At 40.6% G+C, this 144,179-nt stretch overlaps 5 protein-coding genes across 7 annotated transcripts; 3 read left to right on the top strand and 2 right to left on the bottom strand.

Moving 5' to 3' along the window:
* Window positions 1-22,875: 22,875 nt before the first annotated feature.
* Window positions 22,876-45,518, bottom strand: papss1 (3'-phosphoadenosine 5'-phosphosulfate synthase 1). The gene is made up of 12 exons (XM_063476161.1): window positions 45,261-45,518; window positions 44,011-44,125; window positions 43,677-43,912; window positions 43,338-43,476; window positions 40,030-40,148; window positions 39,598-39,711; window positions 39,364-39,475; window positions 37,285-37,490; window positions 33,330-33,465; window positions 32,649-32,917; window positions 29,489-29,718; window positions 22,876-23,904 (listed from the first exon to the last, which is right to left on the bottom strand). The coding sequence occupies exons 1-12, from the start codon at window positions 45,318-45,320 to the stop codon at window positions 23,766-23,768; spliced, it is 1,875 nt and encodes a 624-aa protein (XP_063332231.1). The 5' UTR covers window positions 45,321-45,518; the 3' UTR covers window positions 22,876-23,765.
* A 388-nt stretch (window positions 45,519-45,906) lies between these two features.
* sgms2a (sphingomyelin synthase 2a) lies at window positions 45,907-58,087 on the top strand. Of its 2 annotated transcripts, none has more exons than XM_063475244.1 (6): window positions 45,907-46,145; window positions 51,788-52,291; window positions 52,940-53,057; window positions 54,755-54,908; window positions 55,908-56,074; window positions 57,384-58,087. In XM_063475244.1, exons 2-6 carry the CDS (start codon window positions 51,843-51,845, stop codon window positions 57,567-57,569), a joined length of 1,074 nt encoding a protein of 357 aa, XP_063331314.1. In that variant the 5' UTR covers window positions 45,907-46,145; window positions 51,788-51,842; the 3' UTR covers window positions 57,570-58,087. The 2 variants fall into 2 exon arrangements, with proteins under 2 accessions (XP_063331314.1, XP_063331313.1); XM_063475243.1 differs by having other exon boundaries at window positions 45,907-46,149.
* Window positions 58,088-58,667: 580 nt separating this feature from the next.
* Window positions 58,668-65,655, top strand: LOC134629127 (cytochrome P450 2U1). Its single transcript, XM_063476160.1, has 5 exons — window positions 58,668-59,187; window positions 61,865-62,515; window positions 63,091-63,252; window positions 63,407-63,574; window positions 63,653-65,655. Exons 1-5 carry the CDS (start codon window positions 58,791-58,793, stop codon window positions 63,850-63,852), a joined length of 1,578 nt encoding a protein of 525 aa, XP_063332230.1. The 5' UTR covers window positions 58,668-58,790; the 3' UTR covers window positions 63,853-65,655.
* Window positions 65,656-66,669: 1,014 nt separating this feature from the next.
* hadh (hydroxyacyl-CoA dehydrogenase) lies at window positions 66,670-71,980 on the top strand. The gene is made up of 8 exons (XM_063475242.1): window positions 66,670-66,843; window positions 67,601-67,729; window positions 67,827-67,984; window positions 69,531-69,657; window positions 70,079-70,168; window positions 71,332-71,404; window positions 71,505-71,621; window positions 71,722-71,980. The coding sequence occupies exons 1-8, from the start codon at window positions 66,727-66,729 to the stop codon at window positions 71,838-71,840; spliced, it is 930 nt and encodes a 309-aa protein (XP_063331312.1). The 5' UTR covers window positions 66,670-66,726; the 3' UTR covers window positions 71,841-71,980.
* Window positions 71,981-80,866: 8,886 nt separating this feature from the next.
* Window positions 80,867-123,657, bottom strand: lef1 (lymphoid enhancer-binding factor 1). Of its 2 annotated transcripts, none has more exons than XM_063475240.1 (11): window positions 122,512-123,657; window positions 120,462-120,528; window positions 119,149-119,276; window positions 98,791-98,923; window positions 95,801-95,891; window positions 94,545-94,664; window positions 93,617-93,779; window positions 92,649-92,756; window positions 90,773-90,821; window positions 90,146-90,187; window positions 80,867-82,463 (listed from the first exon to the last, which is right to left on the bottom strand). In XM_063475240.1, the coding sequence occupies exons 1-10, from the start codon at window positions 122,710-122,712 to the stop codon at window positions 90,153-90,155; spliced, it is 1,095 nt and encodes a 364-aa protein (XP_063331310.1). In that variant the 5' UTR covers window positions 122,713-123,657; the 3' UTR covers window positions 80,867-82,463; window positions 90,146-90,152. The 2 variants fall into 2 exon arrangements, with proteins under 2 accessions (XP_063331310.1, XP_063331311.1); XM_063475241.1 differs by having other exon boundaries at window positions 90,773-90,815.
* Between the last annotated feature and the right edge of the window lie 20,522 nt (window positions 123,658-144,179).

Here is a 144,179-nt window from a genome sequence, read left to right as displayed (position 1 = left end):
CTGGGAAATACAGCAGCTATAACTTTAGCTAGCAGACGCACTGTGAGACAAACTGCACAGTAACAGTATTAAAGAAACAGCAGAAACAGTTTGTGGGTTTGTTTGATATTTTTTGAGTTGCATTTGAAACTACCAGACAGTTTAAAAATGTTATTTCCTTTATGTTCACTTATCTTCTGTAGCACAAGCTAAATGCTAACCATATCTCGACCGCAACTTACCGACACCTGCAGCAAATACTCACTTTAGATTACTGAGGGAAAAATCCCCCAGATGTGTTAAATCTGAAGCAATGAGACTGTTTTCCAAACGTGAGGAGTGAAACTTAAAATGTATATACAAAAATTTTGCGTAAATACAGTACTTTGTTACTTCCCTACTCTGGAGATATTTCATTCTATCTGATGACTCAGCTCTTCTCTCCTAGTGCCTCCTTTGCTTGTATTTCAGGTTGGATGGACTAAGAGGAGAAAACGAAATGAGGATGCGCACATTGAGAAATGAAAAAGTTTTCAGCAAGGTGCTTACCTCCCTAAAACCATACCACTCAACAGCCCACTACCAAATGCTTTCATATTTTACCACAAGCCATTATCATAGACTGTATGATAATGATGATAATCTATTGCTCATTCCCCAATCGCTTTTATACCATCCATCTCCATCAGCTCACTGCCAGAGTGTCAAGGCTGCTGAGAAGCCTGTGGATTCTCTGCAGTATCTTTTCAGACCGACTGCCTTGTAACTTCTAGAAGATGAACTATTTTTCTTGTTTTAAAAGAATAGACATGTTTAGTTTGAGCCTTTACTATTACCGAAACACTGCTATAACTAGTGTTTTTTTCTTGTTTGCCAAAAATCTGACAACTAAACAGAACTAAACAAGGAAGAGACCTGCTCACACTTGGGGATTTGGTAGGTCAACAGCATGAATACAACACTGAATGCTGCCCATGATGCTGGCTGTGATAACTCCAAAAAATATATATGTTATTGAATACAAGTTTGAGTTTTGCTTTTGCTTTTCTTTTCTTTGTTTTTGTTTTGTTTTGTTTTTGCTAATTACCTGTTGTAAACATTTAGGTCTTATATGTTATATTCTGCAAGATCTCTGTTATGTTTTGCTTAATAAGAGTTTGTTAGGTAGTTAGCAGGTAGTAGTTAGGTAGCAGATTTCAGATCTTTTGAACCTTGACTCATGTTATCGGTTACGTCTTTATAGAAATGTACCCAGAACTGCAACGCAATCAGTGTGTTTTATTTGGAGCTCTTGAAAATCTGACTTCCCTCCTGGGTTTAATCTGACTTCAGACCTGCCCATCCTAAAAGGTACTTTTTTGTTGTTTGAACCAGACAGCTGTGGTGACATCACTTTTCTGTGGTCATTTGCTGTCATTGTTACAGTGTACGAATAGACTGAATGACTGCCATACAGTGCTGTTTTGTCCCAAAAACTGTACAGCTGATGCAAAGAAAAGATATGGAAGTGGATTTCTCTGCACAGTCCGAGCATAGACTTCCACCACTGCAATTACCTCTGAGGTCTTTATTTGTGATCACTCAATCCGCTCCGTCATCCATACCACGCTTGCTTTTATTAGTTTGTTATTTGTTTCAGTTACCAAATCTCACTGAATATTTTAGTGCTCAGCCAGATTATCTTTGTTTATTCGCTCTTGTGTTGATTTGATACCATTACAAGTTCAAATATATTACAGGTTTTATTTAGGTACAAGTCAGGTACTCACACTGTTAGTTCTTTACTAGAAGAGCAGTAGCAGTTTATTATAATGCCTGTGGCTTACATTGCAATTTCCCACCATTTACCATGTAATTGTTTTGAATCTAAAGAGTAATTTTTAGTACCTAAAATATTTAGTGTTTCCCAATGACCCTTAAAATTTTGATATAGCAGAAAAGAGGAAGACAAAGAAATATATACTGTATTTTTGTATGTATTGGTTACCAATGGTGTATTTTAGGCATTTTATTAGTTAATGATTACTTTTAGAGTTTTTAAAAGAAATTAGATTCCACTTATGTATTTGTGTAACGTATCTTCACATGTTGTAGAGAAAAGGAAAAATTGCCCTTTTTTTACATTACATTTAAACAGTATTATTGGCTTTTTTTGTATTTTAGAGAGTCATATCTGCCTCCTTAGAAATTGTAATGCACATTACTCTCAGGTGTAGGTGTAGTGTGCTATTCTGTATTAATATATAACTAACATTACAATATAGTCCTGTGAGTCTAACAATGACAAACCCAGACCTTTAATGTAAAAAAAAAATAGTCAAGGATTTTTTCCTCTTTAATTTTAGATTATTAATCATACACTGAAAATTTGGAGAACTTGTTGAAATATAAAAAATTAAATCACTAAAAAACTAAATGCTAAAGGTAAATTTAGCAAGGGAAAACAAAACAAAGTATTAAAAAAAAATCAGGCGTATAACTAAGGAACTTTATTGGCCATTTAACCAACATTTTTCATGTATTTATTTTGTCCTTTAGGCCAAGGCTAGCTCCCCCTGTAAACATGACAATTGTAGACGTAACTTGTAAAACAATGTTTAACTGAATAATAACTAATTAACTATTTGGGATTTGTTGGGCCAAATAAGTATCAGACTAAGCTTCATCTTTGAACAGGAAGTCATTACTTCATTACACAGATGTTATACTTTAAAAAAAAAAATCACTAATAGTATTTTCTAATGCCAATGCAAGACAGATTAGGGTACTCTCTAACACAGCACACACACACCATGATAATATGTGATCAAAATGAAATATTGGGACTCCTAACAATACTTATCAGAGCTTTATATTATATGTATAAAGCACTGATTATGAGACACATAATATATATTATATATTATGTGTCTCATTTCACTAATTTCTCCTTTGCTTTAAGTTTGCTAGTTGTTGCTCCCTTGTTCTGTCGTACCTAAATTAAAATATCATCAGAAAGTATTGTTAAAATTACACTATATTCATTCCAGTTAAGAAGAATTTAAGAGGTAATTAGTGTGTAAGTTTGGAAATACATAGTGTTAAAATAAAAAGCATCTGCGTTGGTTTTGCTCATGAAAATAAAATAACTGCTGCTGTTTTTTAGGCTCTTGTGTAATAATTTAGTACACGGAAATAATCATAATCTTATTTTTGAGTATGATCATTTGCACATTGGTTTACTTTTGGTTTTAGTTTTCAGAAGTCCATTTTGGACACCCACACACAGCCGAAGCTGCCAAATACAAATATGGTGTGATCAGTAGCCACAGTATTTGGGCACTGAGCATTTTAAGCATTGTACTGAACCAACAGATGAACCAACCAAAGTTAATTTGTGGTTCATCTGCGAATGCATTTTAATTTCTCAACAGCGAGGTCCGGCGTGCCGTGCCATGGTCCTTTAATTGATTGTTGACAGTGTAAATAAGAACAAATTCATTCCAGAGGATCCTTGAAGTGTGAGACTTTATCAAACTAAAGACACTTTTCCACATTCACTGAACCACGTTCACCACAATACCAAAAACATTTGTGACTCCTCTTTCCGGTTCAGTTATGAGTTACTCAGATGTGCTGGTCACTGCTGAAATATTTCTGGTTTGGACAAGTGAAGATATTGCTCAGTCAGATCCTAAATCTCTGGCCTTAATGCTGCAAAAAGATAACTCACTGCTGAGAAGCTGACTGTTTGTCACAACTGAAAGACGGACATAGTTGAACACACACTTGATTAAGGCTGAAGCATCCTGCTTAATGACCCTAAGTGATGTATAAGGATCTTCCAAAATCATGTTGTTGTTACTGAAGGCTGCAGAAATGTCACCAGACGATAAAGAACTTTGTAAATGGGGCAACAGTTTATCTTAAGGTCTTCATCCACTGCTGTGCAGGCTGTTCCTGAAGAAAAGTTATCATTTGAAAGATTCTTGGTAAAATCAAAACAGTGGTCACCATTTAGAGATGACAGTGTGTGAAAATGTCTGTCATTCATGACCACAGTCATGAGTGTTACCCACTGTTTATGTTGTTATAAAATAAAATGTGGGTAAACGCTACCTCACCTCAGATACTCAGCTGCAGGCCCAAAAGGGTACTAATGGTCAATCGATACCTCAAAGCATGTGAGCTTGTGGAGAATAAACAAGCTGCACATGCAAGGACTTTTCTTGGAAAGTAAAACCCTTCTTGTGAAACAACTGAGGCTCCGTGCTGCTATTTTGTGCACTTAAAAATGTCAATTATGTTTAAAGTTCAAGAGATTTCTTTCAATTTATTTTCTTAAATCTCATGCCATTCATTATATACTTGTTTTAGCAATATCACAGTATTTTTGAAATCTTATCAAGTAACTGTTTTAGGAGCAATGAAAGTGTCAAAACTATAAAAGAAGGACATCCTAATAAATCAAATCAAGACTGCAATTGTCAAACAAAAAGTTAAATGTTGAGAGAAGTAATAATAACAAAGTTCAGTGCTGTTCCCCTCTAAGTGTCAAAAAGCATTTTGGGAAAGCTAAAGGAAACTCAGCTTTTCTGTTTTCATTCTTGTAGTGTCAAAACAGCACAGGCGATACAGAAAGACAAATCTGTGGTGTCTGGATTAATGTGTCTGGTGAGTGTAGCTGCATATGTGCAGTGGTGTAGGTATGAATTAGGAGCCCCCTGAAAGACTATTATTTCGCTGGACACCCACCTCTCTTAATAAAATAATCCTACAGGAATTTTTCTCCAGCTGTGGGCCTCCCAAATTGTCACAACCTTTCATCCATCTAGCATCAGCAATATCCCGAAGGCAAAGGGCTGAATCCCTCTGTACAACCTCTGGATGCTTTCTAAGCTACAGTGGTGTGTCCAATAACCACAAATCATAGAGTGTTTTTGATTATGGTTAGCCATATTGGTCCTGGGTGTTTTTACTGATTTGATGTGACCAGATGTGTTTAGGTGTTAACTTTGACCTGGTAAAATATTATGTTTTCCCTTTGTCCCACAAAAAAAAAAAAAAAAAAAAAAACTTAAAGCAAAGCTAAAGTTAGTTATGTGGTATGTTTTCATTGTATCTCCAAGAAAGTTAAACTAAAGCCTTCAGTGTTTGAAAGCAGTTATAAATCTTTTTTATAAATCTTTTTTTTTTGGGAGATTGATGTAATAATAATACAACATGGACAATAATCAATTAAAGGAAAGTTCCTCCTTATAAATTAGTAAGCACATCATTAAGAGATGGCGCGTCATAACCATGTGCAACCTGTCCACTCACAATATCACAATATGCAGTCTTTGCTGAATGGCTGTTGCACCTTTTCCTTTGCACATACTCAAACAACTTCATAGCTTAAAATATTTTCTTAGTTCTGCATCAAACCAAGAAGTAAAACTTTATTATAGCATTTAGAGATGGTAAATTTTATTTATAATTTAACTAACCCCTCATTTTACTGTTAAATGTATCATATTAAATGTTGTGATTTATCATTGTATATATGTAATTGGGATACATTCTAAAATAATTTAATATATTTCTTTGATTATTAAATATACTCCTATAGCTATATAGAGACAATGGCAATTACATTCTGATGAAATCGGCACAAATAACATATATATCTTATATATTACAGTATAAGAAGATATCTTCATATGCAGTCACATATACACACTGGCCATTTTATAAGTTACACCCTACTTACACACCAGGGTGCTGGAAACATTCCTCATAGACTCTGGTCTGAGTTGACATGATAGCATCACTCAGTAGCTGTAGATGTATCAGCTGCACATCCATGATGCCCAACAAGTCTCAGTAGGCCATGGCGTTTAAATGATGCTCAGTGGGTAATAAGGGGCCCAAAGTAAATATCTCCCACACCATTACACCACCAGAGCCATGCATTAATGTTGTTTATGAGAAATTCTGACTCGACCACCTGAACGCTGCAGCAGAAATGAAGACTCATCAGGTCAGCGAATGTTTGTCCAGTCTTCTGTTGTCTAATTTTGGTGAGTCTGTGCCAAATATAGCCTCAGCTGGATTTGCATTAACAACCATGCTGGATTCCAAGTCACTTAAGTCAGCTTTCTTCCTCATTCTGATGCTCAGTTTGAACTTCTGGAGGTCGTCTCGAACATGCATACCTAAATGCTGCCATGTGATTGGCTGATTAGATAGATAGATTTGTGTTAACAAGACAGGTTTGAACAGGTGTATCTAATGAAGTGGTTAGTGAGTGTATGTGCTAGTGGATGACCATCAAATTATACTACTGCACTTATGCAGTAGTATAATAATTTCAACATATTGTCTCAAGAGTGAAAAAGGGCTGCACTTTTCATATACATACCAGGTAGTTTTGGCAGCTTTTATTACCTTCAATTTCAAAATTTTCTGATAGCTACTTTGTAAAAGGATGTCAGTAACAACCATGTATAACCAATTAGCCAGAACTTAGCCAAATGTCCTGCGTTTAGTTAGACTCAAAGTCAAGCGTTTTAAATTGTATTTATTTTGAAAGATTTATGAAGCCCATGCCCTTGTGTTGCACGCTTGCTGCTTGCCCTTGCAATATGCATTGTTTGACAGCCTGGACCTGGATATTTAATGTTTCCTCTAAAACTGAGGTAGTAAGAAAGTCAAAGCCAGGGAACTTGTTGCTTCCAGCAAGCCACTGGTTTCAAACAATGTGTCACTAACAAAAAGGCCTAATAAAAAAAATTAAGCGCTGAGATAAAAGATGAAAAGAATTGTTGATACTGGCTTTGCTAATAAGATCCAGGTTCAAGCCGGAAAACTATGACAGCAATGAATCTGTGAGTCGATGTGTTTATCTCTGTGTCTCTGTACGTGTGTGGATTCAGTACGTGCCATAATAGATGCCAGGTGTACGGCCACTCTCACGTAGCAGAGGAATACGCTGCAAAACGTGATAAACATGGACCGGTGACTCTGCAGTAATACAAGCTTGGTTAAAAATATATGCAGCTTCTGTGACTGCGTGAGATGACACCACAACATAATGAATGATGTGAAGCATAGTCATGTGAGGCAAGCATATTTACATAGCAGATGTTAGACTTCATGGAGGTCTGCTACTTGAAAAGACCGTTGATTTACACTGACTGTCTCAAAAACATTAAAACAGGTCTACAGAGCACTGAATCAAACCAAATTAAATAGTAATGGTTGAGCTGGCAGTGAGCTCTGCACAGTCCAGTCAAAGAAAGTTCTCATTTTCAGAAAACATGTCATGGACACACTTTAGTCATTTGTGATATTTGGTCAAATTTCAGTTGGCCCTAATTGTGGCGAAGAACCACATTTGTCATGGTGGTTTTGACAACACTCGAATGCTTGAGGGGTATTGGGAATTTCTGAGAGGCATGCTGACCCATTGCCTCTCCGGGGAGTTGTTAGATGCAGATGTGATGCATATTGGGCATGTTTTGTTTCTCAGTCACCGTGCACATGCTGTGGCTGGAATTCTGCCTCGAGAAAGTGAACAAAGTGTCTGTGGTCAGGCTCAAAGAGAAGATCCATTCCCCAGGAAACATCAGAGGAAGATGATGTCCCTTTCCTTGCATGTAAATGACACTCAAAACATTTCCCAGAATTTTGTTTTTGGAATATAAGAGCTCTGGGCGATGTGAAACTGGAACACTTCACCTACATTACATATTGATGACTGCGCTACATTAAACCCGTCAGAAAAAATGTGTGTGGACTCTGAGTGTAGACGAAATTCGAAGCTACTTTGAGACCATTATAATCTATGTTGCATTACTTTTAGCAGATGAATGGAAGTGTTTTTATTTGAAATAAGATTAAGCATAAAATATTTTCAGGAAAGCTGAACAAAGACGAAGCAGATTACAGGCCTGATATCTAAAACCAGGCCAGTAATTACCAGAGGAGATGGTGTGTTTGTGCCGTGGTGGTAGTGCTACAGAGAGGTCAATAACAACACGGGGGACTTGATTTTCATTTTTTTTTTCTTTTTGAAGAAACATTTGTAATGTGTTTGGTTCAGAAGACTCACGCACAGCTCCCCTGCAAAGTTTTTTTTCAGTCACTCAGAGTAGCAACTAAACTATATTCAGATTACACAATCACTTAAATTGTGTTCATACCTTTATCTTCTCTTCTACTATATTGAGTGTAACATAGTAACACTTATAGTAAAATGCTGCTGTCAGGCCTCATCTTATCAGAGAGCACTTCGCACTCATACTGTTGGCTTACTTGTATTTCCAGTGTATTGAAAAGTAGAATGGGAGGCAGACCCTTCAGCTTTCTCCCATTCTACCAGCTCCCAGTTTGGATTCAGGAGACAGGCAGCCTCCACTTTTAAGATTAGGCTTAAAACGTTCCTTTTTGATAAAGCATATATTTAAGGCTGGATCAGGTGTGATACATCTATGTGTATTTAATCAAAAAGTTATTATCAGTCTCTGGCTGTCTTCCACAGAGTGTATTTTTTCTTGTTTCCTTCCCCTAAAAGGGAGTTTTTCCTTGTGGTTTACGACACCAACTGTCTGCCATCTATAATCCAGTTCTGAGATCCCTTCCCAGACGCCTTAACGCCCACTCACATCCTGGGCCATCTGACCTCAGGAAATCACATGATAGGGTGGGGCCAGGTTTCACAATGAGCTCACCCGAAACCCTGGCTGACTGGGACCCACGCCCACTTTCACACCTTGGCTCATGTGATTAGGTAGAGGATCATCAGGGGGTCCTTTGTCCCTCTTTGGGGGGAAACTCCCACTGGGTTTAAATCTGGGGCTCTCCACCATTGACCCATAGAACTGAAGAAGCTTCTCGGATGAGAGGTGAAACGTCTTCAAGCAACTCAAAGAAGTCCAGACGCTTTTCTTTCCAAGCTCCTTAGACTACGATGACCTGGATGACTGAGAACCTTCACAGACAATGTTTACAGCTGTTTTTGTTGAGATTTAAAGTAATGAAAGTGGGCCGCAAAGTTGCATTTAAAAATGTTCAGTCTTCATAGAAAATCCTGAAGTAAATTAAATTACTTCATGGGGATTTTCTTTTTTCCTCATGTAAGTGAAGAAACATATTTCATCATCAGAATTCATCATTAACTTGTCAAATGTGGTCATAGAAGAAAAAGAAACCTCAACCTTTTGTTAAAGTCTCCACCCATTTTTTTTTTTTACTTCATCAAAGAGCCAACATTTGCATGCTGCTGTTTTCCCCCAATGCTTTGTTGATTATTGTTGTGAAATTTGTTTGATTATAAGGATCTTCTTATGACAGCCGGGATCCATCCAGCCTGGGTGGGTGGATAGATGGATGGATGGATGGATGGATGGATCTTCTTCTTATGGCACAAACTCTGTACTTCAATAATAAACACACTTTCATATTTAGCCTGTGTGGTTGATGAGTGACTCATTGTTTGAGGACACGTACTGCATTTGCATGCCTGGGGCTCAAAATTGGTTTGGAATTAAGCTCCTGTTACAGATTGCATTTTATAAAAGATGAATATGAGATTTAGAGATTTATCAATCAAGACATTACTGGAGACAACACAAAAGATTGAAACGCAATAAATGTTTTACATAGATAAATTCGTTATTGATCCCACAAGGGAATGTGTTGATATATTAAAAGTATAACAAAGACAGTATCTGTGTTCTGAGGATAGGGATTTGTGTTGGCGTGTAGGACAGTCGCCTCAGGTTTCTATTGTTACTAAGTAAGTGTGAGACAAAGCATTTCAGGTCATTTTGTGGAGTAACAAGAAAGTAATATAAAAGCAGTGTAACAGCAGTCTCACATTCTGCATTACATTTAAGAAAAGTCTCGATATACTTTTATATCCTCTTAGTTCAGTATGTACAGTCACATCTATTTTATTTATAGCCTAAAGCACATTTAAACAACAGAAGTTGACCCAAAGTGCTATAGAGACAGGCACATTTACATTCCAGGGCTCCAAAAAGTCGAGTTTCAAAATACATGAAAGGCTGAAAGTTGGGTTTCGTTGTGGAAAGTAAAAATCAAAGTGTTTCACTGGTCACTAAAATGTGTTCAGAATTTGCAAATTGATCTAATAAAACATGACACACTATTGTCCCCTACATAAGTTAACGTACCCAGCCAATGGCTGAACCTCACAAACAAAAAAAATCAGCTGGGCAGCCACCAAAATGTGAAAATCAATGCTTCCAAACACAATTTCAGAAACCAACTCCTGAAGTCATTGTGTCCATCTTGTATAAAGTGTCTACAGGGAGGCTCAAAATCTTTTTCAGACCAGAAAACAATTTCCCTTTTAACTGATTAGACTGTATTTTATTACACTTTTTAAAGTTTAGTGAGAATGAGTCATTAAACATATCTGCACATTTCAAGTTTAGTGCAAGTCATTACACTGGAATAAAATATTTCAATAAAATTAACCGTTTTACCTTTTTAACAAGCTCTTTGAAGTGTTTATGAGCTTAATAATGTGAAGCTACGGGAAGCATCTGTGAAACAACCAACCCAGCTACAAAATGGTGCTACAATCACCTTTAAAGCTCAAAAAATAACAAGTTATGTTGGTTTTACTTAATCCATACAAAAAGGGGGTAAATATGCAAAAAAATAAAATAGCATTGTGATTCTAAGAAAGCTTGTATACAGGATGAAGTCACTGTACGCCACAGTAACTTTCTTAATGTCGTCACTATCTGCCAGGGAACTTCATAATGTCATCAGGTCTCAATGAATTAGTCAACCATCGTTTCCTCTAAATACAATATCACAAAGTTTCACCTGTGTTTCTGAAATTATATCTGACTGAGCATGGCCGTGGCAAAAACACCAAACTCAGCTTCACAAAATCTGTTATTTGTTTATACAGTGTGTGATGTTACCGTGCATATGTATCTATGGTACATGTACACCAGGAGATAGAGTGAACACCTACCGGAGGTCCTCATCCTGAGGCTAATGCAGGGTAATATTATAATGCTGAGGTTCAGCCTGAGATGCCGCAAAAGATTAAACTGAGCCTCAGGCACAAAACTGCAACCACAGAGAGTAGGATAAATGCTCTTTTTCTGTGGAAGCATAAACCAAATTACAGGTTAACATATTAATGTAAGCTCAATAAATTTTATTTGGGATGTGATGCATTACAGCAGCATGTTTGTTTTTTAGTAACCATGGAGAATACTGGGGAAAATAGGAACAGATTTCTTTGGAGGGATTTTGGTTCAGGTCCAAAAAAGAACAGTTGAACACTTTTTTATTATTATTAAATTGAATTGATGGACTTTTGTATAGCTGTATAGCTTTTTTATGGTGGTGAATTTTTTTATTTATTATTTCTTTAATTTATTTATTTTTGTGTGTGTGTTGGTGATAATGGAAATGGACCCTCGCCCAAATTTGCATTACCCATCATCTCAAATGCTGTTTTCAAGTCTTTATCTCTTTAATTTACTTTTTCAACAAAATTAGATCTTATTGGCATTGATTTCTTTTGGAAAACTTCTGAAAAATCCAATTTGTGCCATACTGGCTGGGGAACAAACTGCAGCATTAATTGGCTAGAATCTAGAAATTTCTCTTTGGACTTGGCAGAGAGCAAATCAGGGCCAAAATGAGCAGTGGGTTTAAATTCATCAGTTTGGTGTTGTTCTGAACTTGTTGGTTGAATAAACAAACAATCTCTGTCTGTGATGTCTGAGTGCTCATTTTACCTAAACATCTTCTGAAACTTATGAAACATCTTCCTAGTTCCTAGTTTAACATCTGTTCCAGTGTGATGGTACCATCTGTAATTCTGAGTCTGATTAGTTTCCAAAACAAATATTTTATAACTAAAATACAGAAACAAAAAACAAGTTGAGTCAATTTGGGTGGTGGTAGAATTGAAGAATATGATCTCGTGATATAGTTTCAGTGATTTTCAGGATATTAAAAATCAAAGTTTTAAACAAAGGTCGACTCAGAGCTCGGTGTTGCAATGACAACAAGGTTTTCTTTTCAGTACTCGTGTGGTAACAGGCGAAGGCAAAACTGATCTGTGCGAGCAATGTGAAAATCTGGCCATGGAAATGTCAGGAGTATTTATCTTGAACTGCAGTGTTTGCTCGCAGAAGACAGTGAGCAACCCATCTCGAGGTGCATCATTACACGCTGGCATCTGAACACACCACATCATAAAATAATGACCTCCCTCAGGATACACATCTGATACTGTTGGTGGGCGCATAGTTCCCTCCCTATGTTCTGAGGATGTTTTCCAATAAGAAATCAACTCAAAAGTTGCACAATACACTGCAAGTTTGGGGCCTCATTCCTAAATCAGCTTTGTTTTGGGTCACAGTAAGCTCTTTAGAGGTGCTGGCAAAGACATACTCTGCCAGCACTCACCATGCTTTTGACATTTCAAGAACCAGTAAACTTTAGTAGCTACTCAAACAGTCCAAAAAGTGTTTTTCAGCCGTGACTACATATTAAACATTTTATCTCAACCTGAAAGTTCATCCTATTCTTTTTATTCTCAATATATTACTGTATAGAGTGAGTTCGCAATATAGGCTTTTCAAAAACACCAAACAGATGAAAAATAGATAAATAAACCTACATATTCATTGTATTAGACAACGTAATCAAATACAGGCACTATTAGCATCACTATTTGATGAACGCATTCCAGCGACTCCAAAGTGACACAGTGTGACGGGTGACAGGTTTGGCGGTTGCCATGAGAACGGTACTTGTCTGACCACATTGTGCCAAGTGTAAAGTTTAGTGGAAGGGTGGATTATGGTGTGGGGGTGTTTTTCAGGAGTTGAGCTTGGCCTCCTTAAAGCTTCCCATGCAAGGATCTCTTGATGCTTTGGCATAACAAGGCATTGTTTTACAGAAGCTTTTAGGACATTCTGGATGCATTCTCATTAATATGGCGTCGGCTCACCCTTTCCAGCTATAACAGCTTCCATTCTTCTGGGAAAACCTTCTGCAAAATTTTGGACGGTCTCTGGGAATTTTCATCCAGTCATCAAGAAAACCATTTTTTAAGGTCAGACAGTGATATTGACGAAAGGGTCTGGCTCACAATCTCCTTTGCGGTTCTTTTCATAGGTCTTCAGTGTGGTTCAGATCGGTGCTGAAGTTCTTCCATCCTAGACTCATCCAACCATCACTTTACGGATCTTGCTTTGTGTACTGCGGCAAAGTCATGCTGGAACAGAAAAGGGCCTTCCCCATCCTGTTACTGTGACGTTGGAAGCATAGAACAGTCCAAAATGTCTTGGTAAGCTAAAGCATTGAGATTTACCTTCACTGAAAGGTGCCAAGGTCAACCCCAGAAAAATAACCCAACAGCATCATAACTTCCTTACCAAACTTTACGGATGGAGCAAGCCCAGACTCTTCCATCAGACTGCCAGAGAGAAAGGAATAATTCATCATTTCACAGAATTCATTTCCACCACTCTAACGTCCAGCTGGGGTTTTCTAAACCAAGCCATCAAAAGCTTGGGCTTGGTTATGTAAGGCTAGCATGCGGCTCCTTGGCCATGGAAACCCAGGCCATGAGGCTCCTGGTAACCAGATGCTATGCTGATGTTTATTCTAGAGAATTGTTGTGGTTACTAAATGCTAATAATACCACATACAGCTGATTGTGGAATATCTAGCAGGGAAGAAATATCATTGTTTTCATTTCATTGTGTTACAGTGCCACACTCAAAGTCAGTAAGCTCTTTTGAGTGACGCATTCTTTAAACATTTGTAAAGACAGACTGCATGCCGAGGTGCTTGATTTCATATGCATGTGGTGTGTGGAGTGAAAGCACCTGAATTTATAGTGTAATTACTTTTACACAGATTTTGTATTTGACTTATACCAACATCTTTATGTTCATCTTGCTGTATTTGTAGCATTAAAGTATCCTTTTAATTCTTATCTTTGCAGTAATTTATTTGGAAGTTATGTGCTGATTGTACTTTTGTCCTGATCCTGATGTTTAGTATAACCGCTTCTTCTGTTAGCTGGTGCCAGTACTTATTTTTCCTGTTTGTTGTTGTTGTTCTGCTCTTTCTGCTGTGATGCTTCCCTGTTTGGGTTAAAAGGAAAAAAAAAAAGTTTACGACATTCAGTCTCAGTGCCAGCTGCAAACTTGTTCAGTCTGGACAAAAGTTTACAGTACATGCACAGATTGTTTCAATTCCCTATTAAAACAAAGATATTCAAATGATCAAAAGAATGTATTTCATTTTTGCAGGTTCATGTTTTTGGTGGCACATACTGACATGTTTTTGATGATCAGTAAATTAAAAGTCTCCTGAAACCTCTTCTTTCCTTAAACAACATGGCCAATCACCACTGGAAGGGTTAGAGCTCACATAATTAAAGGTTTTATGGTTATAAATGGAGAATTTCTGGAATTTCTGTCATCATATTTTTGGATAACCGCAGTGAGGTTCTACTGTGGCCAGATATTTAATTCACAGAGGTTCAAGATCTTCCAGGAAGTTACAGTGGCGTTTCACAGGAATCCTAATTACCAAATATTATCACGGTATGCACGCAGCGTTTGGAATTCAAACATGTTTGTTTCCTGTCAAAGGGAGGCTACGATGGACATTTTGGCTCAGCCTTGTGGCAAGTGGGGGGTTAATTGTACCCCCACCCCCCAGATAAAAATGAGTCACAGCTTGTTTTTAGTTTTGATTACTGCGATTTTCCAGAGTTTATCACGAACCATTTCCTGTAGTCAGGTATTGCTCATTTATTTGTGACTTGACCCTTGGAATGAAAGCTAAAGGAAGGTGAAGGGGAAGATATCTTTTTCAGTTTCGGAACACCGATTCATTACCACATCTGTACTTAAGTGATGGACTGCTAAGTGGCTGCATGCTGGTAGCTATGCAGCAAAGCCTATTGTGGATGACAAGCATGAAGGCTGTACTTAATCAGGTCCACACTCTGGCTTCTCCTGATCCAGCATTGTTTCCAGTGGGAAGGATAAGGCCTAGAGTAATTACTGCAATTTATGATCAAAGCTAGAACAACGTCCAAGACAAACACAATGGTGGCATCGGGTAGTGGTGCGTGTGGTTATATGGAGCAACTTGAGATTTCCTGAATGAGCGGTGGCAAGGAGAGGGTGAACCCACATCACTGCACTTAAGAGCAAAAGCGTGTGGAAGTCAATCACTGGTACTTGTTATGTCTTTATGAGTCAACCTCATGAACTCAAAATGAACTGAGGCACATGATGTGTGATTCCGAGAATAATAATAAGGGTCAGCAGCAGATGGGCCACACTGCAGAAACCTGCTGATTTGTAGTGTACGAGAATGGTAATTAGGAGTAGAATTTGTTTTCCTAACATCAAGAACTACAAATCTCATATCTCGTCATCACATAGTTTTTCCATTACTAGCTTGCAGTGTTTTACTTTTGGTGCTGTCTCACAGAATGGCCTAGAAATCACTGAAGAGTATTTTGTGAGGACTTTTAAAGGGAATTTTCTGCATGTAATATGAAGCCAGAAATAAAGACATTATGGTATAGTGATATGGGGGCACCCGAGAGTTAAAAAGTAAGTTGATGTGTCATTTTAGATACTGTTACGAGAATTTATAAGAAGAAATAGAAGAAGCTGTGTTAGCTTTGGCATTTTTTACAGATTCGGCTAAAGAAGTAGGAGCAATTTGTGTTTTTATGACACGCTACAAGTAACAAAGGGTCTAAAGACACTAGCTTCAGTAGCTCTTTCCCATATCTTCATGGTATGGCTCCTCCCTGAACCTGGTTCTGCTGGAAGTTTCTTCCTGTTAAAAGGGAGTTTTTCCTTTCCACTGTTGCCACTGTTTAATAATAGCGGGCCATCTGATTATTGGGGTTTTCTTTCTATTATTGTAAGTTCTTTACCTTTCTTGTCGTTGTACATGTACATACATTGTACACGAACAAAATTGTGGATGCTCCACACAAACTCTGCGGGTACAATATAAAATTAGTAAAACAGCAGGAATAAATAACAATCATGAGATATATATACAAGCATGAGCACTCTAGACAAACAGAAGGCATATATACAAACAAGAGGAAGACACACATTAGAAGAACAGGTTGCAAAGTGCTTGGAAGTAGTGCAATGGAGGTGTCATTGGCATGCTTGACAGTCACATTGGTTGGATGGATTGGATTGGATTGGTGTACAGTCATGCAGGCATGCAGCAGGGGGGCTGTGGGGATCTGGTGCTGAGTGAGAGTGGGGGGCTTTATATTGTAAAGGTTGCTTTACAAATAACAACTATTGTTGTGATTTGGTGCTATATAAATAAAACTGAACTGAATTGAAGTGAATTAAACTATAAAATGTTTATGGAAAACACGGAACAATTTAATTCGTCAATGTTCTTCAAATGTTAACACATACTGAAAATGTATACACCCAGCATTCACCATGTTATTTTGTTGGCTTTCAGGTCAATATACTGGATATTATAAGACTTATGAGTCCTGTATCTTCTGTCTTTTCATACATTAACCTCTTGCTTGGCTCGGACACCTTAAAACCCAGCAGTCAGTGTTACAGGTCTTCCAACATGTGCAATCCCAAACCGAGTGATTCTCTGCCACAATCAGTCCCAGTGATCTGCAGAGCAGGCTCTTTATTGCCAACACCGCTGCGCTTCCATCTTATTTTACTTATTGCAGTATGTCAGTGGGAAAATGGTCTGTATACAGAAAAACCAGCCGACTGTCAAAAACTGTCCAGGTTCAATAAACCATCTACTTCCAAATAGGAATTGGCATGAATAAGTAAATAAAACGGACTCATGCTGAAGCAAGTGACAGGTTTAGTCATTTTAAAACATATCCAAAAACCAACTTAAAAACAGAGCGTTTCCCACTACCGATTCCAATCACGTCTGAGCCAATGTTTGTTAAAAATTTAAACACTTAACACTGAAAGACAGAAACCAGAGTAGTTAAAGTGACAGTCTGACACAGACAAGAGACAAACCTTAGAACTACATCACAGGCCACAAAATGAAATATCTGGATACAGAAATATAGAAATGGGATTCTTCAGTGTTAAATGGTTTGGTTTTTCCAAACAGCAGCATAACCATGTGTTCTAATGTGAACCAAGTCATGTCCAATCCAGTTTTGCAAGAAAAGGTTTAATTAATTTAGTTGAATAGAATTATTTGTGGCTACTTTTATGTGTTTCAGATGTTGCAATAATAAAAATACTTTGGTCCTTACCAGATCTTAAAATTGGGTAAGTACAACAGCAACACATGACATATAACAGCACGTAGTTATTTATTTACCAGAAACTGAGCAAAAATGCAGAAGAAGTGTGTGAAAAACTAAATAGACTCTTACTGCCTCCATAGTCTATAATCAAATGCAGTCAGTTGGTCATCAGCAAGTGTGAGCTCTTGTAAAAAGCAGAGGTTTTGGCAGTTTGCTGTTCTCGAGCATACAGGCATCCCTTTAACACGATGCAAAGGAGGAAAGACATCAGTGATGATCTTAGAGAAACAATCTGGGAAGTGTTATAAGACTATTTCCAAATAAATTCGAAGTCCATCACTCTGTGAGAAAGAATATTCACGCCATGTGGAAAAAATTCAGAACCAATCTTCCCAGGAGTGAACGTCCCAGCAAATTCACCCCAAGGTCAGACTGTGCAATGCTCAGAGAAACTGCAAAAACCCAAGAGCTGCATCTCAGACTCTACAGGCTTCAGTTTTCATGCTAAATGTTAAAGTTCGTGACAAATCAATGACAAAAAGACTGAGCAAGTATGGCTTGTTTGGAAGGGTTCTTCCCTCTAAAAAGAACATGACAGCACAGTTTGCAAACCTGCATCTGAACAAGACACAACACAGGCAAGACCATAGTGGAGATTTTTGGTTTCTGGTGAAACCATAACACAGCATATCAGCACATAACAGCCTCATGCCAGCTGTCAAGCACGATGGTGGAGGGGTGATAATCTGGGCTTGTTTTGCAGCCACCTGTAACTGAGCTCCATTAAACAGCTCTGTATATAAACTATTCTAGAGTAAAATGTTAGGCCATCTGTCCAACAGCTAAAGTTTGGTTGAAACTGGGTCATGCAACAGGACAATGACTCCAGGTACAGGAGCTAATCTAACATAAACTAGCTAAACGAAAAATAATCAAGGTGCTAAAATGTCCCAGTTAAAGTCCAGACTGAAATGGTGGGACATTAAGTCATATGTGCATAAACAAATACCCACAAACCTCAATGAACTGAAGAAAAGCAGTATAGAGTGCGCCAAAATTCCTCGACAATCATGTGAGAGACTGATAAATTCTTACAGCACATTTCATTATTTGTTAAACAAATAATAAAATGGTGAAAATTGTTATGTGTTGTTTTACACCTGGGGTTAGATCTCAATTATTTTAGAAGCTGTTAAAAGTCAGGTGACTTTTATTTATTTAAAACCTCAGAAATGATAGAATGTACTATGTGTATGCACAGTGTTGGAGAGTAACGGAATACATATACCGGTGTCGTGCCAAACTAGGTATCCCCAACACAGGGGAAACAAATTCTGTGGGGGACACATAATTTGGCACGACACCGAAACCCGATGTATTAGCCAGAGGTCCCTTTACTACGGTTCGGATCTGCGGACCTGTTTAATATACGCGCAGAATAGTTTTCTATACGAGATCGCTGCTAAAAGCAGCCTTACCTAATGTCCACCCTACTGTTACTCATTTTATATTAAGATTTAAAAATGTAGTTGGTATTGGTATGGCGAGTAACGTTCAGTAATAGTAATAAATCACAGAGCAATAGTACATTCATGTAGTTGTAGCATGACAGTATATTAAGTAATCCAAAGTATTCAGAATACGTTACTCTCATTGAGTAACGTAACGGAATATGTTGCAAAATAAATTTTGGGGCATGTAATCTGTAATCTGTAGTGGAATACATTTTAAAAGTAACCTTCCCAACACTGTGTATTCATTATGGCATCCTTAAACAGTGGGGCCCATGGTACGTTCCCACCATACAGATTAAACAGGTCAGTAGTCCCAAGTGGAAGGAGACCACCACTATAGTAATCCCCATTAATAGTTATATAACCTGCCGTGCAGCCTACGTTATTGCACATATAGCGTAAAAAGGTTAAGTGAACTGGACATAAATAATGATTTAAAGAATCTTTACCTTGATTTTCCTGATTAGACTCAATCAACTGTGGCTTTACTGTTCCTGTTCATTGTTCAAATTCTAATCTACCCTACCATATTCATACAGTGGCCTAATTTAATAAACAAAACCTTTCTAGGAGCATCATAGTCCAGAAAAATATTGCTCCTAAATACGAGAACAATGCAGGATGCTAACCACATGTGAGAACTTCCTAAAAACCCACTTCGTAAAACAATATGTGAGACAGCTCTCTCCGCTGTCATCATCACCGAGCAGATGGTCATAAAAAAAAGTGATTTCTGCCGATGATGACCGACAGCGCACACTCAGAGCCATCACTAAGGAACAAGACTCTTCCTGAATTTTAATAGTGCTGTATTGCTGTGTGACACTTTTCAAAGTAAAGCTTGTTTTTGTCAAAGCTGCCTTTGAGTGAAACTCGAACCAGATGGATGGAAACTGGAGATGAATGCAGCTTGATTCTATATAAAAAACAGAACCTTTTGGTGGTATAGGATGACATGGTGATGATAGTACTGCATGTATGTATGCACAGGAGAAAGACTACACTGGCACAGTCTCTTAAGGCAGAACCAAGAATTTATATGGTGTCAGTGTTCAGTTTTTAGGCAGTTGTTGACGTATATCGAAAGTCTTAAAGACGCAAAAAGTGAGGAAAAAGAGATTTGGAGGCTGACACTAACATAAACTGAATGAATTACAATTTTCTTTAGTTATTTTTATTAGTTCCATCTGAAATACACTCACTTTATTAGATACATTTGTTCAGCTGCTTGTTAACGCAAATATCTCATCAGCCAATCATGTGGCAGGAACTGGTCAAGCTCAAACAGAAGAAGGTGATAAAAGGTGAAAGTGACTTTGAATGTGGCATGGTTGTTTGTGCCAGATGGACTGGTCGGAGGATTTCAGAACCTGCTGATCTATACTGCCATTTTCCCACAATAACCATGTGGAGTGTTTCCAGAGAATGGTCTGAAAAAGAGAAAACATCCAGTGAGCGGCAGTTCTCTGGGAGACAATGCCTTGCTATTGCCAGAGGTTAGAGGAGAATGGCCAGACTGCTTCAAGCTGACAGTAGGCAGCAGAATCTCAAAATAACCACTTGTTGCATCCAAGGTATGCAGAAGAGCATCTCTGAATGCACTACATGTCAGACCTCGAAGCAGAACACCACACAAGGTATCACCCAGGAACATGGAACTGATGCTACAATTCACACAAACCAAAAGATGACAATAGAAATATGTTTACTGGTCTGATGAGATATTTTCTTGGGACACTTTGGGGCCCCTAGTACCAATTGAGCATCAACACTATAGCCTATCTGAGTGTTACTGCTGAGCGTGTCCAATCCTTCATCATTACAGTGAACCCATCTTCTAATGGATGCTTCTACCAGGATAACACACCCTGTCACAAAGCTCAAATCATCTCAAACTGCTTTCTTGAACATCATAAAGACTTCACTGTACTCTAATGGCCTCCACAGTCACCAGATCTTAATGCAGCAGAGCACCTTTGGGATGTGGTGAAACTGGAGATTCACATCATGAGAGAAACTATCAGCACATTTGCACTTACTGGTACTGATTCCCTCCAAAACAGTAAAAACAATTCAGTTGTCATCTTTGTCCCAGATCTTAGTTCTAAGCAATACATCAAACGTGCAGCTAAGTCTGAATTTTAATCACTGTGAGAATATTACCAGAGTACAACAGTTTCTCTCTTGAGCCAATGCAGAGACATTGTTACACATTTTTATTTCCTTAGGATTGATTACTGTAATGCTCTACTTACTGTAAACTGTAAGTCCCCATACAGCTACTCCAGTAGTCAGCTGCATGGGTTCTGACCAAGGCCATAAAGAGAGCACATGTAATACCAGCTTTAGAGTCTCTGCACTGGTTTCCTGTCGGAACAGATTTTAAGATTCTTATTTCGGTTTTTAAGGCTCTTCATGGTTTTAATCCTGACTATTTATCGGAACTGCTTTTTAATTATGAGCTTATTAGAACCCCCAGGTCCCAAAAGTCAGAACTAAAACTTACGGTGAGACAGCTTTCCATGATTATGGCCCACATCTGTGCACCTAAGGACAGCAGACTAAAGCCAAACCAAAGACCCACCTCTTTGAAACAGCTTTTATTTGAAATGATTCCCTCATTTCACTTCTGCTCACACCTTTTATCTTGGTTCCAGTTTTTATCCTTTATTCTGCTTTTTTTTTTTTTTTTTTTTTTAAACACTGTTTAATTTATACATTGTGCTTCGTTATCTCATGTATTTGTTTAACATTTTTCATTGGTGGTTTTTGGTCATTGATAGTGCTTCCTCATTTGAGTTTTTAATGTTTTGCACGTGTTGTTCTCAGAGTTTTTTCAGCAGTAATTTAAGAACATTTAGTGTTCTAAACTTTTATACATGTAAAATAGTTTTGGCATATTAAAAACTGCTGAAATGATACAACCATACATGATCACTACACTGCAAACATATTTCATATTTATACAGCAGTTAAAAATGCTTACCTGGATTCAAAAGAATATATTAAAGTATGCTTTAGCACATTAAACGTAAGTATATATATTGTAAAATCTACACCTCCTTTGAAGATGACACTAAATGTGTGGTTTAAAAAAAAAAGTTGTACAATAGTCCTTCAAGTCATACGAACAGCAAGTCACTCTGGCAGTTTGCCATGTAGTAACACACCTTCAAAAGGGTGAAAAATTTCAAAGCAAGATCTGATTATTGTGCAAGCAAGGTGGAAATGGACCCAGAAGTAAAATACACTGAGCATGCTACAACTGAGATAACATCAAGAGGTTATAGATACACACAGTAACAGACACCTGCATCACCCAGAGAGCACTGATCCTCTCCAGACAGTTAAAAGGACAACAGAAATCATAAGGCAATCTCCTTAAGAGAAGGGGAAAAAAATCATTTGATCATTTTCCGCGTGAAAAAACAGCTCTGCTTTTGAAGTTGCCCCAAAGTCCCAGCTTGATTACCATTTGAGATTAAACAAGATCTGGTGAAAGGTGGAAAAATTTGCTGCTGACAGGTCTCTTCATTACATCTTGGAGCTGGGTTAGATGAAATATCCAGGGTCTCTCTGACAGATCTACTCTTCCCGGGTCTGGACTTAACCCTGCAGGTTCCACTTTCACTGCATCTGGGAGCCAGCTGCAGATCATTTTATACAGCGTGCAAGTGTGTTTAAGTTTGATTGGGGTCACTAGAAGGTCCGTCTTATTCAATATACAGCTCAATATACAAAATGACCAACCGGGGGGTGGGGGGTGGGGGGGGGGGGGGGGGGGGGTGAACTGACGTTCCAGCAGACAATGCTCACTAAAGTGGAGAAATGTAAATCTCCAGAGTTCATTGTTCATTCAGATGACCGAGTCGACTGAAAGCAAGCGGACGCATTTAGCTGCCAAAATATAAACAGCCACAGTGAGATAACAGTTAATTTCTTGAATAAACCAAATTCCTAGCTGTCAATTAAAATAAAATAAAAAAAGAAATCTTTGAGAATATTTTATGTATATAAATCTCTTTGGTGTGCCTTAAGACGTGTTCCTTAATGTATATAACAACTTAAGTTTAGAGAAAGAAAAAGGTACACAAATTGTTCTTTTGGCTAAAAATGATTTATTGGACAAGGAAAGATTACAAATCTGATCCCATGGTAAAGCACAATAAACCACATGGAAAATATTAGCAATACATGACATGGGAGAAAAAAAGTAAATAGATCTCAAAGCAGCAAAACTACAAACAACACACAAAAATGCAAAATTAAAATGGAGTGATACGTTTTTCTACAGGTTTAAGAAAGACTGCACTGTACGGTAATAAAAAAACAAAAACAAAACAAAACCGCTGATCTGTTTTTCACAAATTTCTTGACCTACTGGACCATTTCAATGTAAAAATACAACCAGTGATAGAAGAGGCAGGTGTCCAACTTCAATGTGAACATGTGAACTGACTTTGAGGACCAAGGCACTCAATTTTTACTTTAAACACTTGTGTACAGTAACATTTGAGCCACTACCACACCCGCGTGTACAGACACAGTAACAAAGGTACAGCGTTAAGTCGACTCTAGCGAGTTGAGTAACATTTTAAATACTAGGACAAATTGTAACAACTTCTCCTGAATAGTTGAGTACTGGTCAACAGTGACTCTTCATCATCATTTGGATGTTTAAAAATAACACTCTTAACCACTGATCAGAACTTACAGTTATCATGTTAGTAAAGAATATCTATTTTGTTCTCTTGAACTTTTTAGTATACTGACCTGTGCTTCTACATTTCATAGTCAGAGGAGAGGTTTAGTTAAATAAAGCACATACAGCTAAAACACAGATAAGACTAAAACCATGACAGAAGCCAGAGTGAGTGAAGTTTGTGATAGAAATGAGTGAGTGGTCCCAAACCTCAGTAGAAACCACCACTGTGTTCCCGTGTTTTTTGTCACGTTTTTCCTCCCCCCCAGCTGAGACCCGACCTTTAGGCCTTCTCCAGTGACTTGTAGTACTCTTTCAACACGGCCCAGGCTTTGGGCGCCATGAAGCCGTCGGGAGGGTTCTCTCCCTCGCGAGCCATTTTACGCATGCGTGTGCCCGAGATGAAATCGTAATCTTGATGGCTGTAATTAAAAACAAAATGACAGAGAGTGTGAGAGAGACACACACAAAAAGCAGGGGAGCTTTGAATAACAGATCTACTTCAATCAGTGAAAAGATGCCTATCAACGGCACGCCCAACAGAGCCAGCTGCTCTTTTACAATCAGTTGGATCAAGGAGCAGGCCAGTTAACATTTCTGCAAACCAAAATGAAGCTTTTATGACACTCTCTTATGACACATCCCACCCTGTGAAATTTGACATGATGATTGTTTGCATATGAGAATATATTTATGAATGACATTTCATATGCTGACCATTTCTCACAGCATGACATTCCTGCAAAATCACTCTGTGGCAGGAGAGATAATGTCACACAATCCAGCAAGCATCAGCATGCCATAGCAGTGGTGGCTGGAAAAGGAGGCCAGTGCAGCTGACTGTCAACATGTTGCGCTGTGATTTATGCGCCTGTGTTGTGCTGCTGTCTGCCTCACGATAGCTGTTGCTGCAAACCATGACGAAGTGAGAGAATTTGCATTTCTTTAATCCTGGTTTTAAACTGGAAAAAGGCAGCTATGTTAGGGAAGCTTTGCAGAAAATTCCAACATATAATCGCAGCTCCTTGATAACAGCAGTAACTGAGAAACGCTGGCTTTTATTTGGAGTCATATTTGTGTCCGCCTGGTCCATTGTGTTCATTGGCTAGACGATCTGATATTTGCAGTTAAGCCAGTTACAGTGAAAACAGTTGTTTTCTACAGTGAAAAAGCTCCATATGAGAGCAGAGAGAATGAATAAAAACAGCCGAAACCAGGAGGAGCTGGTGGGAACTCTCTTGACTATTGTATGGACTAGAGATGGCACGATACCACTTTTTTATGTCCAATACCGATACCGATATCATAAATTTGGATATCTGCCGATACCGATATGAATCCGATATAGTGTGTTTTTTAATCAATAAAACTGTTTTTTAATATCTTGCTGCATTTTGTATAAGTTCATACTCAAGTTTAAATAAACAACAACACTAAAGCTATTCTGTTATACCTGTATGTAAAAAATACACTGCGCCCAAAATATTTCATAGTTCAGCAACACTGATCAATCTAATAAACCTTACCTAACTTAAAGCCTAACTTAAACCTACTCCATCCTCCCTATTCTGGTATTTCAAAGAGTACTTAGCAGAAATATTAAGCAACCTAACTAATAGGGTTGCAAACTCCCAGCAAAAAAAAAAAATAGGGAACCACCCCCCACCCTCCACTTGATGATGCTTAATCGATGTAATCAACTTTAATTTGATGCAGGGTGAAAAAAAATGCACAGAAATCAATTATTTTTCAAGAATAATTAAATAGATTCAACATCTTTCTTCAACAGAATTCACAGATGGTATCTTCCCAAAGGAAAAAGTAGTATAGCTTACTAGGGTATATTAGACTTAACAGTTACTATATACAGTAATGGACTTCTATACATTTTACATCAGATTAAAACTTTGGGTGTAAGATTCGGATAATTATTTATTAAAAGCTAGACATTTTAAATGAGAATAAGAAAGAAAAGTATGTCTTTGTGCCCCCTTTTCCCTGTTCATGCCCTATTGGCCCCCCTGGCTAAGCTTTGCTAGATCCGCCCCTGCACAGTTACCAGCCGTCAGCTACGTAGAAAAGGATCCTGGTGTACAAAGTAATATTAAATAAATTCTAACAACAGCTTATCAAGCTTAAACGTGCTGCTGTTGTTCAGCCGCTGGTTTCCTCTTTCTGGTGCAAAGTGGGCCAAAAACAAAGAAGAGAGACGGAGTCGCGACAGAAAAGCCGATCAGCTGATCATCGATTGAAGTAGCAGCAGGAGAGGTAGGGGGAGAGAGAGAGGCAGTCGCTCCATATATCGGTTGTTAAGCTTAACATGGGAATGCTTTACAAACATTCAGAGATGAACTTACACACTTGCTTTACTTCTCTCTGGGATAACTTCCTCGGAGATGAAATGCTGGTTTGGTAGCTAGGCTCCAAATACACACAGCCGCTCTATCAGGTGGCGCACACTGCTCCGACATGCTACGGTTATGAGCCGAGTTACGCCATCTCGCAAGTTTTTTGAGATGCTTTTTTGATATTTAATAGATCGGATTACATTTTTTATTTCTCGCCGATATCCGATCCAGTAATTTAGGTCAGTATCGGACCGATACCGATACGTAATATCGGATCGGTCCATCTCTAGTATGGACAAATGCCGTGCGTCTGGCGGGGGACACAGTTTATATTTTACAATCAGATTTGATAGACCCTGTATTTGTGATCATGCAACATTCTTCAGTGATTTGATTTTAATTGAAGCATCTTCTGAGTGAACTCACAGACCTCACATGCATTTCCCTCTGTCGCAGGGCAAACTGTGCTTACTGAGGTTCTAGAGCTAGATGCTACATGAACAGTATTAACAGTGTTTCCCCTGAGACTGCCTTGAAGGGAAGCGCTGCATAAAACCTGCAAAAAGCCTAAATAAACAGGTATGTCAGTAAGCTGAATATATAAGGAAGTCTGGGTGTTATCCTAACGTGCATGTTTTTGGACTTTTGGAGGAAAATGGAGTATCCTGAGAGAACCCACACAGAAATATCCCAGTTGGCTGGTGGACTTAATTCAGAAACCCTTTTGTTGGTTTGTTCTTCCCATTCAAAGGCAAAAGGTTTAGTTTTTTAAAAACAACACTGTCAAGAAAACGTCTGATTTATGGTTTATATTACGTATGATTTTGTTATTAGTTTAAAAAAAAAGTTTTATTTCATTTTGACTTTTATCTTTTTAATTCAGTCGAGTTTCCAGAGTGCATTTTCCTGTTGCAGTTCAGTTTTTATTGTTTAGAGAAAGTTTGTTTTTAGTGTTGTTTTTATTAGTTTCAGCACTAGTTTTAGTTTTTTTAATAGTTATTGTTGCAGGTTATATGTCAGAGGCAAAATGTATATAAAAACTAACCGTTTTACCTCAATAATTTTATTTGAGTCTTCCAAGTTCACAAAATCATTTTTAATCTTTTTCAGTAGTCAAGTTTTAATTTTCATTTTAGTTAACTAAAATGATTTTTTTCTCTCCTAGTGTTAGTTTCAGTTAACTACAATAACCATGATTTGTGGCATCTTAAAATGACAGTTATTAAGCTTTTACGGCTTGCAGTTTAATGCAACCTTGACTGATTCTAATACAGATTTAAATTATTCCAATTAAAGAAACAGGAGGGCGGCACAGTGGTTCAGTGGTTAGCACCGTCACCTCATAGAAAAATAGTCTTTGGTCCTGGAATCCAGAGCCTGCTTAAGCATTCCCGTATTTCAGTCCAAAGACTGTTATGCATGTTAGGGTGACTCTAAATTGGCTGTAGGTATGAACACTCTGACAGACTGACAACCAGTCCAGGGTGTAGCCCTTCTTTTGCCCGATCACAGTTGGGATAAGCTCCAGTCCCCTCATGACCCTGAATTGGACGAGCGGTTAAGAAAATGGATGGATAATAAAAAATAAGCATCACCACTTTTGGGTAACACACAATACAATCAAACTGTCAGACTCACTGTCTGCACAACAGAAATGCTTTCTAATATCGAGACTGAATTCTCCTCTCCAAACGTTTTTTTAAGTATCTTTCACACGTTCTGAGATCCTCTACTTTATATTTTTATGATTGATGGTTTCTCGCTGCACATTTGAGGTCACATGAAAAGTTCTGAACAGTGCTGTGTGAAGCAGTCAGCCAAGGACAGTCTTCATCTTAGACCAGTGCTAAGTGTAGCCCAGGCTATCCTCATTTATAAATTACTCTGAGGGATAATCAAGACTTTAAACATCTTGTTAGCAGACATTCACACTTATCTGAACTGGGCTCACATTCAGAGAGGGTCAAAGTCGTGCTATTTAAAACGCTAAATTGTTATCACATGAAAGCGCACATCTTGTGGCTCTGAAACATTAAGAAACAGTGAAAGTAAGGTAAAGGAGCTCCAGGCAAATTCTTCAGAGAACAAGTTATACAGTGTCAAATTAGAAACAGCCTTCCGTGGTCTGAGCCATTATGCTTCAGAGAAAGACTGAGGGGTGCTGTGATTAAAATGAGTGCCCATATTAAACCTAAAATGTGGCAAGGGCACCGTGCTTGAAAGAGTAGAAGATCATAAATCAAACTGAGTGACGACTGCAGATTTTAGAAGCTGAGTTGTATTGAATGTCTGGCATTAGCATTAATATAAAAATGGACAAAATATAAAATATGAGGTAATATTTTGAAAAAAATAAATAAAATAAAGTCCGTTTGCTCGAGGCTTCAGAGAACAGTCAGCAGTATGGTTGCTAGAGGTTCCTGACAGTCATTAGGTAAAAATGCACTGTGTAAACAAATACTCGCTACTCCAAAAACCTCCTCGTCCTTGCACTGCTCGCTAACAGTTTGCTGCAGTCCCACATAGTTTGCATGGAAGATGCACACGTTTCTGCAAACACCTGCCAGCTACCCACTGAGCAGAAAGTGCAATACAAACAGTTCCTTCAAAGTAAAAGCTCCACATTTCAGAAAGTGCAATTTTTCTGCAGGCAGCGTCAAAGTCTGCAGCGTCTTCCATGCAAACTTTGACACATTATGATGTGTACGGAATTGTTTTCATACATGTTCATTTAACACTTGTGTATGTGGCAAGTTATTTTTTTCCCTTTGGTTTTTTTCTGTTTAGGTTATAATCTAAACTGTCAGTTGCTTAAAATAATTCAAGCACACGTTCCATTTTAACACAAAACCTCACATCCTATTTAGATAATCAGACAACAGAAATTTTCTGTCAAGTAAATGTTTCACATGCAGAGCACCAAGCCAGTGGTGTCACTTCAAAGCCAACGATTGCTTAACGAAATCTGCTGATAACATTTTAAAACAAACTGTTTCAAGGAGGCAGCATACTTCGATTCACAGAAGAACTAGATGTGCCTGATCGGCACTTCACTTTGGACTTTACATCATAAACATGCATCATGGAAAACAAAGCCAATCTTTTGATTAGTGCTGCAATATTTAGTTTTAACGCTGCTGGCTGAACACAACCCAAGTTGCACAACCTGATGGAACAGGCTGCATCAGACTGCAGGAAAGGCAAATAAATTGCATGATTGTTGTTAGTCACAATGTGCAGTGTCCATATACAGACTGTAATTAATGGCAGGTCTCTGTAATTTTGAGCAACATCAAAGCCTGTAGTGTTGCACAAAAGCTTTTAACTGTATACGAATGAAAAACAATTGCTGTTATTCTTGGCTCAGCTTTTTAGGGCACAGAGTGAAGAAGAAAGCAAGAAAGAAAACTGAGGATTTTTTTTTTGCATACAAGACAGGCCTAATGAGTAATTAATTTAAGGAATATAATTTCTGTTTAGGCTGCTCACTCTAATTGGCCTAAATGTGAAGTATTACTCTGGACAAAATCTACAAATGTAATTTAATGTGAGTGAGCGCTGCCTGTGAACCATCTCTGTAATAAATTGATTTAAAACAAAGGAAAACAAAATGGAAAAGCTTTTTCTTAAATGAAAAACCTTCGACAAAAGTACTCACTTTTTTGGATCATAAAAATCCATTGCCCTTTTGACCTTGTTGTAAGCAGCAACCTTAAATGGAACAATTTCAAGGGTGATGAGGCCCGGAGCCATGGTGAGCACCTTGGCTCCGTGAGTGGGCTCGTACAGGTCCTTTCCTGTGGCAGGGTGAGGCATGCCTGCAGGGTCACGACCTACAATGTAGAAATTGGCACCGGCCACCATTCGTGCTCTGCAATGCCACTGAACCTGTGGACAGAGAGAAAAAAGAAAATGCTATAGCTGTGAAACTAACACTGCTCCACTTGTGTGGAATTTATAAAGACACACAATAAGTCTTTATGACAAGTGTGCAAGACTGTACTAAAACACAGCAATCTGGGTAATGAAAGCAGCAACAATGTCACTGCTAATAGCTCAATCACACTACAGTCAAAATAGCACAGCAACCTTTCTGCAACTAGGAAAAACTGGTGGTTGCCAGAATCACTCCTCCATCGCAAGGTGCGGGACGACTGGTTGGAGGACTGCAACATGTCTCCAAATGGTCTCAATCTGACAGAGACTGACTGCATTCACTCTCACGCAGGTTGATGAAGGTTTGCAACTATCTGCCATCTCATTTATAAATGCAGACAGACTGCCAACACATTTCAATCCGAGTCAGTCTACACCAGGGGTCAGCAACCTTTAACACCCAAAGAGCCATTTGGACCCGGTTTCCACGCAAAAGAAAACACTGGGAGCCGCAAATACTTTTTGACATCTAAAATGAAGATAACACGGTATATATTGTTTTTTACCTTTATGCTTTGTGTGAACAACTAAGGTGTGTTGCTTATGAAATCCATGCAGTGCTACAGAGAAAATTACATTTTATTTATGTAATTAACACATTTTGAACTCTTAAAGAAATATAACAAAAGGAAAGACACCCAGCTGAACTAAAATGATCCATGTAGCAAACAAAAACTGTTGTGAGCCGCCACCCTTATATCGCCTTTGGGCTTTTGGAGCCTTGACCTGACTTTTAAAAAATAATTGGAAAAAAAGCACTATGCTGCTAAAAAAAGAAAAATAGATATTTGCAAAATTCTGCCTAAATATGTATTTTACCTGGTCAATGTGTGTGGCGGGGCGTGGTCTGCAGTGCCGCTGCAGGGGAGGCGGACGCACCTGAGCGGCACCTGCAATCACGCCTTGCCGCCTTAACGTCTGTGCTATCTGTTGTGTTGGTCTGTGTCGGGCTGTGAGCTGAAACGCTACAGCCGGCTGTATGCGTACAGCAACCGTGTGTGAAAAGTAGTCTATAAAGAGATGCTGAAAAGCATGTTCATGGAAACATCGTCGGGTCTGCCGTGACATGTTTACAATGGGACTTCTGCTCCTGAACCTCTGCGCACAGCGTCTGCAAATCGGGGCCGTACGAAGTCACTTTCATCTTTACGCAGGACTGTAAGCTGTCATCTGTGAGGCGTGAGCGGTGTTTGTCTTTAACATAGTTCACAGTGGAGAACAGCTGCTGACATAATGTGGATCCGAAGATCCATAATTGGCCTACCTGGGGTTGAAAGTCTTGATAAATGCATGGCGTTTCGGCGGGTATACCAGCTTCCGCGAGTGTGATGCTTATTTTAAGCGATGAAAAAATAACAGAATATAATTTTATTTTTATATTTCAATATCACAATAATCTTCCAATTTAGAACTACAAGTTAAAAAAGAACTAACATAAATAAAATAAAATACACTTCAGCTAAATACTTCTAATTTATTTTACCAAACCACGCGGAGCCGCACTATAAGGACTAAAGAGCCGCATGCGGCTCTGGAGCCGCAGGTTGTCGACCCCTGGTCTACAAAAATAAGCACAACTCGACTCTTTGCTTGAGGGTGCTCAGCTCAACTAGCTGCAGATTTTGGTTATATTCTCATACAAAAGCAATGCTGCAGAGCACCATTTGGAGGAATTTCTAAATTATCATTTCAGATCTGTGAGGTTCTGGCTAGACTCTGAATGTAACAAATTTCTGTGTATGTAGACAGCAACAATTGGTTGTTTTCACTGATTTATCATGCTTAATTGGTATATTATCACAAACAGATTGCATGTAATTGCCAACTTGACCCCATTCACTAACTCACTGAAAGCAGACTGAGTGCAACACATTGCCATTTTATTGCTGCCTTGACGCACCACAGTTACTTTGAAGGCGGCAACTGACTGCAAGTGATCACAAACCTGGTCCTTGTCTTCAAAGCAACCATTTCAAAGGTGATGGAACTGCACGTTTATTGCACACGGTCACATTAACTTTGGTTGTTCCATTGTTTTTCCCTAGAGTGTGACTGTAGCATAACAGGATATAATGTGCACATCTTCAGTGTCTACCAATTAGCAATAATTACTTTCCCAAATATGTCTGATATATCTGGGAAAGAAAAAAAAAAAAAGCTACTTTTACCATTTTCACCTTTAGGAAGACATCAACTCCACACAAGTTCAGCCAGCCTGCAATAATCGCTCCCCTTAGGACTTTCTTTTCTCTTAAGCTGTTGCTGTTTTTCATTATCAATAACATCAAAAACTGGACTTTTTGCCTTGAAAATTACTATTACTACTGCCATTAGGTTTCTACATGTTGCCCATGATTTTTAGATAAGACTGAGCTAACAGCAAGCCTTTAATGGGCTAAAGAATACTTTGAAATTGTAATAATGAAGAGGAGGTTCTATTTCTCTGTGGAAAACCAAGTCAGAAAAACTATACTCAGCTTGCGACCATGCACAGTTTTCAAAAATCTCCCTTTCAGAATTAGAAACTGATTAAATTCGCAGGCTGAGATCCACCATCCTGCAATCTGCTCTCAATAATTTGTAACATATCTTTCTGATTATCATAAGTGAGTGATTAAAAGATTCTCAGCTACGATCAGTCACACACAGAGGTTTGTGTATGGCATGAAAACGTTAAACAGAGCGCCTCAAGACAACTGTAAATCTCCTTTCCTGCCATTTTTCACTCTCAGAAATTTGCAAAGAAATCATGCGACAGCCCACTTCCTTTTCTGCCTGTTGTTATTATTCAGAGCTGCAGCCACGCTTTTGTTCTCTATCACTTTTGATGTGAACCTGATGCCTTGTTTGAAGAAACCTCAAACATTCTTGATAATCATTACCTCAGTTGGCCCTGCATACATCATGGGTGAGGGAAAAATGGCAACAATGGTAGATTCTGGATTCAGAACGCCCTCCTCCAGCACAGCAGCATGCTGCTTCATTCTCCAAGGCAGTGGCACGTCATCATCTTTGGTCCAACCTCCTAGTGGGTGGAGCAGCAGAACAGGCCGACGGTAGCCTCGCTCGATCAGACGCTTGTGGGTGTCCTGCATCAGGAGAGCATGCCCGTTGTGGACAGGGTTACGCAGCTGAAAGGCAAATACAGCATCTAAACAGAGAAAAAGGATACAACAAGTTTGTTAAACGGCAATCAAACACATCTGCGCACATCTGCGCAAAGCAAACAAAAAAAAATCATCTACACACAGAAATCATCTAGTTGCTTCATGCACATGAACCACATACAGTCTGTGTATTATTGATGAAGTGCTGAATAACACTGTAGTCTTTTCTCTTGGGACCTTCCTACTGTGATGCTCTTATTTATTTACCAAATAAACAAACAAGTGAGTGGACTGAAGGCAACAGACTGCTTAAAGTTTTCCTCTCGTTTTAAAAGAAAAGGAAGGTAGCTGTTTATAAATACTGGGACATTACCATCACTCTCCCTGGTTCAGAATTTCATCACTGGGTTAATTTAGCTCTGACAGAAAATAAACAAACAGATATTGTCCCAATACCTGCATTCATTTCTTTGAACTTCTGTTTGAGCTCAGTGGGTGTCAGTCGGTATTGGTCGAGACCGTCATTCCAACAGATCTTGTCCAGAACCTGCAGGTCACCACCGACCAGCCAGTCCCCGCTTTCCATCACCATCTGAAATAAGAGCCACAGTGATCGTGACGGTGAACGCAACACAAACATAAACCAGATTTAAGACACCGCTCTTTAAAAGTCTCACTCTGTTGGAACCAGTCCAGGGTGAATTCAAATAAACCCCTGAGTTATTACCCAGTTGCAAAAGGACAAAACGAAATAAATCAAAGTCTTGGTGAGTTGTTAAACAGCCAACAAAACTCTGCTGTGCTTTCCCCTCAGCATTTGTTAATTTCAATAACAGACAAAATCAGATTGCATTCCGCAACGAAACCTGGGGATGAGCTCATGACCACAGCGCAGAGAAATTTTCCCCTCGTGAGATTCATCCAACAATGTCACCAAAGTGCTCAGGAAGGATCCAGGCAAAGGCTGCTATTGTTTCAGGCAATATCTTCCGCCTGCTTCCTGTGGCACTTTTGAGACTGTAGCTAGAGTTACTGAAAACACTGGCCTGCACATTGTTAATGTGATACAAAGTGACAAATTTCAGACCAAGCAGCAAACGCATCACAACTCCAGCATTTAGACTGTGAACTCAAATAAGGCCAAAAATAAAAATGAAAACAATAAGTGGATAAAAAAAAAAAAAAACTGTCTATGTCATTATTTTGTTGATATGTAATTTATCATCTGAATACTCTTTGATATCCATACTTTACAAACACACTGATTCCAGTTTGAGCTGGCAAGCTATATATAGAAATCTGAATCTTGTCAGCAGAGAAGGTGTCTACGTGATGCGATCAATAACCACTTGTCCTCAAGTGCTCCAGCTTGTCTGCTGCTCACCCGATAAAAGTCACGACATACGCTTTACAGCACTGATAGTGCTTAACAATAGGATAGGCAAATCACCACCGATTTTGCCAACATAAGTCAACAGAAAACAAAACGTCTACAAGGCTGTATGAAAGCAGGAGGTCTAAATCTGCAATGTTTACCCATTATAATTTCTCTATGACTTCACTTGTAAAAGGGGGCCCTAGCCAAATAAACCACACCATAGCTTCCAGCGCCGCGGATTTCATGTCTGAGTGACAGACAGGCAAACAGGAAGCGTGTGGATTAACAACGTGTTCTGTGGAGCAGAATAGAGCCTGGATCAGAACGTTGTAGTCATGAAGGAAGGGGTGTGCTGACAGATTGGTTCTGGTGTTGGGAGTTAAACATTCACTCGTGTATACATACATACACTCTAATGAGTGAGAGCTTAATTAGAGCAGGCTGAACACATGATAAGTTAAAGTGGATAAAGAACGACGGTTCGGGAAACACAGAGCATGCGGCATGTGCCTAAATCCAGAAATGAGACATCAGGTGTTGACACTAAGGAGTCATGGTATCAATTCATGAAGCCTGCAGGTTCTAATACATCTCAAAACACATTACCATGCCAGACTCCATTATGAATAAGGTGAAAGAAGGAAAACTTTGAAAATTTAAAAAAAAAAAAAAAAACTGCCAATAGTGGTGCGATATTAAGAGAGCTGTTAAGCCAGAGGTTAAAAGTAAGTCTGACCCAAGAGTGCGAAATCACTAGATACCACAAAGATTATTAATTTTGACTTAAACCTTTGCCAATAAGCAGACTGCACTAATCCACAAAACAGCCACTTTTAAAAGTTTACTAAGGTGAAATTAAAAACAAACTGTGTCACCAACACCAAAAAGTTCTGCTGCTTTCCATCAACCCATTGACACTTTAAGCCAGATCATTTCAGGACATTAGCACACCAGAGCGTCTACCTGAGCCCCACAGCGCTTGATAAGAGACACATGGAAACAATTCCTCGATCTACTTGGAGATGGGCTGGGTGAGCAAAAAGGTGGAAGCTGGCAATTGAGCAGTACAATCTCAAACACATTTAGTTGGAGGCTGAGCAAGAGACTCTGGATCCAAATATAACACCTGCAATACGAGGGTGGACCAAAAAGATCAAGTGATTACACTGGGCGTCCTGACAGACTGAGAAAAACTCCACTCCTCCGCCTATTCAGTCTTTCCATAAGCAATGCACAAAGGCCAGCTGGGATCTGTGTTCTATCAGTGCCGAATCCAGGGAGGCAGTTTGCTTTCACATGCAGCGTGTTTATCACACAGTACTCTGAGACAGACAGTCTGGAGCTCTGCAGATGGTCTTCAGTAGTTTCGCCAAGGCTCAGCTTCCATACCATTTCTAACATACTAGCCCATATTGTAAATTCAATCTTCCCAGCAGGAGAGAATTCATTTAAAAAATGTTTAAAAAGCCTGAACAGCCAAGGAATGATCTTTACATTTGTGCCTTTTTTTCATGAAACATGTACTAAATGTTACGTGTATGCATTTAATAGTTGAGTGGTTCATGGGGTGTAAAATAGTTCTGGATTGAATTATGAAAGTCTCTTCATCTCTAATATGAATAGTTACACGCTAAAGCTTACAGGGTGGTTAGCCTACTGTAGAGCTCTCAGTCAGAATGCCTAGATTTTGCAGCCTATCATTCAATCCAGACGGACAGGCTAAAAAAAGACTGCATGCTAATCTGAGCTCTGTTTTTGTTTGTTGATGGGATATTACTTTTGGCTGTGAGATAAGAAACTGTGGAAATCAAGTGAACAGGATGTGTATCCAACATTGTTCAGGCTATCCCTGCTGGGGAGCAAGTGCTAGCTGTCTATGGATATTTGGCTTACGTCTTCTTAATACAAACAGAGGTCACCCTTGGTTTTTTATTTAAAGTGATGCCATCCCTTAGCTAAAGCACCTGGTAGTGACAACCCAAGCTTCATGGGGTAGCCTTTTTTCTTTTGACTGTGTGCAACATGAGGATACCTGCACGAATAGTACAGGTGCAGTCTATTGGCACAGGCCCTGGAAAATATCAACAGTTTTACAAATAGTGAATGCATTTACCGTGTGCATATTACACTATTTCACTTCCAAGGAAACAGTGTTGAGTGCCTGACGATGGAAGAAACTGAAGTTCCACAATAAATTTTGAGAACTGCTATAAACATCAAGAAGTAAATCGAATTAATTCTGGCTGCTATTGGAGATGTGTTTCACCTGTCTCCACTGGCATTTATGAGACAGCCCCTGGACTTACTGACTGGGCTGTGCAATGCTGATTTGATACAAAGAGACAATTTTCTACAGACTAAGCAGCAAACACAGCAAAGCTCCCGTGCCGAGACAGAGAGAACCAAAACAGAAAGGCCACAAATGAAAAGCTGAAGATGACAAAGAGAAATCCATGTTGCTTATTTTGTTGATATGTAATTTATCACGTGAATATGCTTTGATATCCATACTTTGCAAACACCCTGATTTCAATTTGGTCTGGCAAACTATACATACAAATCTGAATGTTGTCAGCAGCACGGGTGTCTACGTAAGGCGATCAATAACCACTTGGCTCTGTTTAAGATGTTTTCAGGATCATGTTGTGATTTGTTTTCCACACTCTAATTACTCCAACCTGTCCACTGCTGACCCGATAAGAGTCACGAATGATGCTTAACAGCCTTATTCTCTGGAGAGATCAACAGCATAGGAAAGTCCGTATTGATTTTCCTAACAAAAGTGAATGGAAAACATGATGTCAATGTGGATAAATCAAAGGAGGGGGCCAACATATACATACGTATCCACTCTGTTTAACCCTCTTAACTGCCCCATAATTTCACATGTGAACACAGAGTTAGCCAAATAAACAGCCACTACAACACCACAATTCAAATGAATTCTAGACGGGAGATCATTGCCAATATCCCGCCCTGCTTCACTGAGCAAAAACTAGAAGGTTGAATGCACCACTCCTCACAGGCACTGACCTTGATGTAAGGGTGGTCCTTGCAGGTGGTTCCCCACTGCCGAGCACAGCGCTCTTCTTTTCGATGTTCGTAAAACTCAGGATTACGAAGGATGGCCACTCGCCTACCCTCGTAGACCAGGGCCATAGCTGTCGCGCCATCCAAACGCTCTTTATCTGCAGTTGACACTGGCAGCACGACAGGCACAGAGAGGTTGATCACGCCACCTATGGGGTGACAAATGCTGATTTATGGAAAAAGAAACAATCCAGAATCTGAAATAGCCTAAAAACTTTTCAGACATTTCAGATCATTTGCTCGTCAAGGAGTTCAAGTGTGTCCTGGTCAACTGAATTATTGATGAAATTATCAGTGTTAATAGTTTCCCGAGGGAGTTTTTCAGTAATTACAGGTGTTGTAGAAATCTTGTAAATGACTGATTTTACTTTGGGTTTTTGATAAATTTGGAACAAAAATTCTAAAAATATTTTTAAATTGCCAGAAATGTAAATTGTATCTGCTTTAAATTTTTTTGAAAAGTCCAAAGACACTAAGATTAGGCAACACACAAAAGGCAGGTTAAAATGCCCAGAGACTGGGAATGTGCAACAAAATATCCCGACCATTCTTGTAAAGTATAACGTTGTACGGCTTCAGGCTAAATGTGGAATATATGTTTCAACCACTGAATACAGTGAGTCTTCAAGGCTGCAATTTAAGAAGCTGGAGAATAAATATCCTTACTCTACACTGGAGCCAGACCCTCTCTCACTCATGAGTTAATATGGTTAGTCACAGCAGTCTTTTGCGGCATTTATTTCACCATGCACGTTGATGAACATATTGAGACCAGCACGTTTTTCACAGATCAGCTAAAAAAATATATATATATCTATATTTAAAAAAAAAATAAAAATAAAAAATTGTGAAACTGCGACTGCTGCTAGCCCCAACTCTCCCTGGACCCTCCTTTGGTCCCCTCTGTCACAAAGTAGAGCTTACAGCTGGTTCCAATAAAATGCACACACAAGCCTGCCAAATGTCCAAACGAGGGAGACACAAAATGAATATATTGGGGTTTCTGTTTTGTCAACTACTTGATTAGCAGAACTTGCAGTTCTATGCTTCCTGACCAGTTTTAGCATAAATTGTGTGTAATCAATCCTCCAACTGTCAAACCTCTGGAACATGGTGACAATGGGAAATGGCTGTGTGTAGTGTTGATCAATGCACAAGTTTTGTCCTCCACATTCCAGTCCTCAGGACTAACAGCAAAGTGACTCATAACTTCTAATCTATACACAAACTTATACAGCATGCTTAAAATATGTATAAAATATGAATATTGTGAGCATGCATAAATACATTTACTATCCACTTCATTACATATGCCTTGCTAGTACTGTTTTGGATCCCCTTTTGCCTTCAGAACTGCCATAATTCTTCGTGGCACAGATTTAACAAGGTGCTGGAAACATTCCTCAAAGATTTTGTTGACATGACAGCATCACGGCGTTTCTGCAGATTTGTCGACTGCACATCCATGATGCAAACTTCCTGTTCCACCTCATCCCAAAGTTTTGGATTGAGATCTGGTGACTGCAGAGGACATTTGAGTACAGTGATCTCACTGCCATGTTCAAGAAACCAGTTTGACTGGTCATAACAGAATGGTTATGGTCAGCAACAACATTCAGGCTGTGGTGTTTAAATGATGCTCAGTTGTTACAAAGGGGCCTAAAGTGTGCCAAGAAAACATCCCTCAGACCATTACAACACCACCACCATTATGAACTGATGAGTAGACACTTTCATGTTGTTTATACAAAATTCTGAGCACATCTGCTTCAGGTTTCCACATGTTGTGCATTCAGAGATGCTCTTCTGCACACTTTGGTTGTAATGAGTAATTATTTAAATTACTGGTTCCCTCCAATCAGCTTCTGACCCAGAGAACTGCCACTCACTGGATATTTTCTCTATTTCAGTTCAAACAGAAAGCCATTTGCTGTTTTGGGTAATTATTGTGTCAGCATTAAACTCCACCTAATGCCCAGCCACATGTTTAATGAGTTTCCTGTGAATATATAATAATCTTACCATCCAACAGGCAGTCAAAATGAAGACATTGCAAAAACTCTCTCTCTCTCATGAAACCATTGAGAGGAGTGGCCCAGCCTTCAGCCAGCACCTGCACCCACTGCATGTCCACCTGAGGATTAAACAGTCACATACAGCAGAGAAAAGGTAAATCTATCAGAGGATACTCGGATAACAAAACAATTATCATTTAGCTTTACTTATTAAAACGCTTTGTGATATTGAGATATTCACCTTCCCAATCTGTACAGCAGGAAGTGTCTCTGCATCAGCTTTGGCCAGATCCAGTTTGTTCTCTTGAACGTACAGCTCTTTCACTTCATACGAAGCATCGACAGGAACTATATCCTGCAAAGTTTAAAATCGGGATGTCAAATTAATAGGTATAACGAAATTATTCCAAAACATCATACATAATGAAGATGCTGGTAAAGGAATTTGTATATATATATATATATATAAAAAAGTGGAGATGCATTAGCATCAACATCCATACAAATGTGATACTTTCCTGCCATCTAGTGGCTCACAGAAAAACAACAGCACTGTAATGCATTAAGTCTGAACTTATAGGCTCCAGCTTAACCTGTGATGGTGGTGTAAAAGATGAGGGAGCTAATTGGAAAAAGAAAAATAGCATCAGCACCAGATATTTCCTCTCCTCACCCTCTCCTGAAGAAGGTCAATGAGCTGCTGTATGCACTCGTTCACGCTGCAGGAGTCGGTCTTCAGCACCAGCTCTGGTGCCTCTGGCTTCTCATACTCCGAGTCAATGCCAGTAAAACCTGATTACCAAAAAGAAAAAAGAAAAAAAAGCACAGTCTGAACTCTGTTTTGTTTTTAAATAAAATAATATTTACACCTAAGCAACAGGTTATTTTTTCCTATTTTTGTATTTTTATATGTTTGAGATGAACACAATATGAAATACAGAGCTCCAATTTAAAATTCATACTATTAAACACATCTGTGTGATAGTTAAGCTGTCAAACAGATGTGTTTCAGAGAGATTGAGACAGAAAATATCCACTGATAAGGAAACCATTTCATAAGGGTAACGTCTGTTTCGAGCCATGGTTGAAGTTAGCTTTAATTAAAAACAAATCCTTGTTTCTTACATCCGATTATAAATGTAATATCCACACATCCTGTCTTTTAAATACTGTTTCTGGGAAAAAAATCACTTTCTTCACAGAAAATATGAAAAGTCTGAAGAGCCTGATGAAGGCCACATGTAAACATCCAAATCGTGTCTACGAGAATAAACTATGAGGTAAGGGTGGTGTAAGGGACAAAAAATGTGAAGCTGTCAGCTCTAGAAAAGGACTTTGCTTAAACAGAGTTAACATCACATGCATGCAGAAGAACCACTTCCTCCTACAACAATGAATCAGATCGTTTCTTATTTCGGTGTAATCAGAAGTGATAAGCCTCAGTACAAACAAAATGCAAAAGCAAGGAAATGAGGTAGACTGAACATATATTTCACAAGCAGTAGTCAGACTGTTGAAATATGGTGCATGCTTGCTTGCCTGCTGAGCTAAAGAATAGTTGAGAGCACATTTTGACCCAACATTTTAGCTCTAAAAAGGTACATGCATTAAGTGTTTCACACCAACCATACACATAACATACAATCATACAGGCAGGTAAAAAATAAATAAATGTAATATATAAATTCAAAAATTTATATCACTCAGTTAACATAAACCTCATGAGCTACAAAAACAAGATAAACTAGATGTTCTCCAAGAGCGCAAAGCTCACGCTCGGTGCAGAACTTACTTTTAAAGGAACAGTATTGTATTTTCTAAACATGTATTCTTTGTTCATTTTAAATATACTTTAAGAATTTTGTAGCACAGTAAAACTCTGTAAAGTTTTACATGCTAGATGTTTACTGTATAAACATGTAAGTGTAGATCATAGATAATAGGTAATGATTTGTAAATAACTGGACATTAATAAGTTGAGCTTATAATATGATATTATACTACATTATGATATTTTATATTTTATACATTTTGGAGGTCAACTTGAAAGACAGCCTGGTGTAAAATGTAAAAGTGAGACCAGAGGCCAAATGTGACATGATATTTGGGTGCAAATTATAATGTTATAATTACAGTTCCCATATATCATTCCCTATATGCCGGTCTGTTGTCAGTACAAACAATGGTAGTAAGAAACATAGTTTTCATAAATAGCTCTATATTAGAGATGGCACGATACCACTTTTTTATGTCCGATACCGATACCGATATCATAAATTTGGATATCTGCCGATACCGATATGAATCCGATATAGTGTGTTTTTTAATCAATAAAATTGTTTTTTAATATATTGCTGCATTTTGTATAAGTTCATACTCAAGTTTAAATAAACAACAACACTAAAGCTATTCTGTTATACCTGTATGTAAAAAATACACTGCACCCAAAATATTTCATAGTTCAGCAGTACTGATCAATCTAATAAACTTAAACCTGCACCATCCTTCCTATTCTGGTATTTTAAAGAGTACTTAGCAGAAATATTAAGCAACCTAACTAATAGGGTTGCAAACTCCCAGCAAAAAAAAAAAAAATAGGTAACCACCCCCCACCCTCCACCTCATGATGCTTAATCGAAGTAATCAACTTTTATTTGATGCAGTGTGAAATAAAATGCACAGAATTAAATTATTTTTCAAGAATAACTAAATAGATTCAATGTCTTTCTTCAATAGAATTGCAAACTGCACAGATGGTATCTTCCCAATGGAAAAAGCACTATAGCTTACTAGGGTATATTAGACTTAACAGTTAGTATATAAAGTAATGGACTTCTATACATTTTACATCAGATTAAAACTTTGGGTGTAAGATTCGGATATCTATTTATTAAAAGCTAGACATTTTAAATGAGAATAAGAAAGAAAAGTATGTCTTTGTGCCCCCTTTTCCCTGTTAATGCCCTATCGGCCCCCCTGGCTAAACTTTGCTAGATCCGCCCCTGCACAGTTACCAGCCGTCAGCTACGTAGAAAAGGATCCTGGTGTAGAAAGTAATATTAAATAAATTCTAACAACAGCTTATCAAGGTTGAACGTGCTGCTGTTGTTCAGCTGCTGGTTTCCTCTTTCTGGTGCAAAGTGGGCCAAAAACAAAGAAGAGAGACGGACTCCCGACAGGAAAGCCGATCAGCTGATCATTAAGCAGTTTCATGAAGTAGCGGCAGGAGAGGGAGAGAGAGAGAGAGAGAGAGAGAGGCAGTCGCTCCATATATCGGTTGTTAAGCTTAACGCAGGTACGCTGTACAAACTTTCAGAGATGAACTTACACACTTGCTTTACTTTTCTCTGGGATAACTTCCTCGGAGATGAAATGCCGGATTGCTAGCAAGGCTCCAGGCACGCAGCCGCTCTATCGTGAGCACACTGCTCCGACGTGCTACGGTTATGAGCCGAGTTACGCCGTGTCGCAAGTTTTGTGAGGTGTTTTTTTATATTTAATGGATCGAATTACATTTTTTATTTCTCGCCGATATCCGATCCAGTAATTTAGGTCAGTATCGGACCGATACCGATACGTAATATCGGATCGGTCCATCTCTACTCTATATACTATTATCATTTTGACCTTGAAGGAGAGATCAGAGGTCAAATGTGGCGTGATAATTTAAATCTTTATATGGTACTTTCTGTATGTTGACAATACCGGCCACACTTGTAAGACACACAGTTTCTAAGTTATAAGTCTTTTTAAAAAGTTTTCTACCAATTAATCATTAAGTGGACCTTAACTTGAATTAATTTTAATTTAATTGACCAAAATTTATTGGACTCTTGACATGACGCAGCTCTACATCTGTACAAAGTTTTTTCTGAATTCATCCAAAATATTTCAGTGCTCATATTTACAGACAGAAATACACGTATGCAAACGCAACCAAAAAAAAAAAAAAAAACTTCCTTGGAAGTAATCATACTGTACCTGTTATCTCCCCTGCTCTGGCTCTCTTGTAAAGCCCCTTCACATCCCTCTGCTCACATACGTCCAGTGGGGCATCCACAAACACCTCAAAGAAAGGTAGCCCAGCAGCCTCATGGATCTTTCTGGCATTGAGGCGATCCTGATGGATGATAATAACATACAAAACTATGTATAAATATGAAAGACAAAAAGTGAGACCCAAACTTAGCTTGGTGTACTGATGATGGTGACAAATTAAGAGCCTAATTTACTGAAATACCACTGAGATCTAGGCACACTTCTCATTGTCATCATCTCTTTGTCTCATTCAACTGACGCCTTCTTTGAGGAGCCACTCACCCTGCTGTAGGGAGAGATGAAACTGGCGATGCAGACGAGCCCTGCATCAGCAAAAAGCCGGGCCACTTCAGCAATACGTCTAATGTTCTCTTCACGGTCCTCTGGGCTGAACCCCAGGTTTTTGTTAAGCCCCTGACGGATGTTGTCCCCATCAAGTGTGTAGCAAGGGATACCATGACACACAAGATACTCCTCCAGAGCCATGCTCACTGTGGTCTTCCCTGCACCAGACAAACCTTTACACAGAAGAAAAACAAAGGGTTAAACTAAGAAAACAATGACATCTTCATTAAGTCCAACTTAAAATCTCTATAAATAACATCTTTCAGCCTACCAGTCAGCCAAACAGTGCATCCTCTAAAGCCTCCTCTTGTGCCCACAACCTGCCCACGCTTGTTTCGGCTTACATGATGAGCTTGATAGGTGACATTAGTTGCCCGTTGCATTCCCTGAAATAATACAGATTTAATGTAAAGTCAGTCGAGTGAATACAAATTTTAAAGAAAAACTATTATTTGAATAATTTTCAACACCTTAGATTATGTCTGCAGAGCAGGAGGTAAGGATGAGTTACATTATTTATCAATGCAAAAACTTTCCTAATTTACTAAAAACGGTGTGGTCCTTGAATCTCATCTCTGCTTTTCGTGGATGATGTGGTTCTGTTGACTTCATCGGGTGACTGTTCTTGTTTATCCATTATTATTGTTGCCACATGTTAAGCTGCAGCTACAGGATGCACACTGCTAGTGCCATGCTGTGACAGAGCTGCAACAGTGTGTGACATTCAAACCAGATAAACCTGCGACACACCTCCACCTCGCTTCATTTTGTCCACATTTCCTCTCAAAGCTTCTTATTTCATCTTCAATACATCAGACATTTTTAAAGATGAAATATTCATGCTGCAGTTTATTTCCTGGGTTGTCAATCAATCCAGTCCTTTTCAGCCACTTCAAATATCTCTACACGACTGTGAAATTTTATACTTGTTGCAATTTCTGCTGCCCTTTTGGCTAGAAAGAAAGGTGTTAAGATTGTTCTTTCTGGCTCAAAATAACTTTATAGCATTCCTGTTTGACAGATTATAAATTATTTGCAGATTACAGATGACAGATTATTTAGGCAATTATTTAACAATTCAGAAGCTTTAATAGAAAATTTCGGGTTGTTGTGTTTTTCTGAAATTACATTGTGTGTTCAAATGTGGAAGACGGTGATGAATGACAATACTGTGCTGCAGCGTTATGTAGCAGAGAAATTACACAAAGAAGCACAGCACAGTCTGCCTGTACCACCAAGGTAATGTTATCACACCTGGAAATGCTGTAACTCAAATCAGTCAAAGCCCCTGCCATCATTACCGGGGGTGGTAGCAGTTGATTCGTGATTACTTTTATTACCCAAAGCTTTACTCGTAAGACTAGCTTTAGCTTGCAACTAACGTGTAACAAAAGTGTCGCTAACTAGCTTACTGAGCCTGGTTAGGCAGTTAGCTCAGAAGCAACTTGTTTGTGGATGTGGACGGATATGATGAAACGGTGCGTTGAATTAACACATCTTGGGAGAGAGAGAAAAACTCACCCAGCTTTCTGCAGTGTTGGTTAGCTTCTGTTTCTTGTTCGAGTTGCCGAGAGTCTCCATGCCTGGCAGCAGTCAGCAGCTAATTCAAACGGTACCTCTTTAGAAAAACAACCAAAAAAAGCAAATACAACACCTAACCCGGTTTATTTACTTGTAGAGGTATCTGTTCGTGGGTCAGGTGCGTCTAGCGGATGGAGGAGACCGGAGCTGAGCAGCCTATCTAGCACAACAACCGGGAAGAGGTATTTTTCCAAGCTGCCACGTCACCATCGAAGAAGTGACGCGTTTCCTCCGTCTTTGGTTGGTTCCAGAAAAACTGACCTGGTGTCAGTTCTGCTTCATCATCGTCTCCTCTCGCGCAATAGCTGACTCGGAGACGTAACTGATCCGCAACCTGCAAGTGTGAAAATACATTTAAAAAAACACTGTAAAAATAAATAAATAAAAGTAAATATATGTCTTCGAGGAGTCATTTCAAATATTTATGTTTAAAAAAAAAATAAAATCTGTAGGTTATTATTACCAACCTGGTCATGTGTGTAATTATACAAATAACAGCGCTGGCAACTGGATAAAAAAAGAGGGGTTTGTAATTAAAAAGGTAGACTTAATAAAAATAGAACAGCTATTTGCAGTTGCAATCAGCTACAGGGTGGTGCGTACGCTGATTACAGGACTGCTGGTGTGATTTGAAGGGGATGCTGGGCAGGAAGCTGCTTACTGAGGCTGAATCAGTGTGAGAAATACGCGCAGCATCAGGGAGGAGCGCTCCCTCAAAAGCGAGCGGCTCTGTGGCGTAATGTAACAGACCATACGGAGAGGAGCGGCGAGCAGACAGCAACGGGGATTTAAGGAACTGCAACTCCGGGAAGAGGCCCGAGCAAGGCAGGTATGATGCTATGAACTGTGCAACATGTGAATCTAAATACACAGAGATCGCATTCTCATCGTTAGCCTATATGCTGGCTTAAATGTGTTAAAAAGGCTACAGTAACTGTGATATTAACAAGCTATGTGGTGTTGGAACAAATGAATATTGCTTTAGTGATGACATTTAACTTTTCCCCTTTTTCTTGTTTACAGATTTAGAAATGTACTGTAGGTATGACTCCTAGTAAACGTACGTGGACTGTCTCTGATGTTGTATATAGTATAGATTTCATTTATTTGCATATATTCATGCAAAAAGTTCTTTTCCGTAGATCGTTTTGCATGAGCTGGAAGGCTCCGTTTTTATATGACGATGAAACATCAGGTGACATAGGCTGCAGTGATAAAACCAAGTCCACACAATGCAAATTAGGAGGCCTATTTTTGAAGTATACAAAGTAGTTTTGGCCTCTTTGCACCCTTGGCCTTGCTTTAATTCTATTTTTAATAATTCACTTCTCTGTTCCAAGTTGCATTAGCTTTGACTTGAAACGACAAGGCTTAATTACAGGACGTGTAATGACCTGTTGCCCCACCCAGTAGCCTTGTGTTTTAACCTAGTGTTTCAAACTGTGTGTGGGGCCACTGTGCTACACCCCAAAAGTAAACTTCAAAAACCAGCTGTGCCACACACATCACATGTGACAGACTGCCACCCTCTTATATTTATGGGAAGCGTGGGAGACACCCAGTCCCAAACCTGACATTACTGCCAGTATCCACCCCAAATGTGGTCAAGCAAGCCAGAAAAGTACTCTGAGGCTATTTTTACATGTGCTCTGTGGAATAGGATGTGTTATACCAGAAGTAAAACAACAATGGCTTGTTCTGTTAGTAAGAAATTAATACTTACGTATCTCGATCAGCAAACTGAGATGTTAAACTAGTGCTGTTTGGTAGTCATGAGATCTATTACAGGACAGAAATGTTTCAAACATTTGCTCTGTGATTAACATTATTGGGATGCCATGTTTACTAGGAGTCAGGGAAAGAGATACTGCATAGTATCACAATATTTATCTTATTGGATAAAGTAAATACTGTCAAAGCTTAGCTTTAAGGACGTTATTTGCAGTTGACAAAAGGTGATAAATTGCAATATAGGTTATTGCAATTCTCTGCATATTGCAAAATTTAAAAACAAATGGCAGTAATAAGATATCATGAGTGAAGTATTGTAAATATTAAATACTGTAGCGTCGGGTCTCTGGTGATTCCCACATCTAATGTTTACCGGTTACAAAGGAAGACACAAGAATAGCAAAGTTAATTAAACTACTGCCAGTATATGATCAAAGTGCATTATCTCCAGCTCATTTCATACATATATATATATATATGTGTGTGTGTGTGTGTGTGTGTGTGTGTGTGTGTGTGTGTGTGTGTTGTTAATAACTAATAGTTTACAATAACATAGTTTATTCTAAAGAAGCTTTCTTACATTTTTACAAACTTTCATTTTCCCTTCATTTTGATTGTATTTCTCTTACTTACCAACAACAGTCATCTTAAAGTTTTTTGTACTATAAAGTAAAATTCCTACATTCCCCTGTGAGTAAGCAGTCAGCAATGGTGGGGAGGAAGAACTCCTTTTTAGCAGAAGCAAGCTCAGAGAGGTGCAGCAATCTGCTGTGATAGGCTGAGGGGGAAGAGAGAAAAAAGAGGAGAAGAAATGTTCAGCACATCATTGGAAGTCCCCCAGCAGTCTTACCCTGTAAGAGCATAACTAAGGGATGGTTCAGGGTCTTCGGATCCAGACTAAACTATAAGCTTTGTCAAGACTTTTTAAGAAGTAGAGAGGGTGCCTATCTACCCAATCCGAACCCATTTGATATTTACTTTACTTATTCCCTCTTACTTGATGTTACACATTTCAGCAACAGAGAACTGAGTTGTTTTTACTTTATTATTTTTAGTTAAATTAATTTAGCTAATAAGAGTTTATGTTACACATTTTGTTACTTTACACATTATGAATTTGTATATTGACTGTTGCAAAGGGAATTTGTTTAGGGGCACAGGTACTTCTGAGGCTGAAGATGCCCAGTTACCCATTAATGCATCAGTACTTACAATCAGATAAATATTAATATTAATAATTAACAATTTGGGACCATTTATCTGGAACAGCAAAGACTTGAGATTTGAGAGTGAGTAAATACTTAAAGAGCTAGCATTTAAACATTAATACAGTTTGCTCATAATATTTGTCTGTTTTTATCTAGGCATGATGTTGAAGGCAGTATTTCTTTTACTTCCAGTGTTGATTTTTTACTCTGAGTCTGTAGTATTTCTGCTCTTTTTAAAATAAAGCAATGAATACTTACTATTCCAGCTACCAGTAGTAACTTATGTTAATATTAATTATTGTTGCGGTGTTATTATTGTTGGTTTTGTTGTCATTATACATCAGCAAATACCTTGGGAGTTTCATCAATAAGGGAAACTGGTATAAAAATAAAAACAACAAATAAAATATGTAGAGTTTGCTGTAGATACCCCCGTGTGAATGATTAGCTTTTTTACTGTCATTGCAAGCCTATCTGGACATTTCTTTTTTTATCATAGATTACTACTACACACAGATTATTACAAAATCTCAACTATATGAGATACTTCTTTAGCACATTTTTGTGTTTTGTGTCGATGTCCTGAAACAGTAAAGCTAAAACTCCAAAAATGCTTTACTTCTGAACACAGAGAAGCCTAGCTGGTTTGAGTAACTTCATAACATAAAGTTAACTCCCTGGTCTCGTCCCTTCCTACAAGGCAGGGCAGCCGCTTTCCTTTAATGAAGGCTAGCTACATGATGCACAGACAGAAATGATTGGACAGCAAGGCAAGCATATCATTATGACGGGCCCAAAATGGAGTTGAAAGCCTGGTTCCCCTGGAGTAAAATACAGCCTTTGAGGCAACTGAGTGACTTGTCTTGAAATAGCTTGGGTGAGTACTGGCGGCCAAGTTATCCATCATGGCTTGTGACCATGTGGAATAGTTTTTTGATGCCAGGTTTCCATCACCACCCATCCCATGAGTGTACTGGTGCTCTGGCCAGTGGGAAAATACTGTCCTTGGTACACTGGGGAGGGAAGGGGACAGGAAAACGGGTCCGCTGACACCCGTGTGCAGTGTATATAGTGCAGTCGTCTAGGAAACAGAAAACCACATAAAAACACACGTGTCACAGATAACAGCCCCCCCCCCCCCCCCCCTTCATTCTCACAACAAACAAATAACAATAAGAACAGCATTTAATATGTGTTTACATTGTTGTTTATTGACACCTGAGACAGCTTTAAACTAGAATGAATGAATGGTTCCTTAGGGTTTGTGCTCAACCACACTGCCTCTAAATGATACAGTGAATCACATCTTGCATTATGCCAAACCAAAAGATACATAAAGCCTTGTCACTAACATTATGATGGTCTTATAATGTTTGCTTTCTCGTGTTGATCTTGTCCAGAGTCTGCATTTTAAGTTGCAGGTTATTTTTAGTGCAGTGTTTAGTGAATATCACCAGACAGGCTAAAGGCTAAAGGTAGAGCTCACTTTACTTAGAAAATAAATGCAAGAAAGAGAGGACAAGGGAGGTAATGACTGATTGGGGGAAATTATAGTACTACTGTGGATAATTAAATTTACATGTAAAGTTCAGTTTAGTTTACCCATCCGCAGGAGCGATGATCAAGTCTCCTTGACCTCTCAGCAACTTTTAATCGTCATTAGTTTGTGCAGTACAACCAGCCAATGACAATGAAACTTATAACTTCCTTTCTGTACTTCACACATTACAATATCATGTGAAGTGTGACAGATCGTGAGCCTGATGAGTCAGTGTCTTTGACATTCTGGCTTCAATCAGGCGGTGAATTCATACATCGTGTGTCGCTAATGTGACTTGGTTATTTAAAAGTGAAAAATGCCGTTAAATGATCAAAAACACATTTAATGTTAATCCAGGACAATGACCACAGACTAAACTTGGTAGTTTGCATAACTGTGATGGACTCTGGACTCTTGTATTTGTGGACGCTGCTATCTTAGGTCCTGGGTAGCAGCCGAAATATTGTGAGGGAGAAAGAGGCGGAGCTGAAAGAATTCCAAGCTGAAATATATGGGATCATTTTTTAAGAACCAAAGATGGTGGAAAAATATGACTTCCAGAGGGTGAAGGTTTTTTCAAGACATACTGTTTTATGTTCCAGTTAACCACTGAAATGACAGTAAATTTAGCTGTAGGTGAATAACTGTGTTTAAACTTTAAATTTGGATGCTTTGTTTTAATAGAGCTTACTTCTAGCAGGACTTTAATCCTTTGAATGTAAGCAGATGATGTACTTTACTGAGACTTGCCAAATTCCACATTTATGCTAGCTTTACACCAGCTAGGGGCTGGAAAGCAGCTGTGATAGCTCAGGTAACAGCTGCTTATATAGAGCAGCATCCAGTTGGCTAAATCCACAAAGAGAAGTAAAGCTTAGAATCACCAGTAGCAGGTGAGCTGACCAAAGCCTGTCCATGAAGATCACAAATCTACTGGAGCTCATAATACAGATTTTTATGTGACTTATTTGTGCTGCACAGCAACACCAGAATTTAGGGTCCCCCCCCCCACCACCACCACCACCACCACCTCCAACTGTTAAATCCCACTATAACCCTTTATTATAAACCATTAAAGCCTGTTAGACTTTGTGTTCTTCAGACCTCCATCAGTTACATAACACAGACTGAATCCTGTGTGGGTTAGTCAGAGGGCATTCTGCTCTAATGCTTTCTCTCCAGCAGTAATGTTTTCCACAAAATTGATCCGAGGAAACTGATACTTTGGGTAGGCCTCCTGTATCCAGCCACGCTCTATTTCTATCCCATGTTTTATCCTACTGATAGGTTTCTAAGTAAACATAACATCATGTATGTATCCCAGATGACTTTTATTGTGATGCATTTCAGGGCTGATTGCAATAACCTCCACGTCCATTAAAGGAGCTGTTACCTTTTGGATGTCAAAGGATGAAAATGATCAGTGCTGTAGTGTACTCTCACAGTCTTTAAGTGAAAATAGCCCAACAACAAACACTTCACTAACTCTTCTCCAGTTTTGCAAACAACAAGGTAATGTTTGACCATACACTGACTGGAATGACCGTAGCAGTTGCTCGCTGAGAAAAAAAAAAAATCTACAGCAGTGTAATGGAAAGACTTTGGAAGTACTAAAAAAAGAGGATGATTGAATGTCCAAACAGAAAACTGCCTGAGTGCTTCTGGTGAATGTCCAATAAATGGAAAGTATAACTCACAGCATTAACTCATACAACCACATTTGGCTTTGTGTCACAAACTCCAAAATAGCTTTTCAAGATTAAAATGGACGTTTTATCCAGTGGAATCCAAGACTTTGTGTCAATAAAACCTTCATGTCTTCATTGATTACTCCTAAAATAAGGAAGAGCAAAAATAAACGTAAACCCGAGTGTTTTCCAGCTCTCGTTACTTGTTTGTACTTTTCTGTCTTGTACAAATGACAGTTGCACACGCTTTCCAAACCTAACCGCTTGTCAGTGTAATCCTTTTGTTTTCTCTCATCACAGCTATAAAGCCTCAGCCCAGAGCCACATTGTCTGTGCATGGACAGTGCAGGCACCCATGGCATCACAGGAGCTCGTGGATGCGAGAGACTCAGCCGCTGATAATACGAACCCAGGAATGGAGGGTGCCGCGGTGCCCAATGGCGGTAAAACTTGCCCCGTCCATGCAGCGGGTGGAGAGGATACAAAGAGGGGCTTTCGGAAAGGCATAGGCAGGCATAATGATTACGTGAAGATCTCCCTGCCGGAGTCCAAGGTCAATCGTCTGCCTATGGAGTGGTGGAAGACAATAATCGCTTTCTTTTATGCTGGTTTTAATTTGGTCCTGACAACAGTTGTAATCACAGTGGTCCACGAGAGGGTTCCACCCAAAGAAAGCAGCCCGCCCCTCCCTGATAAGTTCTTTGACTATGTTGACAGAGTCAATTGGGCATTTACAGTAACAGAGATCAATGGGATGGTGCTGCTGACCATTTGGTTGATACAGCTGTTCTTCTTTAGATACAAGTAAGAACCAACAGCATTACCTGTATGTTGTTTTCTTTTATTTGTTTTCTCTTTTCAATTTGTTCACGATTGCTGTGTATACTGTATGTGATAACCAACCCTTGAAACTTGTCAGTGATCTGCGTGTCTGCATGTGTGATGAACTCAGGAAGTTCATCAGATTACTGAGCCTTCTGATCAAATCAAAATCATTTTCCGGCCGTTTCAACGCTGGAGTTTCCTCTTGTATCGCTGTTCATTTAGAAAGCAGTCTTTGTTATTTAAAACTGAGTACAGGCTGAGTACCAGGCTATAATCATTTTAATGCAGCTGAAAAATGATGAATTTACATCATGTAGTCTTCTACATGAAATTACTTGTGGGAACTAAGACATAATTAAATTGACAGTGCAAGTAAAATCACAAGTTTTACCGTCACAGCTTAACCTCAGTTCAATTGGCTGAACAGGAGCTATCATATTTGATGCGTTGACTGATCATACGGAGTTAAATTGCCTCCAGTCATCAGCATTTTGTATACTTTGATAGATTTTTTATTTTTTATCAAAGAAGTTTACCTTTTCACAATTAATACCAGTGACTGTAAAAACTGTATGTATCAGGCAGACACCATCATTTATACCTCTGTGTTACACTCTCTTCTTGTAGGTCAATAGCGTGTAGACGGTTCTTCTTCCTCATTGGCACCCTGTATTTGTACCGCTGTGTCACTATGTATATTACCACCTTGCCTGTACCTGGCATACACATGACCTGCGCTCCAAAGGTAAGAAGCATGCAAGCATCAGAGTGTTACTCGTCATTTCTCGCCTGTGCACTCTGATGTGCTCTGGGACTAGTTGTCTTGCACAGCCACTCTGGAAATGCAGCTATAAAAAAAAGAAGTCATTTTAGGTTTTTATTGCCTTGGGACATCAACAATACTGAGGTGCATTAGTGTCTGAACAAAAACATCTGCTCCTGGCAGTCGTTTTAGTTGGATACTGCAAAAAGGTTTGCAGGTTAGACAATTTAGTAGTTGTTCTTTTCTTAAGAACTGGGAATGTTGTGGATTGAGTGTCAAAGCTGTCAGCTGTCTTTAGGAAAGGAAACATCCTGCATAACTTGAGCAGCAGGTCTAATAGAAAAATCTAATTTACATTTACATTTATTTAGGTGTGGTTGATGGTACTTTATTGCCTGACAGCGATTGACAGGTCTCCAATGGAGAATAGCCAATGATTGTGATGATCAGTTAAGTGTGTTTGCTTGGGTTGGTTTTGGAGAATTTATCCAATATTTTATCTATCAGAAAATATACACTCATTGTTAACTTTGTTGGGTACACCTAGCTAGGATCAGGTTGGACCCTGTTTTGCCTTTAGAACGGGCTTAGCTCTTCGAGGCACATATTCAACTGGAACCATTCCTCACAATTTTTCATCCACATGGACTAGATAACCTCACATAGATGCTGCAGATTTGTGAATCTTGTGTCCCACCACATCCCAAAGGTACTCTACCGGATTGAGATCTGGTGACTGTGGAGCATGGTTGTGTGTAGTGAACTCACTGTCATGTTCATGAGATCAGTTTAAAATTATTTGAGCTTTGTGACGTGGCATGTTACATAAAGGGGTGGACATGGTCAGCAACAATACCCGGGTAGGCTGTGGTGGTTAAATGCTGATACTAAGGGTCACAAAGTGTGCCAAGAAAAGTGTGCCAGCAGCAGCCTGAATCGTTAATAAAAGGCAGGATGGATCCATATTTTCCTGTTGTTTACGCCAAATTCTGAACTAACTGTCTGAGAAATTTAGACTTACAGACCAGGCAAGATTTTTCCAATCTTCCGTAGTCTCAGTTTCCTGTTGTTACGAACAGGATGAGCTACAGCACTACGAGAACAATGGTCTTTAATGCAGTAGCCAATGAAGTTGTAGTGCGTTCGGAAATGCTCATTTGCAGTCTTTGGTTGTAGAAGGCGGTTATTTAAGTTACTATTAGCTAGAAGCAGTCTGGTCATTCTCCTCTGACCCCTGGCATCAACAAGGCATTTTCAGAAAAATCCTATAGATATTTGTGTGGAAAAGTTCCAGTAGGTCAGCAATTTCTAAAATACTCAGACCATGCCATTTGGTCCTATCAACCATATCATTTAATCACCTTTCTTCCCCATTCTGATGCTCAGTTTGAACTTCAGCAGGTTGTCTTAATCATGTCTACATGTCTAAATGCACTGGGTTGCCTCTATTTGATTAGAAGATTATACATGGGTGTTAATGAGGAATTGAACATGTGTACCTAACATAGTGAATGGTGAACATATATTAATACTAATAATAACTCTCTTTTTCTAGATTCTCAAATGTGAAGATTAGCTTATTTTTAAAATCCATTTCACATTTATTCTGTAGTGAAAATAATTCCTCTGTCTCAATATTACCTCTGATCCCGTGTTTATCCCTCTCGTTACATCATCAGCTTCACGGAGACTCCCATGCGAAAATTCAACGAGTCCTGCGGCTGATTTCAGGTGGAGGGCTTTCCATTACAAACTCCCATCTCCTGTGTGGAGACTTTCTTTACAGCGGGCACACTGTGATGCTCACGCTCACCTATTTGTTCATTAAGGAGTGTAAGTACTCAAAGTAATGCTTGTTTGCTTCCGTGTGTGGGAGAATTTATGGGATTTCTCTATGAATAATACATGAACTACATTGGACTCATTCAGTTTTTATGAAATAGAGCGCTCTCTTAGCAGGAGCTAACAGGCTACATATAACTGACACGTGCTGATTTGTTGCTTGCTTTAGTGTTTTATTAAAAAGTTTGACCACAAAAACAATCAGTATATGTTTTATTTTAAAGCCGTGCATTTCTGGATATGTACTGTATTGGTAACTAAAGGTTGTATAAAAATGTGTTTGGCCAAAAAAAAGGGGAAAAAAGTCAAATGTTTCAAAATAGCATGTGTCTTAGTTTTTACTGTTACTAAGATTTTACTTATGGAAGAAAAATAAATAAAGTCATAATTTTAGCAGGAAAATAAAGAAGCTGTTCTGAGATTAAAGTCACAAGAAAAAACTGCAACCATACTTTTCAGCACTTTGCAAGAGCAGATCAACATCATTACATTCAAAGACATTAGTGAGGAGGTGCAACAGTATACTAGATGTACACAGTGGTATCTTGGCATTTGTCCATTGCAATTTGCTTCCTAATGAACAAAAAGCTACCATGTCATCCATCTCAGTATATTATTCTGAATAGTAATCTCTCTTCAGGCTCTGGATGTGTATGATAATATGGTGATTCCGGTATAAAGGACCGTTATTTCATTCTACTGTAAGCAAAATATGCAACATGCATTATCTTTGTGGTGTGATGATGTTGATTCAGCCTTGAAAAATGAAGCAAAGATGTTCTTTGGTGGGAGGAAAACAAAAGCTTCTCCCAAGTTAATTGCCTTAAATTCACAGAATATGAGAGATCTTTTTAACCGAATACTACCCATCACCCTTGGCTCTCTAATGTTTTCCTACATTATCTTTGATAAGACTTCATTAAATTGAAAAAAAGAACATTTTACAAATAAATACTGACAGCAATCTTGTCTTTCCTGCTTTCCCCGAAGACTCGCCGCGGTCCTTTTGGTGGTACCATCTCATTTGCTGGCTCCTGAGTGCTGTGGGCGTGGTGTGCATCTTGGTGGCTCATGAGCACTACAGTGTGGATGTGGTTGTGGCATATTTTATCACCTCCCGTCTGTTCTGGTGGTACCACACCATGGCTAACTTACAGGTTTGATCAAAAGACACAGGACTCCTCAAGCATGGAGGACTGTTTTCCTAATGGCACTGGGTCCACTTTGTTGTGGGGGGCAGTGGGGAGCTATTAGTTTTTACTGCTTTTGTTTTATATGCTTACAATTCCTCAAGTATTTTTAAACTGTGTCAAAAGCATCTGGGTGTAATTCTATGTCATTGCACCATTACAATGATACATTACACCCTCTAATGGACAAATTTTAAGCACTGTTGATGGAATTGATTAATATGCTTGGCACACTGACCACAATTTATTGTTGTTGTTTGGCTTAAGCATTATGCTTTCTCCCTTCAGGTCCTTCATTCATTTAAAATATATATATGTATATATATATATATATATGTATGTATGTATATATATGTATGTATATATATATATATGTATGTGTATATATATATATATATATATATATATATATATTTGAAGTGAATATGGAGCAATCTGAGTTACACAAATCAAACATTTTTATTCTGAAGGGCAGCCTTTAAAAAATCCCTTGTTATTTTAGAATTATTCAACAATAGTAGAGACTTGGAAAAAAATCTATCTGCTGATTTCTTGTTTCGAAGTTTATTCTAATATTTCTCGTTTGAACTCACACTCAACCCCCAACAATCTTAAAGACATCTATGGAAGCCCGTTTCCGCCACTAAAAAAAAACAAAAACAAGTATCGATAACTCGAAATTTCGAGTTATTTTCTTGAAATTTCAAGTTATTTTCGTGAAATTTCAAGTTAATAACTCGAAATTCAGTAATCAGTAATCTACGTGAATAAGGTCACTTTCTTGTTACCCGGAAGCATATGGCGCAGAGTAACACGGACTCAAAACCGGATCGTAACAAATTGGCGCTTTCGCGAGTACGTTTGCTGATAGTATCGCCATGTGATTCAGCTAATAACACAAGGATTTCATCATTTTTGAAGCCACGCTGAAAATACTCAGCAATCTGTGCATTCATGACTGGATGTAATACCGCTAGCTTAGCTGTAGCATTTGTACCTGAGGGCTTCAGCTTCCGGGTAACAAGGAAATGACGTCATTCACGTAGATTACTGATTGGCAGCGCTAAAATAAGTCAAAATTTTGAGAAAATAAGTCGAAATTTTGAGAAAATAACTCGACATTTCGAGAAAATAACTCGAAATTTCGAGTTATGGATCTTTCTTTTTTTGTGGCAGAAACGGGCTTCCATAGACATCAGACAATCTTCTGTTATGGACATTTGGGTGGCATAATGATATTACTCTAATGTGAACTTTTTTTCGGTCTTCTTTTCAGACCCTGAAGTGCTCACCCAATAACTACCTCACCAACACCTGGTGGAACCCACTCTTTAACTTCTTGGAGAGGAACGTCCAGACCGCAGTGCCGTGTTCATACAGTTGGCCCATCGCCTGGCCTCCTTCCTGCCTGAAGAATCCCTGTAAGAAGTATTCCATGGTACAGAGCACACGAGAGGAGTAATATGACCCGGATATGGCGGCAGTGTTGCTTGATAATCCACCGAGGTGGTATTCATTCATCAAAGTCTTGCCTACTGGGCAGAAACATTGATACCAAATGTGTAGATATGAGTATGTCTAAGAAGATAATCATACCATCTCTGTTTGTTGTCACTGTGATTTATTTATAAGATCAAGTCCCGCAAGTTGTTCTTTTTTTTCCGTAAATGGTAAAGTTGATTTTGCTCCTGGTCAATTTCTTTTGATAAATGGACAGTTTTATGATGCCTACTTGCAGTTTTGTTGCAGTATTTCATTTGGTATATGTACATTTTGTCAGGGTTTCTCTCATTGTGATATTAATGTGCTCAAGTCACAAGGTGCCTTAGTTTGTTAAATGTCTATAGGTGTACCAAAGCTGCCATTATCAGTCTAGGTATATTTGGGGGTTTTTCTCTATTGTTATTAATTTTGTATTAATTTAAGTAGCATTGACTGTGTATCCCAGCTGTAGTCTTATAATTGTAACTTTGTATTAAAATGTACCCTTACCAAAGCATAAGAGTGTTGCTTTTATTTCACTGAACACTTCATCAGAGGAGATTGTTTAAAAACTCCAGGTTAACAGAAAATACTTCCTCTGGACACATGAAAATTAAATCAAATCCACATTAAAAACAAAAACTCTCTTGTTTTTGCAAACACTAAAAATGTGAAGTTCAACTTTCTGACTGATGAAAAATTAAAAAGAAATAATAAAAATTATACTGTCAGACAAAGCCTGCAAATACTTAAGTACATGTTGTGTTTTTATTTTTTAATTTTTTTTTTTTTAATAAATTTGAATTACAAGAATTAGCCAATTCTTTGTATACAGCTCTTTGTATACATTTGATTTACTGGCCAAAAAAGTGAAAAAGTATTTAAAAAATAAAATAAAATAAAAAATAAAGCCTCAAAATGGATAAAACCCAGAATTGTGCCGCTGCCAAACCTGGAAGACAGAATTAATAGCTCTAAAGGCCAATGACCGCTGGCCGCCAATCAAAATAGGAGGAACCACTGTCAGCCAATAGGAAGCCAGTAGCGGTACCACGTTGTTCTTGGCCTGCCACAACAACACAGGAAGAGCGTGAGCGTCTGTCTGTAAAAGAAATAAATAGCAGCTTCGTGGTGTCCGAGTGCTCAGTCCTGGACATGTATTATCAGCTAACAGAGTTGAGTTTATTGGAATGCTGAGGTCATGGTTTCGCTCTCAGGCGTGAAGGACTCCGTGCTGTTAAATGCAAACGTTGCGGCTTTAATAATAATCGCGTTGGCGCTGGTTGCTCTTTATCAAAAACAGCGGAATTTAAGATATAAAAACATTCCGCCAGGTCCGAAGCCATGGCCAGTGGTCGGAAACTTCGGCGGCTTTCTCGTACCGTCTTGTATCCTCAGGAAACGGATCATAAACCCCACTGACGGTTTGGCAGAATTGGCTAAAGTTTATGGTAACATATACAGCCTTTTTGTAGGGAGTCAACTTATCGTGGTGCTCAATGGCTATGAAGCGGTCAGGGATGCCCTCTCAAACCATCCGGAGGTGTTCTCCGACAGGCCAGACATCCCTACCGTCACTATCCTGACTAAACGCAAAGGTAAGCAAGTTCTTGTATTAAATTAAGCAACTGTTATCGTAGGTTATCGGTTGAATAAGGCTATAACCAGGGGCGGATCTAGAGAAATTTTCTTAGGGTGGCATGAGGGTGGCAAAGAAATCAAATGGGGTGGCAAAATCAAAGCCTTTTTTTCCCAAACACATATGCAGGTGGTTACATATGGTTAAAATGATTCAAATGCAGTAAGTATACATGTTTTTCATGTAAATGTAGTCTATAACTTAATTATTGTCTATAGTACACATTTTAGTTACATAAAACATGTGAGTTTTGATTCTATGTACTGTATAGCCTGTATACTAAATAAATATGTAGCCCAATAAGTATAAAATCCAGAACGCTACACAACATGGGGCGGTTCATTTACAAACACAAGTCTAACTTAAGTTTCACACTGTTTTTTGTTAGAAAACAATCACATTGTTACAGCTTAAATTACACAAAATGTCAGAAAACTGCACTGTCATGAACAAAAAATTTAAACCTAATTTTTCATGATTTGTTGGATTAACCCACTGAGGTCTGAAATTCAACCGGCCATTTTGGATTCCTTTTGAGTTCACATTTGTATTTCACCCTCAAATTGTTTCATTTTATTTTTTCTCCTTGCCTTGTTTGGCATCATTCTTTTCAGCTCAACTGAATTTAGTTGTTTTTTCACTGACATACTGCATTAGTATTACTGATCTGAAATCACACAAAGAACTTAAAATCCTAGTAGTATTTTTTACTGTAAAAAAACCACAGACATGTTGAGTAAATATTTATAACTTGAAATGCAAATATAAATTGTACATTTTGTAAACATATACAACTATTTATCTAAAAATGCAGCCAATACACCTGCCGTCTTTTTTTTTTCATTTTGTACAACCATTTAAAAATATTACTAAAACTAAAATCAGAGAACAATCAGGTGTCCCAATAAGATGCCCCACAAATGATGTGTGCCAGTAAAAAAAAAGTTTGTCCACCAAAAGACAGAGGAGAGCAGCACAGGGATAAACCTGCAGGCCTGACAACAGGAGGTGTATCACTCCGCTGGTTTTCTACTTAGCGACAGTGTTTACGTTGCAAATGTGCCTTTGTGACATTCATTAGTGCCCTCACTGACACACAAAACAAAACGACTACACAACAGAACAACTACACAAGACAACACAACACACTATGTATACACTCCACACTAAACGTCACAAATCTCCCACATCTAAAAACTCTCTCTCTCTCTCACTTGCTCGCTCTGTCTGCTGCCGTTACCTTCACTCCCAAAACTTTCCCCTCTTCCTAAACAACCAAATCCCGCGTGTTGACTTTTTTTTAAATTGGTCAACATGGTACATTTTTCCACCGATAGGAAAGAGGTGGCTTTTTTTCCTTTCTTTACTGTTTTCGCGCTGTCCTTAGAAAACGCTTAAAACACACACACACAAAACGTGACGACAGTATTTAGAAAAAAGCGTGGCTTATATATATTATCATAACTCTGGATTTACTGGCCTGTAATTAAAATTTAAAAACTTTGAAGTCCAAACTTTCAATGTAGGCTGAAATAGAGACTCAGCGTGGCTGCAGCTTGTTGCTATGTCAGCTTAAATTAGTCATGTGATTTGGAGGTGCAGCGTGTGCGTGCACCACAGAGGGTTAATAAAACTCACCTTCCTTCCATTTCCAGAGTGTAACATCCAAACACCTGTGTAAAATCCGAAATTCCCATGGTGTTGTTCAAAATGTGCTCTGGCACAATCCTAAACGTAGCTTGCTACTGAAAACAAGAAAAAAGCCAGTCCTGCTATGGGCTGAACCATTTGTTAATGGTGGAGGGGGGGAACACTATGCAATATATTCAGTTTTAGCATTTATATTCACTGTTGACTGTAACTACGCTAAAACTGTTAATGCTATCTTATTTTAATAAACAACACTTTCATATGCAAAACTGGGGTGGCACTTGGGGTGGCAAGGGATCATTTTAGGGTGGCGCTTGCCACCCCATGCCACCCTTCTAGATCCGCCCCTGGCTATAACCGTGTAATAACCCATAAAAAAATCTCGTAAAATCTAGTAATCGGATAAACCTTAGAATAGAGAGGTTTCACTGCCTTTGGTTAGTGTAATAAAATTTGTTGTTTTTTTGTTTGTTTTTCTTGACAGCTGGTACAGTGTTGGAAAGCCTCACTGTCACATTCATATGTGTATGTAAACTTCTGAGCACAACTGTAATGTCTCCTCCTCAGTGTTATTACATTACGCCTAACAAAAAGTAATTACACCCTGTGAGATTGGGTGCTAGTTGCTTTATTCAGAGAATGATAGAATATAGCTGAACAGTTGTCTTCAAATTGAAGTTTCTCTTTAACCTTTAGGATTCACTGGAAATCTATTGCATTTACTGCAAATCTACAATTAATATGCATGAATGCACATTTGAACTTGATAAGCCTGTAACTTAAACAGGCTCTATTTACCACCCTAAATTCTCCAAGCGGGATTGAGGGTCAGTCTAAACAGTAGATTTGATAGTCTCCTCCATAACTTACGAGATGTAAGTTTTTAGGTATTCCACAATTTTAAGAGTCTAGTTAAGTAGCTAAAATAACAATGACATACACGCTGACATAAGCTGTCCTTTTTTCCTGGTATAACTGAACTTCAGGGATCGTCTTTGCACCTTACGGGCCAGTATGGCGAAAGCAGCGCAAGTTCTGCCACACCACACTCCGCAGCTTTGGTCTGGGGAAGCTAAGTCTGGAGCCTTGCATTAAGGAAGGCCTTGCTACAATCAAAACAGAGCTGCTGCGGCTGAATGAGGAGTGTGGTGGCGCTGGTGTGGACCCGAGTCCACTAATTGGCAACGCTGTGTCAAACGTCATCTGCACACTGATCCTGGGTCAGCGCTTCCATCACGAGGATCGCGAGTTCCGCACCATGCTGGACCTGATGGCGCGAGGGCTGGAGATCTGCATGAACAGCCCGGCAGTCCTCATCAACGTTTTCCCGCTGCTCTACTGGTTGCCTTTTGGAGTTTTCAGAGAGTTGCGTCAGGTGGAAAGAGACATCACCGTGTTTCTTAAGAGGATTATTACAAAGCACCGTGCAACACTAGATGCCGACAATCCAAGGGATCTCACAGACATGTACTTGATGGAGATGCTGGCCCAGCAAGATGCTAGAGAGGAGGACAGCAGCTTCACAGAGGATTATCTCTTTTATATCATAGGAGACCTCTTCATTGCTGGCACTGACACCACCACCAATTCGGTTTTGTGGACTCTGCTTTATATGGTCATATACCCTGATATCCAAGGTAAACATGGCATCAATCAGTAAAGTCCATCCTTTGCAAAGTGCATGTGTTTGTGAAATCAAATCATTTCATTTGGACTCCACAGCAGTTTTGGGAAAATCACATTTAGTGTCAGAAATACCACTTTAAGTGTGATTTCACTGATTTGAAAGATGTGGATTTTCATAAATGACAGTATGGACACACTGCAATTTGTCAGGAACATAATTGCAGAGGTAAAACCTTTTAGACCTTTTAGGTGTACTGTTGAGATATTGACAGTGGCAACATATGTAAGTATTGTGACTAAATTTTAGGTTGCCAAACAAACTTTTATGTGGGGGGAATTGGGAATCTTCTGCGGGAACCCATGTCTGGAACACTTCTTGGTTTCAAGACATGAACATGTCTGGCCTCCTTGTGTATTTAACCACTTCTCCAATTGTTGCACGTGCACATAGATTGGCACATGAAAATATGCATTTACTGCTGCATTTTACTTCAAGTTCTCCGGAATCAGACCGTTTTTTTTCCTGGTTTGATGTGATGTGGACTTCATCCTTAATCCTCCCTTTCTCCTGCTGTGTTGATTCAAGACAAGGTCCATGCAGAGATTGATGAAGTAGTGGGCAAAGATCGGGTGCCGTCTCTGACTGATAAGGGAAGTTTGCCTTTTACTGAAGCCACCATCATGGAAGTGCAGAGAATGACTGTGGCAGTTCCCCTGGCTATTCCTCACATGGCCTCACAAACAACAGGTAAACAGTAACTGTGACCCTTAACCTCCACATAACCGTCATACAGATCTGCACATAACTTTTCAAGCACCCTGGATCCACCCTAGCAGATGCCTGTTGCCAAATTTTTCTAATTCCCAAGCTCTAAACAAAGTGTTCTTCTTTTCTTTTTCAGAGTTTAGAGGCTACACTATTCCTAAAGGGACTGTCATTTTGCCCAACCTGTGGTCTGTCCATAGAGATCCCACTGTGTGGGATGATGCAGACAGTTTTAACCCAGAACGCTTCTTGGACAATGAGGGAAAGCTGTTCAGGAAAGAGTGCTTTATACCATTTGGGATTGGTATGCCTTCTTACTTATATGTTCCATATGAGTGAAACATAAACATTCCATAAATTTGATTTCACTGTTGTGTCTCAGGTCGCAGGGTATGCATGGGTGAACAGCTGGCAAAGATGGAGCTGTTTCTGACAGTCACCAGCTTACTGCAGGCCTTCAAATTCAGGCTCCCAGAGGGAAAGCGTCCACCTCCCCTGCACGGACGGTTCGGACTGACACTAGCACCTTGCCCATTCACTGTGTGCGTGACTGCTCGCAACAGTGAAACTGACGACCTGTAACAAGGAAACTCTGATGAAGGACTTTACAAAAAGTAGAAAATATTTTGATCTTATTCTCCTGGAGAGACCTAAATATTTAGGAAGTTTATAGACATATTTTTTTATTAGAGAAGGGTGCTCCTGTTTGACTGAAATCCCAGATAATTTATTTTTTCATTACCATCTGGATTATGTGGATGATTTAAGCTGTTGCTGAGTGAACAGAAATTTGAAAAGTAATAACTGATATTGAGACTGCAGTACTAAGTGATGGCTTACCTCATTTAAAAAAATATATAAATAAGGTCAGTGTTGCCAGATGACTGTAATTTTAAAAGTTATAAGATAAATAATTGTATTAATATTTATCCTTTTATTGTATGATCTGAGTTGTGTCATAGAAATTATCAAGCATAAAGCGATGTGCAAAAGTCTTGAGCCACCCCCCATTTCATTATATTTTGGTAGGGAAATGGATGCAGAGATTTAATGAAAGGTGTAAAAAGAAAGTACATGGAACACCTCTTTATATGTAATAATGTAATATGTACAATTCTAGCATCCTTGAAAGTCAATAACTGACAGGACCACATTTATTCTTCAACACAGTCTGAACTCTCTTAGGCAGCTTTCTTGTTATTTCTTTAAGTAGTCTTCACCAGTCTTCTCCAGGCTCCTTGAACGACATTCAGAGCTCTTCTTTGGATGTTTTTGCCTTTTGTTCCATTCTCTGTAAAGTCGTACATCTCTTTTGACAACCTCATATTGGTGACGGTTTGAACTAATTATTTCAAATTTGTTACCACTGATTTTCAGTCCAGTTCTTGTGTGATTTGGCATACGTGAGCCTATTTCCTTTGTTTCTATTTCATAAGAATGGCTTCTCGACAACCAGCATTCCACTGAGAATATTTCTGATGAGACTATGGCAAACAGTAGATGAAATAACTGATGTGCCGCATCCATCTCTCAGGTCCTGTGTCAGGTCTTAGCTGGATTTGCTTCCTATTTCTTAAAAACATGACTTTCAGATACTCTTCATCAGATGTTTTTAGACCTGCTGCTTTATTTGTTTGTCAGTTTGTCCTCAGCGTGTTCATTGTCCTTTTTTTTTTTTTAAGAATACACTACACACCATGCTACGATATGTAAAGTTTTAAGATAATGGATCTTTGGGAATCACCTTATTGATGGAAAATACTATTTCTAATGTCTGTCAAACTCTTTTACCTTTTCCATTTTTCATAGATTCAGCTAAAGAAATGGGAAAAAATGATGTATTGTTAGTAACAGTGCCTAAACTTAGGAGAGAACCAATTTAAAATGTATTTTTAATCAGTTGTCTATTACATGTAGCTATAACACTGGTTCGTTGAATAAGTTAGATGCTGTTTTTTATAATTTAATGATACATAGGTGAGTGTTAGGTGGCTTAACAAAAAAAGGAAACCACACACACATTCCACTGAAAAAGGTTGGGTATAAGGACTGTTTGCTCGAAAACCACAAACTCTTCTCCTTGGAAGCAAAATACAAAGAAAAGAGGGCTGCCTCAAGACTTTTGCAATGTATTGTAATTGTCTAAATAATTATTAAAAGAAATAATGTATTTTTTTGCTGCAATGTTTTGAAAAATATTAAGAACAAATCATGAAACGTGATATATATTAAAATGTTTAAGTAAATAATGTAGTCATTCACATGAACAAATGACGGCTGCACATAATAAAAGACAAGACAACGGTAGCCTGATGTCAGCTGAGTGTGTCAACTTCTTACACTGAATTTAAGTCTGGACTCAGGAAAACACAATGTGCTCCTTCAGCAGGGAGAATGGCTGCAAGCCTCACTGCATTATAGTTCATTACATATTAAATTGTTAGCTAGAGCCTTCTTTTGTGTGTTTTTCGTTTGCACAAATTGAGAAATTTCACCGATAAACTGATAAACAACACATAGAAATTAAGAATGGATGACACAGACCGAGCTCATTTCTAATGTGAATAAACCCAGAAGATGGCAGTAGTACAACTCCACGATTGCAAGCGGAACCGACTGTGATCACGTGACCGCCAGCACTTCCGCTTACCGCAAAGCTCTTTGGATTGGAAAGATGCGTTAACACCGTCGCCATATTAGGCAGGGACAATTGCTATTACTGATTAACTCAATATAATTTACAATATTTTTTTTCTGACAGATAACTTTAATTAAAATGCACAATTTATTTTTTATGGCATAACGCAGCTTTAAACGGAGGCACGTTTCCACCAAGACAACCCCCCCCAAACAATTTGTTGTTATTACCTAATTTTTTTTTTTTTATCTTGAATTAATATAGTTGAAATTTAAGCTAAATCAAAAGTTTAAAATTTTATGTCAAAATTTCGATTTACAAAGTTCCTTGAAATTACAGTGTCTCCAGCTAGTTGAATAGGATACCTAATTCGAAATATTGAGTCATTAACTCGCAATTTCCGAATTAAGTTGGCAAATAATTAAGAAAAAAAAAAAACAAATAGAAAAAATAAATAAAAATGAATGGCGGACTGGCAGTTTTGTGTGCGTATGTGTGTGTTTGTCACTTAACAGAAATGATCGTTACTTACTGTAATGGGTTACTCACCCTAATAAATCTAATTGAAGACTAAAATGTGCTTAGATACTGTATAGACTTGTGAAATGTGTTAGCTGTTGCTTAGGTTTCGCTTTTTTTTATTTAAAAAAACAACCAGCAAACGCACAAAAATTTGACATCAAACTTCTGAAATCCATAGTCTGACCCCGGAGCAAGATGGCGGCGGTGCAGACGGATCTCACTAGTCCAGCTAGGGGGCTCCTGTGCACTGATATTAGTGTGTCCTTCACTTTGGACCCGAGCTGACACCGGTCAACATGGCTTTCGCAGCTCCTCAGATTGTCAGAGGCTTCTCGTCCTCAGCTGTCCGAAATGTTGTTATTAAAAATGTAACGATCATCGGAGGTGGACAGATGGGTGCGGGGATTGCACAAGTGAGTAAGCGAAAAAGGAGCAGTCTGGCCCGTGTTTAGCTAAGCTGCTAGTTAAGTTCAGTGGGTAAAGGCCAATTTGGCTGTCTGCGTTATACGTACGTCATAATCGCACAGTGGCACTGTGCAGGTTGTCTAGCACTAGTTATTCAAAACTTTTCATTGTCATCTTTTATCGCCACTTACGCTTACAGGACACTAGTGCATGCAGAGTAAACACACCGCTTTGAATTTCAGCTTGTTGAAAATATAAAAATCAAAGTGGACTTTGACTCTGTGCATTAGAGTTCTTTTGCATTCTCTCATATTTACTCTTAGCTGCGCTGTAAACACAACATCCTGCTTACGTGGAGTTATATAGCTTAAAATAAGGTAATGGGCTCAGTGCCACCTGTTAGCAAGATTGTTCATAAACTGTTTAGACAGATTAAATGCAACTTGGTGGAGAGCATGCAAAGACCCTGTTAGGTTTTTGTTTGATCACTTTCCTTTTAGATTCTGTATATGTAATTTGGTGATGGTTTTCCAGGATTTTTCATTTTTATGTTACACATCAAGGTCAGTAAAGTTACCATATAAAGGATCCTGGTGGCCATTAAGTGAACTTTATATTTGGGTGTAGTTGGCAGGTGTTCAAGTATGTCTGCCTAGCCCAATCAAACTAACACACAAAGAGTTCGAATGTGTCGGATTCAACCAAACGTGATCCCACATTGGTGGCTAAGTTTGGAACAATCTTGAAATGTTTTCTGTCTTTAAGGTTGCCGCATCAACGGGCCACTCTGTGACACTGGTGGACACGTCTGACGACATCCTCAAAAAGTCTATTAAAATGATTGAAGGGAGCCTTAAACGAGTGGTGAAGAAGAAGTTTTCTGATAAGCCAGAAGTGAGAGGCTGTAGATTTACTGACAAAATGAGCAGCAATATCAGCCACACCATGAAATTTGAACAGTTTCTAAAGAATGTTGTTTGGTTTGTTTCAGGCAGGTGAAGAGTTCATCAAGAAAGTTGTGCAGAAAGTGTCGACCTCCACAGACGCTGAATCTGCCGTTCAGGGCTCGGATCTTGTGGTGGAGGCCATTGTTGAAAATCTAAAGATCAAGCAGGATCTTTTCAGTAGGCTCGACAAGTTGGCACCATCGTAAGCTCTACTTCAGTTCTGTAAAGTGTAAAGCTTTTAGCTCTTGGCTTAGATCACCTAACATACAATGATGTGCAAAAGTCTTGAGCCACCCCTCATTTCTCTATATGTTGCTTCCAAGGAGCCAGACTTTCCTGTCATTTAAGTGCCTTTGACCTCAAGATCGGAGAGGTCATGATTTGCATTTCAGCCAGTGGTGTTGGAGATATTGTCAAAATGAATTATGAATGCAGAAAAGTACCTGACTGGCACCAACTTCATTTTTCTGCATGGCAATGATCCCAAATACACTGTCGTGCAGTAAAAGCATCAGAATCAGAATCAGAATCGTGTTTATTGGCCAAGTATATGTGCAGACACATACAAGGAATTTGGTTCCGGTAGATGGTGGCTCTCAAGCACAGCAATGTAAATCACACACACACACACACACACGTGTCTATATATACATTATATACCCGGATAAAAAAAATACACAGTGGAACACTGTCATGGATTGGCCTCATATTATTGTAGCAGTGTGGGATCATCTCAGCAGAGTACAGAACAAAAGGCAGCAAACCTCCAAAGATGAGTTTTGAGTTTCCTTCAAGAAACCTGAAGAGCTATTCCTGAAGACTACTTAAAGAAATGACAAGTAGTGTATGCACGTATGAAGACTTTTGGTGGCACAAATGTACTTTCATGGCATTTTTTTTAAATTAAATATATAGCCAGTTTGGATCTATTTTCAAGTTCCAAAGGCAATCATGCAAGCAAACCTGATGACATCTCCCACCCAAATCCAGCAAAACAAATTGGACCAGACTGATTTAAGATTGCGTGACCAGACTTTTTCGTGATTGTGTGCTGCCTGTCTTTTCTATGCTGACTTATCTCTCAGAGTGCAGCATCAGCTTACACACTCTGCCTGAATGTGAACACCTTTTGGCACAGTCAGAAAGAGTTGTAGGATAGCGATCATTAAAGTGTTTACCATTAACTCACAATGGCCAGTGAAGGAGGAATTATTCAGATGTATGCTTTAGGAAAAGCAGCAGTATCGCCTTATAAAGATACGCCCCACTATAAATAAAATGTTGTAAATATTATTAGCAGTTTTTAAATAAAGTATAAAAATTAAAAGAGAAAAATATTCTCCATTAGTGTAAGAAGCAGGAGTAACGTCACAGACAGCTGATTGTTTATCCGCACTGTGTAATCAGTCAAAAAATACTTGTCTCCCAGCTTGCCAGGGTCTACTTTTGTTAAGAGGACTTGAAAATGCTCAAAAAATGACAAACTGTAAACTCCAATGGCTTGTCAAGCCAGTGTCCAGAGACAGTACCCAGCTGTAGCCACAAGATGGCAGTAATTTACATAATAGACACCAACAGGCATCACGTCCAGACGCTGCTTGCCTTTCTTGTAGTGACCATGTTTCAGATAAAGTAAGTTAAGCACCACTCTGAGGGAGAAATTGATGATGGCCTTCTTAAAGGCAATAAAAGGCACATTTCTGCTTTATTAACTGATGTCTGTGATGTGTGTTAATTTCTTTCTTTAGGCACACCATCTTTGCCAGTAACACGTCCTCGCTGTCTATCTGTGACATCGCCAGCTCCACCAACAGGCAAGACAGATTCGGTGGCCTTCACTTCTTCAACCCAGTTGCTATGATGAAGCTGGTAGAGGTAGAGTCTTAAGAAAAGAATAATAATTAGCATGCTCATTTTCTTTATTTAACAAGATACAACACAAATAAACATCTTCAAATACCAGGAAGTAATATAACACATTTATACATATATATATCATGTATAATTGGATTATATAGCTGAAGCCTGTTTGCAAGAACAATAAAAGAGTTACTAACAGGAGTGTTTGATCTGTCTGTGAGTTTTTGTGTATTGTACATCATAATGTATGCAGTGGCATGCAGGCACACAAGTCTTTATAGGATTACTATAAGTAGCCTATCCTATAGTTACGATAGTATAGTGATCTTTACTTTAACTTTACTATAGTTATAGAATTACTATAACTTGAGCAAACCCTGTATTATTAGAATTGCACTATTACAGCAAAAGTTGCTAAAGTCTCCATCTTTCACAGGTGATTGGAACTCCAGCAACAAGCCAAGACACTTTGGATTCCCTCCTGGACTTCAGCAAAGTGCTTGGAAAAACACCAGTGTCCTGCAAGGTGAGGAGTTTTTGCCTGACGCACATATGGCTTAAGCTCATTTTGTATCAGTGGCTCACATTAAGGTCTGGGATGTGTTGTATTAGATGGTAAGCAAACGGCTTGCACATGCTCAGTGTACTGGATTGCTGTGTTAAATCTTAAAGTCTTGGTACCAGATACTGCAGGTCTGCTTCAAAGGTCGGTTCTGAGCTGCTGTGTTGACACAAGAAACATAACCTGTTTTCACTACACTGCACTAAACCTTACCCAATATTACCCACAGAGCTATGAGGTTTGATCATAACATTCTTCGACTCCACCCATTAAAAAAAAATGAAAATACTCAGACTGTCAGCACTAGTGTAACTTCATGCAGCTGCTGACGGAGAACATTTGGCCCACACAACCTGAGCTGTGGTGTGTGCCACTGTGTTTTGCCACTCCAGAAGCAAAGCTTCGCTCACCACCCTCCCTGCTCACACAGCTTTGGCTTCCTGTTACTTCAGCCTCATCACCACGGTGAAATTCAAGTTGAACCAAATCCAGCATGCATAGCAGACACACAAGTGCAAGTGGTTACGATGAGGCCGACAGCAGCAGCTGGAAGTGGTGCAGAATTTATAGTTTCCCAAAATACTGTAAAGCAAAATGTGGTTAAAATTCAGTAAATAACAATAAGGGATTAAATCATGTCAAGCTATTTGCTAACATGCACACTGTAGTAATGTGCATGTTTCATGAATCCAAGGCTGAATTTCACATGCACACTTATTTTGTGCGTATTTAAATGGACTTTTGTAGTGCTTGTCTACTCAAGAAAACTCAAAAAGTTTTTTTTTCTTTTTGTTACTACAAGTCTTATTCACCAAACACCAAGCATGTTCATTCATAGTTTCATCTATACCTAAGTGCTTTGTCCAACATTCACACACACACACACTCACGCTTGGGGCATAAATAAAAAAAATAAAAGGATGCATTGAGCCAGGAATTGATCCACCGATTGGTAGATGACCCGCTCTATTCCTCAGCCTCAGATCACAAAAGTCTTAATAGAGGCTTTTAGTCTTCCTTTTTCTGCACACATTAGTGATTTAACAGAGTACACATGTGAACAACTCTGCTTTCTGTCTTTAGTGTGGAACTAAAACTTTAATCATGTTGAACCTCTCTTTATTCAGGATACCTCTGGATTCATTGTAAACCGTCTACTTGTTCCATGCATGATGGAAGCCATCCGGTTGTATGAGAGAGGTGTGTGTGCCTGCTGTTTCTACAGCTCCAAATGAGCATCCTTCAAGCTTTTCACTGATTCCTCTAACTTTGTTGACATTCAGTTTTTCTAACCTCTCAGGCGATGCATCCAAAGAAGACATTGACATTGGTATGAAACTCGGCGCTGGTTATCCCATGGGGCCATTTGAACTTGCTGATTATGTAGGACTAGACATAGTAAAGGCTGTTATTGAAGGTGAGTAAAAATCCATAGACACTGTAGTTGTTTATGTGATTTTGATTTAAACATGTGACAGCCTGTGATGAGATGGGACCGTCTGTCTGTATGTCTTTAGCCTTCAAGACAAAGGATCCTAAGAACCCTCTCTTTGATTCGAGTGACCTGCTGAACAAGCTGGTTGCAGAGGGCAAACTTGGCATAAAGACAGGACAGGGATTCTACAAGCACAAGTGATCTCCTGTGAATGTGTGCATTCATCACTGAAACTAGCTCAACAACTGATCAGACACTGGAATAGATAAGTGCCTTTGCCATGTGCATTAAAGAGCAACTGTTTTCTAAGTCAGCCTGTCAGTTTCCTTTCAGTGTCCAGCGAATTTTAAAGCTGAATAAATAGATTTTTAAAAACTTGCTGTCTGTTGTCATTTTTAGAGTGAGAGATATCGATGACTTATTGGATGTGCATGTCTCATATTTATGAGCATCAGTTAAAAAAGAAAAACATTTTAATGGTAATAGAAGAATGATGATATTGTTAAGACAAAGACTAAAATGTTAATTACCTTACTTTTCAGTTGAAAGTGGTTGTGCCATACAAGGCAGCGCTCAAACTAAACTTTTGAAGTTGCTATGATGGATACTTTCATACTGGACTTTCAAGTCAACTCAAGTGGCTTTATTGTCATTTCAGCCGTGTGGAGTGGTACAGTACGCAGTGAAGCGAGACAGCGTTCCTCCAAGACCACGGTGTTACAGACAATCAACACAGGACTACATAAAGTGCAAGTGTGAAAAAATTGCAAACTGCAAAAAAAAAAAAAAAAACAACCAGTGCAACAGAGTCGTGAGTCAGCAAAGTAAACAGCAGTGGGCTGAGCACACAGCCCTGAGGGGCTCCAGTGCTCAGCGTGGTGGTGTTCGTGATGCTGTTACCGATCCCAACTGACTCAGGTTTCTCCGTCAGAACTTTCACGATGTATCCCAAAGACAAAAGGTTTAAATAAAGCTTTGTTTGCTAAAAAGTTCATAATATCATTTTAAAAGTTGATAGCATGAAAGTGTTGTTTTCACACGGTCTTTGACACTATTGCCAAAAATATTCACTCACCCTTCTAAATCATTAAATTCAGGTGTTGCAATCACATCCATGGCCACAGGTGTGCAGTAAGCATGCCGACTGCGTCCACGAACATTTGTGAAAGAATGAGTCGCTCTCAGGAGCGCAATGGGACGGTACTCGTGCAACAAGTCCAGTCAGGAAATTTCCGTGCTAATAAATATTCCACACTCAACTGTTAAGTGGTATTGAAACAAAGTGGAAGCAATTAGGAACAACAGCAACTCATCAATGAAATGACAGTTAAACCTTGGGGGCAAATTCCCAGAAGAGAATCTATTATAGCTGCAAGGACTGGGCTGAGATCATAAAATCACATTTAATCCCTATGGATTAAAAATGGGATGCCATTCAAGTTCAGATGGGTGTGAAGGCAGGGAAATGAATACGTTGGTCAATGTAGTGTACCTTGAAGTGTCAAAAGATTTGCTGGCAGGCATAATTGATAGTTAAAGATTATTTAATATGGTTTCACCGGAGAACTGAAAAAGGATCCCTTATTATTTAAGATTGAAATCATCAAGTCTTTTGTTTTGTTTTTTTCTTTCTGCAGAAAGTGATTGCTGTGTGCACAGAACAATGAAATAAATTATAGAATGATTATTATAATGATTACAGTAACACTGCTTTTAATGTATTTTTTTTAGGTTTTGGGGTTTGTTTTAGTAACGGACATAAAGCCACTCAACCTTTGAGCAGAGTCTGACTGTGTCTGCCCTGACTGGTGCAGAATTCATATAAATTCATACTTTTGGATCCTCGGACTCTCTTTTATGGACTGATTTACGTTTTTCACAGCAACTTTGGGAACAGAAACAGGTATCTGAGATGCTTTCAGACATTTGCTGTTATGACAGCGGCCAACTCTCATTAGAAATAAATGCTCATAATGTGCAACTTTGCTCTGCGCACACAGGAATTACATCATGCACACTGATGAAAGAAAGACATAGGACTTTTTAATTCTACTTTTGTTTTGGAAGTTGGATGAATAAAATAAACTATTCACAGAGGGGACATTTTGTGTGAAAGAACTAAATTATTTTTGAATAATTTCATAAAACATGCCTGAAAGACAGCTTCAGTCTGGAGAACTATTCCTGAATACCGCTCGAAGAATAGAGGTGATCATACCAAGTAGTAAGTCAGCATTGGGTAAAATATAAAAAAAAATCCTGAGTTCAAGACTTTTGCACAGTACTGTATAGGCCAGGGGTGGGCAATCTCAGTCCACGAGGGCCGGTGTCCCTGCAGGTTTTAGATCTCACCTTGGGTCAACACACCTGAATCACATGATTAGTTCGTTACCAGGCCTCTGGAGAACTTCAGGACATGTTGAGGAGCTAATTTAGCCATTTAAATCAGCTGTGTTGGTTCGAGGACACATCTAAAACCTGCAGGGACACCGGCCCTCGTGGACTGAGATTGCCCACCCCTGGTATAGGCTATTCCTACAACAAAAAATATTCTAGGAGCATGAGTCACTGATAAGTTCAAAGACATACTCTGGTGAGAAAGGTGTTAAGAAAAGAAGAAAGTTGTGAACACAGTACTTCAGTAGTAACTTTTTTCTTACAGCTAGTCCCAATCACTTGCGTTTTCTTCCTGTTGTACATGTGAAAGTTTTCACCACTAAACAGCTTTGAGTTGTACTATAGATTTATTTAATTATTTGATTTCACCAAATGTTTCATTGATCCCCAATCATGATCAGGATTTGTTTTTCAGACCACATTTCTTCATCCAAGATGATGGTTCACTTGCAGGGTTTTTTGTTTCCAGGTAGGCTCTTTCTATTGTTGTTTACCCAGTAAGCAACACTGGAAAATATGTACACAAGAATGAACTGGCAGTGTACAACTTATCATGTCTTTGCAGTTCCTGTTGCTTTCTTTTTTAAGAAAAAGGAAGCTATTTTTTCCTCTTCTGTGTGTCCTCTGCAGTCTACAGAATTTAATCCACATAATTTTTCAGTGTTTACTCTTGTGTTCTTATGCGTTGCCTAAAGTAAACACTCCACACGGTGCTTCAGCTGAGTTCTCTGCATGCTATGTTTGCTCAAAATGCACAGCAATCTGCTTACATGGCGTCTGCTCAGTGCCATCTGTCAACAAGGTTATGTGAAAACAACTAAGACAGATTTAATGTAAAGGAGCCATGAACTTATCATCAAGGTCACTTTTCTTCAAAGTTTTATGGTTAATGTTATATTAATATTTATGTTGATCACGTCTCCTACCAAAAATAACAAGCAGCGATGGCTTTGAAATGATCTTGAACCGTTTTCTTTAAAGGTTGCCACATCAACGGGCCACTCTGTCACACTGGTTGACGCATGTGACAACATCCTCAAAAAGTCCATTAAAACAATTGAAGGCAGCCTCAAGCGTGGCGAGAAGAAGTTTGCAGATAAGGCAGAGGTGCAGTTAACAGGCAACGTCACCACTTCATATTCTCTACTGTTCACTGGTTTTGCCATACTTAAGCTATTGTGCAGAGGTCTGGGGCAACAACTATAAAACAACATTACATTCACTTTTTATTCTTCAAAAAATAAAAGAAGTTCGAATCATCCACAATGCAGGTTATAGGGAACATACAAAATCACTATTTTTTGCAGTCTGAAATATTGAAAATTGCCGATCTAGTGAAATTCCAAACAGCACAAATTCTATTCAAAGCAAAAAAAAAAGAACTGCCTGTAAAATTCAGAGTATGTTTCCTTTGAAAGAAGTAAGTTATAATTTAAGGGGTTTTTGTGACTTCAAAACAGGGAAGGTACGTACTACAAGAAAAAGCTTTTGTGTTACTGTTCATGGAGTGAAATTGTGGAACAGTTTGAATATGGAACTAAAGCAATGTCCAAACATAAAACAGCTCAAAAAGAGTTATAAAAATATGATCTTCTCGAACTATAAAGAAAGGGAAAATATTGAAATTAAGTGAATGTCTCTATTTAAAAAATTTCATGATGTGATATTATAGTATATATTATATATTGTGTCAGATATCTGTTCACTATTTTTATTACAGATTATATCAGTAAGGAAGCTGACTAAATATTAACCGATAGCTTATGGCAGAGGGGTGGGATTAAATAAGTGTGTACTTCTTCCCACTCCCTTTCAACATGTAAATGAATCAGAACGGTAGAAATATTGAAATGTATTGACTTTTGCATAGTATTTTTTTTCTCTCTTATTTTCTTTACTAAATGTACCTGTATATTATTTACATGTTTGAAATAAATTAACAAACAAACATGAACAACCAGATCATTAATCCTGTGAAATGTGTGCAATATCTGGATAACGTTGGGTTAGGTTTGTTTCGGGCAGGTGAAGAGTTCATCAAGATATGTCGTTGCAGAAGGTGTCGACCAACCTCTGTGGTTCAGGGCTTCGATCTTGCGGTCGAGGCCGTTGCTGAAAATCTAAAGATCAAGCTTTAGATCTTTCTAAAGATCTTTCATCATAAACTCTTTCTCGGTTCTTTTTGCAGTTGTAAGCTTTGGCTCTATTGAACACATAAGATATATGGACTGTTGCAAAGCTGCAGATGGGCCTGTTTTTGTTTTTTTAGTTAACATCTCTATCTTTTACTACTGCTGCATGTGTAGTTTGAAAAGAAACACAATAACCCAAGAATCTCATTTTTTAGGTATACTCTTTCAGTTCTAGGAGGCAGGAATGTGTTGCATGCCATCCGTTGGAAAGAAAGTGCAACACAGACCGATGAGTCTGTGTGTCTCTGTGTCTGTGTGTTAGACGAAGTGTTACCTACAATTCACTAGCTGGGCCCACGTCCTCATTTTAAGTTTGACAGTGTTTCAGTAGGTAAAGGTGAATGCTTGGACAAGAATTGAGCTGCAGTTTGGGGAAGGCCTCAAAGGGGACTACATAAATGAGAATGAACAGCTTGCAGAACTGTGGGAACCTATATAGATGACAACCGGAAGGAGCGTGTTTGGAGGCGTGGTCCCACTCCTGAAATTCCAATACATAATTTCCAATAGTTAAAAGACATGATCATAAAGTGTAACTTTGGACCTTTACCATTTTAGTTCTGGCTATTTGCAAGTGCACTTCTGTGATTCTTTTCTTTTTTCCCCCCACTGTCTTAAAAGTTTTACAGACCGCAATCATCAACTTGCATGGCCTTTATGTTGAGGACATAAAAGGACACTCAAAAAAAGTTGCCTCAAGGCTCTTTACACTGTAGGGTACGGACCCTAGAATATTAGAAAAAGAGCCCTAAGACTTAGACAATCCCCTACGAGCTAGCACTAGGTCACGTCAAAGGAAGAAATCCATATCTAGTATAATTTAGTGCATGAGGGGGAAATGAAGAAGAGCAGAAGAGAGAAAAGGCAAAAGTTAAAGATGTGTAGTAGTGGTAATATGAGTAAGCTACTGAAGGCTCTCATTCTGTTTTTGGAAACTCCAGGAACCACAATGTAAGCCTGCAGTCTCAGAGTGAAGCACTCTATCTGGATAGTTTGATACTGTGAGGTCTTTAAGGTGTGATAGGGTCTGATCATTGAAGATCTTCTCCATGACCTCAAAACACCTGGAAAATGCAGATATTTTGTGAGGGGGGTTGAGGGTTTTGGTTTTCTTTTTTGGTTTGCTCCACACTGAAAAGACACTTCATTCACAACCCGCACCAGTTTTGGTTTCCTTATCCTTCCTCACCAAAATGAAATCTGGTTTGAAGGGTTGACAATTTGGACCATGTGGTAAGATCCAGAAGACAAGTTACTGAAATGAGGCTCTTACAGAGTGATAAATATAAAGTGGGCACAGTTTAGATTTTTATGGATGAAGCTGAAGAATATTACGATAGCACCTCATTTATGTGAGAACTTGACCCAGTTGGCCATTAATGGTTTTGACCCTGCCAGCGCTATATTATAAAGTCTGTGTGATATTGGAAAGAATCCAGGCGAGAGTATTAGTGCTGCAGATAACATCACAGGGAACTCATTCACAGTAGCAAAATGAATTCTTGTATCTTTATTTTTTAAATTTAAACCCATTAACCATTTGATACCATTCTCCTCGCTGGTTACCCAGCTCACAGCTATGGCTCTCGAAAATCTTGTTGTTTATGTGGCTCAGGATTTAAAGCAGGTTGTTTATGATTCAGAAGGTCGGTGATTCAATCCCCACCTCCTTAGTTTGTTGCAGAGTCCTTGGGAAAGATGCTGGGGAGTTGCTCTAAAAAGCAGCTTTCTGCCAGCGCAGGGGATCTGACAGATATTCCAGGATGGCGAAATGATTTGTGGGTTTGTAGTGCTGATCTCTTAAACTTAAGGCTAGGTTTGCGGCATAAGTTACCATGGAAATTTATCCCACTAACCACCTTCACAACCCTGAAAACCCAGTTAATCCTGAAGTTACCTTGCTAAGCACTTAATTCTCATTCATAGTACAGGCTTTAGGTGAAGGAGAAAGTGAAGGAGCAAATATTGATAGTTTAGATTAAATCCACTGCAACATTATGCTATCCAATTTGTATCTGGATGTTCGTTTGCTTTTTTTGACACTTGGAGAACATCACATATGCAAACAAACATATTAGATTTTAAAAAAATTAAAAAGGGGTGGGGGTATGGTTCTTCTAGTGAATTTAAATAATTCACTTGGTAAATAATTCACTCATCATTTAATTGCTTTGCTAAGAAATTTATTAGTGTTTTATAATACAGCAATTCCCATTCATACCTATAAATGTAAGTACAGTGGAACAGATTGATAACTGTTTTCAAAGGAGAAATAAATGACAGTATTTTTGCAAGAAATGATTATCTACAGTGTATTTTAAAAGAATCGAGGCACAAATTATGCTATCAGAATACAAAGTAAATGTTGGTAAATTCGACCAAAACTTGGGGGCTGTATTACTGCTCCAGCACAACCCAAAGGTACTCTACAGGATTGAGATCTGGTGACTTCATTGTCATGTTGAAGAAACTAGCTTGAGATGATCTGGCCTATCATCATGTTGGAAATGGCCATCCAAAGATGGCTATACTAACAGTGTCAGCAGCAACACTCAGGGAGACTCTAGAATCTAATCACTTTTCTTCTGTATTTTGATGCTCGGTAGGAGCGACTTGACCGTGTCTACATGGTTAAACGCACTGAGTTGCTGCCATGTGATTGGCTGATTATAAATGTGCAGATTTGTGTTAATAAGCAGTTGAACAGGTGTACCTAACAAAGTGGCCAGTGACAGTGTTATGGTTCAGCTGCCAGACTACACTGGCTACATCTTACACAGTTAACTGTTTTTAGGCTTTTAGTGATTACGTGGGTTTGCTGTCATAGCTGTCATTCCCTTATTTTTATTATTCACAAATGTATTTTTAATGTATTCATGTATTCTGTTATTCACATCTTTTGTTTTAATCTTGTAACTATGTTTTGAAAAGTGCTGTACAAATGAAAGACTATTTTCACATAAACCTGTGGATGTTTTCCCCCCTTTTAAACTCAAATTAATTGTGAGCACAGAATGAATACTTTGCAGATGCTGTCATAAAGCACTTCACACATTCTCAATCTTTTCCATGTCTTGTTAACCCAACACAAACACAAGGTGGTGCTGTTTCACTTGAAATGGTCCTTGATGAGACTGCAGGGTCACAATTCGGTTCTTTGGATTTAAGACATTTCAAATTAATCAAAGGGATCGATTTACTTTAAAAATGAATTTTATCACCATAAGAGTTTTAACTGAAGACTGTTAAATTTGATAACTGTGCAATTTTTACATCTGGAAACTTGTTACTCAACTTTTTTTTCTTCCTTAAAGGCTCAGATACTCCAAGATTATATTTTCACAGCAGCACTGCTAGCACTACTACTTTAATATACAGTACTGTTCAAAAGTCTTGTGTCTCATTTCTTTATATTTAGCTTCCAAGAATCTTCTAGCTTGTTTGTTTTTTTAAGTGGTCTTGAACAATAGTTCAGGCTTTCTGAAGGTCTTTCAAAGTTTTTCTTTGAACATTGGTTGCGTTTTCAGCCATTTTTGGTCCAATCTTTGTACTTGGTCATTTTCGAAGCAATGTTTTTGTTTGTTTGTTAAGTGACTTAACACTGACTATTGAGTCATTCAACCATAAATGGCATCTTAAGTCAAGAGAGGTCCCTGTTATAGTTGGCAAATTACCAATTTAAAATACAATTTTTAGGGACTTAAAGCATCTTTTTATGCTGTTATCAGCACCTTGCTGGAAAAACACATTTTAACACAATTTGTTACCATTATTATTAGTCAGATCTACAAGAAAAAATAAAAAGTGCCAAAGATGACAAAGTTTGACAGACAAGAAATTGAATTTTTGCACTAACAGGGTGATTTCTTAGCCAGAGAGCTGTTAGCCAAAAACCTGGCATATCACAGCATGGTGTGCAGTGTGTCCTTCAAAGATGTGAGGAAGAACAGAAGTGGTAGTGGCAAAAATAAATAAATACATAAATAAATAAAAACTAGAAGAGATGAACGTCCACTTCCTTAAGAAACAGAAAAAAAATCCAGCAACGACTTGAGAGATGCATCTAGCCCTACAGCTGATCCATTTACTGTTCGCTGAACCCTCTTCAGAAATGGTCTCAGTGGAAGAACAGCTATTAGGGGAAATGGGAATAAAAGGCTGAGGTATGCCACATTATAAGGTCAGAAAAAAGGAACAGTTCAGCCAGTATTGAAGTATAAAGATGGCCATGCCACATATTGACTTTCAAGCTTGTTAGAACTGTACAAACTGTGTTTAACTTATATACTACATTTCCATGTTTCTTTGCACAACTTTCAGTAAGTCTCTAGACCTCTTTCCCCATTTTCATATGACAATACAAAGAAATTAAGGAGTTGTTCAAGACTTTTACACAGCACTGCAATTCTGCATAAATTTAGTCCCAATATTGTTGCTTGTCAGCTTCTTTAGGCTTTTTAATAAGTTTCCTCCAACGCAAAAGCAAAGCGATGTCATGTTTTATCCGTGTCACACCACCGAGTGTCACTGCTGCCTGCGAGTACTAAAACTGCACGCTCCAATGACGACACACAGAATGTTACATCTGGCACATCTAGCTCTTGTCTTTCCACCACACAAGTGATTAAATGAGCCAATGGTGCCTTTTTATTGTTTTTCTTTAAAAAAACAAAGCAAAAAAACAAAACATGTTGAAACGGTTCAAATATGACCACTTGGGAAGCAAAGAAAAAAAATGCTATACCAAGATGACAGTGACCTAAAACATGAGACTTTAGAAAAAAAAGGAATTCATCAAGTAATACTAAAAATAGAGCATTAAAATCAAGATGTTACAGAAATGTTTGCATGGAATAAACAACATGGCTAAAGACCACACTATTAGCTACCAGAGAGAAAAGACAAAAAGGTCCATTGCAATAAAAGACAGACTGTCAAGTGCTGGGGTAAATATATATTTCTGCTTCATATGTCATGTTTTAGAACAATAAAATATAGGCCTCTGAGCTGTCACTCTCGCCTTTGTCCTAATGTTGCCTGCAAAAATACCAAGAAAATTGACATAATCCTGACAGTTTAAAAAGTACACATACTGAGCATTATTTTACATCTGAGCAAGACTCGAGGTCACTATTTGTTACAAATAGTTATCAAAAGAAGCCTTAAGTTTCAATTTTCTGCAAGACGCTTCAACAAGAAAAATGGCTTTCCTGTGTCCAAAGCTTATTTTCATATATACCACTATATATATAAAAAAAACAAAAACAAAAACAATATTAAACAAAGGGGAAAAATAATCACAGAAATATACACCAAGAAACTGAACAAGGGTTCAGGATACAAATAAAAGGCATTCAAAAATAATATTCAGTCTAAAATGAAAAGCAAATCCAAAATGTTGATCCTTTTTTTGCACCAACTGGTCGTCAGCAACGAACTAGAAATCTTGAGGGCGTTTCTTGGACAAGATGAGATCCCTCCATCTTCCTTAGTGCAGTCTAGAAAGAGGTGTTTGGTCAGTCAGGGATGGAGGGGTGGGGGGTGGTGGCAAACCCCCAAAATGGTCTCAAAAAAACAAAAACAAAAAACCCTAGTGAGAGAAACACAAGGGACGGGGAAGTAAATTACAGCCTAATGAACTACACAAAGGGGAAAAAGAGGTGGTAAAATAACTTAGAATAACTTAGTAGCAGGTGTTTTGACTGTTACGGGCAGTGCAGGGTGGGGGAGGGGGGCGTTTGTGCACACATCACAATTGCTGCTATTTTTCAGTGCAGTGCCGCAGATTTGCAGTAAAGCCAACATTGAAAAGGAAAACTGACGAAACAAAAATAAAAAAAATATATATTAAAATGAAAATAACCACACAGATGTTAACTCGATGCTTTCAGAGTGAGACGGCACGGTTACGTGAGGGTGCTCCTACTATAATCATGATTGTCTCGGTCAGTTCGGTTCAGTGTCTCTACAGCAGGCGCCTTTAGGGAGGAAGTAGAGTCAAACAGTGATTCTGGTGACGGCGGTGGCATGTGATGGTGGCAAAGGAAAGCGGGTAGGGTTAGGCAGGGTATCAACGGGGGTGTGTGGGGGTGTTGTGGGGGTTTCTCTGAGAACTGGAGGCTTCGGTTTTGGAGATTTAAGGGTCTTCATGGGATCTAACAGGCCTCCATCTCTAGCAGAGGGCCTGAAGCTGCTGCCTTTGCTTTGCATGTGGAGAAACTGTTGCGTTTTCCTCCTAGAAGAAAAGGGAATAAAAGAAATGACTGCATCTGTACACGAAAAAAAAACCCGAAACTGCTGCATTGTGAACAACACATGCCAAAACATGAGTTATATTCACACTATTCATCAAAAACCAGACAAGACAAATCGAGATGACTCAGGGTGACTCCCATGTGTCTCACCATGCAAGCATGCTCCCCTTAGTTCAAGGGGGTGGGAACAAATTATCTGTCATCAGCATCTACATAATCAATCATTTGCTTTCAGTTCGTGGTGTCAAAGCTGGTTGAATGAAACTCTTTGCAGCAGTGTGGAGCCTCTGAGCTACAGAGGCCTTATAGGTCAGTGGCAGGATGTGGGCCGGTCTAGCTTTGATCTCATGTAACGTGGGGGTTGCCTTGACCCAGCTGGCAGTGCTGCGCTCTTCTTTGCTCATTCCTCCTCTCATGCTCCCTCTCTTTCTCTCTCTCTCTCTCACGCTGAGGTTGAGCGCCCAATTGTGTTTCTTCTGGTTGACATTTATGCTGCCATTGCAGGTGGGCGACGGGAAAACAAGAAAAAGGAAATTCTGGGTCTGTCTGAACACCCACGCTTCTGGTCTTGGGACAACATAAGAGCGCATTCATGGTTCTATAGGTGGTAGACAAGCGTATCCCACATTAGAAAAATGCCAGCAGGTACTATTATTTGATCCCACGCTTGTAGCATATTTGTAATAGCTTCAAAGTGGCATTTATAAGCAAGTGTAGCCTATGACTGACCCCGGTCTACTGTGCCACATCAATCTGTTTTTGACAATAGGCGAGGAATCACAGGTTTATGCAGAATACAGTACTCAATACATTACTAGATATCTGTGACTGAAGAAGGATTAGTGTATTATATGGATCATTATTAACTTTTAATGTGTTGCTTCATCTAATTAGCTTCCACCACGGCAAGTCCTTTTGCTACAGTGTGTTTCTTCTACTTTACAGACAGTTAACAGACTCAGAAAGTAGTACCTCTAGTAGCTCAGCTTAAAGAGTGTACTGTGAAGCAAGATTACCAAGTTGAATTTTCTTTCAGTATACCCCTCTGTTAGGACAACCTATTAAGAGCACTTGCGTACTTTTAAAGACTATACATATTTAGTGCCCGTGTATTGCTAAAGCTGATATTAATCGACCGACCAGATGACAGTGAAGCTGATGACAGCTTGAATATTTATATTTGTGTCCAATCAAAGTTATAGCAGAACTTTATCACATAATAACAGTAGTCTTTTCTTCTCAATGTGAATAATCTTGAACATGTGACTTTGGGGAAAATGTATTCCATCTTTAACTGGAGTGTTAGAGAAAAAGCTTTGCCAAAACATAATATCCCCCTCACATCTCCAGTGTGTTGTGTTATTTACTAGTACTAGTAAAAACCAGTCATGTACAATATTTATAATTTCAAAAGCGACAGGATGTACTCATCACCCCAGCTGTGTCCCTATGAGCTCGGATAAACCTCCACAGGGCCTGCAGTCTTAAGAGGCACGTGAGAACTGTGTCTATCATGTAAACTATGTCGCACAACAGGCACCTGACTCACAGACGCACTATCCTGCACAGGAGACTGCCATAGTTCATGTAGCTATGTTGTTAATTGCCCAAACCTGCGTGGTTCAGGCAGAGGTCGACACGAGGGTGTAAAAATGTTGTGCGACTCCACTTCACAAGACCTTCATGAAATCAGCCCCGGTTCCCTGACGAGGGAAAATTGTTTGTCAAGCTGCAAAAGTGTTCTTTTCCCCTCTCGTGATCCAAGCTTGGGCTAACATAACAAAGTTAGCTTCAGTTATTGACAAGCCAAGGAGAGTTATTTTAGACCCAAGCAGCATCAAATAGAATCAGTGATCAAAGTGGAGAGGCATAGACAGAGGTGGATGGATGTCTCCTGCGACTAAAAAGATGGATGTTTTGTGAAGACGAAAAGAGGAAGAGAAATGGTATTAGTTTGCTTCTCCCTCGTGACAAAGCCGAGTGTGAAGTCAGGCGAGTGCTACTGCTGTTCGCTGCATCTTAACACTTAAAACTGTCTTAAGCACACACAAACACACAAACACGCGTCACCACGCTGACTGCTTCACCACATGTGGATAAAAGAGAATGGGACAGAGGCCACCTTTCCCAAAGAGAGCTGACCCGCGAGTGGCACAGGACAGAAACTGAAAGGAACACATGGCTCAGAGAAAAAGAGAGAGCTCCTGTCGCTTTTATTTACCTCCGCCGCCCTCCCTCTTTTCATCCTACGATCTCAAAGCGGACCCGCACGCCCGGCCCTGCACCCAGTTTCCTGGGGAGCATTTTTCCTTCCCCCCACCGCAGACATGAAAAGCGCTGGCCTTCCTGCCTGGGGAAGAGTCCTGAGGGGCGGCGGGCGAGAAGAGTGTGTGTGTCTGTGTGTGTGAGTCTTTCAAAAAGAGCTAGTGCTAACAGCAGGGGTGTGTGCTTGCGTGGTGGTGGTTGGTTATAGGGGGCACCAGGCCAGTGTTTCACAAGGTCCAGCCGACACAAACACTTGGATTCAGGAGCAACTTGACCCCTCCTCTCTTCTCGCCTCCCTCCGTCTCCTCCTCCGCCTCCGTCCACATTAGTGCTCAGGAATGTTGGCCGGTCTTTTTTGCAGGAAATGAAACGCTCCTCTGTTCAGAGGGTGAGTGAAGGTTTAGTCTCCCCCCTTTCTCTCTCTCTCACTCTCCCCCAATTCCTTTGCCTCTATGTGAGGGAGGGAGGGAGGAAGGAGTGGGACGAGCCCTTGCCCGGCTTTTGAAGTGTGGGAGGTTAAGATAACTGGCACGGCCTCGCGCCTCAATCGCCGCTTTCACCTCTCGGGTCGAATCAAAGCACCCGCAGCTGGGACCCACACGCCTTATAGCCCCCTGACCTCCATCCCGTCACCCCACCCACCCCTATTCCCTTCAGCTCCCCTCAATCCCAGCACACAAGCGCTGGGGTTTCTTTTCAGTGCCATTAAGGAGGAAAACATTGCTGAATTGCTAAATTACTCTAAAAATAAGTCAAGTGGAGAAGGGTGTCTCCAGAGCATGCCAAGGTGCAGACTCTACCATGAGAGGAAAGACGCTGTGGTTGGGAGATGTGTCCACTGATGCTACTGAGCAGGAATCACCTTTTTAGACTTTCCTTGTATTGCTCTCTGACAGGGCAAGAAACAAGTACAGTTGGATGATTTTAGGCTGTAAACAAGCCAGCAGTGCAGGCAGATTACCTAAGCTGCTTTGTTTCTCAGGCCCAGACTTGAGCCTGGTGTGCTGGAGTGTCTCGGCTATGACCTTGGCCTTGTATCGCACAACCAGCTTTGGTGGCAGCTTTTCAAAGGAGCCACAGCTCTATAAAAAGTGTTACAGTGACGCTCTTAACGGCAAAAAAAAAAAAAGTTGGAAAAAAGGGGAAAAACAGTAATAGACGGCCCATTAGAAGAAACACCTGGAAGAGATGGCAATGCTATGAACAAAAGGGTCTGCACTGTCAGCACTATGCTCAGCTCTGAGACATTCGACATGAAAGAAAATATCCATTAAAAAAGGGGGGGAAAAGTGAAAACATTGGTTTGTATTGGTTCCACAAGCATTATCAGAAACTAACAGTTTAAAAAGAAATATGAGAAGCGAAAAACGTGCCTGCATAAAATATTGGAGCGTGAGGAAGGGTGGGGTCTGGCTGTGGTCAAATGGGGGAATAGGAAGAGGGGGAGTCACCCAAAAGCCCAAACCTCAGGCATGTGTGGGTGAGACTGGGGGGGAGCACAGGAGGGTGTGGGGAGGAGTGGTGAGGTGTTGCCCACATCTGAGGAGGCATTGCTGGGGGGTGAAGTCTGGCCGTGTGCCCCCGCACAGCTCAGTCTGAGCCACTGCAGGCCGGGGGACGTCAGGGAGGAGGGTGGTGGTGGTGCGGCACATTCAAAGGGCCTGCACAATGACTGCTCCCTCTGCTGTGGTCTCGCTTCAAAGGGCCTCCGCCGCCACTTATATTCAGCATCAGGACAGAGGAGTGGAGCAGGAAGAGGTGGAGTAGTACGAAACGAGGCAACGAAAACGAGTGGAAGAAGAGCTGGGATAGTCGTTTAGCCTCCTTTAAAAATAAACACGACTTCCTTTTGACGCTCCGTCCTTTGCCTGCCTGCGCCGTGTTACCTGGGGCTCTTTCATTCTGATAACTCACAGATAAGCATCTCACAAGGGGAGGCTTTTATGGAGGTCACATATTTCTTGCCTCTTCCGAGAGGCTGCAATGCCTCGAGGAGCCCCCGGAGGGGGGATGATGGAGGGGGGTGGAGGAGAGGAAGAGAGGAAGTAGAGAAGTCATCACAAAAAAGCCATGAGACTGGACCCTCATGCTGTTACCGCAGCTGGCCAAACCACGACACAATAGGCCCGTGACTCAATCAAAACAAATTCCAGGCCCCAGTCTAAACAACAGGAGAACTACAGCTTCATTTATTCCCATGTGGAGCCTTCTACTCCATCCCCTATCCCACCCCACCCGACCCCCCAAAGAGAAAAGAAAAAGGTGTGAAATAAGGCTGCCAAGCCAGGATAAGACAACTATGTCAGTGTGAAAGATTTTTTACTTCTGAGCGAAAACCACACACTCAACTGAGGCTTCACATGCTAAGTGCTGAGAGAGTAGTTTTACTTCACAGTGTATGCTTTGTGGAGGTGGGGGGGTGGAGGGGGGGAGACATTTCCGATTCCATTTCCTACCTAAAGTAACATTAGCTGGGGCGTCACTCTGATTTAAAATCTCTCCCCCACCTCCTACCCATAACTATCCCCCCACCATTTTTTTTTTTTTGGTACAGTTTTAAAAACATCCTCTGATCTCCCGCGTGCTGCTCAGAGCGAGACCCACAGTCAGTTTCGCAATCCGGATTCCTTCCCCAATTATCCCAGGTCACTAATAAGGCTGGGTGTGGAGGCACTGGGCTGTGCCGCAGTGGCCTAGAGGCTCGCTGCCAAATTGAAATGACTCTGGAAATGGAGGCAGACGCTGAATCTTGCCTAATTGCAGCCTGAGTGTGTGGCTGGCTGCTCAGATTTTGTGCAATGTGTTGAGAGTGATGAGGGTCTGAGAGAGGGAGAAGATGAGAGGCGACAAATAAAGACAGAGGGGAGGGGGGGGGCAGAAAATGAGGAACGGAGACTGAAGGATGAGTGGCGGTTGACTGAGATTGGGTAAACTCCGAACTCTGGAGAACGGGGTCTGCTGGGGGATTTTCTTCTGGGCCTTTTCTAGCCCTCGCTCTCCCCTAACGCGCTCGCTCCCTCCTCGCTCATCAAAGTCTTTTGACAGCTGACTTCTGGCTGCACACATCAGAGGGAGCAGAGCTGGGGCACAACCGAGACAGACAAGAGGAGATGAGCGAGAGTGGCCACCAAAGCTCCTGCTTGAACAACACTTTCTTTTATGCTTCTGGAGCAGGGCGTGTGGTTCCAAATGACCTTTGATACACTCTGCAGATGTTCATAATGCATATTCAGGACCACCTGATTTACAAAAAAATACCACCTCGTGCCTAGTTTGTGGCAACTCCCAAACAAACAAAAACTGTGAACTTGTATGCAGCTTTACGGCGACTCTGGGGGCCCTTGTTAGCCAGATTAAAAAGCCACCTTTGTTAGGAGTGTCTCCCCCATGTGAAAAAAATGTGCAGTGGCTGAAACGGGAGAAAGCCTTGGGGGCATGTAGGGGTCTCAGCCAGATAACTATCTCAAAGGCTGTGAATCAGAGGGCTTAGTCAGACAAAAGGCTAACAGCACGAGAGGAAGCAAGATGGACAGAACCAAAATAAAGAGGTGCAGAAACAGCGAAGAGGAGTTTTAAAAAAGTGCAAAAAGAGTAATTTCCACTTAGTGTAAAGAAAGGGGGGTGAGGGAAGGAGCGGCGAGAGAGACAGGCGGAAACTCTAATTTCACAATGTCAGAGTAATGACTTCTCTAAGAGCTGCTGTACTGTGGTGAGAGCCAGCTGTGTGGTGGACCCACTGTTTGACATGCTAAAGATAACAAAGGGAACCGACATCACGCCATAAAATGCTGCTCTGAGGCTCAACTCCTGGCTTGCCAGGCCTTTAAAAAAAGCCATTTAATATGAAAATGCACAAAGTCAGTGCAGCACGTCACCAGACATTCTTCATCACGACCGTCCAAATGTTGAACCTCCGTACAATAGAGGTGTTCACAACAGAGTCCCCAAAATTAACTCGTTAACAGATTTCTTTGCAGATTCTGCATAACGGGGGAGAGACAGATGGGTTAGAGGCGCGGACAGATGAAAAGGAACAGACAAACGAGTTCATTTAAAGATGCTTTTTGGCGTCTACAGCAAGCTAACCTCAATCCAGCTCTTTGGGATCTGCATAAATTGAGGGCTTGGGGAGTTGTGGCAGTATCCTTGGTATTATGCATATTAGTTTAAGGCTGTCACTGAGAATCAGCAAGGGTGTCCATCCCGCTGCGGCTAGGCACTGCTAATTATTGGATCAGAGATAAAGTGCTTTTTAGCGCTTGCGCTCTCTGTTCTTTGAAAACTGGCTGTGGTCACCAAAAAAGGAGAGAGACAGAGAAAGAAAAGAAAAGCCCAATTTTGGGTTCGCAGAGCCACTGGGTCAGGAATCGATCAAGTGGAAAACCTTTGTGTGGTTAGGGGTGATTTCGACGTAAGACCAGATTTGTCACATCTGCCCGGCTTTTTCTGCTGCCAAAAGGAAGCGGAATAACAGGATGCTACCAGACCTCTCAGGGAGGGAGAGACAGGGAAGCAGAGGAGCGACTCAAGGAGAGTCAGGAAGATCGAGAGGGGGGAATAGAGTTGCCTTTACCACATACTGGGAATAGTAATCCTCCTCTTAAGAAAAGGAAAAAAAGAAGAAAAAAGGACAGGTGACAATTCAGTGAGGCCTTTCTTGACATTTGGTGTGGATCGATATCTCTCTACGTATTGATAACGTGTTGAAAAAGCAAGGGAGCGAGAGACTACATTGTGCCTTTGTTATGAGAGCATTATAGACACCCTGAAAGCCCAGATACCATGAAATCTTATTAAAGGTATAGCATCTCATTAAGTTCCTGCCAGACAAGCTGCTGGATCCTGCCCTGCTTCACAAAGACGCAGAGAAAGACAACACATGTAGCCCATATGGGGCTGAGCTGATATCCTAGCCTCCACCAGAGCAAAAAAAAAGAAAAAAGTTTCAGATGTATTATTTATGCCATGTTTAGAAAACACTGATTTCATGAGCTGCATGATTTATTAAGCAATATTTTTACTTTATTTGGACACTTTTACCCCCGAACAGCATACGAGTTCTCATCCAACCAGCTCCAACACAAAGACACTGAACTGACCAGTACATACATACGCTTGCATGCAGAAAACTCAATGTATATTGTGTTGAGGCCATTGAGCAAACCACGCACACACAAACACACACACCACAATCCCTCTTCAGGCCTTAACACAGCTGACACAATGACTATGGTAAGGTTAGGGTGGACCTTTTTAGGATTAGTCTGTGAGCACATACTCTCTCAAAGTCAGTGTTTAGCAGTTTTTTTAAAGAACAAAAAGAAGGATAAAGAAAAAGCTTGACATATATCAAACTGGACCAGACAGGGAGGGCATAGAGGTGGGGGGGTTGTCTTACCATATTCTCAGATGTACGCCGTTTTCATTCTCTGGCCTGTACCTGCAGAAAATTGCATCTTTTTTTAAAAAAGGGTATCCGGACGGCAAAAGATCATAACCGTCCATCTGGCCTATACAGCTGTACAGACCAAAAGGAAGTACTGACATTTTACTTAAGAAGTAATTCTCAGTGGATTACAGTTGCAGTGCTAAGGAAGAGGCTCAGAAGCGCAGCTAAACAAGGTCAGCAGAAAGACACACTGTAGAGCAGCAGGCAAACAAATAATGCAAAGCCCAGAAATCCGTAAGCAGTCGTATAGAATGGACAGACTAATCCCAAAGTAGGTGTAATATGAGAAGACGGGGATAGAGACATATAAATGAAGGGGTGTACACAAGTCAAGTCTGAGGCTAGACTGAGCATAGTGAGTGGGTTAGTTTGGTTAGTCTGATTCTACTAGCTGTCAGTCAATGGGAGGTTAGTGGTTTGTTTCACAGGGCGAACATTGCTGCAAATGTGGCAATTTGCTGTAAAACACGACCCCACAGAAAGATGGTGGAAGTGATTCCCAACTGCACAATGAAACCAACAAACAACGGCGTTTCCCAAATGAGCGAGGAGGCAGGAGTTGGAAGCGTCTCTTACCTGTGGCCGATTCCTGCATCTTCTCCCTCTTCCGCTTCTTCTTCTTTCCCTAAAAAATATACAGAGGAACGCATAAAGTGTGGCTCCAGCACTCACGCTCACTAGACCACTCTTGATATCCTGCTGCTGACTGCCATGTTCACTCATCCCCTGCTGGGCATCCAACCAGCATCAACCCAGACTCTGGACTCCACCACAAACTGCAACACTGAGGGACGGGCCGATGGAGAGCCTGATCTCGTATCGAGTGTGCTCTACCTCCTCTCGACCGCTTTTCCATAGTTTTCAGGCCTGTTGAAGTGTGGCCATTCCCGGCCGAGTGAAAGTTCTGCTGTTTTGACAGCTCCGCGTCTAGCTTTGAAGTCCTCCCCCCCTCGTATTTTTTAAATGACAAACATTAACATGAAGTGCAATTAAAAACGCTCACTGCAATTAGGCTGTGAAGAGTGGCACTCGTTTTTCCAGTGAGGTGGTGGGAGTGCGTAAGGATTTTTTAGCTTATGCTAAATCCCCAGGGGGGAGACTATAGGTATAGATAGCAGTGTAGAGTCGTTCTAGTCAAATATGAGCAGCACTTTGGTTTCCTGCTGCAAAGTCTGCTAATCCACTTATTCATGAGCTAATCTGCCTTCTACTGCCGCGGCAGACAGGGAAGAAGAGAAGCTGAGTGAGTGTGGGTGAGAGAAAGGGTGGGGAGAGATGGGAGGGGGTGCACGGCAAAACTATGAATGATACGCGATTTTTCCACCCCAGTGTGTTACCTATTTTGGGTGTTTCCAGGCACGATGCTCTGTCTGTAATACTGTGATTGTGGGAGCGGTCACAGAATAACTAATTCCACAAGGATACGCCATTTACTTTGCACTACCGATTATTGTTACCTTCGTCGTGTGCCACATAGAAAGCCATTCCTCTAACCCCCTTCTAAACATCAAAACTACTGAGAAAACAGGAAATTCAACAGGATCCGGCCCAAATGTCACCAATGCAGCGATGATGCGCATCTTTAACTCTGCTGTGCTTCACTGGGAGCAGAGCTATGAACAATCCCCCGCCCCACACACACACACCCCACCTCAGCGAGGCATTTTGGCAGTGGAGCCGTGGAGGCAGAAGGAGGAGGGATGCTGTCGGTGTCCGAGGGGAGGCAGATAAACACCACAAAGCACTTTGGTGGTGGAGTGAATGTGAGTGCTGGAGCCACACTTTTAAATAAAGGCTGGTGCTCTCTCTCTCTCTCTCTCCCAAACACACACACTCACAAATATTCATACACGTCACACGTCACTCAATAACACATTTAGACTCTCATCCAGCAGCACATAAGCACACATAAATGCTGTAACAATAAACACAGGCTTCATCCTAAAAATCCACCTGAACCGCCCAGATTCACAAACAAAAAAACAAACAAACAAAAAAAACAAAAAACGGGCAGCTGGGGGAGCAGAGGTTGCTACTGCTGAACACCGCATGTATAATCCAGCCTCCTCGACTCAGTCTAACAGTTGCTTTCTACATCCGAAGCCGATATGGAACATCAAAGAGCGCCGTAACCATTACCAGGCAATTTTCACTCACAATGGCAATAATAGTGTCCGTGATACTACAATCCATTTTAGTGTGGATGGCACTATAACAGTGAATCACAGCGTTATGAATTACACATTAGGCTGAAACAAAGGGTCTACAAATGGACCCCATTAGCATGGAGGAGGACTGGTGCAAATTAGTGTGTTGGTGTGTGTGTGTCATTCCTGTGTGGCATTTTAAGAACAAGTCATGCAACGCTGACATAAACAAACATGAATCAACACAAATACATTCACACACGCACGCACGCGCACCTCTGTCAGTCTGTTCTGTTGATACTCACATAGTTGTCTCGAGCGGACCAGCCTGGGTAGAGCTGCATGTGGAGCTGCCGTTCCTTGCGGGCTAACTCGTAATACTTAGCTTGCTCTTCTCGAGATAAAGCATGCCACTGTTTCAGTACAAAGGAGATTAAGGGGGAGGAAAAAAAATAGCATACAGTCAATTACTGGCATGCACTTGCATGTTCTCTGCGTAGAGGCGTGCGCTGGTGTTTTGGTATAGAAGGGGGAAAAAAAACTTTTCAACTTCCACATGTGTATAAAAGAAAAAAAAAAGCGGGGGGATGAAAGACACAAAGAAGAAGGGGGGGGACATGATGAAGAGATTAACATGCGCAAGAGTGAGGGAAAGAGAGAAAAAAGTAGGGGAGAGGGGGGTGGAGACAAGAGGGGGGGGGGGGGGGGGGCTTTGATTTCATATCAAAACACTGCTTCCAATTTAGCAGTGCTTTTTATTCAAACTATGTCAGCAAGCAATTACCCTACGCAGGCCACAAACTAGGCTTTGCTGTGGCTGGCTGCCTCAACCGCCAGGCCTATTCGTTAAGGCTTTTAACATGGCTCTGTGGTTCCACTCTTTTCCCAATCCTCAAAAGGAACAAATTTTGTCATTTCCAACCATGCCATTATCCAGGCATATTTTTTTAAAGCCAATCTGATTAAATGTCAGTTAGACAGGCAGCCTGTGTCTGTGCTGTTGAAAGACAGAGAGAGGTGGGTGTGGGGCTTTAGGGGGAAAGGGGAAGTAATTGGCTTGGGCATCATCAGGACAATAATCACAACCAGTTTATAAAGACTGCTAATAAAGGGGAGAAATCATTGCACTTTTTCAGCTAATCGAGCAGCCTCCTCAGAGAACATGACATAAACTATGATCTCACCGCGATTCGACTCAATCAGCAAAGATAAACTAGGGGAAAAAAAAGAAAGAAAGCCAGAGATCGGCGTATCGGTATACTGCGCGACCCACCCTTCGTCCCAGGATCTGATTGATGGCGGCGCTCTCCTTCAGCGTGCACTCGGCAACCACGTTCGCACGCATCTCTTTCATGTAGAGCATGAAGGCGTTTAGCGGCTTTTTGATGTGCGGTCTTTTGGGCTCCTGCTCCTTTCTCTGTTCGTGCTGCGGCTTCCTGTAGAGAAACGGAATACGACAACAAAGTGGAGGAGGTGAGAAAGAGAAAACACTAAAAAAGTTAGAAAATAAACAAAATAAATACAAGTCCAAAGCAACGGGAGAAGGAAATTATGGTGCCGCCGTGGCGACAAAAGCTGCACTCAACCAATGGCGAGGCAGCGTGAGAGGGGCTGCCACGCCATGGGCCCCTTCCTCTTTAATCATGTGCAGTTGTACAGTTGCAGCCCTTCATGCAGAGAGATTACTTCACAAGTAATGGCAACCAAAGTTTCTTGTCCGCAGCACACTGGTGAATACTTAAAACCAAATGCTCTCGCGCTAAAAGAAAACACTGCTCGACTTACTTTCTAACAACCTTTTTGATACCAGTACAGTCTTGGTAGGAGGATGTCCATGAATAATGGAAATATCAGTGATAACCACTTCAGGGCTCTCACAGCACTTCCCACTGCACACGCTGGGGATGTGAATTCTTAGCACTAATCTAGGACCTGTATCTGTTGTCGGCTAAGAGTGTTGTGATCCCAGAGGCCAAATGAAGCATAGGCCTGTTATCAGCAGAGCCTGGGCCCTCGCCATTTATCTGCTCACATCAAGAGAAAGAGAACAAGGCGCTGGGAGAGGGTTTGCTGAGCATCGCCCTCCTGTAGCGAGTGGAGGAGAACACAAATACCTAGAAGTTTGTTGCGTCAAAAAATGCTGATAGAGGAGTGACAGCACGAGCTTTAAGGCAATATTTTTTTGTGTTTGCAGGACTCACATGTGCATGATGTCACCGTCATGAGGCGGCTCCTGTTTGACCTGTGGGTTGACGATGGCCGGGTGAGGGATTCCTGTGGCATGAGGACCTGGGGGACCTGGCACCATGTGGTGTGGGAACCTGCAATAACAGGAGATTTTGATTATTAAAGACTAAGAAGAGGATCAGAGGAGTGGAAAATATCTTCCAAATGGCATTAAAGTGAGAAAAAAAAAAGATTGGGAACTGTTTTATATGACTTTAGAAATTGTCACACACGGCATATGCATGGCTGCATATGGCGTGTGTGACAATTGCATGACTATAGCCAATAATTGGTTGTGCCTCAAGAACAAGCAGTCGGAGTCTCTTTCACCATGTTTTTACACTTGTCATATTTCAGAATTTGTGATTAGATCTCACTTTTTAACTTTTCTATCAATAGTTTATAATATTGTTAGATTTTAACAACATGGTTATAGCTTCTCTTTAATGAATGAATAAAAAAATTAAAGTGAAGTGTCAAACAACATGGTTCTAAAGTGCAAATGCACCACTCCCTCACAGACACAACTAACACACTTGTTGCTAGGTATAGACTCTGCCTAAGAAACCAAAAATCAGTGGGTGTAGAAAAACAGGAATTTGTTTTTAAATAAAACAGCCGCACGTCCTTAGCCTAACTCCTTAAATCAAAAGTGGGTTAGTCAGATTTACAAGGGCGTGAGGAGGAAAGGTGGTAGAGACTTCTGGTCATGTGTGATCAAGTGTCCTGCTCGTGGACTTTACATCTGTCCTTACTCAGTGTTTGCCCTAAAGCCAGCAAAGAAAGAGATAGTGGGGAAAGTGAGAGAGATATGTTTGGGGAATAGAAAAAAAAGCAGCATAGGAAGTAACAAGGATGCAGTGGAACAGGGCTAAATAAAAGAACTTGAAGTAAATCTCAGAAAGAAAGAAAGAGAGAGAAGCGCTTCCAGAAAGCTTTGATGATGGTTAAGCAGCCATATGCCTATGCAGGGGCACGAATGCCGTGATGTGTTTGACATGTGCTGGGCACACAGTCGAGTTGTGTGGCTGTGGCCGCAGCAGCGCAGCACAAACCACCGGAGGCGGACCTCCCAGAGGAAGCTGCTGTTCCAGGCCAGTACTTCTCTATTCAGTACACAAAGCTGGTACAGTGTCACTGTCCATAAGATGTAAAAACGCTGCATAGTTTCTGGTCTCTGTTTGCATGAATCAGTCGTGCAGACTTTTGCTTTAATCTGCCTGTGACTCACCATCCCAGCTGTGATGTGAGCTGCCCCACTCCTCCAGGAGACAAGGAGTAGAAGTTGGGCATGTCTGGTCCAGGGTGATGCCTGGGCATTCCTGGACAAACAAAAGAAAAAAAAAAAGCAACACACAACTATTAGATAGGCAGAATGCAGATAAGAAGGAAACAGCGCTAGCAGCAGGTTAGCATATGTGTGTGTGTGTATATATATATATATACACACACACACACACACACACACACACACACACACACACACACAAAATAATTGCTAAAATATGTCAGTAAGGGAGATTTTTCGAGGAACCTAAAGTTAGGATTATCATCGGGTTTGCATATTCCTCAGCCACACATTCTGGTTAAAGTCATGAACTGCCAATTTCAGAACAGGGCACACACCAGGGCATCAGCATGGCTTCTTGACCTCACATTATCAACCTGTGAAAGGGGGGGATAATATTTTCCCCGCTTAAGCTCGACTCCTTCCAGTGTGTTTCAGCATCTTTAAGCTGGATAATTGAGGCTTCATCTTTATGACAGAGGCTGTGGCTCTCCCTGTAGACACAGGATTGACACCGACTAGCTGTCTGTGGATCTCCAGGACTAAGCTCCTCTATCTCCAGCTCGCCTGCTCTTGCTGGGCTTCAAGGTCAAGGGGTATCTTTCTGTGAGAAGACTTAGTGAGAAATGGGCTGCGGGGTGACGAACGTTTAACATCTGTAAGGTTTCATGGTTTTTTGTCTTAACACACATTTTTCCCCCTTCTTATTTCACAGTTGTGCAAGTAACAATAAGACTTAAAAGTCTGAAGATATCAGCAAATACTGTTTATACACAGGCAACTGGAATGTGCCTACATATGTGCTCACGCAGACAAACACACTAAGAAAAGAGGGCAAATGCCTCCAGATTAACACCATCTTCTAATCCCTGCTGGAGCCAGCCTTTTCTCCCTGCCTCTATCTTTTCTCTTCCTCCTTCTCTCTCTCTCCAGGCTGGGGTCTGAAGGGGGCCTCCCTCCTCAGAGAGGCTGGCCGAGTGGGAGGCTTATATCTCCAAAGCCAGTGTTGCAACGCTGGATTCATAGCACGGATAGCGCTACTCCCCTGCCTACTAATCCACCACCTAACACTCCTTTAGGGCTCTCCTGAGGGCAGAAGAGAAGCAGGCGATGGCTGAAGCAGCAGGGGAAGAAGAGAGCGCCCCGGCGTGTTAACCTTGCCACTCACACCCCTAAGGTGCCTAATTACTCACTCCCCCCTTTTCAGTTCCCATTGACATCCCGACAAAGCTTCACGCTCCCGTTTCCACTCTGAACATGTGACACTGATGTGACTGGCACAAAAAAACCCCAAAACAAACAAACAAAAAAGAGGATTAAAAAAAGTATTCACTAATCAAATTCATGTTATATGTCTTTACCCCCCCACCCCACCCCAGACACACACACACCTTCCACTACCCTCTCCTCCGCTCGACCTTCCATCCCTCATTGCAGGCCTTGTGCATATTAGGGCTCATAATGAGAAAATCCATGATTGTTTTTCATAATTAACGAGCAGATCAAAGTCTGAGCCCACTAAGGAGTGCAGAGCGGCAAATGGTCGATATGTGTGTGAGAGAGAGAGAGAGAGAGAGAGAGAGAGAGAGAGAGAGGAAAAAAAAAGAATAAGAGAGATTTCGTTTTAAGCATTTTGGCTTAGCTCTTCTGATATCCACACACATGAATATGCCTAGGGAAATCATTTGCTGCTAATTCTGCAACCGGATCGCTTGGACATGGATTTCTGTTGGGCTGCGGGTGCAAAAAGATCAAATAGTACGAAAAAAAAAGAAGGAGAAGAAGGACCTCCAGGGCTCCTTTCAGCTCTTGATTGTCAGAGACCCAACGTGAACAGTGAAACGGGTGTGAAGCGTTTTTCCTCAGACTGTACAACGTGACAACACAACTGTTAAATCTTCCGTGCCTTCATTATTTCATTCTGCTACCTGTTTATCCTCTCCTGCCTCGACAAAACATGTCAGACGTGTGATTTTTCTGACATATGTGGAGCACTGTTTCGTTAAATGTCCCCGCTCCCTTCATCTCTGCTACTCTGTGTACTCCTGTGCTCATTTCCACATTGTTATTTATAGCTGGTCCCTCAGAACCTCCAAGCCTCAACATCATCATCGTCATCATCATCATCGCCCACATCTTGTCTGATCCCTCCTCCTCTTTTTTTTTTTAACTGCCAGCCGCAAGAGAAGAAAGCAGAGAAAAGAGACAAGGTGCGGGACAAAACTGCGGATGGGCCACATCTTTTTTGTTTCCTTTCTTCCTTGCATTAGCGAGAAGCTGCCAAAGTCTCCAGCTGTGCAGGGCTGAGGAGCTCGCTCCCAAACGGCTCAGGAGCTCCTCCGCAGCTGTCAGAGCTGCAGCTTGATGTTATAACTGAGAGGCAAAGAGTGCAGAGGGAGAGGGCAGCAGAGCTCAGCGTGCCATCCCACAGGCTGCTTCAAATGAGCTCACACTTTGAGATGATAGGAAGGATGACTTTACTGCGACACTTTCCCCCCCCCCTCTCTCTCCTGATTCCCGTCTATCCAGACATTTATGCAAAAAAAACTAAATGCAGTCAGGGTTCATCGATGCCTCCATATCAAGCTGCCATGTGATTATCTGGAAGCGAATACGGTGCAAAAATCCATTTCAATGTCACATTTTATTGCATTAAGAAGTACTGGTGACCTATAATGTGTCTGTGACCTCCTTAGGAGCACTGGTGATGGCTTTCTTTATTGTATCCTTCTACAGTTTTCACTCTTTCAGTCAGTAAAAGCTTGCTGACAACAAAGTGTTCAGTGCCACAGCAAACCCCGTTTTTTGTGTTCACTTTTACATAGATATATATAAAGAAACGACCCCTTTTAGTTCCACACAGTGTGATAAAAGGATTTCAAATGTGGGATAAGAACAGCAGATACTGCTGTGGCATTTCTTTGGTGTCTTACCTTGTTTGTTGTTGACATCCTGGGGGTGATGGCCAGAATGGGACACTGGAGCGAAGTGTTCGTCACTGTACGTGATCAGGGGGGTGAGCGGGTGGACTGCATGTGACGGCTGCACCACGGGGACTTTGTTGGACTGTGGAGAAAAATGCAAGAAGATTTACTTTTTTATTTTTTAAATGCTGTGAAAAGCTGATGCCTTTTGTGTTATTCCATCTGAAAAAGGGGCCCTGATCCCTCACACATGATTCATAGAGTACAGGTGGTCTGCTCTGCAGCAGCACAGTGCCTTCTTGACTTTTTTATTGTATGGTCAAGAAGTTACTATAAATATATATTTTTAAAAAACATTTCTTGAATTTCTTCTCTCTTTACTAGGCTGGGCACAGCAGCTCAAAACTTTGTTTAGCCTAGGTCAGCAGGTTTGAAAATCCCCACATCCCCCGAAGGAGAAAAAAAAAAGAAACAAGTCAAAAGAGGTGCGCGAGCATGTCTGAGACAGAAAAGGGGAGAAAGATGCAAACAGAGGTGGAGCGAATAGAAGCGAGCAAGCGATAGAGCAAAGGGAAGGGAGAGAAAAGAGAGACTTGCAGGGTAGAGTCAGAGCAGAGGTCTTAGGCGGGAGATCAAAGGCAGTCATTAGCTGGTGAATAAGGGGAGTTCATTACAGACCAAGAGCCGGGGGAAGAAGAGATGAGGGATGGAGGAGGAGGAGAAAGGTGGGTGGGGTGGGGTGCGGGTGGGGGTTCTGGCTATGGGGAGAGAGCGTGAGTGAGACAGATGTCTGCAGCGGTACTTAATGCAGGGGTAATCACGTCAACAGTGGCCTGGCCACAGACCCCTCATCCCAGGCTGACTCAGAGAGACGGAGAGCGAGAGAAAGAGAGAGAGCTTCCTCTGGAAAACTAAAATAGATCGAACCAGGCCCGAAAAACCCCCAACCCCCAGCCAACAGCGCTTACATGCTTCAGCTGCACTGAACACATGGTAATGCTTAGCCATGCTAAATCTACTATTTACAATCTGAGCCCAGAGCTGAGCTGAAGTCAAAATATCACCTCCACAGGATATATGGCTAATCGGGAAAGACGGCGGTGCACCGATGGGTGAGACGCCACTTACACCGGGCGGCTCCCAATGAGCTCTCCTGAGTTTTCAGGAAACTCTAATCGATTTCGTTCCCAGAAACAGTCACATGATTAGCAGCGTTGTTAAAGATACCCATCTAAATTTAGGATAAGAATCAAATTATGACAGGATGATAATAATAAATGGACTGTTCTTTATTAGCCCTTGCTTTGTTGTCTAGTGACATGTGTGCCAAGGTGACATTCCTGCAGTGCTAAGTGGTGACTGGTCCCCCGCCTTACCCACTTACACACACACAGAAAAACCCCTCGGACACAGGGGTGGCTGGAATGTCTGAGTTTTTCTGAACCTCTCGCAGACTGGCACCAGCTTCAACTTAAGAACCCCCTCCGTCCTCCCCCCAATTCTCCACCTTCTGGGAATGTCCTCAAAGAGCAGTACGTGTGGTATGTGTGTGCACGTGTCCAGCTGCATGAACCATCATTCTCATCAGGGTCCCAAATCATGCCGGGAATCTCATCTCCTCAGGCCAATTCAGTTCCCGGTTTGGAGACGGGGCTGTTACGGCACCATAAAGCACAGGTTGCACTGCACATGTGGTAAAGTTTGTTCTCACACAAGAGAAGCCCTGCCTGAAAACTAAGCCAAGGATGTAGAGGTGTAATTTTCTCACACCAGCCCAGGTGTGTTGCATTCCCTGGTCAACAAAGAGCCAAAGGTTAGTGTCCAGCCTCATCCTTAAGAAGGTTAGGCTTATTAGCAAGGCTGCTAAGCCTAAAAAGAGGGGACTAACTAGGCCTACAGTGGCTGAGACATGCCTCCACCAGGGGCTAAATGACAGCATTCTCACACATATTATTTTACGCCTCTCCACTCCCATTTGTTACGCTGTGGGAATGAGATAAGAACCTGGAATGCTATCGTTAAAACCTACTATGCTCCCCAATATTGAAAGAAAAGCCAGCTGGAAACAAAAAAAAAAAGTTCTCATGTTTGTGCGTACACATAGAACTACAATTTAAAAAAAAACATTTAAAACAATATTTTAAAGCAGGGCGACTAACTTCTTAGCACCTAAGAAAGCTTGAGTTTTACTGCCACAGTGGAGAAGCCCTCTTTTGTGCTCTTCCCAGTTACAGCTGTCAAATCCCATTTTTCTCAACTTCTTAATAAACTGCTTCCATTGTGGGGGGAAAAAAAAAGATCCACCAGGGAAAAACCTGCAGGCCTATGTGACCAATAGCAAATTTATGCCCATTTAGGGTGCACACTTTACGCAAATTGCATGGCCTAACCGTAGTTTACTTTCGAAAAGGAAAGGAAATAAATTGTCCTTCAGGCTTCCAACAGCTTCATTATACTCTAGATATACATAAAATTTGATTGTGCAAACCGTATCAGGGTCAAGCCAAATCCTGGTTTAGATGGTTTTTTATTTGATTACATGCAAAGAGGCATTGCTGGGGCAACATTTTACCACCATAAAATAAAAAAAAAAAAAAAACATATTTAAAACTGACACCATTAACAATTTCCTGAAAAAAGGAGCTGGAGACACCCAACTCCTGACAACAGCCATGAGGGTCATGCCATGTCCTAATCTGATTCCTTCTCATACCCTTCATGAAGCCCTACTGGCTGCAGCAGTAGCGACACTGTTGCAATGGAGGGCATCCATATTGGAGGTCCCTTTTATTGTACAGGAGAAATAATAGGCTTAAGATCTTTCTATTCATATTTTTCAGGCAGAGTGAAAGAAGAGAGGCGGCGAGGATTGAAAAGAAAAACGTTCCATTTGGAATTTCATATCCAGGCTTGGCCGGCCCTTTTTTTTTTTTTTTTTTTCATAAAAACCCTTCAGATGTGGTTTTAAGAGAAATTCATTGTGCGGAACTGGAGCTGGCAGGAAGCCCTCCATGGAGGAGACACTCCAGTGTGTTTCAGCAAGGGGAGCCAGTGACTTGGCGTGCCGTCTGAAATTGGGGGTGGGGGAAAAAAATGGGACGTTTCACTTTTGTTTTGTTTTTGTTGGGGTTGTTTTTTTGTCCCCCACCCTCCTGCCTTGATTTTTCTGACGACACGCCGACGTCTGTGATCTTGTATTCTGTCATATTCCACCAACATCGTGTCACGGTCGGTAAAACAAGAATTTGCACGTTTATACATGTGTCTACGTGGTGTATGGAACAGCCATCCCTGCAATATTGCCTTTTTAAAGCATCTCTCTCCCCTCACAGCACAGCTTTTGTACTCCACTCAATTATACCACTTCTGCAGAGTGGAGTGGAAAAAAGGGAAAGCGGGAATTTTATAATAATCACTTCCCACTTCTGTAATTTATATGCAATGAGGACTCTCTGCGCCCGCAGCTACAATCAAGTGTGTAGAAACCGTGTGAGGTGTTTCACAAACAGCTGGGGAGATGTCAGCTCAAACGGCGGCTATGGATTCTCATGCTGCTAAGTCTATTCGCTGAGAAGCCCTCCTCACCACAAAACCCAACCTCACCTCGCAGGATTTTCTGCACTCTGGAGGGAAAGGGTTTGCAGGTGAGGGCCGAGGATGTGAATGAAACAAAGAGAGAAAATGCAACATGGGACTGGCCTGTAATTATAAGACCCATCAACAAAGATTTGCAGGAAAATCTTCACTTAAAAAGTTTTTAAAAGAAGAACATATGATTCTCAGCAACAGTGAATCACAGGTCCTCCACACCCTCCTTTGACTGTTTAAGTACATCTTTAGCTACTGTTTCCATTGATAATGGGCTCAAAGAAGAAGACGAGATTACAGACACAAAGGCTCTGTAAATGTCAGTAGTTGGGAGTATGAAGCGCGGGTGTGTCCACTACTGAAATCCTACAGAGTCGCCCTCATAACCAGGTGTTCACTCTCAGGTGTGTTTGTGCGCAAGCTGTGCAACCTTTACCCAACAAAAGTGAGCAAACATTCTCCTGTAGTAGCTTTACAGCACGGGAATGAAAAGGCACTGTACCTCCCCCTTGTACCAAAAAAAGAAAAAAAAATCAGCAGAGACCAACCTGAGGAAGCTTAAGTAAATAACCAATTACCATTCGCAGAGCAGGTTGAACCCCACCAGCTTTGAGAGGAGCGCTAAAAATGGGATGTTTTATTGGCAGGATGGCCCCTTGGCCAGGGGGCTTAATGTAACGAAACCCAATTAATGGAGAAGAAAGCCGGGCCGGCGGCGAGTGAAGGAGCGCCACGTGCCGAGGGTAATGAGACGAACAAGCGAAGCTAACCACAGGGACAGCAGCGGAGGAGGCTACAAATAACAGGAAAAGCATACCCCAGAGAGAAGTATACATCTGTGATGCCCTCCCAAATGTCTCCTTTGCCCTCTCCTCATTATATTCCAATCAAAAAAAATCCCGTATTCTCTCTTAGCGCTGTTGATGGTTCCTGTAGTTGAAGACATACAGTGAGACTGAAGGCAGTAGCCAGTTACTAAAAATAAAGAGGAGGTATATAAAGGGCAACCCAAACTTGCAGCTGAGTGGAGTTTAGTGCAAAAATAGCCACGCTCCATATGTTCAATTTCATGGCTTTAGTGGCCAAGCTTCAGCGTAAATGTATCAGGCAAGGAAACTTGTCATGCTGCCCTCTAAATACCGACACTGCACCCACAGACATGACAGCTATAGCTGATGTCAAACACTTTAAGTAACCCCACCCACACACACACACACACACACACACACACACACACGCATGTCTGGTTTGCTATCCTCGTGGGGACATCCCATTGACATAATGCTTTCCCTAGCCCCTTACCCTAACCCTAACCATTAAAAATGAATGCCTAACCCTAACCCTTACCCTAAACCTAACCATAACCTAATTGTAACCTTGACAGTAAAACCGCATTTTGAGTGTGAAAATTGCTTTCAACCCCGAGGGGACCTGGATTTTGGTCCCCACGGTGCAGAAAGTCCCCACCAAGATAGTAAAAGTCAGATTTTGGTCCCCACCAGGATAGTACGAACCCGTACACACACACACACACACACACACACACACACACACACACACACACACACACACACACACGACGTGCGTTAAAATATTTCAAGCTACGTGAAGGTTGTGTTAACCACACATTTAATAACTTAAATACACAAATGCTGCACGTGAACACAAAAGAGCTATTAACAGCCAAGTGTCTCTTTCCTCACCGCGTCAGAATAGGACGAGATGGATTACCCATCATCCCTCAGCTGGCATGAAGAGCGTGCGCTCCGAGCAAACCAATCGCGGCTGGCTCTCGTGCTGACATTCTCAACGAGCAAAGATGATAATTTGTGTGAAATGTGCCTGCCTCACATGAAAAGACTTTATCCGCTTTTTAAAGTGTTCAACTCTTAATTTCTATATGTCGCGGTGCTATTTAAAAAATAAAAAACAGAGTGGAAAAGGAACAGAACATTAGAAACGATCCAGGTGCCATTTTCCTCCTTACACGTTAAGCCACAAAAAGTAGAAGGAGGGAAGTGATGTGACGACAGGGAATCTGTTTTTAAAGAGCTCTGGCTCTAAAAAGGTGCACACAGGATGTGAAGAGGGTTTGAATAGGGCCATTCCATGTTGTGAAACTATGTTTTACTAAATAAGTGTTACGGTAACTGTAGTCCAAATTCCTTCCTGTAACTGAAGCAAAATCAGGGTTTTATTTTATAGGGTTTTATCAGATAAATAAAGAATGAGACTCTTTGTATTGCATTTTTTCTCTGAACGACAACAAGCAATGTGCTAAAACCTTTTCAGACATGACATATGTAACATCAATCATGTTCTTCACAGGTTCATTCAGACGTGACTGCGATGCAAGATATTCCAGAATAGGTATGAAGCCTTGGGTAAGTACATCACGCAGCTTGTAGTCGATGAGGTCAGAGCTGTATTGCTACAACAATGGCAGGCAAATGACGAAAGCGTTCTCTTATTTATGCTGTGTAGAGCAATCTTTTATTTAAAGAAGCTCACAAAGGCACAAAGCCACTACCCACTACTGTGACTGTTGAAAGCGATACATCAGGTGTGTGTAGATCTGATCTGGTCAGATTGCTGTGGTGAAAGAAGAATAAAAATGCACATTAAGACATGTCATGCTTGAGATGAGAGGTAAAGATGGCAACCCTGTTTAAGACTATCAGCCAGAATTCCCACTGGAAACAAATTTTAACTATGAAGGCCTCAGTTACACCTCTACCTCTTGGAACCCATTTAATGCAACAAGATAGCATTAGGCGTACTCAATAAAGTATAATGTCCATATTCGCTTGATTACCAACTGGTTTGTGTTTTTAACAAATGTTGGACAACAATGGAAAAATGAAGCGCACAGGAACAGCTTATATAGACCATTGTTAGCAGCAGACATCGACTGTCCAGGGACCAAAATCAGCCAATGTCATATATGTCTGATTACGAACCGGCTCTCACCATGTATGCAGAACACACACATAGTGGTATCGGCACAGCTCACTCACAGGCACGTGCCATGCGCAGTCACATGTCGTAAGCGAGTGGATATGGTCACTTGAGAGTTTTTCAGTGTGAGTGAAAAGGACCGTGAAAACGTATGTAACAGCAAACCTAAACATTTAGCTCACCCTCACTCACTTAAGACAGACATTTTCAAGAAGCTAATAGAGTGAAAGCGGCTAAAGCTAAAGCTATCCAGAGCTCAGAGCCAGTCACAAGCTAGCAGCCTCGGTATGAGCAACAGATCAAAGCAAATAAAGGAGAAAAAAAACTGCAGACAGTAAAAAGTAAAAAAGAAACTAAAACAAATGCAACAACAAACCTAAACACTAAACTCACACAGAATATCAACTCAAAGGGTTGATATCCTGTTCAGACTTCTCTGGTGATTTGGTGATCCTGGAAAACACTTTCAGTAACTGGCATTTCTTTTGTTATACAAATCTCTTGCACCTGCTTTTGTTTAAGGTAAAATATGATAGGTAAAGGTGAGTATACAGCAACACATTTTCTTTATCTGTAACTCCTTCCTGCAACAGAGCACCTTACTTTTAGTTGTTTAAATAAGAAAAGATCCTGCAATTTACTGCAGCTTTGAGTAAAGTTTAATAATTTATTTGACTATAAAGAAGAAAAGCAGATTTTTGTTTGGCTATGCTGTCAATTATAGTTCTTAGAAAGAAAGCTGGTATGCAAGGCCTCACTTAAAAAATAAAAAATAAATCTGTATTCGCTGAGAAAATTGCAATCAGTGCATCTCTAGATAGTAGTAGCAGGCTGTAGATTTTTCAATATATTTACTGATATAGAGGAAAAACTATATATAAGTCACCACACTCATCCTATAGATAATTTAAGTAGTCATTTGAATTTTTACATAAGATGCTCCTGTGTCAAGCCAATGCTCTCAGTGTGTTCATATGATGCACTGTGTGGAAGCTGAGCAGAGATCGGCTTCTCCATTCTTCTGTGCCTCTGTGTGTGTGGTGGTGGTGCGGTGTGGTGGTGGTGGTGGGGGGTTGGGCTGCTGCTCTGGCAGAGCCCTGGGCGAACTGCAGGATGTTCACCTTGCGGCGGGGCACAGGGCTCATTATCACAGCGGGACCTGGTCACATCAAAGGACTAAGGAAAGGGCAAACATTCTGCTGAAGTGCCACTGTCAGCAGGCCTGCAAGCGCACTTGCAAACACATACACAAAAAGACAGACCGCACACACACTCGAGCACACACTAGGCATCTATCCCCTCACAAAGAACATGGCAGCTTTTCTAAAACCATCACTTGCTTCGAAACTCTAGAGATGCGCTACCTTAAAATCCAATCAGCTAGTATAGCAATGGATTTGTGTAATGAATGTGGGAAAAAAAAGTGTTGATGATGCATCTACCTGATCAGCTGTGCACTTAAAAACCACACATGGTGAACGAAGATCTTGGAGCCCTGTGTTTGAATACAACAAAAATGTTTGGAGTCCTCCCCCCACACCCTTCTGAATCAATCAGCATCCCTCCCTCTGCAACTATTTATAGAAATCCCACTGCTGCATTAACACACTGCATGATTTATCATTAGAAACAGGCTCTGGTCTGCTGAGTAGCTACATTCATGCCAGGCAACGCGTTGGTGCCAACATCCACATTCAACAACAACACTCGAAGGCCCCAAGACATGTACACAAATAAAATCGCAGCACAAGCTAACTCTGTGCGGCTAGTGGGCTAAAGCCTTAGCCTCCGTACAATACGACAGTAGGCGAGAAAGGGAGGAGAGAAAACGAGGTGCAGAATGGGAGGAAAAGTGCTGATGAGTTGCCTTATGCAGGAGGCTTCATAGATCCGTTGAACAAGAGCGGATTTGCCTGCTACACCTAGATAGTGTTTCCCCCCCTCAGCTTTCGCCCAGGTATTCTGGGCATGAATGGCTGTCAGTTTGGATTTGGGAGCTCAGCGTTGAGGGGGGAAAATAGAGTCTGGTGGGGGTCTTTGTGTGTCTCTACTTGTGGAGACGGGCGCGAGAGACAGTGCTCTTCTCGCTAAGCCCCAGCTAGCAGAGAAGAGCACAGAAAGGAGCGGCGATGCAGGATTTCACATTGCAGACAGGAGGAGGTTAACATTAGCCTTGCGAACTAGCCAAAGAGAGATGGGCGAAGTCAGGCGGTGGCCGGGCGTAGAGGCGCTGCTGTGTTTTTGCTGGGAAGGTTTTCAGTGGCACACACACCAGGAAAAATGTGGATGGGGAGGCGATTTGAATGTGAGCCGCTTCTGCCTGAGCTGAAGAGAGTACTGACCTAGTTTTCCTTCTGTATTTCACTCAGACTGATGCACACCCACCCACATGGTGCGTAAGAAAAGAAAGAATAAAAATATTGATGGCTTAGTGAGTAACACTGATGACTTAATGGAACAAAGAAGGAAAATTAATAGGAAAAAAGAGGTATGGATTCAGTTTCTAGTAAGAGGGTTCAGTGAGGTTATGTAATCTTTAAAGAGCAGACCACAAGAAACCCTTTTTGCCTCGGGTGCCACGACACCTGTGTTCAGGCATCGATCTGAACTTCTGACCCCGCCATCACATCATCATCACTACCCTTTTCACCTTAGTGCACCTTTGCTCTTGAAGACGTGCGCGATCCATCTATTTCCCATCCTGTTTTTCATTATGTCACAACCTGTGCGACTCTTGTGGAACAGGGTATAAGGGTTTGTGCCGCAGAGCTAGGGGGAGCATTCACGGCTGTGGATCCCATTGCAAACCTTTCCTCTCATTCGCATTATGGGCCGTGCAACAATACCAGCAGCCCACTGTTTGGGTGTGATTCCACGTTTTAAGGGATTAACTGGTAAAGACTACCAAAAACTGCCTTTCAGGGTGGAATTAGTCATTAATCAAAACCACACATTTTAGGGGTTTTTTTTTCTCCTAGCTGGGTGCACACGCCCCTGCTAAGATCTGAATGGCAAGCACAAAGCTATTCAAATCTGATCCCCTCCGAACAAATGGCTTTTCTCCATCCCCACAGAAGCCGGGAACACTTAAAGAACCTCTCCAAGGATCTGAACGGTCACAAGAAAACTCCACCCCATCAATTAGCTTTGTGGCAGGGTTTAGTGGGCTTTAATACAAACAAAACAATAACCATGTACAACATGGCAATGGACAACGTCTGCTTATCCCTTGATATGCCTAAAGAAATGGTAATGGGGAATTTCTGGGGCACAAAAGGGACTTCTTAGGCTCAGGGCATATGGTTACAGCGACATAGAGCATGCTCGTGCACCTGATGCCTCAAATCTGGATGATTAGTCATATAATGAGCACAACAAGGTTGTAATTCAGCTCTTAGCTGGATTTATTAATACTGGGCTTCTCACATGCTTAATATAATCTCATTCGTCTCATTTGAATGAGCTGCAACTTTGTTTTTATTTGATCAACAAACTATAAAATATGAATAACTAGCAAGAGTGTATTCATGTTATTATTTACTTAACAGACAACTTTTGCACTGTAATGGGTTTAAAGAAGAGTCTTTTGCTTTGCAAAAATCACTAGAATTAACTATTTGTTTTAGACTGACAAGTAAATAAATAAATGAAACTAACCAAAGTGTAGCAAGTGCTAAAAGGTTTCAAACACAGGTAAAAGTGAATTGATGCAATTTAAATAAGCTGTTCTCACTCATTGTTAACAAACAAAGCAATGCAAGGACAAATTTGGATAACTGCTGTTAAACTAACCCAAATAAAAGTCAAATGCCACTTTTCCACTGCACTGTTGCTTCTGTGTGGAAGTGCCACGGCTTACGAAAGGAGTGGAAGTGCAGAATTGACGTGCGGGGGTGTGGTGTGCTCTTGTACCCCCCCCCCCGAACCCCCCATCCCCATCTTTCATCTTGAGACAGGGGTACAGTGGGGGTGGATTGATTTGATGTTTTGATGCATTGTTTGATGACGGGCAGCTCAAAGTGGAGGATGCCTCTGTGATGTCTGTCCATTGGAGGACATGAAAAGCGTCACCTGGCCCCTGAGCTGAGGGTTATGGCTGATAGTGGATTTAAGGGCTCCTGCCGAGCTGGACGGTGGCTCCATTCTTGCCACATAATCCACTCAGCGTGACCTTTTATATTTTTAGAGTCAGTACCACTTCCCCGTCAGCCGGCCTGGTTGAAACGATCGCAGCCATTAGGGTCCTGATCAACTACATTGTGTAACTGTACGTGTAATTTATTTAATGTGCGCATCCCATGAGGAAAATAAGAGCTTTCCATCACTGCCGAGCTGTCCGATGATCAAAAGAAACATGGAGCACAAGGCGAGCTCATCAGATGAACAAACACATTCTTGCTAGATATCTTTGTGGGTTTCATCATCCTGCATCAAGTGACTGCTGGGGGAAAAAAACAAAGCCTTGTTCTCATCCCTGTGACATCAGCGCTTACAGACAGAGTGCAAAGGAGGATTCAAAGCAAGGGCGATCATATATTTCCAATTAACCGCCCCCGCCTCCAAAAAAAGTGAATCTGCAATTTTTCCTTCTGCTCTCCACCCAGCATCTAATTAATGGTTTCTAAAACCTCACAGATTATTAAGGGAAATAGGAATACATAACATCTTAATGCAGGTTAGGCAGTACTAGTCGCAAGGTTGAAACTCGGAGCCCGCCCTAGATTTGACTAAACTAGGAGCAAGCATAATTGGTAGAAATCTCCTCAGTGAGCCAAATGAAAAAGCAGAAGGGCGTAAATTGTTACACTGCTGTGTGTTAAGACACTGAAACTGTTGCAGAGATCAGACGAACTGCAGCAGCAGGAAAAGAACAGCATTCATTGCTTCGCTGTTTTCCTCTGTGACTTGGGGCCACTGAGTTTTTCTCCAGCCATAGTAAATTGGGCGCCTGGGGCAGGAGCCTTGGCCGAGCTTGCATTTCGGCGGAGCTCACTGTGGAGGGCATGAGGGATAGAGATATGGCACTGAAGCGGGGGGGGGGGGGGGGGGGGGGGTAGGGCGGGGGAGGACTCTGAAGCATAGCAGAGGTGACATCACGCACATGTTTTAACACAAAAAGGGACCTGGCTCGTTAGCGCACTAACTAGCGAGCTCCATGGCAATCAGCGCTCCTCATTCTCTCCGTTCCCCTCTGTCCACGTCGTCATAAATACGGCTACATCTGCAAGTGTAATCACTCCATTGTGCTCTGATTTTCTGCTCTGCTGGGCAGCAGCATGGCAGCCTGATTTTCAGCACCCACCTCCCCCCAACTCGGTCCCCTCCTCTCTCCCCTCAAGTGCCCTCGCCTGTTCCTGGCTACTCCTTTGCCGGTGAGGCCGGTGTGTCTCACAGATTACAGAGCTCTGGTCGCTCAGGTAACAAGAGTCACTAATCTGGCTGGGGTTGAATTACACATAATTGCCTCGGCACCGTGATTGATTTCAGCCCTGGAAAGGAAAAGACGATCCCCCCACCCCCCCGCATCCCCCATCCCCAGCCAAACACCCCCCACCACCACCACCTCCCTGCCTGCCTGCCTGCCTCTCTGCAGTGCTCACGAGCGGCAGCCAAGACTCTCCATCTAGTAGGAGGCAGGAGGCTTTGAAGAGATCAAAGCCAAGGCCGGGAGCAGTTGCGCGCCCTGGGAATACGGGAGAGAGGCTTTCTGCTCCTCAGCCCTATTTTCTAGCGTCATGTTGGATTGCAGCTGTATTGCATTTCGCCAGTTTTCTTAATGCTCTTGGTTTTGACTTTGACATCAGTGATCCCCCCTCGGTTTCTTCAAAAACAAGGGGGGGAGGAGAGAGGGAAAGAAAAAAAAAAAGAACCTGAACAAGAGAAGGGGGGGGGGGGGGGGGGCAAAGAGGAAAGAAAGGGGGGGTAAAGAGATCTACAGACTGATTTTTATTTTCACAACTCCATAATTGGCTAGTTCAAAGGAGAGGAGGGGAGACTGTAGCATTTGTTTTCAATTCCACTGCCGATATGAAAGGAGCGACAAACTTTTATGGGTTTCCCAAAAATTAAAGACAGGCTCTTTTTTTCCCCCCTCCTCTCTTTCACAGTCAAAGAGCAGGGTGTTTTTTATGACCAAGACCACACAAAATGAACTGATAGCAAAGCCCTCCTCTTTGTCCTCCCACAGAAAACTCAATAGTTCACGTGTGTGTGTGTGTGTGTGTGTGTGTGTGTGTGTGTGTGTGTGTGTGTGTGTGTGTGTGTGTGTGTGTGTGTGTGTGTGTGTGTGTGCGCGTGCGCGCTTATGTGTCGTCTGACAGCACTTTAGTGTGCGTCAGAAACTGTTAAGACGAAAAGAAAGTGGTTTGATGTCTAGCTCGGAAAACACAAAAGGAGGCACGAAGAAAAAGAGCGCAAGCTATATCCATCTATTCATTTAATAGCTCGGCTAATAAAGCCTGGTGGCAAGAAGGCACCCTTTGTACTGTAACTATGTCGGCCCTATACCAACCTCCTACACTGGGGACCATTAATATTTCAGCGCTGTCAGATACACATTGCATGTGTGAGCCTCTTTAGCACTCACACCCACAGCAGAAAGAAATAATGAGCTTCTGAAAAATATGAAACAGCAAAAAAAAAAAAAAAAAAAGGGAGGGGAGGGGAGAGGAGGGCGAGAGCACGCCCGGGACTGACCAACTTCATACAACAGAGCAGCTATTGATCATAGCTCTGTTTCTTAGCTGGACAAAGTGAGGGCTGTTTGAGCTTCTCTGAAGTCTGGACGCAGCCGGCAGGATTTGTAGCCATGTTTCACTCCTGTGATCCTATTGTTCCCCTTCCTGCAGTTTACTAGTTGGAACACTGTTCGCCTACACCAACTAGACCCTACAAGCTGTCGGGATGAAGTCAATAAAGCTATTCATGTGTGTGTGTTTTTTTTAACTCATTTTTAATGGCTATATCAGGCAACAGTGAGGTACTGTGATCAGTTTTTTTTAAAGGAACTTCTGCCAAGCTTCAATCAGTGCTTTAAAGACTCAACTTGTGCCGTAGGGTTTTATAAATCACACTTTTTTATGTAACAAACAAGCAGCTCTAAAGTTGGTTTTGGTGACTGATTCGGAAATGTTATTTCATTTCGAGCTCATTCAGGCCGACACTGAGTTCCAAAAACCGTTCCCAGAGACTTCTCCCACTAACCCCTTTTAACTATGCAGTCATAACTAAAAGTGACAACAGTTGCAAAACAACTTGACGAGAAAAAGAAGAAAAAAAAAACCCCTCTTGCACACATGCACACACACTGCCCTCTAGTCTACATTTCTGATCCACCCTTACAGGAAATCCACACCCAGACCATTCAAACAGAACTGGGCATGAGGGACAACCTTGGCGAGGCCCTCCATTGACCCCAGGAGATCAGAGGCAGACTGCTAGTGAAGAGTGAAGCCCTCTGAGCAGGTGCTGAGGGCTTGAGCTGCAGTCTGGCTATGGAAGCCTGGCTGGTTGGCTCCAGGCAGGTTTGCCTGATTGGTTAAGCTTCATCCGATTCAGCGGGACGAACGGGAGCGAAGAAAGTGTCATCATCTATGAGTGCTTTGCTTTGAGCAAGAACACGTGCCCAAAATAAACATAAACAGGGTGTGTCAAGAGCGTGCCTGCATGTGACGCTCACGACCTTGACGCTCCCAGATTGCCTCTCTTGACACAGACGCCTTTTCAAGGTTCTGAAGAGTTAACTATTTCACCTTTGTCATTGGTGGGCTTTTTCCAAATGGAAACAGAACGAAGTCACAAGTTTGCTATCATATCTACTGATCGCTCAGCCCACTCTTTTTTTCTTCTTCTTCTTTTTTTTTTTTTTTTAATTAAACAGATGCAGTGCATTGCTGATCTTTTCTAGACATTAACAAACGGGGGTTAATGTGAGAAGGCAAATGCCCAGCACAGCCACATGGGTCATTGTACGGTTTCGTAACCCGTCAGCTCCCCAGCACTAAGTCTGTGTGATGTGTGTGATTGTGCGATTGATTGTGCCAGTGTGAGAGTAGTGCAGGTAAACACTGTGTAGTGGTCATCCTGTACCCTGCCTCCTGCATGCTAGTCAGGCAGCATAAAACATGTTCATTTTGATTGTCATACAACAGCACAAAAGTCCTTAAAAAAAGCAACCCACAGCTTTATTTGAGAATTTAAACAAACAGAAACAGGAGACTTAACAAATCAACCAGCAGGCTGCTGCGTTACCAAGAAATATAAATCATCCAGAAACTTCAACCTTGATTGTCTTCTTTTTGGTTTTCATCTTGAAAAAAAGAAAGCCATATCTCTTGGTCCAACAGACGATTGCGCTGCTGCGCTTCATTTAACGAGATGAAAACACAGATAAGGTGATTGCAACCACATGGCATCATTAGCCCCGTGCATATGGAACGAATGTGTCAACCACCATCGCCATACGAGCTGAGAACAGGAAGAAACCTTGGCAATTAAATGGCACAGTTTATAAAAACACTATGACACTACGGAAAAAAAAAAAAGCGCTTTTTCTGTGTGAGGTCCCTGCTGTGGTTCTTGATGTGTTCACACATATTTCACTGCGTGATGGATCTGCACAGCAGATGACATCAATGTCAGCGTGGCTCTGATGCATACGCTGCCAGATTGGTGCTAAAAAAAAAAAGAGAAGAAGAAGAAGAAGAAGGGGGGGGGGCATGTATCTGTCTTCTGACAGTTGTTGTGTTTTTTATACTTTCACACTAAATATGCAACCATGCACAGCATCACACTAAAGCCAGTGTACTGAAAATTAGATGAGCTGACAGTGAGATAATCATATGGAGGCCAGCTGCTTAAAAGGCAAAAATGCTACATTGAGCTCTAGTAAATTTCACAAAGCATGACCAGTCTGTTGTGAGACTTAAAGAAAAGTACTCAAGGTGCCATAAGCTGCCAACTAGAACATTATGTGTGGACATGGAAGGCTGCTGGTAAATGTAGTGTTCTCTTTAACAGGGATCTTCCACGGTAGTGCTGAGGGCATGAGCTTAGGACACACATGGCACTGAGGGATACCAGAGCGGTCCTACCAAATCCCGTTAGGTAAGCCTGGGTTAGTGATTCCACGCTGCGAGACACTGGCTAGCAGATCCGTCACGTTCCCACTACATCAAAGGAAAGTGCAGCGCTGCATTCCCTTCGCCCCCTCTTTCTCGCCACGAGGATCTTGCAGTTGAGGGTCCAAAGGGAAAAAGGAGTGAACGGCAATAGAGAGGGAGATCGCTAACCCCCCCCCCCCCCCCCCCCCCCCCCCCCTCCCCTCAACCGCAGCAACAAAACCCAGTGATTCTATCCAGTTCTCTCTTCAAACTGATGCCCAAGACTCACGAGACTGCTCTCACAGTTGGAGATTGCAAACACATCTTCAAACTAAAAGGTGGAAAAACCTGGTACTCTACGTCTGCACTATCAACATGTTAAAACTAAGAGCATGCAGCAGCGTTTTTATCTTGTCAAGCACGCATTAATACATTTATTAAAAAGGGAATATGGCAGAATGCCGTGGGCTCACTGGTTCTAGGGATTTGTTTAAACTTAAAAAAAAAAAGAGCGTGTAGAACAGGAGTTTTTGCAAATAGGAGGGCGTTTATGTGACAACAGCAGCATGCTCTGAGAAAGGATTTTGGGTCATTTAAAAATATGCGCTGCCCATCACATGCACTGCGATCTTTTTTTAGAAGCTGTCATTTCTAAATCTCAGCTTTGGTTTGTGAGACTAAAGAAGAACCGATTCAATGATAAGCAAGCGCCGAGTGTGTCGTCTTTCACACATCAAACCTGGTGCGATGACATCCGTGCTGCTTTGAAGATCAGACTTTATATTATGATCATTCTGACCAAAACTGCAAAAAAAAAAAAAATCTTATTTGTCAAGGTACAGATGCAGACACTGAGCAAATGAAGGTCCTTAGTGCTCTTGACAGTCCTTCTAGTTTTTACACAGCAAAGGTTTAAAATAGCACAAATGCAAATTATTCCAAGCAGAAAAACACTTTTCGCCTTATCAGATGATTCTGTAAGTGCTCAGGAAGGCTGTTCACGGGAGGAAAAAAAAAATATCCTGATGTGGGCAACAGCAAATAAAAATGTGTGTGAGCTTCTGTCTCCTTAAGTCAGGGCTTCTCAGAGTGGAGTCATTGGGTAACTAGTGAGCTGGTTATCCCTAGGCAAAAGGATACAAAAAAAATATTGTGCTACAAGTTAAACAGTTGTACTGTAAATTAAAAAATTAAATACATTCAGATCGGGGGTATAAAACAAGCATACTGTGTGATTTACTCCCATCCACATCATCCTTGGGTCAGCAGAAACTGATAAGATTGTATCCTCTAGACTTGCGACATGTCACAAGTCAAGCGTTAGAATGATGAGCCATCCAGAGACTCTTCACCTCTTTGAAAAAGACCTCACATGCAGCATATTCCTTTAAAACATGTCCACTTGTTCATATCAAAGAGTGCACTGAGCTTAAAAAGTCAATCAAAAGCTGTAAATCAGCCAAATTTGTCGACAAAAAAGCTTGCCACCACCCCACTAACCTGGTTTTCTGTATGCCTATAATCACAGCCAAGGTAATGAGCAACAGTCCAATATGGACAAATGTGATAATCGCTTTAAAATACACACTTCAAATTAGACAGCAGTTCCCACTAGCATTTACCAGAAACTCAAGTTTCTGTTGCTTTATGATCACCAAGGTGTAGATTACAGTCCTTACACTTTTACGCATTGAACTGTAAACTGTAAATCTTCAAAAGCTGCAAGTTCACTTAACAAATAAATGACTCCTTAAGTTGGCTAGCTTTGTTTTAAACCCACACGTATGGGGAACTGGCATCATCACACATCAAATTCTAAGCTCTTGTGCCGGAGTCAGCTTATCAAGCTGGAAGTCCTAAAATCTGCTGACAATCAGCAACTCCCAACAGCTCCGTCGTGACTGGACGGCATGTGCAGGAATGTCATGGTCAATGGAAATCAATCTAAACTACTGGGATTGGGGGCGGTGATGGGGCTGGGGATGGAAGAGAATGAAAGAGAGAATGTGCCTTTGATCTCAGTGAAAACCGATCCCAGGCCTGCAGATACTGTGGCTGCGGTGGCCAGCAGCAGAGGCAGCAGGCTGACATCAGTGAGAAAGCCAGAGGACTCATGTTCCGTGATCCCTCCACCAAGCCTTGGCTCTTTTTATTGGATAAGTGAGAGAAACGTATATAAAATGACTACCGTTTTATTGAAGACAGGGAAGGAGGAAAATTGAAAAAAAAAAAAAAAAAAGCAGCCATGGTAAATGAAATGAAAGCGTGGCTTTAGAAGTTTTGGCAGCAACTATACTGCCTAACTGCCTGGCCTAATTCATCTGCAGTGAGGGGTAATTTCCTCTCACACAGTCAGCTGGTCTCCATACAGACTTCTATGAGTTTTTCTTTTAGCTTTGTGCTATACAATAAAATAATAGCTAAAATCTACCAGAAAACAAGCCAAAAAATAGAATTTGGAAGGTAACATACCCCGCTTGTGCACTATCCTGCTTGTAAACTGAAAAAATTCCCCCCAATCCACAATGTCATATACTTTCACCTTCTGCAACTTTGGCAGGGAGGAAGCATTGCAATTTTAACATCATTCTATGATAGAGTTGCGTGTGAATGAAGATCCTTTACACACAGCATGTGGCATCTGCCCCCGACAATCACATCTGCTTCCAAAAACCGATTCTTACAACAACACAGAGCTCACATTTCACAACTTTACCCTGATGAAACCGACTCGCACGCACTGCAAAAGCACAACAACCGAGCGTTTCCCGTATAGAGACGCCACACCGTAGACAAGACTGAAGCTGGCTGCAGAGACATGAGCAGAGCAGGGCCAGACCGGACAGCTGCTCGTGCGCCCTGTGTTTTATGTCTGTCTTGAGGAGAAATTTGCAAACGGGACAGACACAGGAAGCCGCCAGTCAGAGACCTGCAGCTGGCCTGAAATTAATACCGTCACAGGGGCGATATCTGCAACACACGCCACCCCTAACACGGTACTATAAGCTCTTCTGCAGGGTAGCCCCAGAGACATGATGTTGGCTCCCTCAGTTCTGCTGGGCTAATTAGAGGGTTTACTTGAGTCAGTAGGCATGCATCACTTCAGATTTTAACAAGATGAGAAATAGTGTACATCTCACAGAGACCGTTCGCAAAGTATGGCTGGCGTTTGGTTTTCAGTGGTGACATATAGCTGTCAAGGGGGCGGATATCAGCACGACACAACGGCGAGACAAATATCAAACATCACAAACACTGAAAGAGAATATTTTTGTGGTGTTATTCTGATGATGAAATAAGGTTTATGCCTCTAACGAGAAAGCCGAGAAATCTGATTTTTTTCCTTAAATCCTCTTAATCGACTCTTGGAAGTATTCTGGGCTGAGCTGAATTTTTTAGCAGGAATTATTTTCTCACAACTAAATGGTTTGAATTTTATTTTAAAGCCACCAATTAGATCACTCTGTAAAATGATTTACCTGCTGATATCCAACTCTGAGTCAATTTTACCCAAAAGCTTAAAGATGGAAATCTGTGTAATAAATCTTTCTACGCTCCATGAGAGACACCACAAAAAGCGTCCCACATTGGCAAAGGATCTTTAATCTCACAAAGAGCAGCAAATATCTTTTTAGTTGTGTTGATACATCTCCTAAATTTACCCCCCCCCCCCCCCCCCCCACACACACACACACACACACACACACACACGCATGCACACACACACAAATACCAAATGCAAGCTATTGGTGTTGAAAGCGAAAATTCAAAAACCACAGATTTCACCTAATTGACAATATGAAGTTCTCAATTTGCAGTGGTTAAAAACAGAAACCAGCAGTCACAGCTACAAAAAGATCAATGAGGTTATTTTTAGCTGATACATCATAAATGGTAAATACTAAAAAAAAAAAAAAAAAAGGTCCTGAAAACTCTAATCTTGTTCTAAGGTGACACTTTTGATTAAGTCTTGCACTCCTCTACAAGCGTCTGATACATACATTTGATTTATTTCTGGAATCACTGTGAAAATGTCATGAGTAAAAAAAACAAAACAACTACAACAACAACAAAATACCAGCATGTCCTGCTGCCTCTTGGTAACCTTTTGACAGTCTGCGGGTAGGTAAAGCAATAGCTCCTTCAGTCTGACCACACTCTTTGTTACATTAGCAGGATATGTGACATTACTATAACTTAATTTAGGATCAGTTTTGCTTTTTAGTTTCTCTTGTCAGGAGAAATTTTGTCCCGAGCCTGGACTAAATCTGAGCAGGTGCAAAGTTGGCAGTTAAATCTCTGCTGGTGTTTTAAAGTTACCCATCATGTTTGTTTTTGCCTTCCTTCCCACTAGCACTAATTAATTAAACAGAAGTTCCAAACTATTACTAACATCTACTATCATTTAACAGTATTAAAAAAAAACAAAAAAAAAAAAAAAAGCTTTAACCCATCCAAAAAAATGAATTTCTCTCTAAAAATGCCCTGCTTTTGTATTCATTTCATCACTCAGGCATGTCAATTATTTACTTTTCTCATAACTAAATAATGTTTTATATTCTTACGACGTAAAATTAGAAAATTCCTCTTTGTCTCACTGGCAAATGATATGCTGACAAACACGCTTCAAGCCTAAGTTTGCATTTCACATCATGAAATAATACAAGTTAAACTGCAATACTGACTTGTGTAGAGGAAAAAAAAAAGAGCTGGTACTGACCGTTCTGGGCATGGGCGGCGAGAGGGAGCCATTGTTCATGTAGGAATCAGTGTTCATGTTGCTCATCATGATGTAACCTGGGTAGCCCGGGTACGGATGGCCTTTACTGTACATGTCTTGATGCTTTCCTAATAAAAACATTTTTTAAAAAACAAAAAACAAACAAAGTAAACGCGTGTCGGTCGCTGTGTTTTTGCACAGAGAGCACAAACACCAGTAAAAGATTAATTAGCCAAAGATTCAATAGCTTTAATTACAGTCATATCTTCGAAATGGCTGATTTTAATCAACAAACTCGATAAGCAGCAACAACAAAGCCGAGCACAAAGTTGGCTTGGCTGTTTTGATGTAGTAATGATATCGCTGTCGATTGATTTAACCCCTGCCCTATTTTGCCACGGCCTTTTGTTTGTGCCTTTTCTTTCCGCCTAACAGAGGCGGGTCATATTATGCAGCGGAACAATGGAGCCCCTCTGTGCCAATTAGCACCAATTAGAAGAACATACAGACTGTGTCAAAACAGGAGACGCCCCAACTGTTCCTCTATGCCTTTGACCTGAGAGGGGGGGGAGCTTTGCACAAGAGGCTTCAATACAGCATCACTCGCCACTCGAATGTGCGCGGCGTAATAAGGCCTGGAGGGGCTGGGGCTGTTTCTGGTATACAATGTGACGGCAACATAGATCTTGTTGTGAAGAAAGCCAGTGTTTGATTTGAAGGGGATCCTATTCAGGAGTGAAAGGGGAACAAAGAGGAGGCATACTCCTCTTCAAAGCCCTAATAATGACCTGCAGCAGCGGGGTCAGACTACAATAGCCAGAGAGCAACAAGCCCCAAGAGGACGCAACATGTTGCATGCGACAATGCAACCGGAGAGCTGAGGGATACGACGGGAATATTTGAGGAAACACGACACGAAACAGCCAGACAAAAGTTTTGCTTTTGGGTTGTGCCGAACTTGAGGCTGCTGCCATAAGTGCATATTTTTGATCCTTTTTCTTTGATGTCCATTTGTGCAGGTACCCTCATCTACCAGGGAGGTAACAGGTAGCTGTGTTTATGAAGGTACAGCATGCCCTGACTAGACTTAGGATGAGCAGGAGCAGGGGCTCTGATAAGAGCAGTACCAACAGTTTCATCACTTCTGCGTGGTGAAAATGAGGGGCCACTACTTCCACCTTATCTTCTAAAGCAAAAGCAAACCACATTTAAAAAGGAAAAAGAAAAAAAATGGACTTTTATTGCAAATAAATGTAGTGCTGATTGTCCTATAACACATGCTGATTTAACAAGCTCCAGATTGTGTCTCTTACCATCTTCCGGATGGTCTCTGTGTTTTTCATGATATGAATCTTGCGGTATTTGGGACTGTCTAGCTGCCTGTAAAAAAAGAAAGAAAGAAAATTAAAAGAGAGAGAGAGGGAGAGAGAGAGAGGGGGGGGGAGAAGAAGAATCAATTAGAAAGGCATTCAAACACAGTTACACACATGCTGATGTGGTCAGACAGCCACAAACATTGCTGGGACAAACATCGTCCCTTTGCCCGTCACCAAAGGAGAGAAAGCTTACAGACAGACACACACACACACACACACCACTATCTATAGAAGAGTGATGGAGCAGCCTGCATCAAAGCTTCAGAAGAACCACTTAATTAAGCTTCATGTCCTTAAGGAGCTTACAAATTAACTTGTTTTCAGTACCATAGGTCCACTCTCATTTTCATATCCCAGTCTGAGCCTCCTTCTCAATTCAAATAGTGTGTTTGTGTCATAAATGAAATAGCTGTGTGCAAAGTGAAATAAAATCGCTCCATAAAAAAAAAGAAAAGGGAAACAGTGCCGACTATTTTCTGCTTATGAAAAAAAGAGAAAAAAAATCCTCTGCACTTTGAACACCCATTTCCTTTCTCTTTTCGAATCCGAATTGGGAAGGGGACCTCTTTTTTAGAGTTCAGACCCCTCAGGATGGCTTCAAGCTGAGCGAGGGAACTTCACTGGATTCCTAATTAACATTCAGCCTCTGTCTCGTGTGTCCCTAGGACATTCGGCGGGGAATGCGTACAGTTTCGTTCAGGATGTAGCCATGTAGAATTTTTTTTTTTTTAAATTAGAAAAGAAAGAAAGAAAATGGATTAACACCACAGTTAATAGCAAAACAGCCAACTTAAATGATGGGGATGCTGCAGCCTGCATCCTAGGTAGGCTTGATGGATGCAGGGGAAAAGAAAAAAATCACTGATGGTTCACGCTCTGTCACTTCTCCCCTGCTTAGGAAAAAAAAAATGCCATCTTGCAAGTGCGATATATAAAGCACGACTGCAATAATTTTTCATCATTAAAAATTAATCTAGAAGAATTTTTCCACTGAGATTTTCAATCCATTTAACATTCACCACAAATTCAGCACATCCACACATGCAAGGATTTCTTCTCATGCACCCATCTGGCCTCTCAGCATCCTTTCAGTTTAATCAAATGGAACAAAGCAAATGCAGAAAAATGTTTATTATACAACTCACTCTCCCCCCCCCCCCTCCCAATTCCAACCTTAAAAACTGAAAAGAATAATTTATAGACACAGTTTAAAAGGGGCAATAAAAATAATGAGCAGAATGAGCCGGAGTGTGTGAAGATCACATCTTGAAAACGAAATAAAAGACCGCATCCTTTCAGGCAGAATTTTAAAAATTGTGAATGTTAAGGAAATTCACAATATTGCTGGCAAACAGGTTTTAAGCCATGTGTGCTAAATGGATTCATGTGCTGGTGTTTAAGCTGCTGTGGGTGTACCACTGCCAGCACAGCCACCGAGCCCTGCTTGTCACAGGCAGCTTCACAAGGCCCTAGTTCTCACATCTCATACAATATCTTTTGCATTTAGCTCAATCTGCCGTTTCATTCATTTAAAGAAAAATATAGCTGTAACAGAACATTACAATTTAGGCCTGCATTGATTACAGTCAATAGACTGCTGAGTGTTTGCCTGTGACATTTATAGGAGCATCTTTTTTTTTCTAGTTTAAGGAATCAAAGCCATATCAGTGGCACAGCTCAAGTTACATTTTCAATTAAAAGGAAAATAAAATGGAAATTGTGAATTAATAATGATAATAAATAATAAAGCTCTAATAATGATTTGTCTATAAAACTAAGCAAAGGGAGAGGAGGCGTTTTTGCGCACAAGACATTCAGGTAAACCAAAGCTGAGTAAAAAAATAGATTATTAATTAGAGGGGATCAACTTTTGTTTTAAAGGCTCCCGCGGGCTTTTTATTTGTATTTTTATTAACCTTCCTTCTCTGCTGGGGAGCTCTCAGTGGATGCCCACCACCACATCAGTGAACCCACAGCAGTTACTCACGTCGTGGCTGTTGCTGTTGGGGCTGCTTTCCGACTCGTTGACCAGAGATGACTTGATGTCTGCCAGGTCCCCTTCCTCTTCCGAGTGGCTCAGCTCGGCGAAGATCTGCTCCTTCTGCGGGTCCCCCTCGTCTTTGAACGGGATCATTTCATCTGTGGCGCAAAGCTCCGGGTCTCCGCCGCCGCCTGATAACTGGGGCATTTTTTCACAAAGTGTTTCGCTTCTCCGAGAAAACCGAAGCCAACAACGCGTGCCACCACTGTCCCGAAACTACACAGAGATAGAGAGGGGGAAAGATGAAAAAGAAAAAAAAAACTCCCACCGAAACGGAGTGAGAACCGTTGCCTTCCCCCCCTCCACCTCCTCCTCCTCCCCTGTGTCACACCGGAGAGTCACTCGGAGAGGAAGCGGCGTGCGAGCACGCTGCCGGTGTGTTTTTACTGAAGCAACAGGAGGCGCGAGGCTGCTGCCGGCGTCCTTTTGTTGTTGTTTTTTCCCTCTTTTCTGTTCTTTTTCCGTCACGAGAGTTTAACTACAAAGCTTGAAACTCACACACTAAAAAAAAAGTGAGATGCAAAGGGGTCGGAATGAGAAGTCCAGTGCACGCCTCAATGTCATGAGGAAAACATAAAAAGGGGGAACAAACCACGAGTTAAAATCTCATCACCATCTTTTTTTCTCCCCTCTCGCTTTCTTTTTTTTCTGTTTGAAGTCAGCACGCGACGACCGCCGCGTTCCCGTAAAAACGACTCAACGTGAAAAAGTACATTTAAAAAAGTGAGAGAAGATATTTCCTCGGTGGTCCCGGAGACGAAGCTGCGAGCGTCCTTCAGTGTGCGTGTGGAGAGGTTGGAGGGAGGGGGAAAGTAAGACGAGGAAAAGGAAAAAAAATTAAGTGATGGATGCGTAACTGGAAGAAAACGCAGTTGTTGTTGGGGTTTTTTTAAAACAAGCAAATACTTGGGCGACAAGCAACGCAGCGAGACGCCGTGATGCTTAAAAATACATCCTCGAAGCTGCTCGGATGAGGAGGGATAAAAGCAAAAACAAAAAGAAGAAGAAGAAGAAGAAAATCACAGAAAACAATCAAAAAAAGAAGGCAAGAGTGGAAAAACGCCGTGGACCCGACTTCCCACTGCTCCCGCACCGCTTCCACAGCGTAATGTAACCAGTGTGTGTATGTGTGTGTTGGTAATGTAGCCGTGCTCCCTCCTCCTCCTCCTTTTTTTCTCTCTTCAGTCACTGGGAGGAAAGAGAGATGAAAGGGAAGCCGAGGCTCTGATTGACACCGCACCGATTGACACTCCTCCTGAGAGAGAGATTTATACACAGCTCACAACAAATGGGCAGACAGGAGGGGAGGAAAAGGAGAATGAGCAGAGACTGGAACTTGCTGTGGATGTGATGGGTTAAAAATAATGAGGAGAAATAAAAAATGATAATTGAAATATAGAGGGAAAAATATTGGACAAGCTTAAGCCCGTTTTGTTGGTGCTGGAGATGTGATTTAATCAATCTGCAAGAAGTGGCAATGGCCTGTTTTGGAAACAGAAACAAAAAAATGATAAGCTGAGGGAAGTTTAGAGGAAGAAAAACACACAAAGTATGCTCCAAGTGTTGGAAAAAAAATTTTATACACACACACACACACACACACACACACACACACATACACATATATATATATATATATATATATATATATATATATATATATATATATATATATATATATATATCAGGTGTATGTCTATAAGGGGACATAGGCCTGTTATTTATTCAGCTCCCTTTAAACTACCTTGCGGTATATCGTGGGCATATTTGTGGCTACATGGTGCTTTCCGTGTTTTCTACTTACATCAAACAAACAAGAACGTATTCAGAAAGTGTCTTCGCCCCCCAAAATGGCCAGGTTAAAAGAAAATGTCATATTGTACTCACAGGTTACCTGCCTATATTTAAAGTCCCTTTTTCATATTAATTCATTATTAGCACACGCGCATTGAAATTAACAAAAATATAGAAAACAGTTTAAAGGCCAGCGATTGGTCTGTTTGCTACTTTTGCCACTGAAAAAACCCGTGAATATCAAGCCGCAGACGAGCGGAAGAATATTTATAAGAAAAAAAAGAGTACTTTAATGCCGATGTATTTAACGAGAAAATACAGTTATTGTTTTGTTGTTTTAAGAAAAAAGAAAGTAAACAAAACAGGCAGTGGAAGTGGCTGAGTTTCTGCATCTGTCTGAGCACTAAGAGATTGCGTGAGAATCAAAGTTGGGATGGGGAGGCAGATCTTTATAAAGCGCGGAGGTGGGGTTAGCGGGGCGGAGCCGCGGCTGCCTTTGATCTTGCGGCGGCTGGCTCTTTCATCCCCGACTCCCCCCCACCCCGCGCTTCCACCGCCACCTCCCTCCCTCTCTCCCTTCCTCCCTCTTCCACCCCCCTCTCCTCCTCCCCCTCCTGCTCTCCCTCGCCTTTGTATGACTAAATTTGGTCTGAGTGTGGAGTCGGGCCAACATTTCCACGTGTGCGTTCATCCCAGCTGAGAGTGAGAGAGAGAGAGAGAGAGAGAGAAGGGGTTCTCTTCCGGGTAAGGAGACAGCGAGAAAAAAAAAAAGATCAAAGGCTTTTGGGTTTTGGAAGCCGAGTGTGGATTCAAAAGAGCCGAGACTGGCTGCATTCCAGAGTATAGCGGAAAGCGCGCTGCTGCTGCTGCCGCCGCACGCGCGCCGCGCGTAGGCACACACATTCACGCACAAGTAGGCTACGCACGACCGCAGCACACGCACACTAACACGCGCACAAAAACACAGCAGTGAAAAAGAGAGTTAATTAGAAAGATTTCACACAGGCAGACAAGAACAAGCAAAGCTTTCATTTAAAAGACCCTTTAACAGTATTTTTTTCTTGTTTCCAGCCAAAAACTGTGATAGCCTACAAGGTAGAAAAAAAAGAAATCTTCCCCTCTCTGTAGGAACTGTCGGTTCTACTTCATTACATTGTATTTAATTTAATTATCCGGCACTATTTTTTTTCCTGGCGCGATCTCAAATGATGCTACAGCACCACCACCACCCTAAAGCCATGCTAACAGAAGCAACCTAACCGTTTTTACACTTGTATAAATATATTTTTCTTTTTTTTCTCTCCTGCATGTGTTCTGCATTCACCTTGGATATGGTTTTAAATGATAAAATTGGTAGAAAGGGAACAATCTGGGAAGAGGAGGGGGCGACTTTGGTTGCCCCCTCCTCTTAAGGCCTATTAAGATACCAAAAAAGAGAGAGTACAGGCCTGCAGGGCCTCTGAAGTGGAAAGATCCCACAGTGTTAGAAAAAAAAAAAAAAAGGAAACAGATTAAATATAAATCGCAAGCATAAATGACTCATGTTTATTCTTTGGTTTTTGGTTTATTGGCATTCAAATACGTGATAAAATGCAACATATAAACCTTAATCCTAATGCTCTGTTTTCAGCATCAGTGAGACACAGTAGGCCCCAGTTTAACAGTCTAAAAACACACTCAACAGATTCGTACTTTATGGTTCCCATTTGATTACAATTATATACAAACATGATTTAAACTGATTGAAGTGTGGATTTAATGCACACTTTGGTGCCAGTGCCAGGTGTAAGACTGGCAGGTAGATGGTGACAGTTCTTCACAGCAAAACTCCTACCAAAGAATAAATGAATTTTTGTATATTAATATGTGATTATAGCCTATGCAATGTATAAAATGCATAAAACAAACAATTATATAAAACCATAACAATGCTTTACTTTTTTTTAATCAAAAGGTCTCTTGCAAAGGGTAATTCTGACCTTCTTAAACTAAATATGCAAATAAACAAAGACAATCAGCAATAGATCAAAGATTTTTAGGGAGATAATTTCTTTACTTTTCTTTCTAAAATGATTTTTGCATATACAGCACAGCATCTGTGGAACCCTTATCAGCGAGCAGATGAATCAGCAACAAAGCAGTCCAGACCAAGAAGATATTTACTATGATTGAAGATAAACTAACACTAATAAGAAAAACTAATAATATCTGCACAATTGAATCACGAAAATAAAACAGATTTTTCCATCATGACAGACTGAAATTTTTTTAAATAAAATTATGAAACATAGTGGATCAGTGACAGAAGTAGTTATGGAAACATAAAAACATTTATCAGTAAAACAATTGAATGCCAACTATCAAATACCTGTGTATATTTTTATGTTATATTGTTATTGCAAATGTTTCATAATGCTACATATTAGCTTAGTTTGCCCTGAGCTGAATTGTGTTTCCAGCTGGGTTTGGGTTTTTTTTGTTTATTGTAATTTAATATTCTGGTCTTGGAAAGAAAGCTAGTTTGTGAAAACCATGAGTGAGGGAGAGATTCATTATTAAATACCCTCTGCTACATGATGAGAGACCACTGCAGGAAGTCCATCTTCCTGATTAGCAACCCTGAGAGGAGAGGTTATTTGTTCACTGGGTGATATATATATATATATATATGTATATATATATATATATATATATATATATATGTATGTATATATACATACATACACAACAAACAAATAACATACAGCTTTTGTTTGCTGTGTAATAATTCTAGTTTGGGACTTGATGACAAGGCAACCAGCGACAGCCTCTCTAATGAACTGCTGTCAGAACCACCTAACACACCTTCCCTTGACATGAAACTGCATTATATATTCCAGCTTGGCTCTATGCATCATGGCCCTCGTTGTTAAAACAAGCAGGACAGTTGAAGTGGGAAGAAAAGAGAGAGAGAGAAGGAAGAAGGGGAGGAAAAAACAGAGCTACATTAGCATTTCTCTCCTAATGAGTTCATAAGAGTGACCCCTCTGGATCTCACATGAAAAGGAAGATTTCCTGCTGCGCTGTGACCTGAATTCAGTTGTCTCTCACTTTAGATACTCCATTTTGCATGTTATATAAAAGAAGAAATATATCTATACACACGGCATAATTCATCACCAGCGGATTCTGATTTCTTTTCTCCCTCTTTTAAGACTGGTAGTCTATCTCAAGGAAGAAATAAATATTTTAATGGTCTGCACATTGTGGTAAGACCCAAAGTGTTGATGAACTTAATAATGCATATTTAGCTTATTTTGTTTTATATGATGTTTTTCCTCCTCTTGTAAAGTTGGGACAGGATCTCGGTTTCGCATACAGTATGAATTGTGTCAAACAAAATGCTCTTTGTTGGAACAACATTCAGTCAAGGTCCTCTTTAGATCTATTATTGTCTCATCTTTTATCTGTTCTATTTTCATTGCGATGCATAACACTTCAAACAAAAATTACCCTAATTATCTCTTGTTCCCACACTGTGCTGTGTATGTGCGCTGTGTCTGTGTGTGTGAAATCAGCCTAGTCGGTGTTATCATTTGTCCTTATCAGTTACTTAAATGACTTGCCGGGCGATTTCAGTGCTGAAATCATTACTCTGCCTTCTATTCCACCTGCTAGTCATACATAACAACTTCCTTCATGTAAAAAAAAATTACAGCCCTTACACTCGCAGCCACCTTCAAGAAAACGACAGGAAACAAACATTAAATTATGATGAAAAGGGCTTGCAATTAAAGCCGAGAAAAGACACCATTTATCAAACGTGCAAATCAAAACCGGGGGAGGTCCGGGTTGAGTGATTATTGGTTCAGCCCTTTGATTGGTGGAAGATGAGTCACCTTCTTGAAGGGAAGGAAAGTGTCTTGGGGGTAAGGTGAAGGAAGCGAGAGGCAGGCCTGTGATCTGTTGATTTATGGCAATGTTGTCAGAAGTTTGTCTCAGACAAACTGTCATTAAAATGAAATTATCTCCTTGATGGAAAGGAAGGGGAATTTGTCAGGTTATGTAGATGTACTTTGTTTTGAAGCTTCAATTTTAGAACTGTGGCTGTTGTCGTCTTAGTTGTTTGTTTTCGGAGGGGTTTTTTTTGTTTGTTTTGTTTGACTGGGGGGGCAGCAGTTTATTTCTCTGGCCACAAAAAGATTTATGGTTGTGTTTTTTTTTGTTCCTTTTTTTTGTGAGAAAAGGCTTCTTGGCACATTTACCACGTGACTGTAAACATTTTCCTGATGACTTTAATGAGTTTCATTGTTAGTTTCATGTCATATTGAATATGAAAGCTTGTTGACTATAAGCTTGGCAATTATAATCTTCCTTATTCTCGGAAGAATGGGGGTATGCTCATTGGCTAACAAATCATGATTGACAGGTCAGTAGCCATTGATCAGCCCTGTGTGGTTGGTTTCACAAAGCTAGCATGGTGAAAACGTTCAGCTTAGGGTCTGACTAACCAGTGGGTGATGTCACACTATTTTTATCTTTTATATACAGTCTATGGGTTGTTTTTTAAAGCCAGAAGTGAGCATATTTGGACATGTGTTATTAGCTATATACTGTGTGGAGTCATTGCAAAGACACAAGTACTGGCTACATTTTACTTTAAAAAAATAAAAGTGAAATTGTAGACTTGCTAAAACACAAAATTCTTAGGTGGGGTTTCAAATTAAACATACAGATCAATGATCCAAGAGTTACCAACACCATAAACGCCGTTGTGACTTGAAATAACTGAGGTGAAGCCGAGCAGAGAGCTTGTCATGAGTAGGGAAGCTCACACACTTCCGGGGAAGTCTCAAGTGGCAATTTGAGGAACTGCCGGCTTCTTATTTTTAGCCCTGAAGGATGCGGCTTAACGTGTCCAAAATGTTCGCATGCTAACATTTGTTACTCTAAGTGCTATAGCCGAAACATAACACTGACCTAATAAAGGCTAAAAATGATACAATGCATTATTTCTGCCTTTCTGCCTCTTACAAATTACCAATGCACAGACTCTCCTATTGTCTTACTGGCAGAGATAAAAACTGATTCACACCAACTGGCATGTGACTCCACCCTCCCATACTTACCAGTCAGTGATGCTGACAGAAGCACTGAGCACAACTTCTCAGAGAAAGGAACAGTTTAGGGATCACCTTTCCTCTGGGACTTGACTCAGATTCTCCGAGCTTCAAAAAGCGGAGCGCTTGCGTGCCGCCATGAATCACTGGACAACACTGAACAAACACGCACATGCACAGACAGAATCTCTATTTTGTCTCTGGCAGTCCTCACTGACGCAGCACACGGCATGTGCTCATAATGCAGCGAGACTCAAAGGTGCTACCTCACTGCAGCCAAGAGAGTAATCCTCTAGGGCATATAACCTAACAGGCAGTCTTTCTTCTCTCTGTGTGCACATGCAGCCCTGTTGTGCTATCGCACCCGAGGGCTAATTTACAGGTTAACACTTGGCTGACCCATGTGTCTTGAAGAAAACCGTTGGGTGAGGGCTTTTACCTGCACACTTCACCCAGCTGGGAATGCCACCTTCTCTCCAATGAACTCTCAGTTTGCAGGAATCTTTAGAAATCTGCTTAGCTTGCCTGTTGGCACCCGCAGCTTTTGTTTAACTTGGTATGTGCAGTATGAATCAGCTATGCCACTATAAGATTTTGGATCTTTTTATGAGAAAATCAGCTTTTTTCTAAGTGAAGGTTTCCTTCAGTTACACTCTGTGAAAGGGAAAGGTCTAGACTGCTGTAATTGATCAGGTTGTAGAGGCATGAGAAAGTCCCCCTTTTTTTGCAGCATGTCCAGAGGTTGGTCAAGCATCACCACCAGCTGTCCTGCACTATGTGCTGCTGTGTTGTGCTGCATTCATTGTGTCCAAAGGGGAAGTGGTCTACTCCTCAGCACACACAGATACTCCCTTCACCCTGCCGTGTGTTATTGGAGAAAGCAATGAGCACTGCTTCAAGGCCTGCTGTGTCTGGGTCAAGGGTCAGAGCTGACCTGCTAAGAGGTCACAGGGCCCCTATCCAGTCTGTAATCAAGCACGCAGCACACCTCGCTGACCCCACGCCTCCGTCTGTGCCCATCGCCCAGCCTCAGCGCATCTCGGCTGCCTGAGATCAAACAGAGAGCAGCAGTACCTCTGGCCCTGTGTTATCAGCCTGGGTGTCTCATCACATCAACACGCAGGGCTAAACAGTAAACACTGTCTCTCTGGTTTGCCTCGCTGTGTGTGTGTGTGTCTCCAAGCTGGTGTACATGTTAGTATAGAAGCTTGACCGCATGCGATGGTTATCTAAAGCAGCAGGTTTGGGTAAGATTAAGATTTTATTTTTTTTAAACTAATTCTGGCTTACAGTTTAAACTTAATTAAAAAAAAGATTTGGATTTTTCTCATTTCATTCAAATACTCAGAGAAACCTAAATGTGTAAAAAAAAAAAAAAAAAAAAAAACCAGGAGTAAAAACATGCAATGATTGATTTTTGCCACTTGGGGCACTAGAACAAACTTTACAAGCTAGAGGTAAAAGGGTTTCCCTTAGTGCTGCGCGACACTGGAAATTTTGGTATTGATTCAATATCAAGTAAATACTGGGCCAGTATTGCAGATACAAATACAGATATCGATACTTATGTAGAGGGAAGCAGTGTGTCATGCTTTATGAGATGACTCATCATTAATTTGCAAATTCTGAACACATTTTAATAACCAGGAGTCACTGTGATTTTTATTTTTTTTTTTAGCTTTACACAGCAACATGACAACACAGCAAAACTGACCTTTTAGGTTTTCTTGCATTTTCAAATTTTAAAACTGGGTAAAAAACTAAACAAAACCCAGAAACAAAGTAATGGATCCTATTGTGCTACTAACAATCTGATGCCAGTACCAGCTTTGGTATCAATACTATCAATATTTGGATTGGTTCAACCACCTCTACTATACATTTCTCTTCTTTTCTAGCCATTGACATGTTTTGTGAGTATTCCTACTTGTCAGCTCAGCTTACTAGCAAAAAAGCTTAAAAACAGCATAAAAGTTGCATTAGAGTGAGATGCTCTACCAACAGGGTAAAGATCATACAGCTAAGTGTATAAATCTTTAAACCAAAATAAAGCTTTTCGAGGGTTAAAGGTGGACCGGTAAGAGTGTGGGGTCCCAGCAAACACTTTGGTGTTGTATAATTATCAGCTAAATGTTTTTTTTTTCTCTCACTATTTTCAGTGTCTAGTTGTGGTTGACAAATAGTTCAAAAATGGAGGCTGAAATGAGAGTTTGCTAACTACTCTTGAGTGTTAGTTGATGATCTTGTTAGATTTCATAGAAAGAGCAGATTTTTTTTCATTTTATCGATTAAAATAAAGTGAAATAAACAAAACATTCGTAATTGAGAGAAGAACATAAAAAAACAAATGCAAGCTCCTAATTTGCATCCCACTGTATGTATTCTGTTGATGGCTTTAGCTATCTAGTTTAAATTTTACTTGATTTTAATGTTTATGTAAAGCATTGAGTTGTCTTGTAAATGAAATGTGCTATATAAATAAACCTGTCTTGCCTGAATGTCTAATCTTCTGCTCTGGGTCCCATTTCTCATAATAAGATAACTGGCTACAGTTATTCCGTGTGTATGCATCAGATTTTGCCGTTACCATCGCTTGCTTTGAGATAACAAAACTGTTTCAACCATGTTTTCTTGGTTTTGACCTTATTACTTTTTCCCACTGATGAGTCAAATCCAAATGTCAGTTCAACCTACTAATTCTGCAAGCTAAAGCATTTTGACTGTACAGAATTATACTGCTGGCAAACATATAATTAATATTAAGAGCTTACAAGACATAAAGTTCAAAAATACTCCTCAGCTGTCACAAAACCTGTGTTTTTGTTAGCATTTCAGCCCTTAGCTGAATATTGTGAGGCCAACCATTATCGTTACCAGCTTTCATGAATTTTAGAGTCCATGTCTATCTGTCCTAGACCTGAAAAGATAAATCTCATGTAATCAGCTCAAAAAAAAGCCTAAAATACTGACTTTAATTAATTTGATTACGTGTACATTTTGGCTACATCAGTACGATGTAAAACATAAAATTTAATAGAATCCGGTCAAATGAAATTAACTTGACTGGTATACATTCAGATTATATGAAGTATATTTTCATTAATTATTATCTTTTTCAATATTTCAGTTGCATTTTATTCAAAATCATTGATTCATGTTTATGAAGGCCAAGAATCTTGTTCTTTTGAGTACATGAGCAAATCTCTTCACTGTATCCTCAGCCAGTTAATAATATTTCTGGCAGCCCTTGGTAACATCGACCAGCGTTTCAGTCCTTTTTTTTTTTTTTTCCTTTGGTGCTCACTGATCTGGCCATAAACTGAAGCACTGAGCTCAGAAGAAACTACAAAGCATGTACGAGTTGTGCAGTAACAGTCATCGGGTTGTGTACACATAGTTTAAGCCATTCGGTCTTGTCGTTTTTCTTGTTTGAAGGGTAAATAAAGGAAGCGTGTCACATATAGGCTACGTTTAACCTGCGTGTTATGTGTAACTTGCAGTGTACAGTGCAAGAGTTAAACAAGCATGTGGACTCACGAGCATTAGTTTACCTGTGTGGGGGGGTTTTGTCCATCATCATGGCTTTGACAGGAGCAGGTTATGAGATCATGTCAATCTCCTTATATTAAATCATTTTTAACACACATATTTTTTAAAGGCTCTTTATTATATAAATTCAAAACACTTTAAACTTTGGATTGTTTATGGATGCTCCAAGTAGCACATTTATGACTTATCTGGGTTGACTTCAGTTTCAGTTTACATCATCTGTGGGCACAGGTTAGGCATTTCAGCAATGAGATGAAAGATCACAATGAGTGTAAGGGCCCACAGCTGAAGGGGGCCTGTGGAAACAGGCTATGCAAGCAATATTTAACCAGATTGGTAGCTGATTTCCTGTGTGCAGTAGACTACACCATCAGGATATTAACTGTTAAAACCACCGGGGTGTGATACCTAGTCGTGCTGATTGATTTCTCCTTGTCTCACAAAGGAACAGTCCTTAATTCCCAGGAGTTGTTACTAGAGAGGAAAACATTTTCAGACGCAGGCACATGCTGCCAATTTGACAGGTTTAGCTGGGCACTTTGGCTCTGCTCCTTTGTTGTATTTAGAAAGCATTAGGTGAGTGAGTATGGGTTTTTTTTTTCTTTCTTTTTATAAATAGGCTGTTAGACTCTTTCAGAGTGGGGAAATAACTGTTTTTTTTCCTTCTTTGTTTAAGGACTTCCCCCCCCACACATTTCCCAACACGAAGAAATTATTGCAAATGAGTCATTTCTTCTTGGCAGGCCTCAGGCTAGGAGGGGAAAAAAAGAATAGCTGTAATCTTGAGAAGACAAATGTGATTTACTTAGCCTGTCACCACTTTTAATTACCTTTGATAAAAAGCGGTGATTACAGATTTTGGAATCTAAAAAGTACATTTTTGGAAATTGTATTGTATTGTCCACAGAAGCTATCTTCTTCTCTTGCATGCAAACACCAGTCGAAAAGTTCTGTGTGGAAATTGCACACGCGTCGGAAAAGATTTTGGAAAATGTGCATTGAGGTTTATGTTTATGTCCATGCATGACTTCATGTGTTGGTAAATGAGTGTGTTATTGTTCTTGCCGGTCTGTGAGGGAAGATCAAAGGCAGGCCTTGTCTCTCAGTAACTGGCCTTCGTTTGTGCACTGACTCTAAACTGAAAATGTCATATTTTCCCCTCCCTGGTTCTCTGAGCCACAACATGTGGTTGCAGGTAATATTTCTGAAGTTCAATACATCCACATGCACTTAGCCTTAGATGAAGCATCTACTATTAATCTGCAGCTTGTTTTGTCTTGTTGCTAATTTTATTGCGGCTTAAATATGAGGCCAAGAGAACGTTTGAACTCTTGGCCTCAGTCTCACCCAAATTGTGGCCCAATTTGAGCCAAGTTTGAAACAGTAAAAATCCCAAAGGATGTATAGTAAAGTGGCTGTGCCAAACTCCTTCTTGCCCTGCCATCTGCTTCATAAAGTCTAGTCACGAAAAGGCCTTTGAGAGTAAGATTTAGTGCCACCACACCTTAAAGACATTTCACAAAGTAAAGCTTAGCCAAAATGTTCTGTAAACATTTGAAACATGTTTCCAGATTTCCTTGCATGTAATTAAAATGTATCAGGAAGGTATTTCATTCAGCAGCTCTGGCTGATTTTTTTTTCCAGTGTTTCCACCACTGCTAATGCCATTTGCCTTCTTCTAATTCCCAGCTTTGACTTGAAATGATTCTCATAAAGAAGATTGTCTCTTGTGCATTTCTGTTTTCGTCTTCATCCAGTTCCACCCCGTGCCTAAATGTTTGAAAACACCGGCCCCGCTAGGATCACCGTTTCAGATACGAAGACAAAGAGGATGAAGCATGTGAGAGAGAAAGCCCACATAATGATTTAGGAGAGATAATCCTCTGACTACGACACTCCCAATGTGTGAAAGAAATCCCTCCCATTTCACATAAAACACGTGAATGTATTTCCTCTCTTTATAGACTGCCACTAGTCCAGGTTCAGACTTAAAAGGCATTCCCAACCCCTGAATTGAGCCCTTGGGCCTAATTTTTATATTGTTCCTTGCTTTATTCCAACACATTGAAAGGCTATTCTCATGTTATGAGAATTCCCCAGTTTAAAGATAAAATAATTGATATGGAAAAATCCAATTCCTCCCACTCCTACAAGGAATTTTAGCCAACATAAGATGATATAATTAATTATGAAATGCTCCCATTACTGATCCTCTGTGGATCAGTAATGGTAAAGAAAGTCACTTCGTGTACAGTGCCGTGAAAAAATGTTTTCCCTCTTCTTGATTTATTTTTTCTTCTCTACTCTTTTAGACTTTGACTAGGCCACTCGAAAAGCTTCTTTTTTTTTAGTGGGTTTTTTTGTTTGGGTTTTTTTTTCTGAGCCATTCAGAGGTGTACTTGCTGGTGTGTTTCAGATCATGGTCCTGCTGCACAACTCAAGTTCTGTTGAGCTTCAGGGCATGATTTTGTGGTAGAGAACAGAATTCATGGTTCTATCAATTACAGTAAGTCGTCACTGTCCTGAAGCAGCAAAGCAGCCCAAGACCCTCACACTAACAGCACCATGTTAGATGCTGGTATGATGTTCCTTTTCTGAAACCCAGATGTACGGGACACAAACCTTACAAAACGCTTAAAGTTTGTCTCATCACTCCACAGAGGATTTCCCCAAACGTCTTGGGGTTCTTAAAGATGTTTTTTAGTCTTTGTAACCTTTTACAGACTGATAGATATCAATGAGTTTGTTTCTCAGCTGTTTCTTTGGATTGCAGCCTGATGTGTTGCTCTTTGAGATCTTTTAACCTACTTCACTTTTGCAGACAGGTTCCATTTAAGTGATTGCTTGATTCAGCAGATCTGGCAGTAATCAGGCCTGAGTGTGGCTAATGAAAATGTACTCTGCTTTCCAAAAAATGTGGTTATTCACGGTTAATTAATTTCACTTATTTCGGTTGAATTAACAAGAGCCAGGTAGGTTCATTTAAAACTTTGTCTAAGAGTAAAATTTGTTTGATGATCTGAAACATGCAAGCGTGACAAATATGCAAAAACTCTAAGAAATCAGGAAGCAGGCAAATACTTTTCCTGTATGTGCTGTCCAGGTTTGTGTAGAAACAAATGTATTTTTATCCTGCCTCAGTCACATCTTCTTGAAACCAAAATGGTGCTTGTCCTGGTATTTAATGGGATACAACAGTTGATTATTTACTTTCTAGTCAAGAGTTATATGAAAAAAATCAATAGAACTCTGAAGACTTTCCATTAGATGCAAAGCAGAGCCTCTCCAAAAGTAGCACAGCACGTGGCCCGAATAAAACGGCATTTTGTGGGTGTGTTTGTTTGTTTTTTTTTACACTGCTTTTTTTATGCGTTACACAAAGGAGACATAATGTAGTAAATATTTAGGTTTAGGTTTAAATACTACATGCAACATCCTGATATTTAGACATAGCCAGCCCACCTTAAGCGAAGGCAGACATCTCAAACATGGACCAATTGAGGGTTCAAGCCAGTCCTCTCGGTTCAAAAACTGCAAAGAAGAATGGTATCTTTTTTAAAAAACTTTTTTACTGTCCAGGAATCACTTTATAAAAGTGATTGTCTGAACCTCTAATCCCATACTGACAGATACATTACTCATGGCCTACCTTACCAACTTGAAGCAGGATGTTTAAAATAAGCAGCCGCGCCAACGTGTTTCTTTGATTTGCACAGCGGTGTTTCTTTGTAACAGCATTACACTGAACGTGAAGAAACATGATCAAATTGCACCTCCTTCTTCTTTTTCTTATGTCTTCTCATACTGTTCACGATCTGTTTTCTAAATGGATGCTCCATTAAATTTACACCAGAAACAAGAGAAAAATTTGACCTATTTCTTCCCGTTTTTAGTAGGTTTTGCTGTTCCACTTATCTAACTCTCCTGCAGAAAGCAAATACATACATTTCCCCGAAAAAAGGGGACACCGGCAGAGACATAACAATATCCAGTTAGTGAGACTTTAAGCCAAGATTTCAAACCTATCTTGAGATCGCTGACCTGAGTGTTGTTGTTGACCCTTTGAGCCTCGTCTCAAAGGCTCAGTGTGGACCTACATGACCAAACACCTAAGAGAAGTGAAACATTTTAATGAGTCCCTGAAAGAGAGAAAGCGAAAGGCTTTCATGCAACCAGCCAAACTGCATGAATGGAGACATTATTAGTTTTAGTCTGCAGCCAACACTATGTATAACTGGACAGTGCTGGCAACCCAGCATGAGTGTTGGAGCAGTGAATATGTGTTTTAGGCACCCCGAGTGCTGCTTGGCTTCGGTGAATTAGCAAATCTGGCCAGATGCTCAGCGTGATCTGTCATAGGGGATCGGGCTGGATCACAGTGGGTGAAAACGAAATGAATCTCGCTCCAGTATAGCATCGCACAAGTGTTTCTTCTCAATGATTCAAGAAATGCTTAAATAAGAAGAACAAACCAAAGGAAACTATGTGTATTGCGGTTGTTTTATGATGTGAGAATGATGGGTGGGGAATCCTTTGTTCTTTCAAAATGTAATGATTTTTCTGAAAAAAATAAATTCTGCCGTCATCAAGACCAGTAGTGAAATTCTCCTGGAAAGTCCAATTAAAATATACCGTTTTGATGTATAATTAAAATTGCTTAATATATAATATAACCTTAGAGTTAAGCATTATAATTTTATGAGGCCTAAGTTTAATCCTCTAGCATTCAAAATCAAGATTTCTTTTTTAAAAGGAATGAAACACAAAGCCTTTGAATGTTTTTGATTTTGCGTGTTCATACTACGTGATCTGCTGTGATGATTTACATCATGCCATAAACATTAAGACTGAAAAGAGATCAGATGTTTATAGGTACATCTGGTAAGAATAAACCATTTAGAAACGAAAGGGATTTATTCAGAATATAAGCAATTATGAAAAGACAGGGGGAAAAAAACAAAGGCCCTCTACCTACACTTACTATTTAGAGCAGATGACACTGCTTTAGCATACATTACACATGCTTATTATCTTCCCTAATCACGCTTTTTGTGCGCCTTATTGCGGTGTTGCTTAAGATGGAGAGAGCAGGGGGCTCCTTTGTGTCAGAGCTAATGATGTCCCTTTGTGATAGGGCTGGGTGTGAGGGTTGAGGACACTGGTATAGACTCCGAAGAGTTGTTGTATGAGTCTTAGTGTGACTGGCAGCTGCAGTAATCCGCCCTTTGTGTCTTCAGCAGGGCCCCACTGAGCTCCCCTGACAGGGACCGATGTAGCCAGCTCCACCAGACAGCCCAGATGGGCTGAGTGACACAGGAGGAAAAGGAGAAGGAGGGCGGGGTGCTGAAAGCATCGAGATAGCGAGGCAGAGAGAATAAGAAAGTCCAAAAAAAGGAGAGGGAAGGAGAGAAAGGACAGAATTAGGGTCAAAGAAAATCTAAAGCAGAGGGAGTCAGTTCCTGAGAGCTTTGTGACAGCTCTCTTCCTGCTAGGACAGGATAGGCTCAGTGGCTTTGGATCAGGGCTTGGTTTGTTTGCCCAAAATGTGTTTTTTGTTCCTTTATGGTCACCCTGAAGCATGCCAATGTAATCCTTCTGATTGGTGGAGGCATTCTGGGTAAGCACAATTAAAATCCACTGTCGCACACTATTAGAGCAATGCGCACACTCTCGGCCTCTCTTACTGTCACAGACAAGTGTTTATTTACACTCAGTGGCCTGTCATAACGTCTGACAGGGCCAAAAGTTTTTCTGTAGCTACTTGTGGTTTGTATTTGTCTCATCTCATTAGTATCAGTGATGTGCCGCGTGGGTTTCCTCGATGACTGCATGACTAAATGAAAAACTGCATAGTAAGCTCCGGTAATACTTTTCACGTCTGCCGTGACCACATCCTGTCTCACAGCGTCATAAGAGATCACTGACCGAGTTTTGCTTCGCTCTTGGCATAATGGAGTGGGGTTTAAAGTTCTGAGAGTGCCATCAAAATCTGCCACGATTTCACGCAAACCTGGAAATATTCACAAACTCTGAGTATTTAAAAACAGAAACATGTAAAATGAAGAAGCAACATTTAAGTATCTCCTTAGGGAAAAATGTTACATTCACACAAAAGGCCAGATCTCCTTGTTCAAGTCAATCAACTTGCAGCCATTGTTCTTCTGTTGTAACTCTGGCTATGCCTCAAGTTTCCAGCAGACCATTGCAGATCTATATCAGTGTGAAACATGGTGGTGGGAATATTACAACTATAACTCTACCAAACTGACTGTTCCCTCACCAACATGATGTACTTCATAGATATGGCATGCCTCTGATTTGCATCTTGGTGGAGAAGAATTCATACTGCGACTTTACACAAATCTACCTGAAGACTGAGGCTACGTCCACACTAGCCCGGATAAATTTGAAAACGTTCACACTAGCGTTTTCAGTCGTTTTCACAGAGTTGTGCATCCACATTGAAACGGCCAAAAACGCTTACGTTCCAGTACCGCACATGCGTGAAACGCAAGAAGATTCGACCTGCCTCATTTCTGTCTGCCATTTATTTACCTTCCGGCTCTTTGAAACATCGCGGCAAAATGTCGAGGAAAAGCACCGAGTTTTTTAAATGGACTAACAATGAGGTGGAGTTGTTGCAAAGTACAAAGTTGCAAAAGCGAGTGAGAATTAAAGAATTTGAAGAAAAGCTATCTGGAGCATGTACAAACTGATATTAATTTTTAATAGGGCTGTCAAAATTGAGCGCAAACAAAACAACTGCTGTATAATGCCCTGCGCTATCTTGGTTTAATTGGTCACATGACTGCATCACATGACTAAAATGTGTCATCATTTTCGAAAAGTCTCCGGGTTTGCTGTCTACACTGCGAATGTATCCGTTTTGGAGAGCGTTTTCAAAACGTTGCATTTTCCTTGACCGAAAACGCCGTCTCACGCTACGTCCACACGCACACGGGTATTTTTGAAAACTGAGATTTTCCGTTTTCGTTTTTTTTAAAAAAATCCCCTCCGCACGTAAACGCAAAAACGAAGGAAAACGCTGCTAGGAACATGCCAAAGCAACAGGTGGCGACAGTCATTGGTGGCGATATATTCCTAACCGTGTAGAAATGTTGGCCAATCAGAAGTCTCGAAACCAGGGTGGGAAAGAGTAAACAAAGATGGCGCATAGAAGCAGAACTGAGTCCTATGTGTGGAGGGACAGAAACTGTGTTGTATATGTAAGCATGTAAACACTGCAGAGAGTAAAGTTAACAGTAACAGTATTTTGTCTAAGTCCGCCATTGTAGAAATCCATTTCACCAAAACAATAACGTGGCGCACAGTGTGACGTCAAAAAAGGCGCACACCTTTGACGCTACGTTTTCTCCGTTTTCCTCGTCCACACGTAAATGCAAAAATGGAGTTTTTGAAAATCTCCACCCTGGCAGGAGTTTTTAAAAATCTACGTTTTCAGTGACCTAAAATGCCGTTTACGTGTGGACGAAAGGTGCAAACGCATAGAAAAATCTGCTTTTTCCAAAATGCCGTTTACGTGTGGATGGAAGGCCAAAACGGAGAGAAAAGGATGCGTTTTCAAACGAAAACGTATTAGTGTGGACATGGCCTGAAGAAGACCAAAATCTGGTGACTGTGCATTCATCATTTCTAATCACCCCTGTTGTGCAAGCCAGGGCTGGTATGAGTAGAACGACTAGATAAATGTGAATTAAATGGTGTACAATGCGCAGTAAAGTATTTTCCCCTTTCCTGATTTCTTTCTTTTTCAGTTTTTTTTTTTTTTGGTTTGTTTTTTGCATATTTGGCACACTTAAATATTTCAGAGCACAAAACAAATGCTAATGTTAGAAAAAGATAGCCTGAGTAAATACAAAATACAATTTTTAAATGATGATTTCATTTATTACGTGGAAACATCTATTCAAACCTACCTGGCTCTATGTGAAAATATAAATTTGAATTAACCCATTTTAGATTATAATAATAATAATAATAATAATAATATATTTTATTTATAGGCACCTTTCAGACCCTCAAGGTCACCTTACAGTAACACGTAAACAATACCATAAAAAACATAAGAAAAATGTATATATAGCAAACATGGTAGATAAAATTTAGACATAAACAGTCATAAAAGTATAAAAGCAAATATAAAAACTGAGCAAGGTAAAAATGGCCTAAGACAGATGAGGTGTATGCAATTCTAAATAGATGAGTTTTGAGTAGTGATTTAAAAGTGGTGAGACAGTGTGTGGTCCGTAGAGCAAGTGGAAGTGCATTCCAAAGTCTCGGGGCAGAACAACTAAAGGCTCTGAGTCCCATGGTAGTCAGGCGAGCAGGTGGAACTGACAGAAGGGAAGCTGAAGAAGAGCGGAGTGTACAAAGGAGTGAGTATGTATGGAGAAGATTGGATAGATATGGAGGAGCAAGGTTATGAAGCGCTTTGAAAGTGAGAAGCAGGATCTTGAAATTGACACAGGTGAATTGGGTGCCAATGGAGCTGTTTAAGAACAGGTGTTATATGTTCAGTGGATCTAGTTCTGGAAATAATACGAGCAGCTGTATTTTGAACTAACTGTAATTTATGGAGGGATTTATGAGGCAGACCATAGAGAAGAGAATTACAGTAATCCAGAGGAGATGTGACAAGAGCATTGACAAGTATGGCAGTACTGTGTGGTGTGAGGGACGAAGACGGTTAATATTACGGAGATGAAAGTAGGAAGACCGAGTGATATTATTTATATGTGCTGTGAAGGACAGAGTGCTATCGAGGATGACATCAAGACTCTTAACCTGAGGGGAGGGTGTGACAACAGAGTTATCAATGGATAACGAAATTATGAATTAACTGATTAACTACATTGTTTTGGAAAGGTGAATTACAGTGGGATGCAAAAGTTTGGGCAACCTTGTTAATAGTCATTATTTTCCTGTATAAATCGTTGGTTGTTACAATAAAAAATGTCAGTTAAATATATCATATAGGAGACACACACAGTGATATTTGAGAAGTGAAATGAAGTTTATTGGATTTACAGAAAGTGTGCAATAATTGTTTAAACAAAATCAGGCAGGTGCATAAATTTGGGCACCACAAAAAAAGAAATGAAATCAATATTTATGCAGAAATTACAGCCTCTAAACGCTTCCTGTAGGTTCCAATGAGAGTCTGGATTGTGGTTGAAGGTATTTTGGACCATTCCTCTTTATAAAACATCTCTAGTTCATTCAGGTTTGATGGCTTCCAAGCATGGACAGCTCTCTTTAACTCACACCACAGATTTTCAATAATATTCAGGTCTGGGGACTGAGATGGCCATCCCAGAACGCTGTACTTGTTCCTCTGCATGAATGCCTTTGTGGATTTTGAGCAGTGTTTCGGGTCGTTGTCTTGTTGAAAGATCCAGCCCTGGCGCAGCTTCAGATTTGTCGCTGATTCCTGGACATTGGTCTCCAGAATCTGCTGATACTGAGTGGAATCCATGTGTCCCTCAACTTCGACAAGATCCCCAGTCCCTGCACTGGCCACACAGCCCCACAGCATGATGGAACCACCACCATATTTTACTGTAGGTAGCAGGTGTTTTTCTTGGAATGCTGTGTTCTTTTTCCTCCATGCATAACGCCCCTTGTTATGCCCAAATACCTCAATTTTAGTTTCATCAGTCCACAGCACCTTATTCCAGAATGAAGCTGGCTTGTCCAAATGTGCTTTAGCATACCTCAAGTGGCTCTGTTTGTGCTGTGGGCGGAGAAAAGGCTTCCTCTGCATCACTCTCACATACAGCATCTCCTTGTGTAAATAGCACCAAATGGTTGAACGATGCACAGTGACTCCATCTGCTGCAAGACGATGTTGTAGGTTTTTGGTGCTGGTCTGTGGGTTGACTCTGACTGTTCTCACCATTCGTCGCTTCTGTCTACCTGAGACTTTTCTTGGTCTGCCACTTCGAGCCTTAACTTGAACTGAGCCTGTGGTCTTCCATTTTCTCAATATGTTCCCAACTGTGGAAACAGACAGCTTAAATCTCTGAGACAGCTTTCTGTATCCTTCCCCTAAACCATGATGGTGAACAGTCTTTGTCTTTAGGTCATTTGAGAGTTGTTTTTAGACCCCCATGTTGCTACTCTTCAGAGAAAGTTAAAAGAGGAGGTAAACTTACAATTGACCCCCTTAAATACTCTTTCTCATTATTGGATTCACCTGTGTATGTAGGTAGGTCAGGGGTCACTGAGCTTACCAAGCCAATTTGAGTTCCAATAATTAGTTCAAATTTATGCACCTGCCTGATTTTGTTTAAACAATTATTGGACACTTTCTGTAAATCCAATAAACTTCATTTCACTTCTCAAATATCACTGTGTGTGTCTCCTATATGATATATTTAACTGACATTTTTTATTGTAACAACCAACGATTTATACAGGAAAATAATGACTATTAACAAGGTTGCACTTTTGCATCCCACTGTAAGTTTCAGTCCCTCAGGCCTAATGCCAGATGTGCTGAATAAAGACATCACTTAAATAGAATCAGTCTGGTAAAGTGAAATAGGTTAAAACATCTCAAAAAACAGCACATCGTGGCAAAACCATTTCTAAGGCTTTGGGACTCAGGCGAATCACGAGGAGAACCACTACCCACAAATGGAGGAAACTTTGAACAGTGGTGAACCTTCTCAGAAGCGGCCGGCCTACCAAATTTACTCCAACAGTGAGCACATTGACAATGCATCCAAGAGGTCACAAAAAACCCCAGAACAACATCTAAAGAACTGCAGGCCTCACTTCAGTTAAGGTCAGCCAACGAGAATGAGAATTAACAAAGATGGCTCCGATGGGAGAGTTCCAAGAAGAAAAAACAATCGACTGACTAAAAAGAACAAAAAGGCTTACTACAGTTTCCAAGGCTTGTGATTAATTTGGTCACTTGCAGATTTTTATCTGAATGGGTGCCAATTTGTCTGCCATCACTTGCCAACTACTTCCAAGTGTTGTGAAACTTGGAAAAAGTGCAACACACACAGGAAAGGGAGACTGTTTACCTTCAAGGTAAAAGTAGTGCCTTTTTGAAATGTGTTGGTCGCAGTCGTAGGGCCCCACTTTTTCTTTGAAGGTGAACAGTCTCCATTTCTAATAAAGAAAGTGTGGAAATTGGCC

This window comes from Pelmatolapia mariae, linkage group LG6 (assembly GCF_036321145.2).
Source record: "Pelmatolapia mariae isolate MD_Pm_ZW linkage group LG6, Pm_UMD_F_2, whole genome shotgun sequence".
In the NCBI taxonomy this organism is placed as follows: Eukaryota; Metazoa; Chordata; class Actinopteri; order Cichliformes; family Cichlidae; genus Pelmatolapia; species Pelmatolapia mariae.
The sequence above is the reverse complement of the archived record's forward strand: the minus strand, read 5'-3'. Positions and strand labels throughout refer to the sequence as shown.

Excerpts from the sequence above, each read along its gene's own strand:
- papss1 (XM_063476161.1), bottom strand. The coding sequence starts at position 45,320 with ATGGAGACTCTCGGCAACTCGAACAAGAAACAGAAGCTAACCAACACT. Across the intron at positions 32,918-33,329 it reads GTTCAAAGAAATGAATGCAG|ATGCTGTATTTGCCTTTCAG; the intron begins GTATTGGGACAA and ends TTCTCTGTTTAG. Across the intron at positions 29,719-32,648 it reads TGTATGCAGGGCCAACTGAG|GTTCAGTGGCATTGCAGAGC; the intron begins GTAATGATTATC and ends CTCTGTCCACAG.
- sgms2a (XM_063475244.1), top strand. The coding sequence starts at position 51,843 with ATGGCATCACAGGAGCTCGTGGATGCGAGAGACTCAGCCGCTGATAAT. Across the intron at positions 52,292-52,939 it reads CTGTTCTTCTTTAGATACAA|GTCAATAGCGTGTAGACGGT; the intron begins GTAAGAACCAAC and ends CTCTTCTTGTAG. Across the intron at positions 56,075-57,383 it reads ACACCATGGCTAACTTACAG|ACCCTGAAGTGCTCACCCAA; the intron begins GTTTGATCAAAA and ends TCTTCTTTTCAG.
- LOC134629127 (XM_063476160.1), top strand. The coding sequence starts at position 58,791 with ATGGTTTCGCTCTCAGGCGTGAAGGACTCCGTGCTGTTAAATGCAAAC. Across the intron at positions 59,188-61,864 it reads TATCCTGACTAAACGCAAAG|GGATCGTCTTTGCACCTTAC; the intron begins GTAAGCAAGTTC and ends ACTGAACTTCAG. Across the intron at positions 63,575-63,652 it reads CTTTATACCATTTGGGATTG|GTCGCAGGGTATGCATGGGT; the intron begins GTATGCCTTCTT and ends GTTGTGTCTCAG.
- hadh (XM_063475242.1), top strand. The coding sequence starts at position 66,727 with ATGGCTTTCGCAGCTCCTCAGATTGTCAGAGGCTTCTCGTCCTCAGCT. Across the intron at positions 66,844-67,600 it reads TGGGTGCGGGGATTGCACAA|GTTGCCGCATCAACGGGCCA; the intron begins GTGAGTAAGCGA and ends TCTGTCTTTAAG. Across the intron at positions 70,169-71,331 it reads AAACACCAGTGTCCTGCAAG|GATACCTCTGGATTCATTGT; the intron begins GTGAGGAGTTTT and ends CTCTTTATTCAG.
- lef1 (XM_063475240.1), bottom strand. The coding sequence starts at position 122,712 with ATGCCCCAGTTATCAGGCGGCGGCGGAGACCCGGAGCTTTGCGCCACA. Across the intron at positions 120,529-122,511 it reads CCAACAGCAACAGCCACGAC|GCAGCTAGACAGTCCCAAAT; the intron begins GTGAGTAACTGC and ends CTTTTTTTACAG. Across the intron at positions 119,277-120,461 it reads CAGAGACCATCCGGAAGATG|GAAAGCATCAAGACATGTAC; the intron begins GTAAGAGACACA and ends TGTTTTTATTAG.